At 46.2% G+C, this 104,846-nt stretch overlaps 2 protein-coding genes across 4 annotated transcripts; one reads left to right on the forward strand and one right to left on the reverse strand.

Annotated features, from left to right (window-relative positions):
- Positions 1-17,366: 17,366 nt before the first annotated feature.
- On the forward strand, positions 17,367-48,240 carry FLOT1 (flotillin 1). 3 transcript variants are annotated; one of them, XM_060239166.1, is made up of 12 exons: positions 17,367-17,491; positions 20,637-20,712; positions 34,040-34,130; positions 35,293-35,436; positions 36,229-36,348; positions 37,637-37,732; positions 38,584-38,736; positions 40,832-41,013; positions 42,442-42,487; positions 42,583-42,720; positions 43,455-43,619; positions 46,379-48,240. In XM_060239166.1, the coding sequence occupies exons 1-12, from the start codon at positions 17,449-17,451 to the stop codon at positions 46,412-46,414; spliced, it is 1,290 nt and encodes a 429-aa protein (XP_060095149.1). In that variant the 5' UTR covers positions 17,367-17,448; the 3' UTR covers positions 46,415-48,240. The 3 variants fall into 3 exon arrangements, with proteins under 3 accessions (XP_060095149.1, XP_060095150.1, XP_060095148.1); XM_060239167.1 differs by having other exon boundaries at positions 46,382-48,240; XM_060239165.1 differs by lacking the exon at positions 46,379-48,240 and having other exon boundaries at positions 43,455-44,585.
- A 10,942-nt stretch (positions 48,241-59,182) lies between these two features.
- Positions 59,183-86,572, reverse strand: TUBB (tubulin beta class I). Its single transcript, XM_060239168.1, has 4 exons — positions 86,277-86,572; positions 66,130-66,238; positions 64,670-64,780; positions 59,183-61,946 (listed from the first exon to the last, which is right to left on the reverse strand). The coding sequence occupies exons 1-4, from the start codon at positions 86,331-86,333 to the stop codon at positions 60,889-60,891; spliced, it is 1,335 nt and encodes a 444-aa protein (XP_060095151.1). The 5' UTR covers positions 86,334-86,572; the 3' UTR covers positions 59,183-60,888.
- Positions 86,573-104,846: the final 18,274 nt, after the last annotated feature.

Below are 104,846 nucleotides of genomic sequence, written 5' to 3' on the forward strand. Positions count from 1 at the left end.
GCAGCCCCTCATGGGCGCGACCATTTTTATGACATCACTTCCGCGTGACGTCATCGCGGGGGAGGTCCCCTCCACCGGCCCAATGAGTGCTGGCAGGTTGAGAACCTCTTGGGTGGGAGAACCCCCACCCGGACCTGGGGATTGGCAGCCCTACCCCGAATTGCCAAGAACTTGCCACAGCAGAGTAGGTAACACTATCTGTAGAAGACATCAATGATCTCCTCTTCCTTTCCCACATGCTTTACAAACTCAAGGGGAAGACCTATGTGGCTCTGCTTGCTCGCCCCACCCATTCAGCTTTCCTCTTGCTCAAATTTAAAGGCCTTCCTTCCTTCCTTCCTTCCTTCCTTCCTTCCTTCCTTCCTTCCTCCCTCCCTTCCTTCCTTCCTTCTCTCCAACATCTGACGTTCATGTCTTGTGGCTTTCAAACATCTGACATTTATTCTGTGTGGCTCTTACGTTAAGCAAGTTTGGCCACCCCTGATCTATGGCATAATACCTTACTGAGGTCTTTCCTCTTCCCTCCCCAGGCTTCACCCTCAAATCTCTGGAAATTCCCAAGCCTAAAGTTGGCAACCATATATGCTGGTGGAAATTTCAGGTGGGATCCAACTAAATAATTAACATTTGATAGGACTGTCAGGGTGACCAATGAAATTTACATTAAGGTTGCGTGTTCACCTTCCAGTGTTTGAGCAACATGGATATGCCCCAGTATGACAAATAAATAGGTCAAAAATCAAGAGGAAGGAAATTAAAGTGGCTGGTTTTTTTACTGGAGGCTTTTGATAGCTGCAGAAGATCAGTGACATGTTTTTTGTTTCACTCCCCCAGAGGGGAAGAAGAAGCGGTTCATTGCCCAATGTATTAACTTCCTGGATGTGGAAATCTTTAGCCCGCTAGCCCTGCAAAGGGGATGCTGGCTTGGAAGCCAAGCAGGATCTGAAGTGTCCACATCCGTTGTTGTTTAACCACATTATGAGTGTAATCAGAGAAAGCAGTTCATAACAGGCAGCAGAGGAGGAATGAGAGAATAAGATGAGTCTCCCACATCCTCACACTATCGCTAGCATTATGGTTTATTTCCTTATTATGACATCAAGTAGTCTTCTTGATTTCCTATAGCTTGAAGAGATAATGAGTTCAAAGGTAGTTTCCATTCTTATCTGTTCCGCTTTTTCCTTAAGTATAATTTTTAAAATTTCGTGCAGATTTTCTGTATATTTTCCTTTTTAAAAGGTGTGTGAGAGAGTTTAAAGATCAAAACAAGAACTTCCTATAACTTATGTAACCAAAAATAATTTCAGAACAGCGCTCTGAGTTGCCAAACTTGGACTTGGAAAAAACTGGATGGTGGTGTGTGTGTCACACATGAACATATACATGGAACTGCCTTCTACTGAATCAGGCCATTGATCCATCAAAGACTCAGACTAGCAGCAGCTGTCCAGGGTCTCAGGGCAGAGGTTTTTCACATCATCTCCTATCAGATGATCCATTTTAACTGGAAATACCAGGAATTGAACCTGGGTCCTTTTACATACCAAGCTGATGTTTTTCCACTGAGCCACAGCCCTGCCTGGGGAGGGCAGGGACCTCAGTGGGGTTTAATACCATAAACTCCATCCTTCAAAACAGCCATTTTCTCCAGACTCTGCGGAAGAAGATAGTGGCAAACCACCTCTGCTTCTCATTTGCCTTGAAAACCTCTTTCTGGGGTTGCCATAATCTGAAGATAAATTGTAATTCCAGAGGATCTCCAGGCATCACCTGGAGGTTGGGTACCCTACTGTTGATCACATATTAAACTACACAGGTTACATTATTGGGGTGGGGGGGAGGAAATGCCATAATTAGTTCAATATTCATTGCTGGATAAATGTATAAAAGAACATAAGAGAAGCCATGTTGGATCAGTCCAATGGCCCACACTGTGTCACACAGTGGCCAACACTCTGTGTCACACAGTGGCCAGAACCCAGATGCCATCAAGAGGTCCCCCAGTGATGTAAGGGTGAGAGTCCATTTCCAAATTATAATTTTTAATAGGCGTCCCTCTCTGCATTCTTCTCTTCCCCATGTAATAGGAAATTCTGACAGAAACGGACTGGGAAGTGAAAATAGGCCTGAGGGAAGCCAAGTTCCTTAGCCTCTGTGGCACTGCAAGACATCTGCAGGAGCCCCTCAGATCAGTAGTGCCAATAATTGGCATCGGCTCACCCATTGCTTCCTCCTGCAAAATGGCAGTGGTGTGAGAGATGACAGTTGGTCCACTGACACTGATCACCAGGGCTTTTTTGGAGCAGGAACACAGTTCCTGCTGCCTTGGTGTCAGGGGTGTGTGGCCTAATATCCAAATGAGCTCCTGCTTGGCTTTTTCCATTAAAAAGCCCTGCTGATCACCATTGCTGACAAATAGGGTTGCCAAACTCCAGGTGGCCCCTGGAGATCTCCCACTATTACAATTGATCTCTAGATGTCCAAGATCAGCTCCCTTGGACAAAATGGCTGCTTTAGAGGGTGGACTCTATTGTACCCTGCCAAGGTCCTTCCCCTTCCCAAACCTTGCCCTCCACAGACTCCATGCCCCAAATCTCCTGGTATTTCCCAACCCAGAGCTGGCAACCTGGTTTCTGAGCCAAGTGGCTCCTGTTCAGAATGGGTGTTGTTGGGGCTAAGCTGTGCTTGTTCCTGGCTACCCGCAGTCCCTCTAAGACAGCAGCCCGCCGGGAAATTTCCCTGTAAATTATAAGGCCAGTTCTCCCCAGTAACTTTTATTACCATCATCTTCCTTGGAAGGGGAGAGGAATGGAAACGTGTAGTGCTTTTGTGCAATAGGAACAGGAGAAAAGCAGTAAGACTGATAGGGACAATCTGATGCCTCAAAAGCAAAGAGGATGTATTTGCAGTCTCCCCCCCCCCCACCCCATTTCAATAATTTAATTTTAACTAATTGTAAAGACCTGGAACAGATTCCGAAAAGGCAGCATGGAAATATCTTAAACAAATCAATAAATAAACTATAAACTATCTCTCCCTTATGAACAGTTCAGAATACTTGTTTATCATGTCATGCACTTTGAGTGGTAGTAGGTTGTCAGCTGGCCTGGAGAAAAATGCCCTGTTTCTTAAATATAGATTTAATGGGAAGGGGAGGGGAGGGAGGGAGGGAGGGAGGGAAGGCAGCTTGATCTCCTCAGATATCTAAAGCTAAGCAGAGTCGATACTCGAAAGACCACCAAGGAAGACTCTGCGGAGGAAGATAATGGCAAACCACCTCTGCTTCTCATTTGCCTTGAAAACCTCTTTCTGGGGTTGCCATAAATCAGCCGCGATGTGATAGCACTTTACACATATATTTACCAGGTGATGTTATTCTACCTCCATACCATGAAAAGCTTCAGCTGCCCATTTCTGTTGGAGGAGTTGGATTTATACCCTGCCCTTCACTTGGAGTCTCGAAGTGGTTTACAATGTCTTTCCTTCCTCTCCCCACAACAGACACCCTGTGAGGTATGTGGGGCTGAGAGAACTGCTCTTGAGAAAACAGCTCCGAGAGAACTTGTGACTGACCCAAGGTCACTCAGCTGGCTGCATGTGGAGGAGTGGGGAATCAAACTTGGCTCTCTCAGTTTAGAGTCCACACTCTTAACCACTACACCAAACTGGGTCCAAAAGTCAGGATCCCACCTCTGATTGCACCCCTAGCTGGCAGTAGCTCTCCAGTATCCTTTTGCTTAAAACATTAGGGGCCTTAATCTGAGTCATTACACATGCATGGAATGTGCTGCACCCCTGGCAGGAAATCATTTGCATTTTAAGCCATACCCCCTGACACTAAGCCAGCTGGAACTGTGTTCCTGTGTGTTCCTGCTCAAAAAAAGTCCTGCTTCTCACTACCGGTTTTGAGTCATGGAGGATTGAGGTGCTACTCAGTAGAGGAGCAGACCAGAGCCTCTGTTCTGGGCAGAGAAGGTGATCCTAATGCCTGCTGCCTTCTTCTCCCAGGCAGGGAAAAGCCCAAGACATGCATATTAAATTCTGAGGGGATTTACTTTGGTTGACGAGGAATTCCAGTGGGTTTTTTTTTTTTACTTTGAAGGGTCCCCGGAGAAGGATTTCATTCCAACGTCTACAGAGGACATCTGGGGTCATTAAATTGACTTAAATTCACCAGGATTCAAAGCTTCTTTGGAACTGATTAACGTCTATTTTTGAAGATAATGGTGTTTAAAAGGATTGCAATTCTAAAGGTAAAAGATCTTTATCTATCACTCTGGGACTAAAATAAGACTTATTTGAAATAAAGATAAAGGTCTGGATCCAACTATGTTATGTTAAAGTAAGGAAGATAAAGGAGGGGGTAAATTTGGGACTAATGAACTTGGAGAAATAAGGTTAAGAGAAGGAAAACAACTGTTGTTTTGAATACCTGTGGTCGGGCAAGACAACCCCCTCCGAAACAGATCTGCTGACTTGTGGGATGTCACAGGAAATGACGTTATAGAACTAACGTGAGATTTCTCAACCATCGAAAATAAGACTTCATGGCAAGAAAGGAAGGAAGTGGCCATTAAGAGAAGGGAAAACTGCAAGCCTCCGAGCCCTCTCTTGGACTATAAATCATAGAGAAGTACTGGCAGCCATTAAAAGAAGGCCAAAGTTTAAATTTTTTAAAAAGTAAACGGGACTTTAAAAAATAGTGGAGCCGGCAGATATCATCATTAAAAGGTGAGATCTATTGGACTATATGTTTTGATTCAATTTTGGAGCACTCCAGGAGGAAAAGGAAAATTTTTAAAAAAAGGGAACAGAAAAGCCGCAGATGCCGTTTTGAAGAAAATAAAACTTTAAAAAATTAATATCTCGACTTAGGAGCCTCTGAGAACGGCGATTTTAGGCTCATCTAAAAGGGCATGCCTTAATCTATAAGACTGTGATATTGAAAATTAATTTGAGGAGGTCAACTTCAGAGCCTATATCAGCAATGGGCAGACAGTGATGTCTGTGAATAAATCAGGAGCAAAGCAGATTCGTACGAGGGCTAGGACACTTGAAGAAGCAAAAATGTCTAAATGGCAGGAGGCAATAGAGGCCATGGAGGCAAGATTGGTAAAAGTAATAAAGGATTCAAAAACAGAGAGTAAGAAAGAATTTTAAAAAAAAAAACATTGAATCCAGTGCAGTGGTGATTAAAAAAGAATTTTAAAAAGAAATTGAGGATCTCAGAAAAGACTCCCAAGCAGCGTTAAAGAAAGTGCAGGAGGTTGAAGAAAAGGTGAAAGACCAAGACTCAAGAATTGACACAGTGGATTCCACTATAAAAAAATGCAGGAGAAAGCAGTGCCACAAGACTGTAAACTAATGGAAAACCAGATACGTTTGAGAGGGGTGCCTGAATATATTGAGACTTATTTTAGGACATACATAATAAGAATCATTGCTGAGTTTTTGGGGATGACCCTGATGGAACTAGTTATTTTTATGACTATATTTACAGGGTTAATTCAGAATATGCCAGAAAAAACAAACTACCAAGAGATGTGGTAGTAAGACTTGTGACAAGAGATATGGTGGGAAAGATTCTAAGTAAACAATTTGAAAATGCATTGGAGGTGGTTGGCAGTAGTGTAAGAATCATGAAAGAATTGCCAAGGAAAATTATAAATGACAGGAGATTATACAAAAAACTGACTGAAAAGCTGAGAGAAAATGAAATTAGATACAGATGGATACTTCCAGAGGGTTTAAGTTTTGAACATAAAGGAAAGAGATTTACAATTGTAATTTACAATTACAAGCACTCAAGAAATGACAAAGTTTTTGGAGGAACATAAGGAGATTGGGGGTACAGATTAAAAATACAAAATCATGATGGATTACAAATTAATATTTTGGAATGTAAATTGACTTAATTCACCACAAAAAAGAAAGGCAACGTTTCATTGGATTGGGAAATAAAAATGTAATATAATTACAAGAAGTACACATTAAAAAATGGATTACAAATTGATCCATGGGAATCTGGGGCCTGGAGGGGGGAGGTGTGCTGTTTTTGAGGTAGAGGCACCAAATTTGCAGCACAGCATCTGGTGCCTCTCCCCAAAATACCCTCCAGGTTTTGAAAATATTGGACCAGACTAGGGGTCCAATTCTATGTGCCCCAAAAGAAGGTGCCCCTATTCTTCATTATTTCCTATGGATAGAAGGCATTTAAAAGGTGTGTGGTCCCTTTAAATGTGATGGCCAGAACTCTCTTTGGAGTTCAATGATTCTAGTCACAACCTTGGTCCTGGCTCCACCCCCAAAGTCCCCAGATATTTCTTGAATTGGACTTGGCAACCCTAGTAGCTCACAAAGTAGAATTTTTGCTCACAAGACTCCACAGCTTAGAGGGAACATTGCATGAAACCCTTCCTAAGACTTGAATGGGAAGCTACATTCAGAAGGACAAAACTACTCTTGTACACCACTTAGTGGCTACAAAGAATATACCAGCTAATAAGGTTGCCAGTATTCTGGAGGAATAAATGTCCTGTCCTTAAACAAAGGCATAATTGTGTGAAAATGGGTAGGTAAAGCTTTTCATGGCATGGAAGCAAATAACATCTCATTAAGCCTCTATGAACAGGGAAGGATTTTTTTTCTCCAGGTTGAATTACCAGCAAAAGTGTAAATTAACTGTTTAAGTCTCCAAAGCACTATATCAGTGCTAAGTATTATTTTATTATTATCTGGGCTTTTTTGTAGAAAAAGCCCAGCAGGAACTCACTTGCATATTGGGCCACACCCCCTGACACCAAGCCAGCCAGAACTGTGTTCCTGTGCGTCCCTGCTCAAAGACCCTGATTATCACCGCACATAGGTTTTACTATGGCTGCATCCAAGCAGAATTTCCCCCCTCCATGTTGGTCTCCACCAGGAGTGGCCAAACTTGCTTAACATAAGAATACATGTCAAATGTTTGAGAGCCGCAAGACATGAACATCAGATGTTCAAGAGCTGCAAGACAAGGAAGGAAGGAAGACAAATAGATGGGGGAGGGAGGACAGATGGAAAGAAAGCAACTTCAACTTTAAATGCATTCTCCAAGCCAGCCATCAAGACAGTGGGGATTTCAAGAGTCACACAATATCTGTGAAAGAACCACATGTGACTCCTGAGCCACAGTTTGGCCAACAGGAGGCTGAAGTTGGTTCCTTATTCGCAGTTCCTTATTCATTGCTTATTCGTTACTTATTTGTGAATTCAACCAAAAACACTGAAGAGAGTTTGAAAGCTCTGAACCCCAAAATAAGGTCTGGACCCCCATATATCATACACCCCCACATTCAGGGGACTCTGCCCTTCGAGAAGACATCTGCTACTTCATGGTCCAATGAGCAGTTCTCATGCAAGCTGCTCCAGAGCAAGGTGCCTCCAGGACACTCAAAGAGGCAGACACTGGGGCCAGGCCGTACCCCAAAACAATGTTTGAACCACCCCAAGTGGCACATCCCCATGCTTGGGACACTGTCCCCTTCAAGAAGTCACACAGTGCAGCCTGGTCCAAACACCCCACCCCTGGTAGGTTCTGTTACCATCTGCTCCATAGCACAGTCATTGAGAGCATCTAGAAACTCAATCTCTTTCTCTCGACCTGAACACATATTGACCTAATCAATCTGAAGGTAGTTAAAATCACCTATTACAACACAGTTTTTACGTTTAGCCTCTATCTTTAATCCTTCCATCCTATTATAATCGTCCTCTATCATTTGATTTGGTGGGCAATAACAAACTCCCATAGTTAAATTTCCTTTTGGGCTGTCTATTTCAACCCAAAGCATTTCTAGAAGGGAATCTAATTCTTTGACCTCAGTCTTACTGGACTGTATACCCTCTCTGACATACAGAGCCACCCCACCTCCAACCCTTCTCTCCCTATCCTTCCGATATATTCAGGAATCATCATGTCCCACTGATTCTCCTCATTCCACCAAGTTTCTGAAATTCCCACAATGTCTATGTTTTCCCCCAACACTAAACATTCCAACTCACCAATTTTACTTCAAACACTTCTAGCATTTGTATACAAACATCTATAATTTCCCAGGCAAGTTAGGCCTGCAACCTTCCTCCTGCCGCCTTTGGCAGACATTCCATACTGTTTGTCACCATCTCAGTGAACAACTCTGATCCATTACCCGGTAGAAAAGTAACAACTAACCCTTCATCTCTTTGAGATGAGTCCTCCTGAACCAGAGACGTTTCATCTCCTGTTGGCTTTCCCCCAAGATTTAGTTTAAAACCTGCTCCGCCACCTTTTTGATTTTAAGCGCCAGCAGCCTGGTCCCATCCTGGGACAAGTGGAGAACGTCTCTTTCGTACAGCTCCCGCTTGTTCCAGAAAGCATCCCAGTGCCTAACAAACTTAAACCCTTCCTCCTTACACCATCGTCTCATCCACACATTGAGACTTCTAATTTGTGCCTGTCTCTCCAGTCCTGCACGTAGAACAGGTAGCACTTCTGAGAAGGCTACCTTGGAGGACCTGGCCTTAAGTCTCCCGCCTAGCAGCCTAAATTTTTCCTTCAGGACCTCACGACTGCATTTCCCCACATCGTTGCTGCCAACATGCACCATGACCACTGGCTCCTCCCCAGCACTGTCAGCCTATCTACTACACGCGTAATGTCCGCTACCTTCGCATCAGGCAGGCAAGTCACCATATGTTAGTATGTGGTTTTGCCACCCAGCTGTCTACTTGCCTAAGGATCGAATCACCAACTACCAAGACCCCCCTTCTCTCCCTGCCCAGAGATGGTTCCTTGGCGCGAAAGGATTCCCGCTCACCAACTGAAGAAAAGGTCCCTTCTGAGAGCGCATTCCCCTTATCCTCAGCATGGTGCCATGTTCCCTCTTGACCCTCATGCTCCCTGGCAGCAATGGGGCTGCCACATTCAGAGCGGGGCTCATCTAATTCGTCCCCGAGAGTCTTCCCCGAGTTCCTAACTGACTGTCTCTGCTTCTCCAGGTCAGTCACCTCGGCCTCCTGAGGACCAGGAGCTCCTTGCATCGAGAACACACCCAAGACTTCTGTCCTGTGGGCAGATAGTCATACATGTGACACTCAGTGCAAAACACTGGAAAGCCCCCACTCCCCTGCTGGCATTCTACCTTCATGATAGCTTTTTAAAATATACAGTCCCCTTTTAAATCCTGTTTGTTTATGTGGCTCTCCTTCTGGAGAGTCAACTTACCTTATTGGGAGCACAAGGAATCTGGGTTCCTGGTCCTTACAGAGCCCCCAGGCTAAGAGCCACAGGCCAAGAGCCCTTTAGCTCTCTGGCAAGGCGCAGCTTAATAATGCAAAGAGGGTGGTGAACACAGCCACTCCTAATCAATCAGCAACAATCACCTTCTGCCACTCAAACCAAACAGACAGCAGTTCCCCAGCAACCACAAACTCAGAATTTTCAGCAATCACACAGTCATACAAACTCAGAAATTCTCAGCAACTTCCCCAGCTGCTTAGCCAAACCTCACCCTTATATCACTTATTCTCTGCTCTCTCTCTCAGCTTCTCTGCTCTTTCTCAGAGCTCTCTGAAATGATTCAGTCATTACCACCCACTTCTGTTGCAGAGACATAATGGAATATTCTTTAGCTCTATTCCATGAAAAGTTTCAACTGCCTATTTCCATACACTAAGTCTCTATTCACAAGACAGGTCATTTTTCTTCAGGACAGTGGACACTCTTAAATTCCGCTCCTTATGTTTCTTCTTCATTGTGTTATCTTGGACAATATAAATAGGCTACAATTTGAGAAACAGTTGAGGAATGGGAAAGCGTCTAGGACATTCTTATCCTACAGAAAGGGTTATTCAGGAGACGATTCAGTACTCAGGTATAGGGTTGCCTGGTCTGTGTTAGAAAACACCTGGAGACTTTGGGAGTGGATCTGGGAGATGGTGGGGTCTGAGGAGGGGAGGGGCCTCAGCCTGGCATGGTACAATGGTATAGAGTCCACCTTTCAAGGCAGCCATTTTTTCTCCAAGGGAGCTGATCTCTGTCAGTGGGAGATAGTGAAAGGCTTCCAGCCTGAGAAGCCTTTCACTAACAGGAGACCTACTTTAGTTGAAGGAAGGCTCCTTATCCTGAACGAAGGCTTCAAACTGTTCAGTGTAGTGGAAGGATACATGCCTTAAGAAGGTACGGCTGTTAGCCTCTAGGTGAGGCCTAGAGATCTTCTGGAATTATAACTGGACTACAAAGATCAGTTCCCCAGGAGAAAATGGCTGCTTTGGAGGATAGACTCTATGGTATTTTATCCCACTGAAGTCCCTCCCTTGCCTTCCTTAGGCTCCACCCTGTATCTACCTACCTGGAGGTTGGCAATGCTAATAAATGAACAGAACTCTTGCTGTCATTAATTTTGTTGGTATACCTGTGTTAGCCTGCTGCAGCAAAAAAAAAAAAGAGGCAGTTTTCTTCAGCTGGGTTAGTTGCCAGCCTCCAGGTGGGGCCTGAAGATCTGCTTTTACAACTGATCTCCAGCTGGCAGAGATCAGCCCCCCTGGAGAAAACAGCTGCTTTGAAGGGTGGCCCCTATGGCATTGAACCATGCTGAGACTCCCCAAACCCACCCTCTCCCAGATCCACCCTCCCAAAGTTTCCAGGTATTTTCCAATACAGACTTGAAAACCCTATGTGGGTTGCAAATTTGGGGGTGGAGGCTGCAGAAGGGAAGGTTTAGGGAGTGGAGGCTCTCAGCAAGATACAGTGCCACAGAGCAGGAGTCACCAATATGGTGCTTGCCAAGTGCTTTTAGAAAGAAGGTAGAGCCAGGTGGGGATGTTGCCCAGCAAGGCTTCTGATTGGCTATTGGAAATTTGATTGGCAGTGGAGATTTTAAAAAGACATTGTTTTAGCTGCAGCTGCTTCTATGGAACAAAGATCTTCACATAAAATAAACTATAGCAGCTGTTTTGTGGCTGGCTACTCCCACTACCCCGTGTCAGAACTACCAAAGTGTCTGCAGGCTCAAAAAAGATTGGAGACCCATGCCATAGAGCAGGGGTCCTCAAACTTTTTAAATAGGGGGCCAGTTCACTGTCCCTCAGACTGTTGGAGGGCCGGACTGCCATTGCTGTACAAGGCTGCGGGCCGTCAGTTCTCCGTCTTCTGCATCTCTCTCCCTTCCCCACACCACACACCCTGGCCTGGGAACTCACCTCACCTCGGTATCACCTCACACTCTGTCTCCGTCGCCTCAGCCCAGTGCCGGAAGTGTGCGTTGCTAACACGAGTTTAGGTCGAACGTCACTTCCGGTCTGATTTTGCCATAACCCGGCGGGCCGCATAAACGTCGTCAGAGGGCCGCATCTGGCCCGCGGGCCGTAGTTTGAGGACCCCTGCCATAGAGTCTACCCTCTAAGCAGCCTTGTTCTCAAAGGCAACTATCTCTGTTGTCTGGAGATCAGTGTGTTAGGGTTGCCAGGTCTTCCCTGGGTGCCAGCAAGGAACTGGGGGCAGGGTTGCCAGATCAGGTTGGGAAACTGCTGGTGATTTGGGGTTGGAACCAGGGGAGGGAGCTCAGCTGAATATGCCACAGAGCACCCCCCCCCCCCCAAGCATCCATTTTCTTCAGGCCAGGGGAACCAATCTCTGTATTCTGGAGACAAGTTGTAATTCTGGGGGATCCCCATGCCTCACCTAGAGTCTGGCATCCCTATTCCAGGAGATCTCCAGGCTTCACCTGGAAGTTGGCAGTCAGTATGCAGGAACAGAACAAAGCTGGAATTCTGTGGCACCTTTGTTCTACTACTGCTTCAGACCAATACGGCTGCCCACTTGGATCAGTCTCCAGCAAGTTAAAGATCAACAAGGTTTTATTCCAGTTGAAGATTTCGTACACTGGATTCTACTGGACTGTAGTCCACCGCGGACGTTTATGCAAGAAGAAGAAGAAAACTGTGTTAATCTTTCAGGTGCCAGAACATACTCCTAAATATTCTTGTCCAGATTGCCCCCGGTTTTGTGCCTCTGAAGCAGGCTCAGGTCGCTGGAGTTCTGTGCAAGGAACAGGGGGGGAAAAGCGATTAATTATTTCAACCGTCGCAGAGTCACCCAAGGGCCTTTAAGAGCTGGCAACTGAAAGCCATGCATTTCATCAAAGGGTGTCATTCCGGGTGTGCATAGGTGGGTGGCCCTTTGTACGGAGTTTCTCGATAGCCCGCCGGCAGGTGGCAGCAGACCCTCTACGCGACGGCTTGTTTACATTTTAGTGCCATGAGGGGCGACTGGGAAAGGTCTGGAGCCGAGGCCTGATGGGAAAGCGGTGGTGTCAGAACCAGGAAGGGTGTGTCGCTTTGGAACAGGAAGAAGCAAGCGAAATCGCTTGAAATTTCAGCTGCAGCGGGAGCCTCGGTCAATCCCAGGGGTGAGTGAGAAGGGGGGATCTTGCCGGGGGTGGGAGAAGATAGGCATGCTATGTGGATTGCCCGGTGGGGTGCAAACACAGATCTCTTGGCTCTTGCACCCCTTCGTAAATAAAGAAAAAAAATGTTACTGTTGTTTTTATTTATCCCGAAGATTCCAGGCGTCTTGGCTGCCCCAGCTCTAGAAAGAGCCCTCCTTTCTTGGAGAATAGAAGTGGCCCGGCTTCCAGGTTGCTCTGCTTTCGCCCCTGCTGTAGCCTGTACTGTGTTAACCCGCTAGTCCTCATTGAGCCTCCGCCCTGGAAAATCCCGTAATCTGGGTGTTTAATAAATGGCCCGTGCGCTCCCTGTCGTTTGTAAGAGACGGGATAATTATACCCTTAGAAAGGCAGGGCGCTAGATCTTTCACTGTCTTATCTGCAGAGCGATTTCTTCACACCCGGAGGAAATAGCCTAAGGGAGGTGCTCAGAGTTGCTGTTGCCTCTGGAGGATCGTTGTATTCGGGGGGGGGGGGGAGCATGGCTCCTACTACAAGATCTTTGCATTAAAATAAACATGCCCCGAGACACGGAGTGGCTGTTGGACAGCCGGCACAGATGATGAGACAAGAGCACTGTCTCCTCCCATCCCTCCGGCCATGTTCAAAGGTAGTATTGCTATGATTACACAAGGGATGATCCTGTGATGCATGTCTGTACTTTCCCAGTGACATCCGGCTGCCCCAGTTAGAAAGGAAATGTGGGCTAGGCCACAGAGGCATTATCCAAGCAAAGAGCGCTTTCTGGGTTTCTACAGCAATGCTGCCTGCCAGAGAACACCTGCATCTTTGTACAGCATTGTGGGGCATTTGGCCTTGGGCTGGAGGCTCAGTTCGCTGCTTGCTTTTTGCACATGTGGCTTTTGTGGGAAGAGGAGCGACACAGTTTTGGGGTTGGGCAGGGGCAGGCATGCTAGCATGTTAGGGACTGGGCGCATCAGCTCTGTCCTCATGGCCTAATGCAGCCTTACATATATTAAAAACCAGTTGTATGTATGAGGGGGGGAAATGCTGGGCTCAAGTCTGTTCCTGGGTAGAGTAGATTAGAACCCTACAAACACCACCAGCACTATCCTGTGGGAAGATGAAAGGAACTGTAAAGCTCTAAGCCAGTGGTGTCAAGCATGCGGCCCCACCTGGGGGCCGAATTAGCCCCCCCCCCGAGCAACTGGCTGTCATCTGCTTCCTTCTACATCACAGCTTGCTTTGCCAGGCTTGCTCAATTGCACAGGAGCTATAGAGCAAAGTCTCTATTTTCTCCATTGGCTGAAGCTCCTCCCTTGGGGAGGAAGGAGGGAGGGAGAACTTGCTTTGCCAGGCTCCCTCAATCGCACAGCAGAGCTACTGAGCCAAGTCTTCTCTTCTGAGGGAAACGGTAATCAACATGGCAAAAACAGAACATATAATAAGAGTATGAAGTTCCAACCTAGGATCAGCATAGGGGTAGTACATAAACAGCTAGTTTCTTTAAATGAACTAAGTCCTCAGGGCCAGTTGAACTGCATCCAAGAGTTCTAAAAGAGCTTGTGGATGTAATTTCTGAGCCTTTGGCTATTATTTTTGAGAATTCTTGGAGAACAGGAGAGGTGCCGGAAGATTGGAGGCGGGCGAATGTTGTCCCCATCTTCAAGAAGGGGAAAAAAGAAGATCCGGGTAACTACCGACCCATCAGCTTAACGTCTATACCTGGAAAAGTTTTAGAACAAATCATCAGTCAGTCCTGGAACATTTAGAAAGGATGACTGTGATTACTAAGAGCCAGCATGGTTTTCTCAAGAATAAGTCATGTCAGACTAACCTGATCTCTTTTGGGGGGAAAGTGGCTACCTTATTGGATCAGGGGAATGCTGTAGACATAGTTTATCTTGATTTCAGTGAGGCTTTTGATAAGGTTCCACATACTATCCTTGTTGATAAGTTGGTAAAATGTGGTTTGGATCCTTTTACCATTAGGTGGATCTGCAGCTGGTTGACAGATCGCACCAAAAGAGTGCTTGTGAATGGTTCCTCATCCTTTTGGAGAGGAGTGACAAGTGGAATGCCTCAAGGATCTGTCCTGGGACCTGTTTTGTTCAGCATCTTTATCAATGATTCGGATGAAGGAATAGAGGGAATGCTTATTAAATTTGCAGATGATACTAAATTGGGAGGGGTTGCAAATACAGTAGAGGACAGTAACAGGATACAGGATGACCTTGACAGGCTGGGAAACTGGGCTAAAACCAATAAAATGAATTTTAACAGGGATAAATGTAAAGTTCTGCATTTAGGTAGAAAAAATCCAGTGCATGGTTGTAGAATGGTGGAGACTTGTCTTAGCAGTATGTATGTGCAAAAAGGATCTTGAGGTCTTAGTGGATCATACGCTGAACATGAGTCAACAGTGTGATGTGGTGGATAAAAGGCAAATGCAATTTTGGGCTGTATCAACAGAAGTATAGTGTCCAGATCATGTGAACTGATGGTATCACTTTACTCTGCTCTGGTAAGATCTCACCTGGAGTATTGTGTTCAGTCTTGGGCACCACATTTTAAGAAGGATATAGACAAGCTGGAACGGGTTCAGAGGAGGGCAACGAAGATGGTGAGGGATCTGGAGACCAAGTCCTATGAAGAAAGGTTGAAGGAGCTGAGTGTGTTTACCTGGAGAGGAGGCGGCTGAGAGGTGATATGATCACCATCTTCAAGTACTTGAAGGGCTGTCATATAGAGGATGGTGTGGAATTGTTTTCTGTGGCCCCAGAAGGTAGGACCAGAACCAGTGGGTTGAAATTAAATCAAAAGAGTTTCCAGCTCAACATTAGGAAGAACTTCCTGACCATTAGAGCAATTCCTCAGTGGAACAGGCTTCCTCGGAAGGTGGTGGGCTCTCCTTCCTTGGAGGTTTTTAAACAGAGGCTAGATGGCCATCTGACAGCAATGAAGATCCTGTGGATTTAGGTGGAGGTATTTGTGGGTTTCCTGCATTGTGCAGGTGCAGGGGGTTGGACTGGATGGCCCTGGAGGTCCCTTCCAACTCTATAATTCTAAGTCTCTCTTCCTTCAATTGGCTGAGGTTCCTCCCCCTCCTGGTCTCCTGGGGAAGGAAGGAAAGAGCCAGAACTTCCTTCTCCCAGTTCCCTGAATCCCATCGGTGAAATACAAAGAAAGCACCTTTAAAACCAACAAGTGCTGATGTTTTAAGCATGTTTTAAGAGTTTAAAAAAAATCTTTGTGTTTGTCTGTGTCCTTTATAAAGTTTATATCTCTGCTACCTAATCAATCAATCCAAAGGTCTTAAGCCAATATTCCAACAATTAGCATAAACATTTAGCAAATACACAGCACTAGTTGTCATGGGATTGTAAAGTATCAAAATCAGAAACGACATTCCAAGATAAAATATTTGAAACCTAAAACAATTTAAAAGATGGTTAAAAAGCTAGAATATATCTTAATATCATAAAATCAAACTAATCACTGTAATTGCAATTTGAATACAAATAAAACCCTTCAGTAAGTTAAAAAGATAAAGGCTGTCCCCATTGCAAGCACCAGTCGTTTCCAAATCTGAGGTGACGCCGCATCACGACGTTTTCACGGCAGACTTTTTACGGGGTGGTTTGCGATTGCCTTGCCCAGTCATCTACACTTCCCCCCCAGCAAGCTGAGTACTAATTTTACCAACCTCGGAAGGATGGAAGGCTGAGTCAACCTTGAACTGGCTACCTGAAACCCAGCTTCTGCCAGAATCGAACTCAGGTCATGAGCAGAGAGCTTGGACTGCAATACTGCAGCTTTACCACTCTGCACCACGGGGCTGCTCCTAACCTAATCATAAATAGGTACACACATGGCTCAGCCCAACAAGGTCTCATTTATGTCAGATTCATGTCAGATTCGGCCCTCATAACAAATGAGTGACACCTCTGCTCTAAGCAGCTTCTCAGTCCAAGGTCCCTGAAGGACTACCTCTATTGCAAGTCTTGGGAATCAATGGATGGGACTTTCCATCAAGAACCTGCTTTATTAGGTTGGCTTTGAGGGAAGGATCTTCCAGCAGCTACCCCAAAATTGTGTCACTTCCTCCTCCAAGAGGTGAAACTCCTGCCATCTCTTCAGACCTTCAAGAGCAGATTAAAGACATTTATATTTCAGAAGGTCTCACAACAGTGTCTTATGAATACTGTTTATCCTTACTTTTATTTTACTGCTCTTAATAATTTCATCTGGTCACTGTCTTTTTAAAATCATGGATGCCCATAGAGGACAGAAAAACAGTTTAATTAGTGAACCAAATAAAAATTATTACATCCCTCTTCCAAGGAGCTCTGGGCAGCGTTCATAAATCTCCCTGTAGTTCAAAGTTCTTTGACCTGCCCTTAGTAATGATCTCACAGAGAAATTGGAGTCTACTTCAAGGGCACCTTGAGATTAGCTGGATCAAATAGAATTTGAACACCTCTGGGCTGTGTGGCGCTTCACTCAGAAACAGCTGTGCAGTTCATTCCTAAAGTGTTCTGTAGTTTTGGTGAGGAGCCATGGTGCAGTGGTAGAGCATCTGCTTTGCACGAAGAAGGCCCCAGGTTCAATCCCTGGGAGCTCTACTTAAAAGGATCAAGTAGGAGGTGAGATGAAAGACCTTGGAGAATCTGAGACTTTGGAGGACTGCTGCCAGTCTGAATAGATAGTACTGACGTTGGCAGACCAAGGATTCAGTATGAGGCAGTTTTTTGTGTTTATGTGTTTTTCTAACGGAGTTGGAGCAGACCTTGTTCAGAAATAAGAACTGAGTGAGTTTTCATTTCAGGCACGGATTCATGTTCTTCTAAGCATGGATGTTCATGTTTCAAAACCAACTAAAGTTAGGAAGGTATAATGTAAAGAAAAACCTGGGAGGATATAATAGGAGGAAAGAGTGTAGTATAATTTAGCAGAAGAGAGAAGCTTCATGCCCAGGCTCTAATATCCATGTTTTCTTTCCTTTGCAGAACCTCCAGGCACCAAGATGTTCTTTACTTGTGGCCCCAATGAGGCCATGGTTGTCTCAGGTATGTGTTAACTCTTCTTCTTCTTTTCCTTCTGCTAATATTGGGAGGAGAGGAATGCCTCAGTGGAGCAGATAGCTCCAAGCTGAGCTGATCCCTTTTAGAAGGTTGCAGATGGGATGGAGAGGTGGTCAGGAAAGACAGTATTCTGGCATTTCCTGTCCTGTCTTTGCAGTGCACAGTGCATCCTTTTGTCCTGTGATTGTACATCTTACAGCAGGGTGTCAGACTTTCCTGCTCAGACCATCAGAAATGGCTCTTTGCTGTGGCAGAAACTGAGCTTGACTTTCTAATAGCTCCATATATTATCTCCCCCTTTCTTGAAGTGTGGTTGCTACATTTTGACCCAAAGACAGCTCAAATTTGGTGCTCTTGCAAAGGCAGTCATTTTACAGAATGCTGTTCTAAGTAGAATCTGAGCTAGCCAGGCCCGGATCAGATGCTGCACAGGATCTGTTTCTCTGCCCCCTTTAACCACAAGAGTCTCACATTGGAGAAGGTACTGCTTGGAGATACAAGCTCCAGAACATCAGTGCACACACACCTTCTGCAAAACAAGCAGCCTCATTTCTTTGCATCGAATCACAGCTCAGAGAGGTGAGATCCTATTGGCAGTGTTGCAGGAAGGACTTTAACACAGGCATGCTATCTAATAATATCTCAGATTAGCCCTTGTTTATTATGTTTTACCATGTGTATGAAGAGAATGTATGACATGCAGTCCTCAAAATATGCACGATTGCAGTTTTGCCTGAAGGGGGGGAATATGTGTATTTTCAGCTTCAGTATGCATAAACCAGAACCCTGGCAGATCAGGGCCTTGGTATGTGCGTACCTAGGCTGAAAATACACACATGGCCTCTCAAATAAAATGGCAGTTGTGTATAGCATATTCTTCCCTAGTGTGTGGTAATATGTAATGACTGAAAAAGACTGTTATGGGTTTTTTGCCTCGTCTCCCCCTCTCACCCAAGGTTTTTATGCTTTCCTCTCCATATTGGTGAGACTTCTGGACACCACCACCATTTTAAAGTGATTTAAAAATGCCATGGAAGCAGCATGGTGGGTCGAGGAGATCTTGTTTCAAGTGCTGAAATGGCTGCACCCTCCCTCACAGCTGTTTTCACACTTGAAAAGGCATGTGAAAGGAGGGAGGGAAACAAGAGTGCCTCAGCATGCCGTGCTGTAGGCCCTATCCTTTTCGGGCTAAACTAAACGTTAAAGGATCACAGAATCATAGAAGCAGACTTGAAAGAGGCCATACAGGGCATCTAGTCTAACACCCCACTCAATGCAGGATCAGCCTAGAATGTCCCTGACAAGTTTTTGCCCAGCTGCTTAAAGACTGCCAGTGAGGGGGAGCTCACCACCTTCCTCAGAAGCCGAGTCCACCATTGAACAACTCTGACTGTAAAAGGGTTTTTCCTCATATCCAGCCAGTACCTTCCCACCCTTAATTTAAACCAACAAATCTCCTCTCCTGCCAACAGAAACAGATCCCTGACCTCCTCTAAGTCAGGGGTCCCCCAGCCCCCGGGCCGTGGACCGGTACTGGGCTGTGGCCTGTTAGCAACCGGACTGTGAGTTGTATAATTACATTATAAATTACAATGTAGTAATAATAAGAAGACAACAACATTGGATTTATATCCTGCCCTCCACTCCACATCAGTGGCTCACAATCTCCTTTATCTTCCTCCCTCACAACAGACACCCTGTGAGATAGGTGGCACTGAGAGAGCTCTCCCAGAAGCTGCCCTTTCAAGGACAACCTCTGTGATAGCTATGGTTGACCCAAGGCCATTCCAGCAGCTGCAAGTGAAGGAGTGGGGAAACCCGGTTTGTTCATATTTAACTTACAGTCCACTCGTACCTCAAGATCTTGTTTGTACACATTGCCACCAGTGTTCCCTCTAAGCTGAGTTAGCGTGAGCTAGCTCACAGATTTTTTTAGCCTCTGGCTCGCACATTTTTGTCTTGGCTCAGAAGGGATGATCACAAAACCGGTCCCTGGTGCCAAAAAGGTTGGAGACCGCTGCTCTAAGTGACAGCTCTTCAAATAATCAAAGAGCAATCATGTCCTCCCTCAACCTCCTCTTCTCCAGATTGAACATTCCCAAGTCCCTCAACTTGGTCTCCAGGCCTCTGATCATCCTCGTTGCTCTCCTCTTTACCCGCTCCATTCTATCCACATTCTTCTTGAAGTGAGGCCTCCAGAACTACACACAATACTCCAGGTGCAGCCTGACCAATGCAGTGTACAGCGGGACTGTGACCTCTTGTCATTTGGATGTTATGCCTCTGTTGATACATCCCAAGATGGCATTAGCTTTTTTTGTCACTGCATTACCCTGGCTGTTCATATTTAACTTACAGTCTGTTCGTACCTCAAGAATGTTCACACACATTGCTATCAGTGTTCCCTCTAAGCTGAGTTAGTGTGAGCTAGCTCACAGATATTTTTAGCCTCTGGCTCACACATTTTTGTCTTGGCTCAGAAGGGATGACCCCAGAGCACACTAATTTTTGCAGTAGCTCACAACTTTAATGCCAGTAGCTCACAAAGTAGAATTTTTGCTCACAAGACTGCAGCTTAGAGGGAACATTGATTGCTACCCAGAGGTGCCTCCCCCATCCAGTATGCATGTTCTCTATTTTTGTTACCCAGATGCAGAACTTGACAATTATCCTTGTGAAATTGCATCTTGTTCACTTCTGCCCACTTTTCCTGCATGTTCAGATCTCATTGAATTCTAACTCTGTCTTGTGGTGTGTTCGCGGTTCCTCCCAATTTGGCATCATCTGCAGATTTAAAGAGTAGCCCCTCCTCACTTTCATTCAGATCATTAATAAAAATAATGAAAAGTACCAGTGCCCAGTACCGAGCCCTGTGGCACCCCCCAGGACGCCTCCCTCAATTCAGATGAAATGCTGTTGACAACTACTCTTTAAGTGCCGTTCTCCAGTCAGTTCCCTGTGCACCTAACTCTCCTAGAGTCCAGTCCACAGTCCTCTAGTTTACCTATCAGACCATCATGGGGAATCCTGTCAAAAGCTTTACTTCAATGTCTAGTTTGGCCTTGTTCCTCTGTAGGGACCATTGTTTCAGAGGTGTTGATGTGCTATATTAATTCCATGCCTTCCTCAGGTTTCTGCCGCAGCCCCCCAGTCATGATAGCTGGAGGCCGAGTGTTTGTGATGCCGTGTATCCAGCAGATACAGAGGTGAGTGCTTTTGTGGCTGCGTGTTGGAAAATTGGTGAGGATCCTGGCAACCTGAAAGGCTGTTGACATGACCAGACATAGGCTTGGATCCTGAGTTGCTCTTCCAGTAGCATAGCAGCAGTTCCACTGATGAAACAATGGGTGCTTGCACACAGCGACAGGTTGCAAGTGGATTTTTTCATTTTACACAGTAAAATCTAATAGCAAATTTCATTAAAATGGATTATTTAGTGTGTGTGAAAGCACCCAACGTTCTGCAGTAGTTAAAATGTCAGAATGGCATCTGAGAGACCCAAGTTCTGATCCCCACCTCTGCTGTGGAAGCTGTCTGTCTGACCTTGGGCTAGTCACTCTCTTTCAGCCCAGCCTGCCTCACAGGGTTGTTGTTAGGATAAAATGGTGGAAGGGAGGCTGGTGCTGTAAGCCTCCTTTGGGTCCCTATTGAAGGGGAAAGTAAGATACAAATAAATATATCCCTTGGTGGAAGTAGAGAGGAGGAAAAATTGGGAATTTTGGCCAGTTCCACTTCAGACTACCCTTCCCCATGCTGTTACTGTGGGTTCTCAGTTTTGGACAGCACAGAAGCCTACAATGGGAGACAGGAAAGGTAGCTTTCTGTAGCCCATCTGTGCTTGCGCTGTTTAAGATCCAAGCCTTCATCAGTGGTTGGTTTCTGTTGGTGCTGAGTGTGTCCCCTGTAAGTCAAGTTGCCACAGCCAGGGACCCTGTCATTTGGGCTCGTATCTATAAGGCATGATGTTCTGTTCTTCTGCCCCTTCTGATAATACTAGACGATGGTGTGGAGTTGTTTTCAGTTGCCCCAGAAGGTTGGACCAGAATCAAGGGGTTGAAATTAAAGTTTCCGGCTCAACATTAGGAGGAACTTCCTGATGAGTCAAGCAGTTCCTCGGTGGAGCAGGCTTCCTCAGGAGGTGGGGGGCTCTCCTTCTTTGCAGGTTTTTAAACAGAGGCTAGATGACCATCTGACAGCAATACCAATTGTGTGAATTTAGGCAGATCATGAGAAGGAGGGCAGGAAGTGTTGCATCAGTGCTTAGTTCTCGTGGCACCTTCTTACATGCCCAGGGAAATGCTGTTCAGGAGTTTGGGATCAAGTAACACTTTTTCTCCAGGCCAGTTTGGCGACAGATTCTGGAGGGGGGGGCGGGGTTGGCCATCTTCTGGATGTGGAGCAGGTGTCACTGGGGGTGGGGAGGGAAAAGGTATTTATGAGTTTCCTGTATTGTGCAGGGCGTTAGACTAGATGACCCTGGACTAGTCCCTGCGAACTCTGATTCTAATAATACTAGCCTAACCTACAGGGTTGTTGTAAGGATTTCAATATATGTGCTTTGAACACTCAATCACAATTACTACTACACTTTCTTCTGGTGTTCTGGATAGGGATGCCAGCTGGCCAAGAGTAGAAATGACACTGGGCTATGTGCTGATGTCACATCCAGGCAAAAACTTGGGTGTGACATTAGCATGCTGACTGATGCTCTAGAAAATCTATGGTAGTACCATAGAGTTTCTAGGTGTCATCTGATGTCATGCTGGGCTTTTGCCCAGACATGAAGTCAGCACATAGCTCAACATATTTCTACTCCCTGCCTGCACTGCTTCTCCTGCTGGCCCGAGTCATGAAGCCACTGGAGGGGCCCATTCACAAGAGACTGCCCACATGAAGCAGTCATTTGGCATGCGTAGTTCTGGTCACAGTGATGACAGATGAACATTTGTTTGTTCCATTTTATTTCATTAGATTTATAATCTTCCCTTCCCTTATGGGCTCAGGGCGGCTAACAACATTTAACACCAATATTTTAATTTGATTATGATTTAATTTAGTTTTGTATAATTTTTTGAACAACTAATTTTCAATTTAAGGATATTGGACAGCTGGCATTTAGATGGCTGCTATGCAATGTTCCCTCTAAGCTGTGGAGTCTTATGAGCAAAAATTCCACTTTGTGAGCTATTGGTATTAAAGTTGTAAGCTGCTGCATAAATTAGTTTGCTCTAGGACCATTTTTCCTGAGCTGAGACAAAAATGTGTGAGATGGAGGCTAAAAAATTGTGAGCCAGCTCACACTAACTCAGCTTAGAGGGAACACTGCTGCTGTGTTAGGCGGACACAGTGAACCCTTAAGTTTTTCCCCAAATCATTGGCTGCGAGCCCAGCTGTTACTGCAGCCTCTCCTATTCTTCAGCACAATTTAGCATCACAAGGCCCAGAGATCCCAGCTGCAATCAGCTCTTTCATCTCAACACCAGCTTTCTGCTAAGGCAGCCTACGTGCTGGTCCATCCAGCCCAATGTCCTAGATTGGTGGCAGCTTTCCCAGACAGAATCGTTTGAAACTGGAAACGTGGATTCATCCTGGAACCTTTTCATGCAATTCGAGTTGAACAGGGGCCATTGTGCACAGTTATAACTTATAGAACAGACTCACGGTTTTTAGATTGCAGATACTCTCCCTGGGCTTCTCTCATACCAGTGCTAGGAGGCAGCATCAGGAGAAGGGCTTGGCATCACTGCCATGTTTGTTGGCCTTCCAGGGTGTCTGGTTGGCCACTAATCAAGACAGGATGCTGGACTAGATAAACCACTGGTCTGAACTAGCAGGGCACCTTTGCAGTGTTACTGTTTTACCCTGTCCTGCATGCCCTCATCATGGTGCTCCCCATTCAGAGAGAGTTCTGAGCCAAATGCATGAGGAGGCTTATAGTCTTTCTCTCCTCCAGCTCAGAGGACCAGTATTAAGAGTGGGGGCAGTCAGTTGAGCTTTCTGTTGGCCAAGGCAGAGATGAGCACTGGGTCTCAGCCAGTGTTCCCTCTAAGTTGTGCACGTGAGTAAATCATTAATAGCATTAAAGTGGAAAGAAGATAAGGCACCAATGTTATAAATGTGGATGGACAAAATTTGGGATCCATTTATACTTACAAAAAATGGCTTTTCTGACGTCAAATTGTTCTCTTGAAACATGAAAAAAGTTATAGGACCATGGTTCGCAGTAGTTAGTTATTTGTTGCAGAATGAGTATATGCCAAAAAAAAATCTTTATATGGAAAACGGATTTATTTTTAATGCAACTATAATACAAATGTAAGACCTCTTAAAGCTCTACTCCACATTTGAAATATTAAGTATTGTTTATTTTGGTTTTGTTATGTATATGTGAAAAATTTAATAAAATTTAAATTGAAAAGAAAAGTTGTGCATGTGAGCAGTTCCTTATTAATGCAGGAAGCCCTGCTCAGCAGCAATCCAGAGCTTTCTTGCACTGCCCATTGCCCATTTTAAGATTACAGCAGTTATATTCTGCTCAGGATATGAACTGTTCTGCTCAGTAGGGGGAGGAAATTAGAGGGAATACTGGTCTCAGCTTCTCCTTTTTGCAGAAGTGGAAGAGAAATTCCCAGTGGAGTTTGCTATTGGATATTTACTAGAGGAACACCCAGCTGGAATAGCAGGACAACATACTTAAGATCATACCACCTGAAATGAAATGTCAATTTCTGTCTTTTAAATTGTTTTTACTGTTTTAATGTTTCATTGTATGTTTATATTCATGCATATGCATGACCACGTGAGCCGCCCTGAGCCTGCCTTTGCGGGGAGGGCAGGATACAAATTGAATTAAGTAAATAAATAAATAAATACTTGCCTTAGAAAAATCACATGCTGAGTGCTTGGAGGAAGAGAGGATGAAAGAAGAGAAATCAGGAGAATGTAGCTCTTTCTAAAGTGCTGCAGAGAAAGGACTAGGAACTTAACTATGGAAAGCTGTAAAGAAGCAGTCTTGAAACTTTAGAGCATATTTGAGTGACCTTTACTGCTGACCTCAGGAGCAGGAGGACTCACCCAAAGCCATCCTTGCTGTGCAATTGAGTTCTGGTCGAAGAACGAGCACAGTAGGCCAGTGAGAAAGGGGAGGTGGTTGCAGTAGCCAAGTCAAAAGACTGTTTAGGGCAGTGGTCTACAAGTCTTTTCAGATCTGGGACCCAAATAGAAATTTCAAGGATGTAACAGCAAGGTGCATGATGTCAACTGTAGTGCCCTTACTCTGCTTGTGCACAATCCAAATGGTAACAGCTCTCCCCCACAATGGGTCTATAGGCACTCATAACCCACAAGGGTGTCTGAATCTCATGTGTGGAAGACCTTTGGGGTGAGGGCATGGAGGATGGAGTTAACAGAGAAGATATGTGCTTCATGATCATTACTTTATCCATGTGCGGGATTAATTGATTAAAACTCTTGTAAACAGTTGATTAAATTAGGGTTTGTAGAATCTTTTGGGCTCAAGTGCCGTGTTCTAGCTGAGAACGAAACGTCTGGAAGAAAAACTTTCTCCAGTAGAACAAGGCACTTGAGCCTGAAAGATTCTACAAACTCTAATGATGTTGCCAGCCGTGAAAACCTGAAATCTTTGATAATTGATTAAATGTGTGATCACAATACTTTGTCTTGGGGTGGGGGGTGGGGAGGATGACGCTTGGAAGATCAAGTGGTAGGTGGTTCAAAAGCCCTTGAACTCTGAGGCCCTGGAGAGCTGCTGCCAGTCAAAGTAGACAGTGCTGACTTTAATGGACCAAAGGTCTGATTCAGTTCAAGAGAGCTTCATATGCAAACACTCTGTGCAGAGAACTGCAGCCTGTGGTTTCTTGAATCGAGCACTAACTCTGATTATTGTTCTGGCATGAATATTCACGCAGACTGCAGAGTTACAATTTTTATTTCCTTCTTTAAAATACCCTGCCTTTCTTTATTTAACCCAGAGGGCTTTGCAAACTTGGCTGTGGGTTAAAGTCATGCAACAGAAAACAATACAAAATCCACACTGTCAAGCCCCACCAAGTGTTAAGAGAAAGCAACTTCAAATGGGTGACACGCCAGGAAAAGTTTATATGCTTTTAGTTTAAAACCTACCTGCACAAGAAACTTCCCAAAGAGAATGATCTTACAGGCCTTAGAAGGGAGGCCCACTGTGTTGATGTTTTCCAGACTTCCTCTGGTAATCTGTTCCAGAGTGGGGTGGAGGGGACAGTGAGTGAGAAAGGGCATGCCATGGGCAGAGGCATCATGTGCCATGCAAGGAGGCAGGGGGAATATTTGCTTCAAGGAACATAGTAGACGCACAGGTTGGTGCAGGGAGAGGTGATCCTCAGAAATGTAGATGCCAACATGACAGCTTCACAACCGCTGTTCTAAGGGCTTAGTGCCTAAATCATGTTAACTTGGAAAGCTGCCACATTCTGTACTCACTGAAGCTTCTAGCAGCCTCACATACAGTGCATTGCAGTAATCCAGCCTAGTGGTTCGAGAAGGATGCACCAGAGAGGAGAAGAAGAAGAAGACTGCAGACTTATACCCTCCCCTTCTCTGAATCAGAGTCTCAGAGCGGCTCACAATCTCCTTTACCTTCCTCCCCCACAACAAACACCCTGTGAGGTGGGTGGGGCTGAGAGGGCTCTCACAGCAGCTGCTCTTTCAAGGACAACCTCTGCCAGAGCTACGGCTGACCCAAGGCCATTCCAGCAGCTGCAAGTGGCGGAGTGAAGAATCAAACCTGGTTCTCCCAGATAAGAGTCTGCACACTTCACCACTACACCAAACTGGCTCTCTGGTCAGCAGAGTCTGGTCTGATTTTACACTGGGTAGAAGATTCTGTCTCAGTGCACATTTAAAAGTGTTTATCTGCATTGCATACCGCTGTCACGTCTGTCTTTTCTGAAGCTGTTCACATTCGTTTTCTTGAATTGGCACCGAGAGCAGTTTCATCCCAGAGTCGCTGCTCCCTTTAAAAGAGTACTTTTGAGCAGGGGTTTTCTGCATATTCCGATCTAAAGCCTTAAGTATAGAGTTGAAACTCCAGAAAAGGTGAGGAGCAAAATTTTGAATGTAGATCCAATAATATCTAGCAGGCAAATTCAATGCTCAAAAAACCAGAATCATCAATGAGTGTAGAATCAGCCTAGGAGAGAGGACATTTTCTGAATTGGGTGTGGTTGGAAAGAACATTCTGATGATTACATGTGCTGTGGCAGATACATTGAGTTGGTGCATTGGGTGGGCTCAAAGAGCTGATAAGACTGTGGGAGGCAGCGACAAGAAAAGAGGCCAGAGGAATGGGAAGATAGATACAGGCAAATCTACTGGTGTCTGCTCTTGCTGCTCTGCCAGGCTGTGGAATATTCAGGCCTCCTCTCAAGCGCTCTTGTCATATATCTTGCAAAATCAGAATCTCCCCAGGGGAATCTAAATTGTTTGTAGCGAATCCAGGAAGCAGAAATTAGCGTGACATCAAAAAAAAAAAAAAAGATAGGTGCCAGCAGTGAGCAAAGACAGTGAAAAATTCCATAGTGGGGAAAAGGGGAACAAACCTGACAACAAAGCTTAAAAGATTTTATCTCCTTCTTTTAATCTGTTATGCGCTCACTTTTAAAATGACGTGAAGTTCTGGCTAACTCAGAAAGGATGTGGTGAAACTGAAAAGCTAGAAGAAAAATCATTGCCATTTCTGGGGGGAAGGGATGGGCTGGAACAATTTCCTCATCCCAAAGAGGCTATCCTTAATGGTATTTTAACACAGAGTGTGTTCATTATATGGTTGTGTCATTATCCAGTACCAAGAGATGTGATGGCCTTGAAGAAAAACTGGAATATTTTGGAAGTGGATGAGAGTGGGGGGAAACCTATCCTTCCCCCTGTTTTTTTAGGGGGAAGCACTGAATAGAACTAACTTGAAACGTTTTTTTCTCTTTCAAGTGAATGAAATGCATTATAAAATAAGGGTTTTCTCACTCAAATATGTAGTATGCAGATTTTTAAAAAAATAATCTAAAGTATCAGATTGTCATTTTTTGTGTATGTTGTCATTTCAAAGGGTAGCCATGTTGGTCTGAAGTAGAGGATCTAGATTTTAGTCCAGTCACTCCCTAAAGACCAACAAAATTTCCAGGGAATGAGCTTCTTAGAATCAAAACTCCCTTTGTCATATACCTATCTGACAAAGGGTTCTTTAGGGCTTGAAAACTCATAACCCCACCCCCAATCCTGTTGGCTTTAGGGTTGCCAAGTCCAATTCAAGAAATACCTGGGGACTTTGGGGGTGGAGCCAAAAGATTTTGTGGGTGGAGCCAGGAGATATTGGGAGTGGAGCCAGGAGCAAGGTTGTGACAAGCATAATTGAACTCTAAAGGGAGTTCTGGCAATCGCATGTTAATGGACCACACACTTTTTAAATGCTTTCCCTCCATTGGAAATAATGAAGGATAGGGGCACCTTCTTTGGGGGCTCATAGAATTGGACCCCCTGATCCAATCCCTTTGAAACTTGGAGGGTGTTTTGAAGAGAGGCATTGGATGCTATGCTGCAAATTTGGTGCCTCTGCCTCAAATAACAGCCCCCCCAGAGCCCTAGATAACTATGGATCAATTCTCCATGTGGGGAGAGAGCCTCTAAACTGGGGGATCTGCTACCAATCTCCTACCTTTGTCAGATAGGTACATTGGGGAGGGACGGTGGCTCAGTGGTAGAGCATCTGCTTGGGAAGCAGAAGGTCCCAGGTTCAATCCCGGCAACTCCAAAAAAGGGTCCAGGCAAAAAGGTTTGAAGAAACCTCAGCTTGAGACCCTGGAGAGCCACTGCCAGTCTGAGTAGACAATACTGACTTTGATGGACCAAGGGTCTGATTCAGTATAAGGCAGCTTCATATGTTCATATGTACCCCCACCTGGGAATTGGCAACTCTTGTTGGCATCTTAGATGCTACTGGACTGAAATCTAGCTCTTGTATATGCTATATCTTTTTCAAGGCTATGTTTTTGTTTGAATGCAACTAACTGTCCATGGCTTATTATAATGTGAGTGTGATGGTGGTATGCTATTGAAGAGCTCCCAATTTGTTTGTTTCTAGTGTTATAAATTTAATACCTTATCCAAACAATCTGCTAGTCTGTGACTACCTGAGACTGTTTCTGTCCAAATACACATTTTGTTTACTGCAAACTGAATGTTTCTGTTTCCAGCTTTCTCCGTACCTCTCAGATGGTGAAAACTAAGTTATATATTGCTAAGATGAGTACAGGCCAGAGAAGTTAGCAACTCTCTCTCTCTCTCTTGTGTTGGGTATATTCACAGTTTTGGTTCTAGAAAACTGTCATGTAAAATTTACATTTTGCAAATACGCCAAATAGTACAATTTTATGTGCTTGATATATTCGTTGCATTTTATGTTGATAACATTTGCTAAGGCAGTATTTCCCAAACATTTCTTGGGGATTGAGAACCTCTCCCCCCCCCCCCCGCCCCCAAAAAAGCAAGCCTACCCAGGTGCTAACATTTTTGGAAACTTTACAGCTCTGCCAACATCAGTCTTTGTGGTACTGAGTTCCAGACCACATCTGTGCCATACAGCTTTTGGTGGGAGGGAAGCAAAACGTTCCCCTTTTGTCTTTCAGGTCAGTCAGTGGTTGTTTTTTATTTGTTTATTTGTATTTGATTTGATTTGTATCCCACCCTCCCTGCCGAAGAAGGCTCAGGGCGGCTCACAGCATAAAACCTCACAGAATTAAAACAGTACATATAATAAAATAGTACATTCTATAAAATTATATATTTAGAGATTAAAACAACTTTTGTTCTTTCTTGGTTTCCCATCCATCTACCAGGTACAGACTTGGTTGGCTGGAGCAAGATGGTTGCATCTTGTACTTGGAGTCTGGAATTATTTCTTTTAAGTACTTTGACCATCCTTGCTGTACCCTCTTACAGTTTCTGTATATCTTCAGACTTAATGAGGGCTAGAAACTGCAAAACATTACATTTCACTCTAGGCACCAGACCACCAGGCCTTGTGGGTTTTTTCTCAGCAGTGCTGGAAAAAATGAACTATCTGGCTTACATGTTCCACAGCAGAGATTTGTTGTTTCTGTGTGAAGTCCAGAAGCTGCAGTGCTAAGAATGTACTCAGGCATCCTGCCAAAACCGCTTGAGAAGGATGTAGTCATTTTTAGAGGAAAGGGCGGGAGAGAAGCTGGTAAGATGAAGGTATTCCAGGGTCTCGTTCACGTGGTGGTGTTTGTCAGTTACACTTTTTATCCCACCCTTCTCCCCCTCTCCCATTTTTATCCCACCCTTCTCCCATTTTCCCCCCTCTTACAACAACCTTGTGAAGTAGACCCCGGTGGGCAGCCATATTGGTCTGAAGCAGTGAACAGAATTGGAGTCCAATTGCATCTTTAAGACCAACAACGAAACTTACATTCTGAAGGAAAACTTTGTTGGTCTTAAAGGCGTTACTGGACTCCAACTTTGTTCAACCTTGTGAAGTAGTTTTAGCTGGGAGACGGTGAGTGCCTCAAGTCACCCAGTGAGCTTCTGGGCAGAGTGGGGATTTGAATCTGAGCTCCCAAATCTTATTTTAGCTCTCTCATTATGTCAGGGGTGTCAAATATGTGGCTCGCGGTCTGAATCAGGCCCCCGGAGGACTCCTATCAGGCCCCCGAGCAACTGACTCTTGTCTGGTTCCTTCTCCCTCTCTCTTGCTTCCTTCTGCATCTCAGCTTGCTTTGCAAGGCTTGCTCAATCGCACAGGAGCTATAGAGCAAAGCCTCTATTTTCTCCTCTAATTGAGGCACCTCCCCCTCCTGATCCCCTTTGGAGAGAGGGAAAGAGCCAGAGCTTCCTTTGCCCAGTTCCCTGGCTCCCATGGGAGAAATACAAAGAAAGTACCTACAAGTGCTAATGTTTTAAGCATGGTTTAAGTTTATTTTTTTTAAAAAAATCTTTAGTCATGTTTCTTTGTGTCCTTTAAAACGTTTATATCTCTGCTACCTAATCTTAAATAGGTACACACATGTCCCGACCCAGCCCAACCAGGTCTCATTTAGGTCAGATCCAGCCTTCATGAGTTTGACACTCCTGCATTATGTGGTGGTTGTGTAGAATCCATCTCTAAAAATCTATGATTACATCAGTTTAAAAACTATTATATAACATTAAGATGGCAGACATGGCTTCCTTGGGTGTGGTCAGATGTTTAACAATAGGTCTGCTCAGTGGTGATGTAAGCCAACTGATTTAATAGACAGTTTAAGGCAATTTGAGCAGGTTTTGAGCAAGATTTATACCCTGCTTTTCACCCCAATGGGGAGCCATAGCAGCTTATACCATGCTCTTCTTCTCCATGTTATCACCATATCTCTCCATGTGTGGAAGGCACTGATTTCCTGTGTACCTTTCTGAGCCCCAGAAATTTCCATGGTTATGAGATTCTCACATAGGTACAGTCACACACAGGTTGGCAGGGCTGGAGCGAGGAAGCCTACAAGGGGGTGAAGTCTCCCGTCCTTCCTTTTCCATAAGCGCAGTTCTGCTGAGGAGGATCTGGTGACTTGTTGTACTTCTTGGTTTAAAAAGTTGTTACCTGAGATGTTCCTTTACCAAACCATAATACTGAGAGAGGGAGACATATCTGTGGGAGAATGATGAACAGCAAAGAGCGGTTGATATTAATACCTTGTTCAAGTTTGGGGGTTCCTTTTAGTCTGTGACTTCTATTTCTCCTGCATCCATTCTATCCTCACCACAACCCTGTGAGGCAGGTTAGGGTGAGATACTGTGACTGGCCCAAGGTGAGCTTTATAACTGAATGGAGAGTTGACTCAAGCCTCCTTAGCCCTGCACTTTAACTAGTCCACCATGCTGGCACTTACTTACTTAGATATTTATACCTCACTTTTCTCCCCAATGGAGGCTCAAAGCATTGTATAACATTGAAGTTCTTTCCATCATTTTATCCTTGCAACGACAGCCCTGTGAGGTAGGTTAGGCTGAGAGTGCGTGACTGTCCTGAAGTCACTCAGAGAACTTCAAGGCAGAGTGGGGGTTTGAACCTGTGTCTTCCAGATCCTAAATTGAAACTCTGCCCACTATATCATGCTGGCTTTTTTGAGGTCAGGCATTATAAATCTTATTCATTAGGTCATGTCCCCATCTCTTGTCATCTCTTTGTTATTAAGGTAGCTCATCACAGGAGAGCCATCTCTTGCATCTCAGCCAGGATCTCTCTTAACTCCTGTTCAATACCCTCTGACTACCTGGAGCTCTGTAATGTGGAGACCGTTTTCAGACCATGAATATTTTTCTTTTCCACTGCCATCCATACTGCTTCAATATTTGCTTTACAGCCTGAGGAAGAAATGCTGTTCTAAACAGCCATCCTTTTGCTGAGTCCTGGGCACATAGCCTTCATAGTACGGATCTTGCTTATTGCATTTGCAGTGAACAGAGCCAGACAGAAATCTATGAGATCAGCTCTTCTTTGATTGTAGGCCAACATAATTCTTGAATTATAACAGTCACAGAGATTCTGTTACCAAACATTTTGGACAATGCTGTTACTCAGGCTCTATTAAAAAAACCCTAGCACCATTATGGTATTAGATTGGGCTCTGGAAGACCTAAGTTCGAAAGCTGATTCTACCATGGCTCCTTGCTAGGTGGTCTTGAGCTGGTCCCGTTGTCTTAGACTAGCCTACCTCATGGGTGCTGTTGTGAGAGGAAAATGGAGAAAGAGAGGGTATTGTAAGCTGGTTTTCCTCTCAGTTGGGGAAGGGGAAAGGCATAAATAAACAAGAGGGGGTTCCAAGCTTTCCATGTATATTACCTTGTTCTTCAAGTAACCAGATTCACAAACCAACAAGTTTGAATTGTCACAGCAACCAGTTAGTCTGCGTCATCATGGAAACAGCATGACTCGCTAATGGGAAATTTTGATGCCAGTGGTTTTAATGAAATTGTTCAGACTTGCTTTATTAACTGTCTGTCCTGGCGATTGGAATCGATATACCTTGTCATCATTAAATGGATCATATTAAGATGGCTATCTAGCAATGATTAGATATAGCTGCAGAGCAATGTTTGCATTTAAACAGCAGAAAACAGCCCCAGTTCAGGCTTTAGAGACATACTGTGCGTGTGTGTAAATTGAGTGTGTGTAAATTGAGAGCCAGTTTGGTGTAGTGGTGAAGTGTGCAGTCTCTTATCTGGGAGAACCAGGTTTGATTCCCCACTCCTCCACTTGCACCTGCTGGAATGGCCTTGGGTCAGCCATAGCTAGGGTTGCCAAGTCCAATTAAAGAAAAATCTGGGGACTTTGGGGGCGGAGCCAGGAGACTTTGGGGGTGGAGCCAGGAGACCTTGGGGGTGGAGCCAGGAACAAGGATGTGACAAGCATAATTGAACTCCAAGGGAGTTCTGGCCATCACATTTAAAGGGACAGCTCACCTTTTTAAATGCCTTTCTTCCATAGGAAATAATTAAGGATAGGGGCACCATCTTTTGGGGCTCATAGAATTGGACCCTCTGGTCCAATCGTTTTGAAACTTGGGGGGTATTTTGGGGAGAGGCACTAGATGCTATACTAAAAATTTGGTGCCTCTACCTCAAAAAATAGCCCCCCCAGAGCCCTCAATACCCACGGATCAATTCCCTATTATTCCCTATGGGAATTGTTCTCCATAGGGAATAATAGAGTGCCTAGTAGACATTTCCCTCCCCCCCCCACGCTTTCTAAAGGAAGGGGGAGGGCCTCCATACCAGGGAATTCCCCCCTCCCTGCCCCCTCCCTCTCTCACACACACAAACAAACACTTACCGCACTTGGTCTTCTTCCCTCTGCCTGCTCTGAAAACGAAAGCAAAGAAAGGGCGGGGCCGTTCTCCGAAGCCCTTCCTGTTTCCTCCTTCCTGCCCAGCCTTAAAGGGGCAGAAATTTTACAAACTGCTCAGGACTCAGGAGCTCTACACCAACATGAACTCTTCAGGTATGTTCTCCCCCCCCCTCCACCCCCCCCCCCGCTTCCTGATTTCTGGAGACCGGGGGATGAAGCTGGGAACCCAGGAGCCTCCCGGAAAAGCGGGGGGATTGGGAAGCCTAGCCATAGCTCTGGCAGAGGTTGTCCTTGAAAGAACAGATACAGTGAGAGTCCTCTCAGCCCCACCCATCTCACAGAGTATCTGTTGTGGAGGAGGAAAGTAAAGGAGATTGTGAGCCTCTCTGAGATTCGGAGTGGAGGGCAGGATATAAATCCAATATCTTCTTCTTCTTCTTCATTGTGGACCGTAGACTTGCCTGTATAGCTTGGACCGGTACCTTTTGCTCTAAGGTATATATTGCAACCAGCTTGCATCTAATCACAACAACAGAGTGTGTGTGTATGAGGGGGGGGAGTGTGCGTGTGTGAGAGATTGTGTGTGTGTGTGAGAGAGAGAGAGCTCTTCATTAACCCCTCCTGGCCTTTATCATTCCACTCAGGATTTCACTGAATACTCTGACGCTTAATGTGAGGAGTGAAAAGGTTTACACCCGGCATGGAGTTCCCATCTCTGTCACTGGAATCGCCCAGGTAACAGGTTCCCTATGATATATTGAGGGTTATCATGGGAAATATCCATGGACTGAGGGAGAAGAACAGGCTTTATAGAAGCAAGTCAAGCTCAATGAAAATAAATTGTGATCATAAAGTACTAATAAAGTACAGTGGCATTTACTAGTAAGTAATAGACAAAGCAGTCCTCTTGAATAATCTCACCAGTAAATGACAGAGTTACAATAGAGGTAAACTCAGTCAGTGGGTATTGTTGAGCTGTTGCCTGGTGTATTGTGAATTGAAGCCTCACCAGGAAGTAATCATTGCATTGGGTGAAATACAGGAACTGAGTGGAATTCCAACAGAGCATATTATTACCTGCTGTGAATTTGGAAGTGTGGAGGCTCAAGTAGAATTACCTCTAAGGAAGGAAATTTTTTATTCTGAAACATGGCTTATATCCAGAATATGTGTACCTATTTGGTGGATTCCTCACATGGATGCCTTGTCTCTATGTTGCTGAAAATTTTGTATGGACTTTATTATTGTAACTCTGTCAGATACTGGGGGGATTATTTAAGAGGACTGCTTTGTATATTCCTTACTAGTAAATGTCATTGTACTTTATTAGTGCTTTGTGGTCACAGTTTATTTTCATTGATCTTGACTTGTTTCACTGTGGTCTTTGTGCTTTCTATTTCTTTATAGAAACAAGCACAGATTTCTTTGACCTCAGAATCGTACAGCCTCAGCTGGGCCTATTTATCTTTTCTGTGGAGAGTACCAACCATTTTTATCCATTTTCTGCCCGCTCTTCATGCTTCCACAATAATATCAGATGCAGCTCAAGTTTATTTTTTATTTAAAAGAGTTCTGTGCTGCCTTCCGTACAAGTATGCTTCTTCTCCCTGCCTCCAGTTACAAAATGGTATCTGCCTCAGCTCTGTCCATCCCCCATTTTGTTTCTCCTTCCCACTCCCTATCTCAACATGGCAGCTGCTGGCCTTGATCTTTTGTTTGCTGAATGGGTTAAACTTTGTGGCCTGAGAAGCAGTAGTTTGCCTAAGGAAGAAGACAAGCTCTTAAAGGGGGCCCATCCCCTGTTTGAAGCAACCCAATACTTGAGGGCATATGGATGGTGGTGGGAAACTAAGGACATCCATTCTCTTTCTCAGTTTCCTCTCTTCTCCCAATGTAGGTGAAGATCCAAGGACAGAACAAGGAGATGCTGTCTGCTGCTTGCCAAATGTTCCTGGGCAAGACAGAGTCTGAGATTGCCCAAATTGCCCTGGAGACTCTGGAAGGTCATCAGAGAGCCATCATGGCCCATATGACAGTAGAGGTGAGGCTGTCTGTATGGTTACATCTTTGCTGCCCCCTGCTGGAGAGGATGAGGGTTTTTGTTGTTATCTCTCTGTCCGTGACACTAGTCTGCATTCTTAGAATATGTCTTCCTAACAGTTTCATTTTATTTATGGGACTGGACTCTGTTTCTTTTTAAAGACCCAGGACAGGGTTGTGTTTTTCAGAGACTTTTTAGATATGTATGCTGTGCTATTCTCCAGTGTCCCAGGTTAGCCCAATCCTGTCAGATCTCAGAACCAACGTAGGGTCAACTCTGGGTAGTATCTAGATGGGAAGTTGCTCACAGAGGCAGGCAATGGCAAACCACCTCTGTTTTTCTTTTGCCTGGAAAACCCTGTGGGGTCACCATAAGTTGAGTGGGACTTAACAGCACTTTCCACCACCAGAATCCTCAAAGTAGCTTACAGCATCCTTCCTTTCATCCTCACAACAGCCCTGTGAAGTAGGTTAGGCTGAGAAAGAGTGACTGGTCCACAATCACCCAGTAAGCTTCCATGGCATTGTGGGGATTCAAGTCTGGGTCTCCCAGATCCTTGTTTAAAGCTCTAACTACTGCACCATGCTTGCATTGGTATGTCATATGCTAGTGCTTCCGTAGAAGAACTTTGTGCCTGGGAACTTCTAAATATGTCTGCCATATCCCAGGAGAATGAGAAGACAAGGGAACTTGATATCAGAGGCATAGTCCTGGCTGGTTTGGATGCTTTTGATGGAAGAGTCTCCTGTTTGTCATCTCTAATGCACCCTGTTGTCTCTGTTTGTTCCACAGGAAATTTACAAGGACCGGCAGAAGTTCTCAGAGCAGGTTTTCAAAGTTGCTTCTTCTGATCTAGTCAACATGGGGATCAGTGTGGTCAGCTACACCCTCAAAGACATCCATGATGATCAGGTAAGGTGCCCAGGAAGTAGATTCCATCCAACAGTGTGTCTGTTGTGGGGATAGGTAAGGAAGGAGATTGTAAGCTGCTCTTAGACGCCGAGGGAAGGGTGAGGTTTAAATCAGTCTCCTCCTCCTCTTCCTCTTTTAACTCTTGGATCTTAAATGTCTGTTGACTTATAATCAACTTTGTTGTTGATGTAAGTTGACTATAGGGTGGGATTTCAGTGGCTTCTATAGTTCTTTCACCCAGCTAATATTCTCTGGCTTTTGACGCACATATTCCTGATCTTTCTAAGAAGCAATCTTTCCAGTTTGGGGTGACAATACTCAGCATAGTAGGAGAGATTTTTTTCCCCTACCCCAAAGTTAGCAGGAAAAATAAACTGACTTATGGAAGAGTGGGTCTCTTCCTTCCCCACCCACAATGTGCTTTTGGGGGGGAAAGAGGGCTGTCTGAAATTCGCATATAAAATAGAGCGGGAGGCCTGCCCTTGTACCTCCAAGGTTGAATACTGGAAAAATGGGGACACAGAGAAAAGAAATGCTAAGCTGATAATATGATGCAAGTGTATAAGGAATAAGCCTAAATGGGAAAGGACGACTGCTCTGGGCAGGGAGTTGCAAAGGGTTGATGCCACTGCCAGGTAGGCCATGCTCAATGCCCCCTGCCAATCCCAGCTGCAAAAGAAGGAACCTAGAGCACAACCTTCTCTGGTGATTTCAGGGGATACAACAGAATATTCAGGCAGGGTCTGGGCCTTATCAGGCTTTAAGCCTTGACTCGGGCCCAGAAGCAAACTTTTCTCTAATGCAAGGTGTTTTTGCTTTTTTTAGGTAAAAGGTAGGGTACCAGATTAATGCATCCGCTATCATTTCCAATGTGAATAACCCTAGTGATTTAGAGCTTAAGGAACAATGTCAATACCCGCAATTAGCCTGGTAGCAAATAAGAAGCAAGGGCACTGTCTTTTGTATGAGAAACAATCACTGGTGCAGAATTCAGCATTCCACCTTTTAGCATGCCCCCTGTGACCTGGTCCCAAAGGGAGATGGGCTGTGGCATTCTGCAACAGCCACAGCTTCTCGTGTGCATCTTTCTGTCTTGGAAAGACTGCACTACAGTCATCCAAGCAGGAATTTAGCCAGAAAGCCAGGGGGAGCGTTTGGCTCTGGAAGAGGAGACTGCAGACAGCTTAAATGGCAAATGATGGCTTTCCTTGGTGCTGAATTTTGGATCTTCTTTCTTTTTGGTACCATGCGTGGGCACCTCTGACCATATTTCCTCTCTCAATTGAAGGATTATCTTCACTCTCTGGGGAAGGCCCGAACCGCCCAGGTTCAGAAGGATGCCCGGATTGGAGAAGCTGAAGCCAAGAGAGATGCTGGCATCAAGGTGAGTTCTAGGTTCATGGTCTGAAGGAAACATGGGCCTTTTCTTGGCCAATTTAAGGCCTTCAGCGTGTTCATCACTTCAGTGCTGGATTTATTTCATATCATGAGGCTCACTAGATAGTGGGAACTTAGGTATGATTTTAGGCTGTGTCGTCTTCGGTGGGTGAATGTCCTTCCTTCCCAGCAGGCTTTGAGGAGGAATAGCTCCTCCACTCTTCTCATAAGAAGATCACTCATCCAAAGCAGGTACTTTCATTTCTTTCAGTAGGCTTGAAGATTCTAGCAGAAGCAAATGGGTTAACTTGCATGTTGGAGCTTAGAATTTTGAAACATGCAAATAGTGAAGAGGGCAGAGGAAGGTGATTGGTCTACTGGTTAGTGAAGTCAAAATATCTTTCTTCATCTGGAGACCCTTTCTTCTTAATGCTGTTCCTTGGGGAAATCTGGAATTGAAAGAGAATCAGTTTTCTGCTTCCAGTTTTCTCTTACTGTGGGTAGTGAAATGGTACAGGGGGAGAAAGTGGATAGAAAGATGCACACACAGGCAACTAGAATGTAATTATAGATGATGCAGGGTTTTTAAAGGCATTCTCTGCTGCAATGATACCTGATATGCCACAGATTTCATTAATGCACAAGAAACCATTATTATAATAATCCCCAATACAAACAAAGAAGTTACCCTTCTCTCTGTAAAAGTCTACTCTGACTAGCTGCAACTGTCCTGGGACACAACTGAAGGCCCTTCCCAGCCCTTCCATTTCAGATTGTTTATTTTTTAACCAGCAATGGCATAATTTGAACCCAGGACCCTACACATGAAAAGCCTGTGCTCTCCTTCTCCACCTTTAGGAAGCTAAGGCCAAGCAAGAGAAATTGTCTGCTCAGTACCTGAATGAAATTGAAATGGCCAAGGCTCAGCGGGATTACGAGCTGAAGAAAGCGGCCTATGATATCGAGGTGAACACAAGGAAAGCTGAATCTGACTTGGCGTATCAGCTGCAGGTGAGGCAACTTCAGGGGACTGGTGGGTGCCAAGTGCAAGGTGTGCTCAGATCTTTACCTATCCAGATGCATAGAAAAGGTATTCTTGGCAGCTCCTTCAGAAACATGCAAAGATCCACCAAAGCAACACACCTGGGAGGATAGTGTTTTAATTTAGGTTGAAGGACTTGAGTTGTATGTTATAAAATCCCTATGGAATGTCAAATAGCATAGATAAATTCACTGCCAGATGTATTTTGAATCCATTGTTTAAGCCACAGCTTATATAACAGTACCAGATTAATTTGGTCGTCTGAATGCAGACTACACAGCTAACCATGGTTTGTGGGGGTCCATCAGATATGAAACATTTTTAGCTATGGGTTTGCCTGATCTGTAAATGTGAATATCTTAGTTCCCTGAGGCTGCTGTCATATACTTCCCAGCTTCAAAAAAGCTTAGCCACAGCCAGAGTGATCTGTTGGGGCAAATAAAAATGTGGGCGTGACTGCAAATTGAGTCTGGATTTCACCATTGCTCAGAGAAACCATGGTTTTGCATGATTCTGAACCGAGCCATAGATTGCCCCTTGCAACAAAAGTCACACACACACTATTTTCACATGTGCAATGTGAGATGCACCTTCTTTCCTGGTGTGGAGCACCCCATTCAGTTCCAGGACTCCCCCTGAGCTTTGGGCAGAACAGCAACTAGAGCTAGTTTGGTGTAGGGGTTAAGTGTGCGGACTCTTATCTGGGAGAACCGGGTTTGATTCCCCACTCCTCCACTTGCACCTGCTGGAATGGCCTTGGGTCAGCCATAGCTCTGGCAGAGGTTGTCCTTGAAAGGGCAGCTGCTGTGAGAGCCCTCTCCAGCCCCACCCACCTCACAGGGCGTCTGTTGTAGGGGAGGAAGGTAAAGGAGATTGTGAGACGCTCTGAGACTCTTCGGAGTGGAGGGCGGGATATAAATCCAATATCATCATCATCAACCCCACATCATAGTCACAGGAAGAGGGGGCAGCTGGAGGTATGGCCTCTCAGTTGTCCAGACCAGAACCATGGGCAGAAGATTGAAAGAATAAGGATGGGAAACTCAAGCCAGGCACCAGGCAGCATAACATGGTGCAAAATAAACAGAGGGTCACAGCTGTGGAGGAATCCTTGCCACCCACTGGTGGCCTCAACCTGTCGCTCTTCTCGGCACGCATGCAAAGGGCATAGCACTTTTGCTGTCTCCTCAACAGGTCCTTCCAAAAGGTAGCCAAAAACTTAGATTTATACAGAATCAGAATGTATCAAGCTCTGTGAAATTCAGTGAGTGTTTATTACTCACTGAATTTCTCAGATCCTGCTTTTAGCCAGGTAAAGCTAGATGTTCTTTGTGACTTTTGGCCTCCTACACTATTTTTTCAGCAACAGTGTTTGCTCTTGATCACTGGCTCACCTTTCTACCAAATCCAAATCACCGGCTGATGCCTGAGTATAAAGAACCATTTTGTTAGGCGTTTCTTGCCACTCTTTGCCAGCAACCACTTCATAAGCTGGCAGTGTCAAGTGGTATGGAGAATATCATCACTCCTGTTTTCCCTGGATTTCTCCATCAGGTTATAGAAATATGATACGATTTCCTGCACTGCTTGGGCAAGACACTACAGCCAGCCAGGTGAGAGCCATGCAGTCTAGTGGTTAGAGTAGGGAGTAGGGGTGGGGTGGGAATCTCCACTCAGTCATGAAGCGAACTGGATGACCTTGAGCCAGTTGCTCACTATCCCAGTCTCCTCTGCCTCACAGAATTGCTGTGAGGATAAAATGCAGAACTGAAGGAAAAGTGGGATTAAAATGGGATAAATAAGTGGTTGCGTGTACACTACGGGTTGTACACCATATTACCTTGTACGTTGGCTGTCTGTGTGGACCCAAAGTTTGTTTCTTTAAAATATTTATATCCCGCCCTAGTTTATTGGCAGCTAACAAAACAAGAAACTGCAAACACAACTATTGTAAGTTTCACATTTCTGTGCTGCGTTAACCCTCCCAAGATCCATCTTTGACCTCTAACCTCTGTTCAGCTGGGCGACCCCTAAGCTCTTCCCTGTGTCCTCCATGCTCTGTAGGTAGCCAAGACAAAGCAGAAGATTGAGGAGCAGAAGATGCAGGTGCTGGTGGTGGAGCGAGCCCAACAGATTCAAATCCAGGAGCAAGAGATCATCTGCAAGGAGCGGGAATTAGAGTCAAAGGTCAAGAAGCCTGCTGAAGCCGAGCGCTTCCGGCTGGAGAAACTGGCTGAAGCTGAGAGGTAAGGATAGACCTGGCCATCTTTCCCATATAATGGTCAGGGCTTTTTCTGTTGGTCGCCAGAACAAAGCAGACATCATCTCAAGTTTTAGATCTATTGCTAGATTGTTTAGAGAGCCAGTTTGGTGTAGTGGTTAAGTGCGCAGACTCTTATCTGGGAGAACCGGGTTTGATTCCCCACTCCTCCGCTTGCAGCTGCTAGAATGGCCTTGGATTAGCCACAGCTCTCACACAGCTATTCTTGAAAGGGCAGCTTCTGGGAGAGCTCTCTCAGCCCCACCTACCTCACAGGGTGTCTGTTGTGGGGGAGGAAGGTAAAGGAGATTGTAAGCCACTCTGAAACTCTGAGATTCAGAGTAAAAGGTGGGATATAAATCCAATATCATCTTCATCTTCTTCGCTGAATAGCTGCATGTCCTTCACAGTAAAATAAAATCTTATGTACAGGGGTTTTATTTTTCACCTGGGGCAGCATTCAATTGCTTGATTTCTCACACCCTGAAGTCTGAACTTTTCACCCTGTTACTTGTGAGGACAGCAGCATGCCCTCATGGTCACACAGTGGAATCTCTTTTTCACCCATTTGTTCTCCGCAGATCCATCTTGGCCTTAAGGTGCCTTGAACTGGGGCTCTAAAGGGTTTTCCCTGTGTCCCATTCATGTGCAGCAGAGTGGCTCAAATTTTTAATTCTCAGAAGTGAGCCCACTCTGTCTAAGGCAGAAAGGAACAAACTAGAGGATATAGCAATTGTAAGCCGAGCTGTTCGCTGGGCCTCAGCTTATATTTGGGTGGGGCTGTGACTCAGTGACAGAGCATCTGCTTGGCATGCAGAAGGTCCCAGTTCAATCCCTGACATTTCTAGTTAAAACAGAACAGGTCAGAGATGATGTGAAAGATTTCTGGAGAGCTCCTGCCAGTCTTGGGTGGACACTATTGGCCTTCATGAACCAATGGTTTGATTCAGTATTAGGCAACTTCATGTGTGATTTCTAATATTTGTACACTTCTCCTCATGTCATCTTTTACGTACATCAAACAGCATTTCATCATTCCAGTGCCACAGTCCCTCCTTCCTCCTCCTATCACCCAGGAGAGCCAGTTTAGTGTAGTGGTTAAGTGTGGACTCTTATCTGGAAGAACCGGGTTTGATTCCCCACTCCTCCACTTGCACCTGCTGGAATGGCCTTGTGTCAGCCATAGCTCTCGCAGGAGTTGTCCTTGAAAGGGCAGCTGCTGTGAGAGCCCTCTCAGCTCCACCCATCTCACAGGGTGTCTGTTGTGGGGGGAGAAGATATAGGAGATTGTAAGCCGCTCTGAGTCTCTTGATTCAGAGAGAAGGGCAGGGTATAAATCTGCAGTCTTCTTCTTTAAGAGTCAGGAGCAGGAGACGGGAGTGTGGTTACCCTCCTGTTTGTGTTTCTCTGGCAGGTCCCAGCTGATCATGAAGGCCGAGGCTGAGGCAGAGTCTGTCAGGGTGAGTGCATCTCTGCGGTGGAAAGAAAGACAGGCTGTATATAAAGTAGATTGATAAACTCATTCTCCTTTTCAATCCCAACCTCCTGTCCCTAGGTAAAGGGTGAGGCTCGGGCCTACGCTATCGAGGCCAAAGCCCGGGCCGATGCCGAGCAGATGGCCAAGAAGGCAGAGGCCTTTCAGCAGTACCAAGAGGCAGCCATGGTGGACATGCTCCTGGAGAAGATTCCGGAGGTTAGCATTCTCTCCACAACCATCAGTGTGGTTTCCCCCTTTTAGTGCAAAAAAAAAATGTAATTTTGGAGCCTGTACTGCTTATTTCTCCAGAAAATGATAGCACTTTAAAAAACAAACAGGGCAGGTTAGCAGGTATGTTCTTGGGACCTCTTCTCGTGTGTGTGTGTGTGTTAAGTGTCAAGTTGCTTCCGACTTATGGCAACCCTGTGAATTAATGGCCTCCAAAATGCCCTATCACTAACAAGCCTTGTTTGGGTCTTGTAAACTGAGGGCTGTGGCTTCCTTTGTGGAATCAATTTATTGAGTCAATCCATTGTTATTATTGATCTTTTTCCTGTTCACATTCCTATGATGGAAACTGCTGTTTCCAAATGTGTGTTCCTTCCTATGGGGTACCTCCTGCTCCAGTGAGGTGGAGAAAAGCTAGGGTTAGCTCTTTGCCTTGTGGAGGAGACATTTGCTGAAGAAACCAATGGGCATCCTGACTCACAGTAATAGGAACCTTGGAGACCATGTTGGGGATCAGTGGGTGAGATAAAAGTAGCTCAAGGCTGCATGGAAGTGGATCAGAGGATCACAAACTCCACCTCCTAGACAGCTTTTGTAGCAGCTTGGTTGGCCCTGAGGAAAGGCCTGACTTTTTTGCAAAATCCAGGCATCTAAAATATAACAAACTTAGTGCCTGTTCTCTTTCCATTCCTTCCCCCCCTTTGTGTATAATTCTCTTGCAGGTGGCTGAAGAAATCAGCAAGCCCTTGACCTCGGTGAAGAAGATAACAATGGTGTCCAGTGGGACTGGAGATGTGGGAGCTGCCAAGATCACGGGGGAGGTCCTAGAAATCATGAACAAACTGCCTGACACCGTTGAGAAACTCACCGGCGTTAGCATCTCTCAGGTATTAGGCGGAATAGCTGGATTCTCTGAGGGAAAAGAAATTTGTCTGAAGCCTGGGTCATCAACAAAATGGAAGGGACACTTCAAGGAGGTGTTGAACAGCAAACCCCTTTCACTGCAACCAGAAGTGTCTTGCTAATATATATAGAGAAGTGTCCTGCTAATATAGCGAGAAGGTTTAGATTTTATTTCAGTCCTGTATCCACTAGGTGGCCTCCATCACATATGGACATCTGTCTGTAGATGGGGATAAGGACACAAAAAAAGCTCTTCTGGATTGGACCAGCAGTCCTTTAGTTCAGCACTGTGTTTCTCACAGCAGCCAACCAGATACTTCTGAGAAGCCCACAGACAGGGACACAGAGGCCAAATCCCTTCTTTTTTGTTGTTCCCCATTTCCCCCCATAAATGAGTATCTCTTATTTAGCAGTCCTTGGAACATGGACATTCCCTTGAGCCAGCATGGCTAATAGCCATTGATGGATCTATCCTGTCTGATCCCATTTTAAATTCATCTAAGCTGGAGGGCACTGCTGCACCCTATGGCAGTGAATCCTTCAGAAAGTAAGTTGGTGTGGTGTGAAGACTTCCCCTCCTCTGTCTTACCTGAATCGAACACCTAGCACCTTCATTGGGTGTTCTCAAGTTGGGAAATTACTGTTATTTATTTATTTGTGTTATTTATAGTCTGCTTTTCTCACTGGGACTCAAGGTGGACTATGCAGTGTTAAGTCAATGCAGTCAACAGGAGGGGACATCTAGAAAACACTAGTAGGATCTGGATTGTAGAACCACCCAAGAAATCTGAAAACAGAACTTGAAACAAAGCACATGCATTAACATGACATGTTAAAAAAATGTATTTTGTGGTATTTCATTATTATTTACATAGAAGCCACCTTGAGTTCCTATAAAGTAGAAAGGTGGTACATAAATGTTTTAAATAAAAAAATTAAAAACTGAAAAAGATATAGTAAGATTTTGCTTACAGAAACAGACAGTATTAATGATATACCATAGTATAAACTTCAGTCCCTAACCCTTTACCCAAGAGGGTGAAGCAAGTTCTCTGTATCCACTCTGACTACAACATCCATCATTTTATGGAGCTCTTTCATATTCCCCTGCCTTCATTATTAAGCAATAGTGGTTGTTGTAAGAATGCTACAAAATGCTTTTGATAAATAGAATTATGTTCTGTGAGCACACTTGTGTCCAAAGCCTTCATTTACTCCACCCATCCCCAGAATTTAGTTCCAGCATTAATAATCAAGGGGGGATAGATTGGACCCAGAGATAGAGATGTTTTCCTGAAGTTTTGAAGCCGTGAGGGGAAAAGGTAGGGGGGGGGGCGTTCTCCCTCCAGTAGCTTTTCTCTGGCGGGAGTGGGGGATGAGGATAGGAATATTGCAGGATATTGGAATATATGCAGAACTTACTTTCCTATCAAACCTAAATGTGTTTTACTGCTTTAACACTATAAATGCCTCATTTAAGACTTGACATATAAAATTTGGTGTATTTATGTTATTTCTAAGGATAAATATCTTAGTTTTCTATAAAGCGTAAATGTAGATAAACAAAGGAAGTTAGCAGCTGTACAAATGGCTGTACTTTAGCACCATGTATCTGCATCATACATAGAAATCATCAAGGTTTTTTTTCTGGATAAAGAGGTGCTGGAACTCTCAAGAGGGAAAGGAAGGAGAAACACAAGGCTCCCCCAATGAACTTCTAAACATTTTTTGAGAATTTTGTTTCCTTGAAGAGCAGGCCTCTGCCACCACTGCGGAGGTGAAAGCTGAGAGGCTGGGGACTGCCCCTCCCCTCCCCATTGTTTAAATTGCATGGGAGGGGTACCAGGATCAGCCACTGCCCCTCCCAGGCCCTTTAAATGGAATGGGAGGGGCAGCAGCTGCTCCCACTCCCATGCAATTAAAATCACAGGAGAGGAAGGGGGTGGCCCTTGGGCTTTCAGCTTTCACCCCTGCAGCCCTTCAAGTGGTGGCAATGGTGGGGGTGGGTGGCAGGGAAGATCAGGCACCGTGAGTTGGGCATCCTGAGTCACAGCAGTGGTGGCCAGGGGAGGGGAGCCACTAAGTGCCCCCCAACTTTTTTACATCCCCCCCCCAGACTTTTAAAATCCTGGCCACAGGCCTGATGAAGAGACTCCAGAACTCCATTCCGCTGTGTTCCCCCACAAAAAAAGCCCTGGAAATCATCATTATCTAATGCTATAGAATCTCTTGCATAGCTGTTTTCATCTGACACATTTTGAATGAACAAAGCCTTGTCTTAAAAAAGGATTTCCCTCATTCCAACTAAGAAAATAATGCATACATTTTTTTTCACTTACCCCAATTATTTGCTTATTTTTTCCCATCATTTTAAAAAATAAATCCTCAAAAATGTTATTTTCCTGAATATTTGAGGGGTTTTGCACACACACACACATGGAGCTTTGCATCTTCACCCAGAAGTGTGTCAGTAATTGGAATCACCATGAAGCAAGCGTAGTCAAATGCAGCAAGGTGAAACTGCAAGCAGGAAAGATTATTTGGCTAACCCAAGGAGATGAAGAACCACATTCCATTGACTATCAAAGGGTCAAAATAGGAGTTCTAGAACCCCTTCCCCCCCACACACACCGTTCCTCTTTCTCCCTCTCTCCATACCACATTGAAGAACTGTGTATGAATGTTCAGTGTGTATTCTTGGGATTGATGGCCTTGATCTGCTGTTTTGTTTTTGTCTTGTCAGCAGATAAACCAGAAGAAGCCAGGACGAATGAACTAAATGCTGAAGATTTTGGGGAAGTGGGTGGGGATCCTTCGTGAGCATGAACTCCTATGGTCCTAGTCTGTATGTGTTCATATATAGAGATCTTCCCCATCAAGAGACCCACCCACCTCCCAAAGATTGCCAGACCTTTATGGACAGAAGTGTTGCATGTTGGCCAACGCTCCTCAACACCGCTGAGGTCTCGTGCACCCATTGTGTCCCTGTGACACCCCAGTGTGTACATTAGGGTATCCCAGCACCCACTGCATCTAGTAAAGCATGGTTATGTTGATCCCATTCGCGCTAAATCCACTACAATGCATAATCACGTTTCACTCAGTTAAGCTCTGTTCTTGGTTTGTTGGCTGGACACTGCTGGACACTAAGCTTCTTAAAAGATGCATCTCTTTAAGAATTTAAGAAAGCGTCGACTTCTAGAATTCTTGGGAAGGCAACAAGAATGGAGGTTGGATGATGGTGAAAAATGGAGGCTGAAGCTTGTTGCTGGATTGTTTGCTACAAAGATTTGTAACTGCTGAGATCCAATGCTGGGTTTTTGTTTTGTTTTTGTTTTGGAGGGAGGGTTCTCCCAAGGCACTGTTACCAATCTGTGAAGAAATTTTAGGGGGGCAATTTTTCAGTGCTGAAAAAAGGTGGGCAAGGACTTCTGTAAGTAGATCCACATCAGACCACCTATATTTCCCCATGTACACACTTCCGTGCCTGTCCAACCCCTTCTTTTGTGCCATAAATTCTGGGTGCTGTGCCCCACTAAAATGCTCCACTTGGCCAAACCTTCCCCCCAAAAAAACTTTCTTGTCCTTGTTTCTGTTCCCTTTCCCCCCAGTAAGATCTCTTTTTAAGGAGTGTGTGTTTACAGAGGCTTTCCTGAACAGAAACCCAGAAGTGCAGGAAATCAGCAAAGTGGAAGTGTGCAAGAAGCCTGTGCCATTTTCTTTCTTGTGTTGTGAATTGGAGGTTGACTGCTGTGGGGGGGAAATTCTGGTAAGTGTATATTGCAGAGGCAAACATGGATGCAGGATGTGCTTTTGTTTCTTCTTACAGTCATTATCTGGATGTGCCTTATATCTCTTTAACTTCTGGAACAATCGTGCACCACCGCCACCATTCCCACGTCTGGGGGCAAAACGTGTGCTTCTTAAGAACTGGAATATGCAATCAAAAGAAGCCTGTGGAATAGTCTCAGGGGACTGTACCATTTCCACTTGGGGAGGTCCCACAGGAATATGCATGCTCTCCGCAGAAAGCTAACATACTTTCCCTCTAGTTTTCTGCATGCATGTGGTGTAACAAGGGAGAGCATTCAAACAGGTGATTCCTCCAGCTCACAGGTCAAAATTGGAACTTTGCACTCGGCTGCGAGTAGTCTCTCCTACCTTCATTTGACTTCAGTCAGAAGGTATTAGAACCACTTCTGCTGTCTGACTGCAGGACCGTTACGCTTAAGCTGAGCTTTGTACCCTCCCAAGTCAGGCTGCTGTGAGCCACCCTTCAATTTACCAGTCTGAGCTGTGAGTGAACAGGCCCCTCTCTGTTTCCTCCTGTCTGTGTGTCCCAAACTGTGACCCTCTCCCCACACACTATTCACTGCATAAATAAAGTATGCTCAATCTGTTTGCAGTCACTTTATAGGGACCCAGAGTTGGTATCCTGTGTAACTGTGATGGGAAAGTCAAATCTTTCTATCTGAGCCTTTGCCTTGCTTGCTGTGTTGTGAAACCTCAGTTCGGTGCCTTGTCTACCAAAGGAGGAGGATTTGCCTCCCTCCACCGTTCTGCTGCTGAACTGCTCAGCTTATAATAAAACCCAATGTTATTGCCCATAGTTGTCCTCTGGAGTTGTTTCTGACAATCAAAACAGAATACTTTGAAGACTAAGCATTCTCTTTGCCCCCTTCATCAGAATCTAAACTCTCAACCAAAGAAGCCCATGTCAAGTATCCGGAAATTTTTTATACAAAATGTTTAACTTTGAATTATTTCTTTATCCATGAATTTAGGAACTGGTAAAATTCAGCATATGTTGGCAGCAGTGTTCTCTCTAAGCTGAGTTAGCATGAGCTAGCTCACAGATTTTTAGCCTCCAGCTCCAGTTCCTTGTCTTAGCTCAGAAAGGATGACCCCAGAGCACAATAATTTATGCAGTAGCTCACAACTTTAATACCAGTAGCTCACAAAGTAGAATTTTTGCTCGCAAGACTCTGCAAGCTTAGAGGGAACATTGGTTGGCAGCTACCTGGAGGGTAAGGGATGGAGAAGGCTCCTGCCTCATAGACTCTAAGCTTCTTGCAACCATTACACACAATTTCACTATGAAGCTAGGAAATCTCCAGCAGTGATAATAGCAATTGGATCTGGAAACCAGACTGGTGGCAGTCCATACTGGGCATAAGCAAAGAATGTGGCTGTACATATAGTAGTTGTAGAGGAAAACAGCATGGGCAGCAAAAGGGGCAAGATGACATTGATAGTATTATCCATAAGCTATACTGAACCTCCTTGTTCAGAGGCAGTATACCTTTGAGTAGTAGATAATGAGGACAAATGTCAGGTGGGGATAAGGACTGTTGCCTCTGTTCCCTGCTTATAAGCATCTTAAGATCAGAAGAGGATGTTACATTTGACATGTGACTGCATGTCACTGGATTTGTGGTCCAACTGGGTTCTGTAATACTAGGCCAGAAGATGAAACTTTGGTCTGGTCTAGTAGGGCTAGTGTTTACATACAGCAGACTATAATTTTAGAGCAAAATGGGGTTCCCTCCCCTTTTGTTTCTGTTTTTTGGGGGGTGGGGATTGATAGACGTGTGAATGAAGGTAGATGCGTTTGTTAAGTTTCTTGATGACAGTGATTAGATGTTCTTTTGAGGGCTTATTGGTTGCTATACTTCGACTGCGATCACACACACTTTCAGTGCACTTCCAATGTACTTTCCAGCTGGATTTTGCCAGTTCACACAGTAAAATACAGTTGGGAAGTGCATTATTTAGTGTGTATTACTGCAGCCATGGATTCTCAGGGAATCTTCCTCATCTGTGTCAGGCAGGCTTGTAACCCCATTTCTCTTTCCCCCCATCTATAGTGTGCACCAGATCCCTGACTAGTAAATTTGTACTGGATATTATTATAAGGTCAGGTTTTGAAACTGAAACAGGTTATAGAACAGGCCTGCTACTGGGTGCGGGGAACACAGCAAGAATATGAATACAATATAACATTTTAACTTCAACTAAAACTGTTACAATTGCAGTGCAGACATTTAGTGTTTGGCATTGTGTATGAACCATTTTGTTCTTCCTCTAAGGGATGGTAGAAGAACCACAGGTTTGCAACTTCTTGTGACCTGAGCTCTGTAGATTGTTGGGACTGATAATCACGGCCCACTTGTGAAGTATGGTGGCCCATTAGGCCTCATCAAGCCTGTCTTTGCCTGCCTGTTGTGGCTGTCCAGTGTAGGCAGGTTTGGGCTGCTAGGCTAAGGGTGATTCTTGAGTGAATCAAAAATTATACAGCTCTGTTGCACAGAAGAGGCTCAAGATCTTTCATTGCCTGAGGCAGTGATCGCTGTTATTCCCACTTTCCTCACTGTTCTCTGTTCCAAGAGACCTTTCTACTGCTCTAGCCTTCTTTAAAAATAGCTCCGCAAAAGCTGTGCATGCCCAAGAGGGCTTTCTGAACTTTCATGAGGTAACTTCTTTGAGCCAGAATTCAGCCATCATTTTAGTTGCCCTGGAAACAGGCAACTAGAAATGGTGGCCCAAACACTCACAAGGAGGCATCTCATCAGAGTCTGAGAATGGCAGGCACAGCTTGCTAGGAAGGAAGAGATATCTCCTGCTCTCAGGTGCGGCTCTCAATGAGGTGAGGGATAAACAATGTGAGATTTGTGTGGACAGGTTGTTGCTTCCCAAAATCTGCCACCTATGGCAGATTAATGTATAGCAGACCAGCTCTTTGAAGAACAAGTGAGCCCATGCAGTCATTTGAATGCAGCAGAATTGGTGGTGACTGTATAGAGAGCGGGTTTGCTGTTGCCTCTGGCAATGAAGGGGGGCAGTGGATACCATATTCCTCCCATTGCTTAAAAAATAAACCATAATCTAGTGCACCTTGAAAAATTACCAGCATTTTATGCCAGCATAAAACTTTGGTGGATTTATAAATCCATTCCTCAGATTAACCTTTATGCTGGAATAAAATTGTATTCATCTTGATGGTGCCTATAGACTCTTCTTTGTTTTTGTCGGAACAGACTAACATGGCTACCCTTCCTGAATTCAGAAATAAAGTTATGGGATTGTAGGGTTGATGACACTGATTGGGGAAACTCTTGGGGATTGGGAAGGGTAGAGTTTGAAAAGAGGAAGGAACTCGGTAGGAATGTGACTCCATAGACTCTTCCCACTGCAGCTGCTCTTCTCTCCAGAGGAATCGATCTCTGTGGGCTGGAGCTCAGTACTAGTTCTGGAAAAACTCCAGGCCCCATCTGGAGGTTGATAACTCAAGAGGGGTTTAGATAAAAATATGGAGCAGAGGTCCATCAGTGGCTATTAGCCACAGTGTGTGTATTAATTTTTTTTTTTTTTTGGCCACTGTGTTACAACAGAGTGTTGGACTGGATGGGCCATTGGCCTGATCCAACATGGCTTCTCTTATGTTCTATGGGACTTAGTTTAGTGTAGTAGCTAAGAGCGCAGACTCTGATCTAGGAGAACTGGGTTTGATTCCCCACTCCTCCACATAAGGCCAGCTGGGTGACCTTGGGTCAGTCACAGTTCTGTCAGAGCTCTCAGCCTCACCTACCTCACAGGGTGTCTATTGTGGGGAGAGGAAAGGAAGGAGATTGTAAACTGCTCTGAGAGTCCAAGTGAAGTGTGGGGTATAAATCCAATCTCCTCCTCCTCCATTGCCCCAGAAGGGCAGACCAGAGCCAATGGACTGAAATTAAATCAAAATAGTTTTCGGCTAAACTTTAGGAAGCTTTTCCTGACAGAGCGGTTCCTCAGTGGAACAGGCTTCCTCGGGAGGTGGTGGGCTCTCCTTTGGAACTTTTTAAACAGAGGTGACATGGGCATCTGACAGCAATGCTGATTCTGTGAACATAGGCAGATGATGAAAGGGTGGGCAGGAAGGATTGCATCAGTGCATAGTTCCTGTCGCCCTTTCTTACGCATCCTGAGAAATTATTACTTTGGGGTCAGAAAGCAATTTTTCTCCAGGCCAATTTGGCCAAAGATTCTGGAGGGTTTTTGCCATCTTCTGGGCTTGGCACAGGGGTTGCTGGGTGTGTGTGTGGGGAGATACTTGTGAATTTCCTGCATTGTGCAGGGGGTTGAACTAGATTACTCTGGAGGTCCCTTCCAACTGTATGATTCTTCTTGTCCCCCCTCTCCCAAGAGTCAATGGTCCATGGAGGAAATTAAATGCATGTGGGCAGATCAGCTGTGGATAGGCAAACTGTTGTGTATTGGTGACTTAGATAAGCATGCTGTTTGTACATCTGCCAGTTCCTTTGATCCCATTTTCCTGCTCCTCTGTTCAGCACAGCTCCCCCCCCCCTTGTCATGCTGTTGACTGCAACTAAGAAATGTGGCTAAGCCATTCTGTGAGGCCTGTATTTGTTCAGCTGTCTTCAATGCTGGCTTTTCTGACCCCCGTGGACTCTTTGTCAATTGTTTCCCCTTGATCCAGCAGCTACCAAGGTCAGCGGCAGCCATGTCCAGCGTTTTTTCTTGCCATGACTCTACAGCAGGCCTCTTGCTCTGCTTACAGGGACGTGTTAGTCTGGCTGTAGCCACGCATTTGTGCAATTACAGTTTGGAAGCTAGACTCCAGCTCTGAGGAGCAGCCAATTTTGCAGCAGCCCAGATGGGCAGAACGTGACAGATGTGCCATTGGCTCGGCGCAGCCAGGAACAAAGGAGCTTTTAATCTCAGTCTCTAGAGTATGATTCATGGGTCTGCTTCTGCCCAGGCCTGAGGAGGGTGCTCTCGCAGGACCCTGACCTACATGCTGCCCCACTAGAAAGCAACAGCCAACACCAAAACAGCAGCAGATAAGCTAAACAGAGCACTCCTTTCAGGATTTTTTTTTTTAAGAATTCTATTCTTGCCTGTAGCTTAACTACCAGCAGGGATAAGTAAGTCTTTCACCCTCAGGAAGTTGTAGTACTGCTGACAAAGGTGGCCCCTTCATGTACATGCACACAGGCCTTGAATTCAGCAGGAGCTCACAGGAGCACAGCTCCTGAACCTTTCTGACAGCCTCCCTCCTCCTCCCCACCTACCTTGTCCATTGAATAGTAGGTGCAGCTGTATAACAATCTCTGGATTAGGAGAGTGGGCAGCCAGACAGCCACCAGGAGCTTTGACACACCTCCAGCAGCTCTCATCTCTAGCCAGCCCAAGCAGGCCTCCTTAACCTGGGGCTCTCCTTTCTTGCGTCAGGTTGCTTTTGGCTGGTGGTGGGTGGCATATGCTAGTGAGCTCCACCACCTATTTTTCTACAAAATGACCCCTGCATGCACATATACCTCTGATAGCACATGGAGCAGTCTCTATGGCAGGGGACCTCAACATGTGACCCATGGGTGCCATGATGTCCACCAAGTGTTTTCAGAAAGTAGGCAGGGCTTCTGATTGGCTGCGCAGCAGTTGCCACCACAGCATATGGAATTTCACTGTTTCACTGAAGGTAAGCCATGTTCTCTGAAGAAAATATTTTAAGTATCCTGTTAAACATTATCCTGTTAAACATACCTTCTCCCTGAAATATTTAAGAGTTACTATTTGAATAATGAATGACTTATATCAGATATGAGCACATCACGTCCTGATGTTTTGTGGGTGATTGCCTCCTGGGTGGCCATTTTGTGGGTGTGTCCACTATCCTGTGCCAGAATTCCAAAGGTGTCCACAGGCTCAAAGTTTGGAGTCCCCTGCTTTGCTCTTACAGGAGAAAGTGGACCTTGAGGTAGCCAGGATTCTGCCTGTTTAAGGCTTTAAAGGTGAACTCTGAAGGGGGGAGGGCAGTGCTGATATTTACCAGTGAAAATGGCTAAAAGCAATATCAGATGTTTCCAATTGTGCAGTTCCTTTGATACCCATGCATCATTTTCTTCTAGCATTTGGATCCCCTCTGTCACTCAGCACTCACTGGATGTGGCCAAGAATGTATGTTTGACTACAAAAAACAAACCCAGAAAATTTCCTGCTTTAAATTTTGTAAGAAATATTATGTTGTGGTTGATAGCTAATGCCTTTATCTTCAGTGGGTGTGCTTCAGTGTTGATTCTTCCATTAAATGGGGGTTAGGAAGACATAAATACAAACCACTAAAAAGTCTCTAAAATTGGCAGCAGACTCAATGTGCTTACCTCATTCAGCGTGCTTATCTCAGGCCAAGGATCAGCCTCTTCCTTGTGTTGATTTCCAGGATAAGAGAAGGACAGTTTGGAAGCCTGAAATCCCCAGTGTGGGAAAGCAGCATAATCATGCTGAGTTTGCTAGGTCGTAATTCAGGGTTGTATGGTGCCAGCTGTAAAGGCTGTGTGGAATTAGAGCAGGGAGGGAGGGAAGTATGCAGATTCTGTTACTAAGCTATTCAAAAAGATATACTACAATTATTATGCTGGGTTTGGCAGTGACAACATGGTTCCAAAAAACTGGCCCTCTCAGAGACCAATCTGATTGTACGCAAGTCACCAAAACTGCATTCATATGGCAGACCCAGGTATTGGTGCCAGGTGTGTACAATTGTTTTTCAGATTTGGGGGGTGGGAAGGGGTTGGTCATTGTGTGACATAGAGTCTTGGACTGGATGGGCCATTGGCCTGATCCAACATGGTCTCTTATGTTCTTAGATTTCTGTTTTTGTATTTTTAAGGCAAGTTTCTAGTCCTTGAGATAGTTTTGATAGAACATGGCCTGTAATTAATGAAATCGCAGAACCTGTAATTAGGGTTGTCATTCTCCAATTGTGGGCAGGGGATCCCAGTCTGAAGGCCCTTCCCCTACCACAGGGTTATCAGAAAGCAGGGAGGAGGGCACTTCATTATACCCTACAGAGACTGGTTTCAATAGGTTATAATGGAGAATCAATCCCTGGGGCTCGGGGGGGGGGGGAGGCTGTTTTTTGAGGAAGAGGCACCAAATTTTTAGCATAGCATCTGGTGCTTCTCCTCACACACACACACACACCCATTTAAAAAAAATAGACCAGGGTGACCAATTCTATGAGCCCCCAAAAAAGGTGCCCTGATCCTCCATGACTTCCAATGAAGGGAAGGCATTTAAAAGGTGTGCGGTCACTTTAAATGTGATTGCCAGAACTCCCTTTGGTGTTAAGAACATAAGAACATAAGAGAAGCCATGTTAGATCAGGCCAATGGCCCATCCAGTCCAACATTCTGTGTCACACAGCGGCCAAATATATATATATATATATATACATACACACACACACACACACACACACACTGTGGCTAATAGCCACTGATGGACCTCTGCTCCATATTTTTATCTAACCCCCTCTTGAAGGTGGCCATGCTGCCGCCACCACCTCCTGTGGCAGTGAATTCCACATGTTAATCACCCTTTGGGTGAAGAAGTACTTCCTTTTATCCGTTTTAACCTGTCTGCTCAGCAATTTCATCGAATGCCCACGAGTTCTCGTATTGTGAGAAAGGGAGAAAAGTACTTCTTTCTCTACTTTCTCCATCCCATGCATTATCTTGTAAACCTCTATCATGTCACCCCTCAGTTGACGTTTCTCCAAGCTAAAGAGCCCTAAGCGTTTCAACCTTTCTTCATAGGGAAGGTGTTCCAGCCCTTTAATCATTCTAGTTGCCCTTTTCTGAACTTTCTCCAATGCTATAATATCCTTTGTGAGGTGCGGCGACCAGAACTGCACACAGTACTCCAAATGAGACCGCACCATCGATTTATACAGGGGCATTATGATACTGGCTGATTTGTTTTCAATTCCCTTCCTAATAATTCCCAGCATGGCATTGGCCTTTTTTATTGCAAACGCACACTGTCTTGACATTTTCAGTGAATTATCTACCACGACCCCAAGATCTCTCTCTTGGTCAGTCTCTGCCAGTTCACACCCCATCAACTTGTATTTGTAGCTGGGATTCTTGGCCCCAATGTGCATTACTTTGCACTTGGCCACATTGAACCGCATCTGCCACGTTGACGCCCACTCACCCAGCCTCAACAGATCCCTTTGGAGTTCCTCACAATCCTCTCTGGTTCTCACCACCCTGAACAATTTAGTGTCATCTGCAAATTTGGCCACTTCACTGCTCACTCCCAACTCTAAATCATTTATGAACAAGTTAAAGAGCATGGGACCCAGTACCGAGCCCTGCGGCACCCCACTGCTTACTGTCCTCCACTGCGAAGACTGCCCATTTATACTCACTCTCTGCTTCCTATTACTCAGCCAGTTTTTGATCCACAAGAGGACCTGTCCTTTTACTCCATGACTCTCAAGCTTTCTAAGGAGTCTTTGATGAGGAACTTTATCAAAAGCTTTCTGGAAGTCAAGGTAAACAACATCTATCGGGTCTCCTTTGTCCACAAGTTTGTTTACCCCCTCAAAGAAATGTAACAGGTTAGTGAGGCAAGATCTTCCCTTACAGAACCCATGCTGAGTCTTCCTCAATAACCCGTGTTCATCAATGTGCCTACTCATTCTGTCCTTGATAATGGTTTCTACCAACTTTCCCGGTATTGAAGTCAGACTGACTGGCCTGTAATTTCCTGGATCCCCTCTGGAACCCTTTTTAAAGATGTTCAGTCATCCTTGTCACAACCTTGCTCTTGGGGTCACCCACAAAGTCCCCAGATATTTCCTGAGTTGGACCTGGCAACCATAAAACTGTTGCAGCTGAGTAGCTACTGTAGCATGGTGTCTGCAACCAAATTAATGTGTCAACTTACTTACCAGCTCTTTATACAGTATGTCACAGAAGTGAATACACCCCCTCACATTTTGTAAATATTTAAGTATATCTTTTCATGTGACAACACTGAAGAAATGACACTTGGCTACAATGTAAAGTAGTGAGTCTACAGCTTGTATAACAGTGTAGATGTGGTGCTCCCTCAAAATTATGCAACACACAGCCATTAATGTCTAAACTGTTGGCAACAAAAGTGAGTACACCCCTAAGTGATAATGTCCAAATGGGGCACAAAGTGTCAATATTTTGTGTGGCCATCATTATTTTCCAGCACTGCCTTAACCCTCTTGAGCATAGAGTTCACCAGACCTTCACAGGTTGCCACTGGAGTCCTCTTCCACTCCTCCATGACGATGTCAAGTAGCTGGTGGATGTTAGAGACCTTGCGCACCTCCACCTTGTTTCAGGATGCCCCACAGATGCTCAATAGGGTTTTGGTCTGGAGACATGCTTGGCCAGTCCATCACCTTTACCTTCAGCTTCTTTAGCAAGGCAGTGGTCGTTTTGGAGGTGTGTTTGGGGTCATTATCATGTTGGAATACTGCCCTGTGACCCAGTCTCCGAAGGGAAGGGATCATGCTCTACTTCCCAACATGAAGGGGGGGGGGGAATCAGTGCAATAATGTAATGTCATTTCGGTTCCTGTGAATTCTCAACTTTAAAAAACAGAACAAAAAACACTAACCCTTTTCCTTGTAGTGGTATTAGGGAAAACCTTACATGTTCTCAAAAGACACTTCGTGGGGCTGGCGTGTATTGCAGGCCTCGGAAACGTGGCCATGCCTCTTTGGTTGGTCTTAATAAATAGCACTCGGTTTTGTTTGGGCCCACGCGATTCTCTGGAACTTCTCGCTATTGCAGCGGTTCCACGCTTCCGGCACATTAGGTGGGAGAGAACGAGATTCTATTTGGGATGGGGGCAGTAAAGCAAGACCAGTAGGGAGAGGATCTTCCCCCCACCCCGAGCAAGTGAGTTTATTCCATGGAAAAAGCTGGTTTTGTTGTGCTGCAATTGTTAAAAGCGGGGAAGCGTTGCAAACTGCAACACCCTCTGCCTCAATCGTGAAGCGATGGAGCCCCACCCCGTGTCTCATCCCAGTTCGTGTGCGGAACAGTGCCTGAGGCGTGGCCTCCCTTTCCTCCTCTGTGGTCTGCCGCCTTGGGAGCTGCACCCGTCCCAGCCTACTTCTTTCTCTCGCTCTCGCCCCAACAGCATCCCGGCAGTTTTCCCGCCCCCGCAGCTTCAGCCTCTGCTCAGCAGACAGGAAATGGCGGCGAGGAAGAGCAAGCAGCTGGCGGGGTTTCAAGGCGGAGGGAAACGAAGGGCCCAGTCTCAATATCCATATCGAATGTCGAGTTTCAGGCACCGGAACGGGAGGATTAAAAAAAGTATGAGTTCACTCCACCCACACTGGTCATCTGAAGGCAATTAGAAATAGAGCCCGCATCAGCCAGACATACGGTATTCAGTCCAGGACTCCCCCAATTAGTCCTAGTCTTAAAAGTATAATTTTATAGCAATAGAAAATGCTGATAGAGATAATGGTAAAGATTCTTTTCTTTTATCCTAAATCTACAAGGTTCGGCAGTGGCAGCTTGATGTGGTGGAAAGGATTCCCTGCCCCTGCTCAGAGGCAACTGCTGTTATAAGCCCAGCAATTTTGAGCGTCAACTACACTTTGCCTCTGACCTATTTGTGCATCTGGCACACATCACACGTGTAGTTGTCATGGAATGAACATAAAAGTCACTTGGATGGCAGTGAAGCGGTCCATAGAACTTGGAGACAGAGATGAAGGGACAGAATTGTGTGAACGCTTTTGTGTTGTAGCCTTGACAAAAAAAACTTTCATTGCTCTACTGGCTGTCAGGCAACATTACTGCATTTTGCAGTAGGCCATTGATTTCAACAGAACACATTGTCTATTTACAGCTAGGGCACCAGAGGCACTTCAGTTGTGAATAGAAAATATATTTGAGTCTACTGTGACCAAATCATTGTGACTTTTAAGACTGTCACTATCAATCACTGCTCTTGCTCCCTGTAAACATGGTGTTACTTTTCCAGCTCTGGTGTGAGGCAACTGCCACAAAAACTCAGGGCAGTCACATGAGTTTGCATTGAACTTTGTCACAAAACCCCATAGCCACCCCTCTTCTAATTTCACCTAATCCACAAAGCTGTTCATTAAAATACCCACAAATACAGCAAGTACACTACCTGCAAGGTTGATCCCGATGGGCAACTGTGTTGGTCTGAAGCAGTAGAACAAAGCAAGAGTCAAGCTGCACCTTTAAACAAAGTTTTATTCAGAATGTAAGCTTCCATGTGCTAGAAGCACACTTCATCAGACAATAGTATGAAAAGTATCCATAGTATTGTCTGAAGTGTTCTTCTAGCACATGAAAGCTTACATTCTGAATAAAACTATTGGTCTTAAAGGTGCAACTTGACTCTTGCTTTGTTTCACAGCTCTCAAGACTTTCAGATGAATCTGTTCTTTCCTGCACTGTGGCCTTGTGCTCCCTTTGTTTGTACTCTGAGCAGAGCTGAGGCACTGCAGCCATCAGGAGACACACTGGAGCAGGTTAGCTCGTCTTGCCCACTCAAATGTATATGTCAATTTATGGTGATATTCTTGAGCCTGGAAGCTTCACTAAGCACTAAACCTAACGAGTGGTATCATTAAGAGATGGTGATGGATATTATAGTGTGTATACTGATGGATAGCGTACATACCAATAGATCCTTCAAAAGAGGGATACTGATGACACTCAACATCCAGAGAGAACATAAAAACACATTTTTTATTTGTTCACATGACATCTTTTCAATATGAAAAAGCAGGGATTTAAAACAAAAAAATGAAAAGTGAGTGAGAAAAAGAAAGCAGAGAGGCAAAAATAGTAAAGACTGAGTGAAGCTAAAGGTGTTAAGTGTGGTAGAGAAACTTTCCCAATGTAATCCCATTTGCATTGGTGCAAGAACTAAAGCAGTCATACAGCCTCTATTTCTCTTGAAAGATCCCTACGTTGGCCCTATCTGGAAACTGCATCAAATCTTCACCTTGCCTGTACCTGTAGCAAGGACTATACCACTTTAGATGGTGGTGACAGTAGAAAAAGTCACATAGTATGCGTAGGCTAGCTCTTTGGAGGCATTCTGATGGGTAACTGGCACTGTTTTCATTCTTTGGAAGATGCCCACGCCCAACACATTCCCACCCAAGGCTTTGCTCCTGTATCTAAACTTGAATCTGCAATTACCCCCCATCCAACACTGAGCAACACCAGTTCCTTTAGTGACCTACAACCAAGCAGACTCACCCCCCCCCCCAATTCCTTTTGCAAGATTGCTGCATTATTCCCATTCCACTGCTGCATGCACTATAGCGCAATTCTAGATCAATGGAAGCATGCTACCTTGTTGGAAGAGGACTACACTCACTGGAGTAGGATACATGCCATCAACTGGAATTTATGGCTGTCCATCATTCCTCCTGAGTAGCACTGATAAGATTGGAGTGCGAGTAAAGGAGACTGATAGAAATTTGGGGGAATGTTTCTTTTGGTAATTCCAGGGCTGTTTAGAGCCCTGAAGCTCCACAAGCTATTTAAACTTCACTAGGATTTCATCGTACTGCTACAGCACCAACTCCAAATCAGACTTTTCCCTGCAGCCACTGTGGCCAGACCTGCCTGTCCCGCATTGGTCTTGTCAGCCACCAGCGAGCCTGCAGCAGACGTGGACTACTGCACCTTTCTTAAATCTTCGTTCGCGAAGTGAAGCCGAGAGAGCGGATTTCATCCTACCAGATGCAGCAAAATCCTCACATCAGTCTTCCTACTTCTGCATACTCCCCATACCAGACACTGCCTTCAAACGCTTCCCCCAAACCTCATTCTCTTCACACTATGTGGAATCAGCCTTTAGTTTCCATAAGCAAATGCAGCTGCCTAACCAGTTACCGTACTTGTAGCAGTGCACATATGGGTCCATCTTTCCTCCAAACCCTCCTCCAATACATGCCACTGAGTCTTGATATTCCTACCTTACAGCCCACATGGGTACAGTGAGTGGCAGTGAAGACCAGAATTAGAAAGGGAAAGTTCAGTTTCTTCTTTAACCCGGAGTCTCAAATAACTTCAGTTGATCACCAAGAGCTGAAAACTTAGGCGTTGGCAAAGACAGCACTTCCTTCCACGCTGACTCTATTTTATCATTCACAGGGAACACCTTAACTGACTGCTGTTGTGTTCTCAGCCATGAGTTAATCCCAACACTGAGAAAGAACCATATAAGAATTAAGACCATGTTAAACCAGCATTGAAACAGAGACTGCACCCTAAAAAATATAAGCCTGAGAGAAAGGATTGACAGATTAGGCTTGAGGAAGAGGAGAAAGAAACAGAACATGAGATGGAACTTTTTATTTTTATTTTTATTTTGTGCGGATTTCTTTTAATTTTTTTTTTAAATGGTGGTAGATGAACCTCAAGCTTCTTCCTCAGCCTCTTCCCCGAAGTCCTCCTCTTCCTCGGCTGTGGCATCCTGGTACTGCTGGTATTCAGAGACCAGGTCGTTCATGTTGCTCTCTGCTTCTGTGAATTCCATCTCGTCCATGCCCTCACCTGTGTACCAGTGGAGGAAGGCCTTGCGGCGGAACATGGCAGTGAATTGCTCAGAGATACGTTTGAAGAGCTCCTGGATAGCTGTGCTGTTGCCGATGAAAGTGACAGCCATTTTCAGACCACGGGGAGGGATGTCACACACGGCTGTTTTGACGTTGTTGGGGATCCACTCTACGAAGTAGCTGCTGTTCTTGTTCTGCACGTTCAGCATCTGCTCGTCCACCTCTTTCATGGACATACGGCCCCGGAAGACGGCTGCCACAGTTAGGTAGCGTCCATGTCGGGGATCACAGGCCGCCATCATGTTCTTGGCATCAAAGACTTGCTGTGTCAGCTCTGGCACTGTGAGGGCTCGATACTGTTGGCTGCCACGGCTCGTCAAGGGAGCAAAGCCAGGCATGAAGAAGTGGAGACGAGGGAAAGGGACCATGTTGACCGCCAGCTTGCGGAGGTCAGCATTGAGCTGTCCAGGAAAGCGGAGGCAGGTTGTTACACCACTCATGGTGGCAGAGACTAGGTGGTTCAGGTCACCATAGGTGGGAGTGGTGAGCTTGAGAGTGCGGAAGCAGATGTCGTATAGAGCTTCGTTATCAATGCAGTAGGTCTCATCTGTGTTCTCCACCAGCTGGTGTACTGAGAGGGTGGCATTGTATGGCTCCACCACTGTGTCAGAGACCTTGGGAGATGGCACCACGCTGAAGGTGTTCATGATGCGGTCAGGGTACTCTTCACGGATCTTGCTGATCAGTAAGGTGCCCATCCCGGAACCGGTTCCACCACCCAGAGAGTGGGTCAGCTGGAATCCCTGCAGGCAATCACAGCTCTCTGCTTCCTTCCTCACTACATCCAGGACTGAATCAACCAGCTCAGCACCTTCTGTATAGTGACCTTTGGCCCAGTTGTTACCAGCTCCACTCTGGCCTGTGAGAGAGAAGCCATAAAGTTGTGGCTAAAGCGGCCATCACTCCCTCAACTCAACTAGCTGCCTCTTGATTAGATGCACCCAGTAACATCACCAGGAATTAACAAGATAAAATATCTACTTTATGAGCTACTGGCATTAAAGTTGTGAGCTGCCGCATAAATTAATTTACCCTGGGGCCATTTTTTCTGAGCTAAGACAAAAACGTGTGAGCCGGAGGCTAAGAAATTCTGAGCTAGCTCACACTAACGCAGCTTACAGGGAATATTGCTTCCAACCTCCCCACCCCCACAAAAAAACCCCTCTCAGTTTGGTTGTGATGGAAGGAATTGAGTGCAGCCTGGGTGAAGGACTGGCCCATTTGCAACTGGAACGCTCCCATGTCCCAATACAGATATCAAGGGTGCCTGATTTTTCCAAACTCAGTCACTCTTATGCACAACTGGCACAGGGAACGAGGGCAGGATAGAGGAAGAGACATTTCTGCTGTCACTGAAGCTGGCTGCGTCAAGAAGTTGGTAATTTCTACCATTATGTTGTACCCCCTCCCCCAAGCTTGACAAAGAACCAAAGAACTAAATTGAACAAGCTAAACTGCATCCAGTGGCCATCTAAGTGCATAGTTCTCAGAGCAGAAAGTAGGCCATCCTCATGGAACATGACTGCAACTTGGTCTCACTATTTACTCCCCAGGCAACTCTATGCGTGTGGGCAGCAATCAAAGAAGCCCACACAGTTATTCCATCTTCTTTAATCAAACATAGGATGGTGGACACTGCAAGGTACTAACAGGAACTATACAGTTTTTAATCTTGTTTTAGGGCAGGGATGTCGAACATGCAATTTGGGGGCTGAATCAGGCCCCCAATCAACTGGCTGTCATTTGCTTTCTTCTCCCTATCTCTTGCTTCCTTCTACATAACAGCTTGCTCAATTGCACAGAAACTACAGAGCAAAATCTCTATTTTCTCCATTGGCTGAGGCTCCTCCCTTGGGGAGGAAGGGGAGAGGAATAGTTTGCTTTGCCAAGCTCTCTCAATTACCTAGCAGAGCTACTGAACCAAGCCTCTCTTCCTTCTATTGGCTGAGCCTCCCCCATTCCCTTGGGGAAAGGAAGGAAAGAGCCAGAGCTTCCTTTGCCCAGTTCCCTGGATCCCATGGGAGAAATACAAAAAAATATTTAAAACCAATGAGTGCTAATGTTTTAAGCATGTTTTTAAGTTTTTAAATATATATATTTGGATTTCATTGCGTTCTTTATAAAATTTATATCTCTGCTACCTAATCTTAAATAGGTACACACATGGCCTGGCTCGGCCCAACAAGGTCTCATTTATGTCAGATTCGGCCCTCATAACAAATGAGTTCAACACCCTTGTTCTAGGGTTTTCTGGGGGTAGCATGTTTTGATTTGCCTGTTCAAGGGATGAACATAGCAAACAGCATTAGCTAGCAGTTGGTTTTCTTGTTGATTGTGTATTGGGAGACTAGTTTTTCTCAATTTCTCTAGAAGAAATCAAGAGCAAGGATTACACATTGAGCATCCCAGAAGATCAGCTATTTATATGCTGCCATTCTTCTTGGCCCAAGATACCAATCCCAGCATGCCTTGGGAACACTAATGACATAGGGCCTTTCACACTTACCGGTGGAAACCGGAAGGGAGTCGGTATTGTGCCGCAGTAATCCGAGACAGGGATGGGAGTTTTCAGACACGTTTTTTTTTCCCGGTAGGATTCTGTGATTGAAGCAAGCCATTTCACACTGTTCCGCTTTTATCTCGCTTCCACAGCGCCAGCTGTTTTCACCTGCCAGCGCGCGATCTCCAGCTTATTATTTTTTTGGGGGGGGAACATCAGGCAAAGATCGGTATAGTGACGTATCACAACAGCACCACCAAAGAGATGGCTAGGCTCCATTGAGATAAGTTACCAAGTTTCAGCAGCGGAGATCTCTGGCATCTTAATGGAACCCAGGCATCCCTATGGTGATGCTGTTGTGATACGTCACTATAGCGCTATAGCGATCTTAGCCCAACGTTCCCCCCCCCCCCCAAAAAAGCCGGCGATCACACGCCAACAGGCAAAAAAGGGTGCGAAAACTGCTCCCGGATTAGATACTGGACATTTCACACAGCGCCCCATACTGATTTCAACCTGGAAGGAGGGGTTGAAAACTGGAAGAAGCTGCTCTTTGTTAGTAACGACTCAGGCATGCCTCACTACCGGGACAGCCGCGGGACTGTGTGAAAAGGTGACAGTATTCCAGTAGCAGCCAGTTACTGAGTCAGGTCTGTCTGAAATGCCAGCAGAAACCCATTACTGTTCAGTAACTGACCAGCTTCCATACTGGAATACATAGGCTGTGTGAAAAAGTTCATAATCAAAAGGAGAGATCAGCCAAGATCCCTGGTGAACAATCCCCATGACTAGGATCCAGTGGCACTTCAGTCACCTGATCCACATTTTGGAGGCCCATATCTCACAGCCAGTCAAAAGTCTCAGTGGTTCAAACACTTATTTGAGTAGCTACTAGGCATAAGTTCCAAAACCAAAGTAGTCATCCAGTTGCTTTCCTGTGTTCTCACTAACATAAGGACAACACTCTTTGTCACTTTATGCAAAGACCATTTTGTCACTATACCCCTCTAAATGGTCTCTGCCTTATACCCTGCCCCACCAGCCCTAGACAACAAAAGCCAAGGGGTGGGATTGCATCTTACCAAATACAAAGTTGTCTGGTCGGAAGATCTGGCCAAAAGGTCCAGACCTCACGGAGTCCATAGTTCCAGGCTCCAAATCAACCAAGATGGCACGAGGGACATATTTACCACCTAGAAGACAAGAAGCAAGCATTATAAATCTGATTTAGATAGACAGATTCAGCAATAAGTATTCCCAGCATCCCTCCAGATCAGAGGTCCCAACCTTTTGGAGACTGTGGGCATCTTCAGAATTACAACACATGGTGGTAGGCATATCTACAAAATGGCTGCTTCAGAATATGGAGCACAAATTGAAATCCCAAGGTTGATTTAAAAATACACTGAAGAGGAGTGGGGGGAAAAACCAACGCTATGATGGTAACTGCGTCTGAAACATAATTGTAATCTGCATGGCGAACTTGACACATCTCCAATGGCCAATCAATCCCTGCTGGGCAAAAACCCCATCTGGTGCCACCCACTTTCTAAAAACATTTGGTGGGCATAATGAAAGGTGTAGTAACACAGTTCTTTCCTATGCTGTATGTCACTCTATCACAAGTTTGCAAAAATCAACTTTAGAGGTTCTGAAATGAGTGGACAAGCCCCTTTCAGCAGAGGGCACACAGCTAGCACCAAGTACACAACCCAGTTTTTCACTTGATTTTTCATCAGCAGAATTTGGAAGATTTTTTATAAGACAGAAAATTGTGGTTAAGGAGCTTTAAGTAGGGAAAGCACGTCAGCAAAAATCTGAGTATGTGCCTGCTGTCTAAAGAAACTCTTGGGACATTATGTGGGGGGAGCGAAGGTGTACCAGGGCACACCATAGGACCAGAATGCCAAAGGCCCACCAGATCTATCTTTGAGAACAAATCACAAGTTCTGTTGACCACACATGACACAAGCTGCATACAAATCCCTTGTATTCAGCATGGCAGAATCAGAGTGGGGTGAAAACCTGTGCCTCGTGGCTTTTCTTCAGGTACAGCCAAACACACCCAGTCATATCTCTACAGCAGAAGGATCCAGAAACATTAGTTTCCAAGAGGCTAATCTGGTGTTGTGATTAGGTGCGCAGACTTATCTGGGAGAACTGGGTTTGATTCCCCACTCCTCTACATGCAACAGCTGGAGTGACCTTGACTCAGTCATAACTCTCTCAGAGCTGTTCTGAGACTCCTTTGGGTAATGAAGGGTGGGGTATAAATCCAATCTTCTCCTCTTCTAAAGCTGGGATCATTTCAGTCATAATCAGGAGAGCTTACTGTATCCTCACACCCAATTAATGGCAGTTCCTTTCAAAACTATCTTTTCCAGATTCCTGTCCCCCCCTACACACACACACCTATGAAAGGGCAAAAGTGGGTTTGGACATGAACCAACAGCAACGGAACTAGACAAAGGCAGACAAAATTGTCCATCTGCCTCACATAAGAGTGAACCTGCTTAGAACAGGCAGAGCAGGAGATCTTTACCGGTGGCCTCATTGTAGTAAACACTGATGCGGTCCAGCTGCAAGTCACTGTCACCATGGTAAGTCCCAGTGGGGTCAATCCCATGTTCGTCACTAATCACCTCCCAGAACTGTGGGAAACAGAAGAGAGAAAAGTTAGTGTAGGAACACCCCTCAGCAACAATATAACAGTCTTTCCATACTCCAAGATTACTTACAAGCCGAAGGTATGATACCTGCACTCACTCACATTATGTCTTCCTTTAGTACAGCAAACAAAACCTGACCATCATTAAGGCCCTTTACTCTCCTAGTTTTGATGGCATTATGTCTATGATCTGCAGGCAATTTAAATGGCCACATTGCAACCATGAAAGAAACAGCTGACTGGAAAGAGGGTTGCCAATTCCACCACTGTTTTTAGTCATCTCCATTGACAGGCAGCAGTTTCCTTGCACTAGTCATCACACTGATGGGAACAAGCCCCAGGCAAGTCTTCAGGAATTATTGTGGGAACAGCTTTGAAACAGTTCCTAAACCATCCTGAAGAAGGGTATGGGGAGCACCAGCCATCATATTGCAGAAACTATCTGCTATTTTTAAAAATGAATCCTAACTCTCAATTTCTGGAGAACTTACAGGAATTAGCATGAATGCCGCACTCTTTAGACCCCCACATCTCAAAACTGTGCAGTGACACCCTGCCCTGGATAGCCCAGGGAAGCTCGATCTCATCAGATCTCGGAATCTAAGCAGGGCCAACTCTGGATGGGAGACCTCCTTGGAATACCAGAGGTGGGAGCAGGCTTTATTCAGCCACCTCTCTGAATTTCCTCCAGACCCCCAGCAGGGGTCAATTACCAGGGGTCACCATGACTTCCAGGTGCACTCACACAACCCCCCTCCAAAAAAAACCCTGTGCAGTGATGAGCAAAGAGCAATCTAAACATGCTCAGATGCATTATTATCACAGAAACTCTAATGCTAAAATGCAAATCTTGCTCAGATCAAGTCCTGGTGAAATTTCTATTCAGCTAGTGTGGGAATAGAATACTGTGGGTGATGCCTCCTTCCCTCTATCATCCTTCTGGGTAACCCTGGGCCAGACCCCCCCCCCTCTCAGCCCAATCTACCTTGCAGGCTTGTTAACAGGATAAAATGAAAAGGGAGAACCACACAGGCCACCCTGAACTACTTGGAGGAAGAATGGAGTACAAATGCAAAAGACACTCAGGTACACATCTTGGGATTCAGTTGAGAAAGGTATACAAGTGCAGTCTGCAGTCCAACAGGTCTACCAGTTTGGAAAGGGTTATCTCTGCACTCCCCAGCTAGGATAGTCATGGCCCTGTTCCCGTAAGAGGCAGTCACTGCTTCCCTCTAAAACGGCAGATGGGCTGACTCAGCAGCTGCAGCAGCTCACACAAATACTGCCTTGTTCCCTTCGAAGGCCAGCCTTGGCTCGCACCACACAGACATTACACCCTTCTCAGAAATGCAACGGACAACCATCTTAACTTCCACCTCCAGCAGATTCGCTTTGTGGCCCACCAGAAGGGGCTTCTCCTCCCATGAGATGAAAGAGTAATGGGTTTCAGTATCCCCCTTTCAACTCGGCTAGGGTAGCCCCTGCATCAAGGGAACATATAGTCCATAATTCTCTGTAGAAACCCCCACAACATGGCTCTGCAGCCTTCCTTCTAAATTACAAGGAAAAGGGTTCCTGTTTCCTTCCAAAGAGCCACACATCCTTACCTACTGGAATCTATTAGAAGACTGATTTTTGGAAACTCTCTCCCTTTCACAGATCCCTTTCCAAGCAGACGTGTCCACCACAAAGCACTGGCATGTGGCAAAAGATTGAAAGCACAGGGTGAACAGATCTGAGACAGGCATTCCCCCAGGCCTCAGCATTCTGCCAAGAGCACCAAAACTAAGTCCCAGCACACCTTCCTCTCCTCCCCACTGCAAAAGAACCATCCTTTCTTCTAAAATACCAGTTGCTTATTGTTGAAATCAACAAGCAACTACTGTTTTAATGGAAACCTGCCTACCATTACGGATCTTTTCCCTTCAGGAACTTGCATGTGAGTTAGTAAGGTACAACACAAGTTAGAGCAGGAGTGTCAAACATGCAGCCTGGGGGCCAAATCAGGCCCCTGAGCAACTGACTGTTGTCTGCTTCCTTCTCCCACTCTCTTGCTTTGCTAGGCTTGCCCAATTGCACAGGAGCCTACAGACCAAAGCCTCTATTTTCTCCCTTCAGAGCAAGAGGTGGCAGTCATCAAAGACTGTTAAATAAACAAAATATTGCAACAGTTCTAATCTTTTATTGCAAGTGTTAATCTTTTAAGCATGCTTTATTTTAAGTTTTTTGAAAAATATTTGTGTTTGATTCTTTTGTAAATTTTATCTCTGCTACCTGGCATTCCATTTTATGACACACATGGCCTGCCCCAATGAGGACTCATTTATGTCAGATCCAGCCCGCATAAGAAGTGAGTTTGACACTCGAGTTTCAGACTAGAATCCAAAAGATTCTAAGACTGAATCCTCAGTCTGCCATGAATCTTACTGGCTGATCTTGGGCCAATCTCTCACCCTAACCTGCCTCACGGTATTTTTGTTGTGAGGATAAAATGGAGGAGGAAACAGACATAAGCTGCTTTGAGTCCCCACTGAGAAGGTAAGGTATACATTAAAACAACAACAAATGAACCCCCTACTAGAAGCTACAGTCAGCAAAATAAAAAATAAAAACAAAATTGTTTGCACATAAAAAAGGGGAGCACAAATGGGACACTTCATTTGAATTGTCCAGCAATGCTAAGAAAACAAAAGATGTAAGAAGATTATACTTAGATTACAATTAAGAGTAGTTGCTCTGAAAGACGAAAAGGCAAATAGAGGGAAGGTACCGTGAACAGCAGTGTCGCAACACTACACTGAAAAAACAAAACAAAAACGAGAAAGCTAAGCATTTGGGAATTCCCAAAATGCAGGCAGCTTGACTGGAAAGGCAGTGGCATGTACAGGTGACAGGAGAAACAGGTGTTTTGAGATTTGGTGCTTGAAACCTGCATTGCTCAAACTTGACCCTTGCAGTAAAGCAAATGACTCAGCATGTTTATAGTCCCTAGTGAATTTTAAGCAATGCCCACAAACACTAGCAGGGGCAATAAGATAACTGTGCTGATGGGAAAGCTACAGGGAAGCTATAACATTATTACTACTTGATTGTCCTTTGCCTTACCGGAAAACACATGGCCATATCTTGGTCAAGCACTACCAATCTAGGCAATTTCACCAAGGATTTGCGACATGTGCTGTCATTAAGTATAATCCACTCAGCTGCTTGAGTGGAATTCTCCAAGTCTATATTGGCAGCATACTTAGAAGACTTACTGCACTTGCCAGCATGAAGAGAACACATGCACACTAGCTGAGCATGGGGAGGATAGAGATCTTTAGGACTGTAGCGTGCCTCCTTCCCTCAATCATCCTTCTGGCCATTTTTAGGCCAGCTGCTTGGAAGACGTCACAAGCATGCCAAGAAGTTTCCAATGACATGGGCTGAACAGATGGCAAGGGACCAAGGTTAAGCTGCCTGTATCCGGCCCCCTGTGGATCAATTCCTCACTGGGGATTACACCTCCTTCAGTGAGCATGTGATTTCTAGGTATGTGTGGGAAGGGGGGGGGGGAACAGAGTTTACAGTGTCCAATCAGACTAAAGGAAGCAGACAGCCCCAAACATCCCTTAGGAAGTTGGAGGTGGTAGTCTGGAAAAGCTCATTCGTTTAAAAAATCCCACTAATTATTAGCACCAAGCCATTAACCTCTTTAATAATATTACCTATTGCACTGAACCCTGCTGCCCTGGATGGCCTGGGCTGACCTGATTCCACCAGATCTCAAAAGCTATGAAGGGCTGGCCCTGGTTAGTATATCGATGGGACTCCATCAAGAAGTCCAGGGTTGTTGCAGAGGCAAACCACCTCTGAACATCTCTTGCCTTGAAACCACTCTGGGATTGCATTAACCAGCTCTGACTTACCGTATTTTTCGGACCATAAGACGCACTTTTCCCCCTCCAAAAAGTGGGGGAGAAAGTGTGTGCGTCTTATGGAGCGAATACGGTCCATGGCGGGAGGGAGAGTGAGCGAAAGCAAAGCTGCGCGTGTAACAGGGCGCCCAGCAAGCCTCGTGCTACCACTGCGCCAGCCAGCTGGCCGCTGGCGCCGTCGCCAGCGCCTTGTGCGCCCACGAGCAAGCCCTCAAGGCCAGCTACCCTCTGGACTACCCAACGGCCGCCGCCGCACCTCTCCACGCCGTCCACTCCTCGCCTCCCGCACTGGCCAGCCACCCGCTCTACGCCTACAACTTCTGCAAGTGTATGCAAAATGAGCTCCTCAGCTTTGTATATGCAGACGCACACCGCCTTCCCGGGCACCGACAAGCTCCTGGGCTCCAGTTCGCTGGCCGCCGCCATGGCCTGCCATATGCACATCCCCACCTCGGCAGCCCCACCGGGCAGCAGCCCTGCCAGCCTGGCCCTGCGCAGCCCCTACCACCCCCTCGGACTGGGCAGCCGCTACCACCTTTACTCCCGCCCCCTGGCGCTCCCCTGCCCGTGCCCGCCGCCGCCGCTGCCGCCACCGGACCCTACTACTCCCCCTATGCGCTCTACGGGCAGAGACTCACCACCGCCTCCGCCCTCGTGAGTTGTGCGCCGCTGCCGCCTCTTGCTCGCCTCCCCTGTCGGCTTTTCCCGGGGGGGGGGGGAGATGCCAGAGCCTGCCGAGCAGGGATTGGGGCCCCAGGATGCGCACCAATGCGCTGCTGCTGAACCCACAGCTCCGTGGAGCCACTTCACATCCACCGCCGTGAACCGGTTCCTCTGCCCTCCCCCCCCCGTAGAGGCCATGCGAGGAGAAGGGGGATCGGGCCCCTTGCTGCACGGCCCCGGCCGCCGGGAGGCTGCTTATCCCCCGCCCCCGTTTTTTGGGGGGGGCTTGCAACTGGCCGGCAGCCTGGGCTGCGGGAAGGCGGCGGGCTCCAGCCCTCTGGCCGGCGCCTCGCCCCCGTCGGTGATGACGGCCAGCCTGTGCTGAGACCCCTACTGCCTCAGCTACCACTGCGCCGGCCAGCTGGCCGCCGGCACCGCCGCCAGCGCCTCGTGCGCCCACGAGCAAGCCCTCAAGGCCGGCTAGCCTCTGGTCTACCCGACGGCCGCCGCCGCGCCCCTCCACGCCGTCCACTCCTCGCCTCCTGCCCTGGCCAGCCACCCGCTCTACCCCTACAACTTCATGCTGCCCAACGACCCCCAGCCCCACATCTGCAAGTGTTTGCAAAATGCAAAATGAGCTCCTCAGTTTTGTATCTGCAGACGCACACCGCCTTCCCGGGCACCGACAAGCTCCTGGGCAGCTACCCGGGCTCCAGTTCGCTGGCTGCTGCCGCCATGGCCTGCCATATGCACATCCCCACCTCGGTGGCCCCACCGGGCAGCAGCCCTGCCAGCCTGGCCCTGCGCAGTCCCTACCACCCCCTCAGACTGGGCAGCCGCTACCACCTTTACTCCCGCCCCCGGCGCCCCCCGGCTGTGCCCGCCGCCGCCGCTGCCGCCACCGGACCCTACTACTCCCCCTATGTGCTCTATGGGCAGAGACTCACCACCGCCTCCGCCCTCATGAGTTGCGCGCCGCCGCCACCTCCTCTTGCTCGCCTCCCCTGTCGGCTTTCCCAGGGCGGGGGGAGACGCCAGAGCCTGCCGAGCAGGGATTGGGCCCCAGGATGCGCACCAATGCGCTGCTGCTGAACCCACAGCTCCGTGGAGCCACTTCACATCCACCGCCGTGAACCAGTTCCTCTGCCCTCCCCCCCCCCCCGTAGAGGCCATGCGAGGAGGAGGGGGATCGGGCCCCTTGTTGCACGGCCCTGGCTGCCGGGAGGCTGCTTATCCCCCGCCCCCGTTTTTTTTTCAGGCTTGCAAAACTTTTGTTTTGTTTTAGTACCGTTCGTAAATGCATCATTAGCCTGATTGTGGCAGCGTTGGGTCCATAAAAGGGAGGGAAGGAGAAATGCATTTTGCAAACAGAGTGTGTGGGGGGGGGAGAGGGATGAAAAATGGGGAACGTGTTGGAGTTGGGAGGGGGGGAGGAGGTATGGTAAAAGAGAAAAAACTGTGAGGGAGCAGGTATACCGGTAGCTGATACAGCGAGGTAGGAGGAGGGGGGCGTGGGCAGAGGCATCGGCCAATCAGAGCCCGGCAGAGCAGGATTGAAACGCCATTGGGGTCTCTGGGCTTTTTTCCCTCTCCTCTCCTCGGACGAGCCCAACGTTCTCTCGCCTCACAGTGTGTCTGTGTACAGAATCCCCCTGCCTTGTCTTTTGATTCCAGATTCTCATTTACGGTGGAAGATACTGTTGTCAGATACCATACTCAACAATCCTGAGAGGCAAGTGTGTTTTAGTGGTTAGAGTATCAGGACTTGGGAGACCTGGGCTCAAAGCAATGGAAGCTTACTGGGTGACCCTGGGCCATTCACACACTCTGAGCCATGTGATTGTTGTGAGCAAAAAATGGCGAAGAGGAGAGTTGTAAAGCTGCTTGGGGTTTCTGTTGGGGAGGAAAGTGAGGTATAGCGTAGTAGGGTGCCAATCCCCAGGTGGGGGCAGGGGATCCCCTGGTTTGGAGGCCCTCCCCCTGCTTCAGGGTCGTCAGAAAGCGGGGGGAGGGGAGGGAAATGCCTGCTGGGAACTCTGTTATTCCCTATGGAGTTTTATTCCCATAGAAAATCATGGAGAATTGATCCGTGGGTATCTGGGGCTCTGGGGGGGCTGTTTTTTGGGGTAGAGGCACCAAATTTTCAGTATAGCATCTAGTGCCTCTCCCCAAAATACCCCGCAAGTTTCAAAAAGATTGGACCAGGGGGTCCAATTCTATGAGCCCCAAAAGAAGGTGCCCCTATCCTTGTATTTCCTATGGAAAGAAGGAATTGAAAAGATGTGCCATCCCTTTCAATGTGATGGCCGGAACTCCCTTTGGAATTCAATGATGCTTGTCACAGCCTTGATCTTGGCTCCACTCCCAAAGTCTCCTGGCTCCACCCCCAAAGTTCCCAGATACCATATTTCTTGAATTGGACTTGACAACCCTAGAATGGAGTCACTCCCTTAAGGCACAGTAAATGGGGTTATGGTACTGTAAATGGAGTCTCCTTTCAGTCCATTACTGTGTGTTACACCATGGATCATGTCCAAATGCTGCTGAGGTTTCTACCTAAGGGGTACTGAAACTGTATGTGTGGATGCCCTTGTTGCACCTGATGTCGGGGAGGAAAGTGAGGTATGGCGTAGTAGGGTGCCAATCCCCAGGTGGGGGCAGGGGATCCCCCGGTTTGGAGGCCCTCCCCCTGCTTCAGGATCATCAGAAAGCGGGGGGAGGGGAGGGAAATGCCTGCTGGGAACTCTGTTATTCCCTATGGAGATTTATTCCCATAGAAAATCATGGAGAATTGATCCGTGGGTATCTGGGGCTCTGGGGGGGCTGTTTTTTGAGGTAGAGGCACCAAATTTTCAGTATAGCATCTAGTGCCTCTCCCCAAAATACCCCGCAAGTTTCAAAAAGATTGGACCAGGGGGTCCAATTCTATGAGCCCCCCAAAAAGGTGCCCCTATCCTTGTATTTCCTATGGAAAGAAGGAATTGAAAAGATGTGCCATCCCTTTCAATGTGATGGCCGGAACTCCCTTTGGAATTCAATGATGCTTGTCACAGCCTTGATCTTGGCTCCACTCCCAAAGTCTCCTGGCTCCACCCCCAAAGTTCCCAGATACCATATTTCTTGAATTGGACTTGATAACCCTAGAATGGAGTCACTCCCTTAAGGCACAGTAAATGGGGTTATGGTACTGTAAATGGAGTCTCCTTTCAGTCCATTACTGTGTGTTACACCATGGATCATGTCCAAACGCTGCTGAGCTTTCTACCTAAGGGGTACTGAAACTGTATGTGTGGATGCCCTTGTTGCACCTGATGCAAGAGCAGTGCCCATATCCATTCATCACATTTTTTCCTCACCTTTCCTGGGAGGAACTTGAGGAGGCTTACCATACATGTATGGTTAGTGCTCAATGGTAAACATTGAAGAAATGATACTGACAGTCCCTTCATTTCTTGCAGAAAAATACCAGTACGGTACCTCATTCTACCAGTGCAAGCATGATAAAGCAGAAAAGGCTAGCATATAAAATTCCTTTTAAACTAGAGGTAGTAAAATATGCTAAGGAACATGGAAACAGAGCAGCAGAGAGACATTTTGGGCCTCCTCCAACTGAAAAAATGATTAGAGAGTGGAGGAAACAGGAGGATCAGCTGCAAAAAGCAGATAGAAGTAAGCACACTTTCCGTGGGCATGCTGCAAAGTGGCCACAGTTGGAGGTGGACTTGAAAGAATGGATTGTACGTCACCGGAATAATGGCTTCTGTGTCTCGACAAAAATGATAATCTTTGAAGCGAAACGCATTGCTATAGAGAAAGGCATTCAGGATTTTACAGGATCACCATCATGGTGCTACAGATTTATGAGGCGACATAGTCTTGCTATGCGGACCAAAACTAGAATTGCGCAAAAAATGCCAAAAGAATATGAATCCAAAATTCTGTCCTTTCATAAATTTGTCATAGATGCTAGGGAGAAACATGGCTTTGAAATTGGCCAGATTGGGAATATGGATGAAGTCCCGCTAACCTTTGATGTGCCATCTAATAGGACTGTAGATCTGAAGGGTGCTAAAACCATCACTGTGAAAACTTCAGGGCATGAGAAGACCCATTACACAGCAGTGTTGTCCTGCTGTGCCGATGGCACCAAATTGCCACCCATGTTGATTTTCAAAAGGAAAACATTTCCAAAAGAAGTGATTCCGCGAGGAGTTGTTGTACATGTACATGAGAAAGGATGGATGGATGAAAATGGAATGAGAGTATGGGTTGAAAAGGTGTGGTCCAAACGTCCTGGAGGACTTCTGAAAAAACCTGCCTTATTAGTGCTTGACCAGTTTAGAGCACATATTAGCGAACCAACAAAAAAGTGCTTCAAAGAAGTGAAGACTCATCTAGCTGTAATTCCCGGAGGTCTTACCAGCCAGTTGCAACCTCTTGATGTTTCCATCAACAAGCCATTTAAGGTCTTAATGAGAGAAGAGTGGAACAAATGGATGGCTGCTGGTAATCATGATCTGACACCTACTGGACGAATGAAAAGGCCCACCATCACTCAAGTTTGTGAATGGGTGAAAACATCATGGGACTCAGTGAAGGAGGAGGTCGTTGTAAAGTCATTCAAAAAATGTGGCATTAGCAATGCCTTAGATGGAAGTGAAGACGATCTCTTATATGAAGACAGTGAAGAAAGTGATTGTGAGCAAATGAGCTTCCTAAATTCTGACTCTAGCGATGATGAGTTCTTGGGGTTTCCAGAAAACTAGAGTACTCAAACCTTTAAGTCTCTCCATTTGTTAATGACAATGATAATAGTTCTTAATGCCACTGTTGACTGCTGTTTTGCACTTTACATGGTTCAAATGTTATTGTTATAATTTATTAAATATTTTACTGCTGTTTTGCACTTTACATGGTTCAAATGTTATTGTTATAATTTATTAAATATTTTATTACACTATTTGGTTCAGAATATTTTTTTTCCTGTTTTCCTCCTCTAAAAACTAAATGCGTCTTATGGTCAGGTGCGTCTTATGGTCCGAAAAATACGGTAATTTTCATTACCATTCCAGTACACATTTCCAAAAATAAGATGTTCTGTGAGCTTTTAAAAAGTCTTGATACAGCAATTTCAATGGGGTGTCATTAGGAGAGAGGTTTTTTTTAAAAAAAAATAGGGAATGAGAACAAAGGACTAAACATCTTATTAATTGGACAGGGCTTTGGTTTGTGGAAGAAGTATCTGTAAGCTTGGTGCCATCCAAGACCCCAGACACCATGTTTTGAATGGAGCAGGTGAGGGAGAAAGAGGGGGTTTTAATGTCTTCCTTACCACCCTGAACAGCATCAGAGATCTGGCCCAGACCATCTCTCTCTTCCTCACTTAATAACATAGCTCCACCACAGCCAAATCAAAGTGAAACTCACATTCAGATCTCTACTCATGTCATGGAAGCTTGCTGGGTGACTTTAAGTCAGTCATATCTTTCATCCTAACTTACCTCAGAGTTGTTGTGAGGATAAAATGGGAAAAAAGGAGAATGAGATAAGCTGCTTCGGATCTCCTACTTTGGAGAAAGGGTATAAATGAATAAAATAACCAATGTGGTAAAGTGTCAAATCTGGGGCAGGGGGGCATCAAATGAGAAGCCTCTGAAGGTCAGGACAGACCCCCATGGGTGGACCATGAGGTACCGCTGTGTGAGCAGGCAGGAAAATAAAGTACCAAAATACCTGGACCCACTAGGAATTGAGAGACTTAAAGGTATTTGGAAGGAAGTTTCCTGTATCTAACACCAATTTGGGAATGGAAGAAAAAACTGTGTAAAAGTTCTCCACTGCCTAAACAGCTAGGTAACTTGGGTGGCTTTCTTAGTGCAGAAGCAGAAAAATTATGCCAGGAGCAGATGTAACCTTGAGGACCCCCCCCCCTTTCCTTATCAACAGTGCCTTGCAGATCTAGAGGTTGCAGCATCTACAGTCATCTCTCTCTCCTCCCTATCCTTTGTATATCCATCTTGTCTACTTAACATGATGAGTCATCCCTTCCCTAAGTCATCCCTTCCCTAGGATGGTGTGAAGGGAGCAGAGTCCACTGGGGGAAGGGAGAGATGCATTTGCCTCAGAATAAGCTGACACACAGACTCTCCACTGTCCTCAATTCCATCCTTTACTCCCAACAGGCTGCTGGAGAAATTAACCCAGCAGGGAAGGGGGGCTGCTTCCCGGACCCATCTGTCCAGACCCTGGAATGAACAGGCAGGCCCTTTAAAGCTGCCCAGGAAGCCATCTCACCCGACAGGAAAACAAGACTCCATTTTGTATCTTTTGAGGAATGCCCAAACTACAGCTGTGGTGGCGGTGGGGGCAACAAAACATTCCAAGCGTTTTTTTGGGCCTTGGTAATGGTTGACTGGAAGGACACAGACAGCCCAAAGCAGCCTGCTTTCCACCCTGCTCCAATGCCCTCAGAGGGACCCTCTACAAAAAAAAAAGGGCAGCTGCTTGGAAGAAACAAGTAACCCCTCAATTTGCAACAAAAACCATAGCTGAGGCCAGACCTTCACCCCATGACGCAAACTCTACTAAAATGAAATTCAAACCTCTTTCATCCTGTCTGAATCCACAATCGCCTAATGATGGGAAAGCATCACCTTTGGTTAGCTCTCTTGATAGATATTCAAGGCCAAGTCCCTGATTTCCACTTGGATTTTTTTTCCTTCTGCAGAACAGTCACAGGATTGTCGCCTATCCCTGCTCTGTAGGGAGGCCCAGGGCTTAATTGGGCTCCTGGGGAGAGGCTGCATGCCTCCTCTTCTTTTTTGCCAGACACAGCTGACTTATGGTGAACCCTTGGGGTTTTCAAAGCAAGAGACATTTGGAATTGGTTTTTCCATTGCCTGCCTCTGCATAGCAACCCTGGAGTTCCTTGGTGGTCTCCCACCCAAATACCGACCAGAGCAGACTCTGCTTAGCTTTCAAGATCATGGTTCTTGATACCTCTCCCATTATACACATCAGTTACTTCCTTCCCACCAATCAAGTCCCAGGCAGAGAACCACTCCTCTCCAGAGCTGAAAGCAACACAGGAAGTTCTCTTTGCAGCCTGGCTATATCCTCTGTTAGGAAGGAATTAAACACAATATCAGTGGCTTTGCCCCAACCTCTGTTGCTGCTCACACCAAAGCAGAATAAATAGTTCATTCTCACCAATGCAGACGGGGCTGGCTAGAGAGGCCTCTGTTCATTTCTTATGCATGGGAGAGGGCCTGTGGAAAAAAATCAATCCTACTGGCTGGTCTTACTCATCCAGCATGGCACAATGATTGAAGTGTTGGGACTACAATCTTGGAAGCCTGGGTTCAAATCTGTACTCTGTCACAGAAACTTGCTGGGCAGCCATGGGCCATTCACTCTGACTCCACCCAGTCTCTCCGGAGGAAAAAAGAGGATACAGTGGAGAAGGGGCATGCCATATTGGGTCCAGATGGGGCAGAAAAGCAGGATGAAAGTATCTAAACAAGATCAGAAGGCCCTTTTACAATTTATATGCCAACCAGGGATCTAGACCAAGTAATTCACAGTTGGATTCTGGAAGGCATGCTCATATGCTCTAATCCTTGTGGGGTTACCTTCTGCCCACTCTCAGTCCACCCGTCTGAAGCTCAAGTCACCAAACCCACATTAGGCACATGTGAGCACACAGCCAAGGGGCTGCAACTATTCCAAAACTAATATACAGCAGCCCAGTAGCTAAAAGGCTTAGCTGAGAACCTGGGAGTCTCTACTTGGGGCCTTCAGCAAGCTACTCTCTGCAGTAAAGGGGATTAGAACACTGACCTAAATTACAGAGCTTGTTTGTAAGGATTACCAAGATAATGTACATGAAGTGCTTTGAGTACTAGAGTGCTACATAAAACGCTGACCATCCACTTGTGTGTGCGTGCATATATAGGAGGTCAATCACCCGAAGACACGTTTTCAAAATCCTTCCCTGCATGTTAGTTAATACATAACCCATTTTAAGTCACCATTTTGTCCAGTTTGCTGGAAGGATGAAGACCTAAAATTATGGAACCAAAATTATGGTCTGACCCCATTCCTCCCACTCATATGCACTGCGGAATAAAAATTCTGCTTCAACTACCCTGAAACCTTGCTTACTCAAATCACTGTTGGTTTGAGTAAGCAGTCCCTTAACTGGACTGACCAAAGCTAAGGGTTGCAAAGGGATAGGTGTATCAAAATGCAACAAAGTTACAGTGGCACCTTAAAAACATTTATTCCAATATGAGCTTTTGTGAGTCGCTGCTCACTTCTTATAGTGAAGAGTGGTGGGGCGGGGGAGGAGCCAAGCCTTAGTCTAAATTGCACAAAACGTAAGGGGCAGTTCAGAAGACCCACCATAGGCCACATTTTCTCCATTGCAACAACTATAAATCAAAGCAAAGAGAAGAAAAAAACATGCTCAGGAAGGCAAATCAGCATGCTGTGAATGACAGCACTTAGTGTCACAATTAGTGCAGGCACTACGAAGGCGCCTAAATACAACCTCTATTTTTAAGCTACAGTCTCATTATCAGAAGGCAAAGGGAATCCCCATATGAACCAAGAGCAAACAGGAATTATATTCCCTGTTCTGCATGAAGCACTGTCCAATATCCCAGCAGTCTTGACTGTTCTTTCTAAGGAGGGCAGTAGACACCCAATGAGAAAGTGTCAAGCTGTACTCTGGGCATCTCTTAATGAACAAAGACTTCAAACTAGGGTGTACAAACATCAGGAGGAATCGCAAGAGCAGCCCTGCTGGGTGAGACCAGTGGCCCATCTTGTCAAGCCTACTGTTTCACCTAGGTCCAACCAGAGGCTCTGGAAGGCAAAGAAACCAAGGCTTTCCACTGCTTTTCAGAGAAGTGTATGTACGTTTAAAGTGCCATCAAGTGGCAGGAGGCCCCTTTAGGTTTTCAAGGCAAGTGATGTTCAGGGGTGGTTTGCCATTGGCTACCTCTGTGTAGCAACTCTAGACTTCTTTCTTCTCCCATCCAAATACCAGCTAGGGCCAACCCTGTTTACTCTCAGGATCTGATCAGATCGGGCTAGCCTGGGCTATCCAGGTCAGGATAGTTGGAGATTTACTGTCTCTAAATAGAGAGCGCCGTTTGGCTAGTAGCCATTGGTGGAGCTCTCCTCAATGAATCTGTCTAATCTCATTTTAAAGTCATCTATGGTTGTGGTCATCACTACTTCCACTGACAGTGAATGGCATAAGTGGGACCCTTCTTTAGGCAACTGGCGGGGGGGGGGGGTCGCATTTGGGAGAAGATATGCAAAGGAGACATTTTGGTCACTGTCTAGAATGGGTTCTTTGTTATCTCCTCAGAATCAACAGACCAGTTATAGCTGTAAAAACCCAAGCGTAATATAGCCTTGTCTTTGACCTGGGGTGGATGGGTGGGGAGTGCCATAATTTTCACTTACTGTATGGCAGAATTACAAATACGTAACCAAGTTGATAAAATGGGTATGCAGATTGGGTGATGCCCCTAAATACTAACATCTAAATTTTCAATCCACTCATTTGCAGCTGAAGAGAGTTCAAAGAACTCTGCCACATCTCCCTGGAAAGCGCAATGCTCACACAATAGCTTGGCAGACTGTACCACAACCCCCTTCAGGTCCTGATATTGTGCCTCATGTAAACAACAGGCCTGCAAAACTGCCAAAGCCTGTTTTGTATTCCACTAGCCATCTTCCATACTTCATGTGGCAAATCAAATCCTGTGCGCCTCTTCGTGTTTTATCAGGTTACGGATATTGGTGGAATTGATTGCATCCCTTCTCAAAATAATGTTCTGCAGGGGAAAACTTGTAAAAACTTGTACAGCAGAACATCCCTCCAGAAGTGGCAGTCAGATGGATGAAAACTGCTGATGTCTTAAGACACTTCCCAGGGGTGGAACTCTAGATGGAGCTCCTTTGCATATTAGGCCACACATCCATAATATAGCCAATCCTCCAAGAGCTTACAAGGCTCTTTTTTTAAGCTCTTGGAGGATTGGCTACATCAGGGGGTGTGTGGCCTAATATGCAAAGGAGCTCCTGCTAGAATTCCACCCCTGCTTCTGATACACGAAAGCTTACGTTCTGAATAAAACTAAGTTGGTCTTAAAGGTGAAATTTGACTCCTATTTTGTTCTACTACTCCAGACCAACACGGCTGCCCATTTGGATCTATTAATGAAAATTGTTAAGCTAAGAACCTGATCTTCACAGCTACAACAGGGTCTAAATTCTGCTTGCTCTAAAGGGACATGCCCATCAATTCTGTCATTGATTCTGTTCAGGATTAGTCTCTCGAGGAGTTTATTAACAGCTCAGAAGGGAAACAGTATAATACCATACCAGGAAACTCATTTTAAAAAACAAACAGAAGGCTACCTGTGTCTGTGTTTTGTATTGCTACAGTTCAAGTTGTCTCTTTTTAAAACCTTATTTTATCACCCTGGCCAGCCCAATCTCGTCAGATCTTGGAAGCTAAGCAGGGCCAACTCTGGCAAATACTTGGATTGGAAACCTCCTTGGAATACTAGAACTGGAGGCAGGGGTAGGCTTTATTCAGCCACTTCTCTGAATATCCTCCAGGCCCCCAGTAGGGGTCAGTCACCAGAGGTCTTCATGATTTCCAGGTGCATACACACACAAATACAAAAAACCCCCCTTCACTTTACCGTACCGAAAAAATAGCTTCAAGAATTTATACTCTTCATAGAACTCTCCTAAAATCAGGAGGTTCAAGGCTATTTTACACAGTTCATTTTTAGGCACATAGTGGGAAGTGTACCATGGCAGACAACGAGTCTATCCATGCTACAATAGCCAGCAAGGTGTAATAGTTAAAATGTCAGACTCTGATATGGGAAACCCAGGTTTGAATCTCCACTCCGTCACAGAAGCTTGCTGGGTAATCTTAAACCAGTCATACACTGTCAATAACCTACCTCACAGGGTTGTTGGGAGGATAAAATGGAGGAAAGAAAATCAACTTAAGCCATTTTGGGTCCTCAATGGAAAGAAAGGCAGGATCATAAATAAAATAAAACACTCTCAGGTGCAGGGATTGTGAAGCATGGGGTTTTGTGGAAAATCTAGGATTGGTGCCATGAATTGATCCATACAAACCATGAGAGACTTGACAGTCCTGCAATTCCACCCTATTGAGACAGGACAAGGTTTGCTAATGGAAGAAATGAGGCCTTGGCAAAAAGAGCAAGACATAGCTGACCCTTCAGAAGAGAAGAAGAATCTGGCGATTGTGCATTTGCAAAGGCACAGCGTTTCCAAGATCTCATCATCATTCATTTCAAACAAAATTCTTTAAAAAAACCTTCCCAGAACCACAAGAATGATTCTTGCAATTGCTTACTGCATTCTAAAGACCAACTTTTTTTTAATGCCTTGTGGATTATGCCAAGAAAAAGGAACTTCTGGCTGGCTAGGCCTGCTATTTGCTGGCTGAACACACCCTAAGTCACTGCAGAGCCATAAATCTAAAGATGGGGGGAAGAACTGCTTGGTCTGGTCTCCCTGCCGCTGGCTCCTTCTCACTGCAAACTCCACCAGGCTCAATCAGCAGCAAAAGAAACAGGCCAGCCCCAAAGAGATCTGGGGGAGATCTGAATGCTCCCTCATATTGCAGAGATATGCAACAGCACCCCAGCAGAATCTGCCTGCACAGCTATGCTCTTTATGCATCGAGTCCCAGCAGAGATGTGCAGCTAGCTACACCCTCCTGCATACTAAAGCATATACTGCAATGTAGGTCATGCAGAGATGAAGGGTGGGGCAGTGCAGAAATGTCCAGCTCCATCTTTTGAACAGAGCACCCCAGACTCTTTCAAGACCTAAAGATCTTTTTTTTGCTTAGGAAAAGTACAATTTTCAGCTACTGTATCCACCAGGTTTGCACCTCATTCCTTAACACTTCTCTGAACAGCAAACCGAAGCTTAAGTAACCTTTCAGTGTGATAAATCCAATAGCCAGCACAACCAAGAAACAGAAACCAGGACAGGGGAGCAGAGCAGGAAAAACTTGCCCTGGGTACAGCAGAAATGCATTCTTGAGAGGCATCTCCAAAGGTCCTTTAAAATATATACAGCCCTCCATATTCATATTCTCCCAGCAGCTTCATAGCCTTGAATTACGCCAAAGTTAAGTCTGAAAACAAGCAAAGGATCTGGAACATCAAAACTTCAACTGCATTTCTGAGTTTTGCTACAAAATATCATCAATTGGGAACAAGAAATTAGTATTCTGAAACTGAGCTCATTTTATTGATTCCCAAACACAGCACCGCTCTCACACTGGCAGTCTCATTGTTCTTTCATCTGCTTTATTAGAAGAGCGAGCCTTGGATTCTTGCTGACGCGTGTCATTTTATTAATCTCATACAGAACACTTGGGTCTGAAGCTCTCTACAGCTGGTGGGCCTTAAACATCATCATTTTAAGGTGGTTAAAATGGTTCTTGCTGAGAGCATATAGATGGGCACAGATGCTTTGGAACTCCTCGGATTCATTCCTCAGTTCCATTGAATTTCCTCAAAGTTTTCAAACTGCTACACCAACCTGACAGTGTGATATGACTTATTTGATATCTCAGACTCATGCCAACTATAGCCTTTAAAGGTTCGTCCTTGAACTTCTTCATCCTATATTGGGTATCTTTTAATATTCAACCTTCAGATGTGGTGAAAATGGAACAAGAGCCAATCAAACAACATCTCAGGGACTACACCTGGAGATATTGAAAAGTGCCTTGGCAACATGGTGCCTGTCGTTCCCAGCCATGCTGCAAGGCCACACCTACGAACATTTGTTCCCATTACACTTGGCACCCCCAGAGAGCTGTTACTGTCCCCACCTGCACACTTCAGAGCAGACCCGTTTGCTTTAATAAGTCTCCTCCTGAGGGAGAGAGTAAAGAGCTTGTTGCCTTCAGCCACCACACAAAACCGTTAGGTCTGGATCCGAGCCAATTCCAGAATTACAAGAGCCAGCCACGTGCCAGCACTATGGCAGGATTCAGCAGGCTCAGAAACCGGTTTAAGAGGAACGGGGCTCATCTCAGTTCATCCGAAGGCAATCTGAGCATGCAAAAAAATGAAGGGGGAGGGGGAAGAGAGCTAAAGGAAAGCCTTAATTGTCATAAGACAAAGCAGATGGCTCTCTTTCCAGGTTTCGCAGCCTTTCTGCCAGCGAGTATGGCTGGATCGAACTGCAGCCCCCTCCTTCCCCACCCCACCCCTTTCGTCCAGAGTCCCACCCAGTCAGCAGCCATTACAGGCACAAAATGGCCCACTCATGGTGGCGCGGCTGCTAGAAGAGAATCCACCCACAACCATTGTTAAGAAAAACTGCAAGCCTGGAGGAAAAAGGGAGAGGGGGGACGAGGGATGGGCAATTCCACTCGCCTGGCTCGAGCAAGAGATTTAAAGGAGGCTGGAAGACGGGCCAGAGGGAACCCTGCAGCCATGTGCTTCCCGCCCGCCAGCAGACAAAGAAGAGGAAAAAACATGGTGGGCGGGCGAGGACAGGCGCCAGGAGCAGGAAGGAGAGAGGGCCGAAAATCACTCCCAAAGATGCCGAAAACCATCCCTTCTATGCGACCCAAGTTTTTCTCGGCAACATTTAAAGCCACAGTTACACCAATGGGCTGTCGTTTTTTGCAAACCAAGCCAACATATGTGGGTGGACCTCCCTTAAAGCAGATCTGCCCCTCTTCTAGTATAGGCACCCACAGTTTAGCATTGTGATAAAACTGTATTAAACGCCATACTGTAAGACAACCGGGGGAAGTGTGAGAGAGAAATCTTTCCCCAATCTGAATACAAAGGGACCTGGAGAAGGCTTCTACATAGGGAGCGGCAAGGAGCCCTTCCTAAATCTAAAACAGATTCTAGGTTGCACGGTTTAATTCACGTTCTTGCTAATCAGCAAGGAGGACGGAGGGGGGTTTGCTGTTTTCCCTCCCCTTACTTTGTTACATAACATCCACCTTCTCTATACAATAGCAGTTTCTCGGTTTTGCGTTTAAGAGAGTTCTGGGAGGCGCAGAGCTACCGACATAGCTTCCCACCCCCCTTCCAGCTAGCGAAAGGAACCCACTGCCTCTCAATACGCGATTCATAAAATAAAAAAACGCAACGACCCCCGAGGAGCTACTCGGGAGCAAGCCCCGCCGGTCTTAAAGAGAGCAAGAGCAAAACCGTATCGGGCTGGAAGCCCCGCGGAGCATGGCCGGAGCGCAATTTCTGGCCGTCCGAGCCATTGAAACACCGACTGGGGAAGGCAGAGAGGGGCGGGGCAAGGAAGGGGAAAAGATGGGGCTGCCGCATGGATGGAGCCGCATGGGTTCCTTATTCCCGACTCCATCTGCCTGAAGAATGCAGGGACTTGTCAGAGGCTCATTGGGTTGTATGAGTAGACGGGTGTGTGTGTGTGTGGATGCTACTGCAAAGCGATTGACACCCCTCCCCCTTTCCCCGACTGGGCAATGGGGGTTATTGCCCGCCAAGCATGTGGCAAAGGCTACAATCGCTCCACCTCCATCCCGCTTCGGTAGAAGGGAATAAGGAACTATCTCGGTCAAAATAAAAAAATCCCAAACCAACTGGTCCCCCCTTCTTCGCCCCCTATCCCATTGAAGAGAAATAGGTGAAAGATTAAAGAGTCCGCCTTTGTTCGGCGCCTCCCATCACCTTCCTTCCCCCGCTTGCAAAATTCAAACCCCACCTTTGCGCGCCGCTACCTCCTCGGCGCTAAAATCTACGCGCGCTGTTAGGAAGTCCGATGAGCTGGCGGGCTCGCCGCGCCACAAAGAGGACGGAAAGGAGGGGGGGGGGGGAAGACAGCTCTCCGGGCTGAGTCATTTGCTTTACGTGGGCTGATGTTGATTTTGAAATCTCAGCTTGGAAGAAAAGACGCCCCCTCTCCCACCCACCCCGCCGCCAGCATCTTTTCTTTACCACGATAATTAAGTACCAAAGAATGATTTTTCAGAGATTTTAAAAGGGGCACAAGCGCGGGCTCCCGCCCAAATCCTTTTTTCACCAGCCGACAGCAGCGTTCGCTTAGAGGCGACCCACCGCACAGATAATTTAAAACAAAGCCGCGCCGCTTTTTAACACGAAAGAGCCCAGCGTTTGGGCGAGATCCTAAAAACGGAGGGAAGGGAACAGCGCCACAGTCTTGCATGCCTTTTTAACTACGGCCATGTGCAAAACTGCAGGACTTCCGCTTTGCCACGGTGGCGAGATTTCAAAACCTTTTTCACGATTTGGTCCGCCTCCTACCCCAATAATTCCTTTTTATTGAAACGCCAGCCTAACCAGCCATTCGCGCCACAAAGGGGGGGGGGGGGGAAGCAGAGAATACCATCCTCACCTTAGCACCGATTTGGTTACCACATTGCCCAGCTTGAATGTGCACGATTTCCCTCATCTTGCCTGATATTTGAAAGGACTATGCTAAACCAGCGAGCCGCAGTTCCTGGGAGCGCAGAAGGTGGAGGAGCTCAAAAGATTCTCTGGTTCCAACACAGAGACTGCAGCAAAATGTTCTCAAGAGGCGGCGGGGAGAGCTGAACTCCAGACAAAGCTTTTATAAACCCACCAGCAGCCTGCGCTCCGATTGGTCGGCGGGGATCACAAGCGCCGAGCTGATTGGTCGGCGGCCGTAACAGGCACGTGGTGGAAGAGGGGGCGGGGCCTGAGCTGGGTGTGGCTGCTGATAGAGCGCTGATGAGGCGGGGGGGGTGGTGGTGTTGAAAGTTACAATTTTTCTTTTGTTGTGACATATTGATGGGTGGGGAAGTAAAGGCGACCACCGTGGAGTGGGGGGGTGGAGCGCGGTCACACGGATGGAACGGTACTCTGCAGACCCAAGCTGCAACTTCGCAAGCCTTTATGGGTTTATTTTTTACTAAAGTGAAAAATGCCTTATTTGGGATCTGCAACCCAACCTGTGTGGAGGGCAGATGACTCAGCTTCAAAAAAAGTACCTTCTATTTTATGAACTACAGGAGGCAAGAATGTGCCATCCAGTCACAACCAGCTTATAGCAGCCCTCATAGTTTTCCTTGGTGTCCTCCCTTAGGGTTGCTGGTTCCTCTGGGCTGTGAAATTCCTGGAGATTTGGCGGTAGAGCTCCGGAGGGCAGGGACTCCAAGAAGCTATAATGCTGCAGCATCCATCCTCAAAGCAGGCATTTCCTCCTAGGGAGCTGCAGTCTGTCGACCAATTATAATTCCAGGAGATCTCTAGGCTTCATCTAAAGGTTGGCAACCCTGATGAGGTCAGGCTGAACGGAGTTGTTCAAACTGCTAAAGGCTCACCGTTATGACAGGGCATCTGTACAAGGCCTATGAAATCGTTACAGGAAGGAGTGGCCACTTAGGTGGAAAAATGTAAAAGGCTGCAGGTTTGAGTGTAACCTAGGTTTATGGGTTCTGTGGGGCAGAACTTGGAATGAATCTTGCAGTAATTCAAAGGGAATAAAACATTGTTACTTTTCACTTAACATCATACCATGTAGCAAAACACAGATCTTAGTGACACAACAGGACAGTATGCTTTTAAAGTCCACACAATTAACTTCTCCCTCCTTCACAGCTTGCCACCCCCAAAGGCCATATTTTCCATCTTGGTGGGCCAAGATGTCTCCAGCTGAGCACTCTGTGCACAGGCTTCCACAATGAGGGTCTCAAATTAAGTTCCCATTAAATAACACCATCTTCAAGTCCTTGAAGGGCTGTCATATCGAGGATGGTGTGGAACTGTTTTCTGTGCCCCCAAAAGGTAGGACCAGAACCAATGGGTTGAAATTAAATGCTCAACATTAGGAAGAACTTTCTGACAGTCAGAGTGGTTCCTCAGTAGAACAGGCTTCCTCGGGAGGTGGTGGGCTCTCCTTCCTTGAATGTTTTTAAACAGAGGCTAGATGTCCATCTGACAGCAATGTGGATCCTGTGAATTTAGGGGGAGGTATTGTGAATTTCCTGCATTGTGCAGGGGATTGGGCTAGATGACCCTAGAGGTCCCTTTCAATTCTTATTCTATGATTCTAACATATCTCTTAAGGCGGGGGTGGCCAAATTTGCTTAACATAAGAGCCACAAAGAATAAATGTCAGATGTTTGAGAGCTGCAAGCAGGGCGGGCTCTTCCATTAGGCAAACTAGGCGCTTGTCTAGGGTGCTGGCCCTGGAGGGGTGAAAAATTGGGCGCCCCCACCTTTTGTTTAAAAAAATTCCTTCCCCTCCCTCCCCAAATTGCCGCCGCTTCTCCCCACCTCGTTCGTCACCTCGATCACTGCTATCTTCCCCTTTGCTGTGCTTCTCCCTGCCGCAGGGCTGTGAAGGGGCAGCAGGGGGAGTGGGGGCGGGGGGGGGCGGGTGACAAGGTTGCCTGGGGCACTGTGGTCCCTAGGGCCGGCCCTGGCTGCAAGACATGAACATCAAATGTTTGAGAGTCAGAAGGAAGGGTAGAAGGAAGGTTGAAAGAAAGCAAATAGAGGGAGGGAGAAATAGAAAGAAAGCAACTTTGACTTTTAAGTGCATTCTCCAAGCTGTTGGCTGGCTTGGCTTGGCAAAGTGATTTAAAGAGAGAAATGTCTTCTCCAAGCTGACTAATGGGGCAGTGGGGGCTTTGAGCACCACATGACATGAATGAAAGAGCCACACGTTGGTCCCAAACTGTAGTTCGGCCCGTCTTAAGGTGTTGAGAGCCTATGATTAGGGTTCAAATTCCCCAGCAGAGCAGTCTTGCTTCCCACCCATTCTGCATTTAGAGGCTCCACCCCTTCCTAGCTCATTACATTCCTAGCTTGGGATTACATGAACATCACTATTTTCCAGCACAGGCTTTTGAGAATCAACCCTCCCTCCCTCAGATGTACATGTTCACTTGGATAGAATTGACATTAATTTCAGTAAAATCCCCTCTCCCCATAAATAAGGATTGGTCAACCTAGCTTACTTTGGAAATGCTTGACAGCTTCTCCTTCTGCTTCATGTCCTCTCCCAAATCTCTGTTTTCATGACCCATTTACAGCACGATGATTGCCTGACAATGTTGACTCCTGGCCTCCAGGAAAATGATGACCAATACTTGTGAGCAATACTCCCTCCAAGCTGTGCAGTCATTGTGAGCAAAAATTCTACTTTGGGAGCTACTGGCATTAAAGTTGTGAGCTACTGCATACATTAGTTTGCTCCAGGGCCATTTTCCTGAGCTAAGACAAAAATGCTTGAGCCAGAGGTTAGAACATAAGAACATAAGAGAAGCCATGTTGGATCAGGCCAGCGGCCCATCAAGTCCAACACTCTGTGTCACACAGTGGCAAAAAATGTTATATACACACATACACTGTGGCTAATAGCCACTGATGGACCTGTGCTCCATATTTTTATCTAAACCCATCTTGAAGGTGGCTATACTTGTGGCCGCCACCACCTCCTGTGGCAGTGAATTCCACATGTTAATCACCCTTTGGGTGAAGAAGTACTTCCTTTTATCCGTCTTAACCTGTCTGCTCAGCAATTTCATCGAATGCCCACGAGTTCTTGTATTGTGAGAAAGGGAGAAAAGTAGTTCTTTCTCTTTCTCTGAACTAGCTTAACAGAGGGAACACTGCTTGTGAGCAGCCTGAACAGCCCAGGAGGAGCTGGGAGTCAGCCCATGGCTAGATGCATCCTTCTAAAGGCCTTCTATTTGGAGCAATTCTAGAAGAGCGTTTGGAAGCTGTGGCAAGACCACTGGTTGGAGACCGTTACCAGCATCATATGACTCCAATATTACAATAATTACACTGGTGTCTTATTGGCTCCCAAGCCTCATTCAAAGTGTTGGTTTTGCCCTTTAAAGCCCTGAGAGCCAGTTTAGTGTAGTGAAGAAGAAGAAGATAGCAGATGTATACCCCACCCTTTTCTCTGAATCAGAGACTCAGAGCAGCTTACTATCTCCTATATCTTCTCCCCCCACAATAGACACCCTGTGAGGTGGGTGGAGCTGAGAGGCCCTTTCAAGGACAACTCCTGCAATAGCTATGGCTAACCCAAGGCCATTCCAGCAACTGTAAGTGGAGGAGTGGGGAATCAAACCCAGTTCTCCCAGATAAGAGTCCACACACTTAACCACTACACCAAACTGGCTCTTGTGGGGAATCAAACCCGGACTCTTATATGGAAGAACCGGGTTTGATTCCCCACTCCTCCACTTACAGCTGCTGGAATGGCCTTGGGTTAATCATACCTATCGCAGGAGTTGTCCTTGAAAGGGCAGCTGCTGTGAGAGCCCTCTCAGCCCCACCCACCTCATAGGGGTGTCTGTTGTGGGGAAGAAGATATAGGAGATTGTAAGCCGCTCTGAGTCTCTGATTCAGAGAGAAAGATGGGGTATAAATCTGCAGTCGTCTTTTTCTTCTACATGGTGTGGGACCAGGGTATCTGAAGGACTGTCTGTTCCCATATCTTACCTGGTAACTAAGAACACAGAGAGAGGTTTTCTTGACTGTCCCAAAGAAGTTCAGCTGGTGGGTACACTAGAGAAGGCTTTCTCAGTGGCAGTCCCAGAAAATGGCAGAGCTGAACTCTATATTTCCTTATCCCTCTCCTAGTTTTTCTCCATCCGTCAAATGGTATGCCAAGATGGATGACTGAAGTCTTCAACTAAATTTTGATTTGGTGTGCTGTCTGAATATGGATATCTCAACCAATTGGGGTTCATTTCCTTCTCAGAGGCTGGAATTGTTAACTGCAATTAATTCCAACAAATTAAATTGGAGTTAGTTTCATCTGCCGTCTTAGTGGTCCATGCAAGAGGAGAAGGGAGGGAATGTGTGACCCGGGCAAACACCACCAACAAACTTTGGATTGATTAAAACATCAAAATTTGGCGCTGTAACTCCCAGCAGCAGTATTGCTTTCTTTGTGAAACTTTGTATCCTAGAGGGTGCTAGAGAAAAAGCTTTAGTGATAACTTGCAGTCCTTCCTCACCTCAGTTACATTCAGAACCCTCCAACTTAACACTTCTGGGTGACATCCCAGGAAAGCACAGATTGGAAAAATTACATGGAGCTGACATTGGGCCTGTTTAAAATGTCATTTTCCTGAACAACCCCCCACCCCACCCCCATCCATGCCCATTTCCGCTCACAAACATGGTGTGGGCAGGAAAGCCGAAGCCCGTCCTCTCATTCTGCAGCAGAATCAGGCTTCAGGGATCTTTTAAAGATGGGTCTGACTTATGACTGTAAATCTGGTTGGGGATCCCCAGCTTGTTTCCCATCACAAATCTTGTATAACAGTCTGTATAGCAAATCTTGTATAGCTATGCCCTCAGAGATTGAAGTCCAGTAGACAGCTCTGGGTTGAGAAATACCTGAACATTTGTGTTTGTGTGGGTGGGTGGGCGGGTGAGGGGAAGCCTAAGGAGGGCAGGCCTTGGGGATGGGAGGGAACTCAGCAAGGTATAACGAAGAGGAAAAAGATATTGAGTTTATATCCCACCCTTCACTCGGAGTCTCAGAGGGGCTTAATCTCCTTTCCCCTCCCTTCCCCTCAACAGACACCCTGTGAGGTAGATGAGGCTGAGAGAACTCTTTCAAGAACAGCTCCTGAGAGAACAGCTCTTTTGAGAACTGTGACTGACCCAGCAGGTGCATGTGGAGAAGTGGGGAACCAAACCCAGTTCTCCCAGATTAGAGTCCGTTCATGTAACCACTACACCAAACTGTCCTTAGAGTCCATGCTCCAAAGCATCCATTTTCTCCATGGGAACTGATCTCTGTAGCCTGGAAATCAGTTCTAACTATTAGAGATCTCCAGGCCCTACCTGGAGGTTGGCAATCCTAGTGAGATCACTTACAAATGTTGTTTGCCCTCCCTTAAGAAGTGTGTTTTTCCTACTGCTTACTCACAGCATTGTGTTGCTTTTGTGTATTTCCTGTTTTTCCCCAGCCTTTCCTGAACCCACTTGGATAAGATGTTTTGAGGGAGAAAAGCTGGGTAGCAAAACTGGGTACTATGTGAACTGGAAAGACCAGATCTGGCCAGTCCTGCCCACAACAGCACCATTTGCCCTCCAGCAGCCATTTCCTCCCCTACTACTGGAGGACTTAATCCCTTCCAGCAATTAATCCCTCTCCATCCCAGGCAAAATCCTTGCCAGAATACTCCTGAACAGACTGGTGCCCACCATTGCAGAAGAACTCCTCCCAGAGAGCCAGTGCGGCTTCAGAGCTAACAGGAGTACCACCGACATGGTATTTGTTCTCAGGCAGCTCCAAGAGAAATGCAGGGAACAGAACAAGGGTCTATATGTGACTTTTGTCGACCTTACCAAAGCTTTCGATACCGTTAGCAGGAAAGGCCTGTGGCAAATCTTGGAACGTTTAGGATGTCCCCCAAAGTTCCTCAGCATGATCGTCCAGCTACATGAAGACCAGCGAGGCCAAGTCAGACACTGCAACGACCTCTCGGAGCCCTTCCCAATAGGCACAGGTGTAAAGCAAGGCTGCGTTCTCACGCCAACTCTCTTTACAATCTTCTTTAGCATGATGCTTCAAAGAGCCGCAGTAGATCTAGATGATGACGATGGTGTCTACATCCGCTATCGCACCGATGGCAGCCTGTTCAACCTGAGGCGACTAAAGGCTCACTCCAAGACAATGGAAAAACTTATCCGAGAGCTACTGTTTGCTGATGATGCTGCACTCGTCTCCCACTCGGTATCAGCTCTGCAGCATATGACGTCCCGCTTTGCAGAGGCTGCCAAGCTATTCAGCCTAGAAGTTAGTCTGAAGAAGACAGAAGTTCTCCACCAGCCTGCACCCCAGGAAGATTATCACCCTCCCTGCATCACTGTGGGTGAATCAGTTCTGAAGACAGTCCAGCAGTTCAGCTACCTGGGGTGCATCATTTCCTCAGATGCCAAGATCGACAAGGAGATTGACAACAGGCTGGCAAAGGCAAACCGTGCATTTGGCCGACTGCACAAAAGAGTGTGGAGCAACAAGTATCTGAAAAAAGGCACAAAGATCAATGTTTACAAAGCGGTTGTGATGACAACCCTCATCTACGGCTCCGAATCGTGGGTTTTATACCGTCATCACCTGCGACTCCTTGAGCGCTTTCATCAGCGCTGCCTTCGCACCATCCTCAACATCCACTGGAGTGACTTTGTGACCAACACTGAAGTCCTCAAGAGGGCGGAGGTTACAAGCATCGAGGCACTGCTGTTGAAGACGCAGCTTCAGGGCAGGGCATATTTCTAGGATGGAAAACCACCACCTTCCCAAGATTGCTCTGTATGGTGAACTTTCCACCAGCCATCGAAATAGAGGGGCACCAAAGAAGAGGTACAAGGACTCCTTGAAGAAATCCCTTGGCACCTGTCACATCAACCATCACCAGTGGTCTGACCTAGCCTCAGATCACAAGGCATGGAGGCACACCATCCACCAGGCTGTCTCTTCCTTTGTGAGCACACGCATAGCTGGTCTTGAGGACAAAAGGAGATTGAGGAAGAATCGCACTGCTACAGCATCAACCCCAAATCAGACTTTTCCCTTCAGCCACTGTGGCTGGATCTGCCTGTCCCGCATTGGTCTTGTCAGCCACCAGCGAGCCTGCAGCAAACGTGGACTACTGCATCCTTCTTAAATCTTCGTTCGCGAAGTCAAGACGAGAGAGAGAGACTGGAGGACTTAATCCCTTCCAGCAATTTATGTATTGTTATAGCATTCTATTCTGCAAGTTCTCTAACTTCATAGCATTCATTTTTAAAAAAGAAAATTAAAAAAGCATCTAGTTCTATGAAGATATTATCTGCAACCAGCAGGAACTCATTTGCATATTAGGCCATACCCCCTGATGCCAAGCCAGCTGGAACTGCATTCCTGTGCATTCCTGCTTTAAAAAAATGCTCTGTCTGCAACAAATGGGGTTAGAGACTTACAAGAAAGAAAGAAAGAAAGAAAGAAAGAAAGAAAGAAAGAAAGAAAGAAAGAAAGAAAGAAAGAAAGAAAGAAAGAAAGAAAGAAAGAAAGAAAGAAAGAAAGAAAGAAAGCTGGGAATTCAGAGACCCTAACAGGCAGTTTGTTATAACGCTATAATGATACATGTGGCAGATTATGAAAAAACCGCCATGGCACAGGGACAGAATGGATTTGGTGGGGGGCTGGGACAGGAAAAATGCAGAGAAATGCCATTGCTTTGAGCTGTGCCTGCACCTGCAGCAGCAACTGGGAAATCACACAAGCTCACCCCCATGGGAAAAAGCCTACCTCTGAAAGATTTTTCTGTTCAATTTACTCTGGAATGATGATGAAATGGTAGGCCATTCCTCTTGGCAGGACAACATTTTATGTGGATGGATGGATGGCAGGCAGAGATAGATAGATAGATAGATAGATAGATAGATAGATAGATAGATAGATAGATAGATAGATAGATAGATAGATAGATAGATAGATAGATAGATAGATCATATATGTATGCCCCCTTTTCCCAGGAGGAACAAAAGGGCATAACTATTATGATGAAAGAAATATATGAATTAAGTACAGGGAAATTAGAAGGACTGAAATGAAACACATGAATCTATGACAACCAGTGTGGTGTAGTGGCTAGAGTGTTCAGCTAAGGTCTCAAAGGCCCAGGTTCAAATCCCCATTCTGCTATGGAAGCTTGCTGAGTGACTTTGGGCCAGTCATGCTCTTTCAGCCTGACCCACCTCTCAGGGTTATTGTGTAAAAGGTGGATGGAAGAACCAAGCATGTTTGTGGAGGTTGTGGTCTGTTTCCTTTTATTTGTATCTATGTTGATGTGAGAGATCCAGATGGGCAGCTGTGTTGCTCTGAAGCAGTAGAACAAAGTTGGAGTCCAGTAGCACCTTGAAGACCAACCAAGTTTTATTCAGCATGTAAGTTTTTGTTGGCATGCACGCTTCAACAGACGACAAAATGAGGTACAGCTAGCAGTGTTACATACAGTTGGTGGGCGGTGGTTAAGCATGCAAAATAGTACAAAGTTCGAATCCAGTGGCAAAATAGTGAAATTGAAAGAACAGACCACAATAGACCAAACTTGCTATTATTTCAGTTTGTTGATTTCACTATTTTGCCACTCGATTCTAACTTTGTACTATTTTGCATGCTTAACCACTGCCCACCAGCTGTATATAGCTCTGTTCACTGTACCCCATTTCGTTGTCAGACAAAGTGTGCATGCACACAAAAGCTCACATTTTGAATAAAACTTTATTGGCCTTAAAGGTGCTGCTGATCTCCAACTTTGTTCTATGTTAGGGTTGGCAATCCCCAGGTGGGGGCAGGGGATCACCCAGTGTGGAGGCCCTCCCTGCACTTCAGGGTTATCAGAAAGTGACGGGGGTGGTGGTGGAGGGAAATGTCTGCTGGGCTCTCCATTATATACCCAATGGAAATTGGTCCCCATAGGGTATAATGGAGAATCAATCCATAGGTATCTGAGGCTCTGAGGGAGCTGTTTTTGAGGTAGAACCACCAGATTTTTAGCGTAGTATATTGTGCCCAGGGTCGGCTCTTCCACTACGCAAACTAGGCGGTTGCCTAGGGCGCTGGGAAGGCCAGGGGCACCAAATTGGGCTCCCCCCTCCCGATGCCCAAGACAACCACGTAGTTTGCCTCCCCCAACCGCTGTCGCCACCACCAGCCCACTCCCTTACCTTCCGCCGCACTTCCCCCCTTCCCGCCCCCAGTAGCTTCCCGCCCGCCCGCTGGGGTCCTCCTCCCCCGTGTGCTTCCCAGAGGCCACCCCCCCCCCCCCCACCGGCGCTTACAGGAGCGACGCAATCTTCCTGCTTTCCCACTTCGGCAGGAGTTCTTTTAGCAGCAAGCAGCAGGAAGGGGCTTCGAAGCCCCTTCCTGCTGCTTGCTACTAAGAGAACGACCGCCGAAACGCAGAAGCGGGAGGATCGCATCGCTCCTGTAAGCGCCGCGGGGCGTGTGCGTGTGCGCAGAGTTTGAGGGGTGCGTGAGGAGGAGCGATGTTTCGGCGGTCGTTTTCAATAGCAGCAGGAAGCCCCGACGCACGGAAATAGGAGGATCACATCGCTCCTGTAAACGCGGCGGTGAGGGGGTGGGGGGAGCAAGGCGGTGCGGTGCGTTGCGCCGCCGCGGGGAGTAATACAGGGGTGCCTTGGGGGGGGGGGGTGGCATGGGCAGTTGGTCTGCCGGGGGCACTATGCGCCCCACAGCCGGGCCTGATTGTGCCTCTCCTCAAAACATCCCCTGAGCTTCAAAAAGACCGGGCCAGGGGGTTCAGTTCTATGAGCCCCAAAATAAGGTACCTCCATCCTATATTATTTCCAATAGAGGGAAGGCATTTATAAATGTGATGGCCAGAACTACCTTCAGAGTTCAATCATGCTTGTCACAGCTTTGCTCCCGGTCCACCCCCAAAGTCTCCTGGTTCTGCCCCCAAAGGCCCCAGATTTTCCTGAGTCAGAGCTGGCTATTCTATGTTGATGTGAGCTTTTAAAATTTATTTTTAAAACTTTGATGTAAACTGCTCCTGTTGGTCAGGAGAAATGTGCTGCAGAAATATTTTAAATTAATGCATGCCATTTCAAGTGCCTTTAAAAACAGATGGAATAGGGTTACCGGGTCTGTGTTGGGAAACACCTGGGGACTTTGGGGGTGGATGCAGGAGAGGGTGGGGTTCAAATATTCTCCCTGCCCTGAATCTTCCTAGGCGGCTGAATGGCTGGTCACTGTCTCTCAGACTGACCAGGGACCACCAGGTCTCCTGCTCTGTGGGGAGAATTTCAGCTAGGATTGCCAGGTCTGACTCATGAAACATCTGGGGACTTTGAGGGTGGAGCCAGGAGCAAGGGTGTGACAAGCATGACTGAACTCCAAAGGGAGTTCTGGCAATCGCATTTAAAGAGACCCCATGTCTTTTCAATGCCTTCCCTACATTTGGAAATAATGAAGGACAGGGGCACCTTCTTTGGAGGCTCATAGAATTGAACCCCCTGGTCCAATCGTTTTGAAACTTGGGGGTTGTTTTGAGGAGAGGCACCGAATGCTATGCTGATAATTTGGTGCCTCCACCTCAAAACACAGCTTCCCCAAAGCCCAGTTACCCACAGATCAATTTTCCATTATACCCTATGGGAATCAGTCTCCATGGGGTATATTGAAGTGCCCAGCAGACATTTTCCTCCCCTCCCTCCTGCTTTCTGATGACCCTGAAGTGGGGAGAAGGTTTCCAAACTCGGGATCCCCTGCTCCCACCTGGGCATTGGAACCCTAAAAACTTTGTTGGTCTTAAAGGTGCAACTTGACTCCTGCTTTGTTCAACTGCTTCAGATCAACACGGCTGCCTACTTGGATCTATCCAGCCCAACAGTTTCTACCCTGCCCCTAATGTATGGTAAGTGGGCGGAGGGTGGGGGGAATGGAGGGAGGCAATCAGCATTGCTCTGATTTGATGGGAACTTTGGGCAGCCTTCTGAGTAAATATGCATAGAATCCGGCTGTGCTGTCCTATTTGGCCATGATTTTACTTTCTCCCCTCCCTGCCGGGACAAGCAGAGAGCTCCGGAACAAAGCAGAACCTATCAGCAGAGCTTGAACCTCGGCCACCGCAGATACTTTCCTCTCTGGCCTTCCCCTTTTGCAGGAGGCCGGCCGGAAGTCTGTGGGCAGGCTGCCACGAGGGGCCCAGGTGCTGCTGCTCCGCTCTGAGCTGCCACAGAAGCTTTCTTGATGCATCAGGCAGACTCATGCTGTGTTGCACCCAGAAGGCCTCAGATCTACCTCCCAGCTGAAATCAGGACGGAATGAGTCAGGGCTCTCTCTCCCCAAGCTTTGCTTCCTCTGGTGCCTGGGCAGGAGAGCACCGTTTGTGTTCCACTGAAGGCTGGAATAAAATTAAAGACATTCTCTCCTTAAACACACATAGACACAAAGTACATTTTAAAATGTAAACTAAGAAGATGGGCAGGGAGCAGGCTTGGCTCTGGGATTAGGAAGCACTGCAGGCAATGCAATTAACAGGCCCCGTAGCAATCCCACATTCAAATGTTTGCTATTTGCCAGAGCTAAATGTTTCCTGGGAAATGATACATTCTCAAGGCCTCAAAGCTGAGGGATCTGGGGGCTGGATAAGCACTGTACTCTATTTTGCTGCCCCCTCCCCCGTGGCGCAGAGTGTTAAAGCTGCAGTACTGCAGTCCTAAGCTCTGCTCACGACCTGAGTTCAATCCCCGGCGGAAGCTGGGTTTTCAGGTAGCCGGCTCGAGGTTGACTCAGCCTTCTGAGGTCAGTAAAATGACTACCCAGCTTGCTGGGGGGAAAGTGTAGATGACTGGGGAAGGCAATGGCAAACCACCCCGTAAAAAGTCTGCTGTGAAAAGGTTGTGAAAGCAATGTCACCCCAGAGTCAGAAATAACTGGTGCTTGCACAGGGAACCTTTCCTTTCCTTCCCCCCAAATAGTGGAGGAAGGGAGGGAAGGCTGCATGGTATAGCTTAATCTTGTCAGATCTCAGAAGCTAAGCAGGGTCTGTGCTTGGTTGGGAGACCACCACAGAAGACTCTGCAGAGGAAGGCAGTAAACCATCTCTGCTTCTCACTTGCCTGGAAAGCCCCTTGCTGGGATCGACATAGGATTCCCAGCTCCTGATGTGGGAAGAGAAGTAGAAAGGCAGCCAAAGGCAGAAGCAGTTGAGAAACTTTGACTGCTGTCAGACCACAGGCTTAGGGCGTTTTGGCCACGCCTCTATCTTGATCCTTATGTTTTTGTACTGGAGAATTTTGTCTAAACATCCACCCTTAACCCACTACTCTGTACTTGGGTGCTGAAAAGTGGTGATTTACAGCCCTGCCATGAAGATCCAATGATGTGCACATTGCTAACTGATTTTTTAAAAGGGAGTGAAAACGGAAGGGAAGGTTCAGACTTCCCAAATGGCTTGAGATCACAACGGAGAGTTCAGACATCCAGAAATGCAGAGTGAAACCAGCTACATCCATAAGGATATTAACTATTGGACTTTCCCTAGTGTCAAAAAACTTGTGAGTGGGGTGAGGATGGGGGGCAACAAATGGGGAAGGGGATATTGAGGAGGCTGTTTGAACAAGCAATTTAAATCCACAGGGTAACAGTAACAACATCAGATTAAACTGCTTGTCTGATTGTAGCCTTTGGTGGCAGAGGAATGTCACTCTGGACATTGAAGAAGAAGAGATTGGATTTATACCCCACCCTTCACTCAGAGTGGTTTACAATCTCCTTTCCCTTCACCTCCCTGCAACAGACACCCTGTGAGGTAGGTGGGGCTGAGAGAGCTCTGACAGAGCCTGCTCTTGAGAGAACAGCTCTGACAGAACTTGTAGTGGACCCAAGGTCACACCAGCAGTTGCATGTGGAGGAGGAATGGGAAATCAAACCCGGTTCTCCCAGATTTCAGTATGGGTACTTAACCACTACACCAAACTGGTTCTCATTATCAGTAGCCTTTGATACAATGGACTCAGTCATCCTGCCTAGACAATGGAAGCAGAAGGAGGTATAAAGGGATGTGCTCTGGAATGTTTTTAAAATAAGTCTCCCCCCCCCAATCTGTCCATCTTCCCCATCTGTCTCCCCCACCCCCCAATCTGCCCAAGTGAGAGAGGCTCCTGTACTTCTGTTATTCCATAGAATGTGTAGCATAGAACTGTTAAGGTGGGGATTTTTATACTTCTGCAGCTGCCAACCTGTGAATGGGCAAAGTCAACAACTTTGTACATGTGCCTTCTCCATTGTGGCCTCCTGCTTGTAAAATGGCCTGCCTGAGGGGGTGAGGAAGGCTTCCACTCTCCTGGTTTTCCAGAAACTAAGCAAACCTATCTACCCTCCAGAGAGCTGTATGCTCTGCTGAGCAACTTCTTCTAGTTGTCTCTGACCCAAAGGATGTCTGCTTAGCCTAAACTAGGGCCAGGGTCTTTTCTGTCTTGTCCCCTATCTGGTGGAACCAGCTCCCATTGGAGATCTGGGCCCCGAGGAGCCTGTTTGAGAGCCAGTTTGGTATAGTGGTTAAGTGCACGGGCTCTTATCTGGGAGAACCAGGTTTGATTCCCCACTCTCCTCCACTTGCAGCTGCTGAATGTGCTTGGGTCATCCATAGCTCTCGTAGGAATTGTCCTTGACAGGGCAGCTTCTGTGAGAGCACTCTCAGCCCCACCTACCTCACAGGGTGTCTGTTGTGGGGGAAAAAGATAAAGGAGATTGTAAGCCGCCCTGAGACTCTTGATTCAGAGAGAAGGGTGGGGTATAAATCTGCAGTCTTCTTTTCTTCTGTTGCAATTCTGCAGGGCCTGTAAACAAGAGCTGTTTTGTCAGGCCTTTAGTTGAGGCTATCATTAAACATCAATGTGGCCTCCCTGCCACATGGAGTCCCACTTGTGAATTCCAGTTGAGCAGGAATTATTCTTGACTACTGCCATTTGCTTTATGTCAGCCAGGGATTAGATTTTTGACCTGGCCACCACCTGAATTTTTGATTTTGTTAATTTGGAATTGCTTATCGGGTTGTCATAGCCAATTATTTATAATTATGCACCACATATTCAAATAAATGTTGGAAGTGTCAAGGAGCTAAAGGATCGCTATTTCATATATGGTGGCAATGTAATCAAGCGAGAAAATATTGGTCCCAAGTTAATATTTGGATTCAAAAAATCTTAAAGGTACAACTTAACCATGTTCCAGAATTGTATCTGTTAGGTATCTGTAGACAAAACCTCCCTATACCAAAACTGAAGTTGGTATTGTATATAGTCACTATCGCTAGGATTTTGTACGCTAAATACTGGAAGACGAACAATATTCCTAATAGGGAGGAATTTATTAACAAGTTGTTAGATACCGCCGAATCTGATTTAATGTCCACAAGATTAAGAGATGGTAATTTGCAAAAATGTCAGGAGGAATGGGAACCCGTGTATAATTGGGCAAAAAGCAGAGGTTTCGATTTGGAGCAATAAAAACTTACTCGTATTTTTATCCTTTCCATCTCCCAGTGTGTGGGTGTGGGCAAATGTGTTGTATTACTGTTATTTGTGGTTTGAGTGTGTGTTGGTATATGTATATGTTTTTACTATTCTTGTTTCTTTTTGTTGTGTTTATTTCTTGTCATGTATATCTATCTTTTTTATAATAATTTTTTTTTCTATATTTATAATTATGCAATTCTTTTAGCGATGTGACTCGCCCTGAGTCTGTTCTTGGGAAGGGCTGAAAATGTATGTGAAATAATAAATATTCAAGAGGACTTTCTTGCACAGATCATATGGTAGGGCTGTTACAAAAGGCTTCATAAAGTTACTTGAATAAATTATTGGGGACTGTGGCCTGTACTAATGTGTATAGCTTGATGTAGGTTGGATCTTACTATATAATTTTGCATTGTTTAATATGTCACATTAACACGTTTTGCTTCAGTTCTGTTTCTTAGACTTCTGGCTGGAGCTTCAACCCAAATTCTATTTCACGGTTTACTCCATATCCCCTCTTGATTTATTGATTGTACTGAATCACTCTGTGTAATCCACCCTGAGTGTCCCAGTGAGAAAGCTGGTCTATAAGCAGGCCTCAGATTCAGCAAGAAATCACAAGAGCACAGCTCCTGAACCTTTCTGAGGGTTCCCCCTCTTCCTCCCCACCTACCTTGTCCATTGAATAATAGGTGCAGCTGTATAACAATCCCTGGATTAGGAAAGTGGGCAGCCAGCCAGCCAGCCACCAGGGGCTTTGCCACACCCCCAGCAGCCCTCATTAACCCCTGGAGAAACCCACACCACCCTTTCTCAACTTCTTATGTGATTTTGGGCAGCAGGTGGCTTGCTGGCCTTTTGACCCACACACGGATCTCTAGCCAGCCCAAGCAGGCCTTGCTCACCTGGGGCTCTCCTTTCTTACATTGGGTTGCTTTTGGCTGGGGGGATATGCTAATGAGTTATGCTAATGAGTTCTACCACCTATTTTTCTACAAAATGACCCATCTATAAGTAGCACAAATAAATATATAAAATAAATTGGGAGGAAGGGCATCTTCTATAATAATAAAAGTGTCCACCCATCTGTCTATGGCATGCATAACTCCTCAAAAACTGAAGTTAGGAGACTCAAAATTGGCCACCATTTTCAGGAGGTTGCAGTGCCAGACATGAAGGGAATCCAAACATTCTGATGGAGATTATCGCTACAACATTCCTCTGCAATTTGCAATGGAAGCAAAGCTTTGCTCACGGGAACCCAGAAAAGTGTAGGCAGCACATACTTAGAGGGTGGGAAAATATCCCTTCTTCTGAAACCCCTCAGTGGGGTTAGCCACTTCCTTGACCTGTTAGGGCCCATGTAGTGCAGTGGTTAGAAGACTGGACTAGCATCAAGAAGATCCAGGTTCAAATCCCCACTCTTCCACTAAAAGTTGCTGGCAGACCTTGGGTCACTCACATATAGTGGCCAGACCTTTGGATTCCCAGTGGTGGAAAAAGCAGGGTGGGCATGACATTTGTTCTGAAGTTAATTTGAGCTGTGACTTGCCAAAAAGGTGCAATCACTATTGCTGTTGCTACAACTGTTTCAGCAGGAGCAGGGGTCGTATTCCTCTGAATCCTCTAGATTAATCCAGTATTCAAACAGCTGTCAAATATCATGAATGCAGCCAGCTATGGATTAGAGAGAGCTGCGGTGGAACCCCTAGTTTCCTATAAAAGTTATGCTTCTTACTTTTAACAGCTTATGGAAATGCTGGGTAGTCTCCCCCCCCCATACTTACTGTTTGTCCTGCTCTTATTTCAGTTCTCTAATTTGTGAAATTCAGTTTATAGGTTGTATTATATTGTGTTTTATTAAAAATTCCCTTTAAACGTATAATCCAGTTTATCATATATATATGTATGTATGTATGTATATTGGTCTTTACTGTTTTTATGAAATCCCTTGGCACCTGTCGCATCAACCATCACCAGTGGTCTGACCTAGCCTCAGATCGCAAAGCATGGAGGCACAACATCCACCAGGCTGTCTCTTCCTTTGAGAACGCACGCATAGCTGGTCTTGAGGACAAAAGGAGATTGAGGAAGAATCGCACTGCTACAGCACCAACCCCAAATCAGACTTTTCCCTGCAGCCACTGTGGCCGGATCTGTTGGAGCAAGAATCTACATAAACCCAGTCTGACAGCTACAGTATGACAGCTGGTGATCTAGCTGCCAGGCTAGGTCACAGTGACCTGATCAGCAGACCGGCTTGAGCCGGCAGAAGCCAAGTGATGCAATCTGCTGAGTCAGCACGGCCAGGATTGGCTGCTTGGACTATATATGATCTGTGTGTGCATCACACAGGTCTCTCCCTGTGAGATGGTGGTTAGGCGAAGCACTTTGTCCGTGGAGGTGATATTGTATAGACTGCACAAGAGAGCACTTGTTGTGTATATATGTTAATACACCTTTTGGCACTAGTTGCACGTGTCTGCCTGATTTTCTTTCCTGAAGCCCTGTGTCGGGCAAGTCATCTCCCTCACTCTGCTACTCCCGCTCCGACAGGGTTATGGGCCCAGGGCGGTTCCGCTGCGCGGAGGAGAGAGTTGAGAGTTGAGCTGACTGTGAGTTTGGAAAGAGCCGGAGGCGAGGAACGCCGGTGAAGGACACAGAAGCACCACCGTTCTCTGTTTGAGAGCCAGAGGGACGTCGGCAGCCAGCTGTGAGGAGGAGTCCGCACGATGGCTCAGCAACAGCTTGGAGTAGCCGTTGAGAAGCTCACCTCAGCCAACTACGCGGTGTGGAGCCTGAGAATGCAACACTACCTCAAGCGTGAAGGGCAATGGCTGTTCGTGAGTAACCCCCCTGCTGACTTATCTCCTGCCGAGACTGTGTTATCGGATAAGGCACTGGCCAACATAGTGCTGTCTATAGGAGATGACCAGCTGGTTTATGTGCGAGGGAAGGACACTCCCAAGGCTGCCTGGGACGCGTTGAGTGCGGTGCATGTTAGCACCACTGCTGGTTCCCTCATGGCCTTGACAAGGAGGATGTTCCGCACCGTTATGCCGGCTGGAGGGTGTGTGAAAGATCACATCAAACGGCTAACGGACTGTTTCGTTGAGCTGGAGGCAAGAGGCAAGACTGTAGCTCCAGACGACAGAGTGTACATTTTGCTGTCGTCGTTGCCACCTGAGTACACTCCCCTGATAACTTCTCTGGAGACGGTGGACGTAGCGACCCTGACCATGGAATACGTCTGTGCCCACCTGCTTGACTTCCAAGAGAGAATTGCGGCCGTGAGCTGTCCGGGGGTGTCGGCCGGGCAGCGTGCTGTTATCGGTGTGTCCGGGAAGACAGCCAAGAATGAGCCAGCTTTTGCTGCTGGCAGGCGTCCGAAGGTGGAGGAAGTGGAGCCGACTGCGTTTGCAGTCCGTCGCTGCTATGGATGCGGGTCGTCGCAGCACCTGCTCCGAGCTTGCCCTGAGAGGGAGAAGAGGCGGGGGCGTGTGCGGCGAGAGCGGAGGACCGCCAGCCCGTGTGAGGAAGCAACCCGGCTGGTCACGTCTGCAGTAGAGAGCACAGGGTCTGCCTGGATTTTAGACTCCGGGGCAACGAGCCATCTCTGCTGCGAGAAGGAGTTGTTGAAAAACATTGACAGTCCTGAGCATAAGTATGTGAGATTGGCTGACGGGACCACTGCCAATTCTGTTTGCTCAGGCAATGTGGAATTTCCTGCACTGAAATGTATGTTGCAAAATGTGTTGTATGTACCCTCACTGCAGTCTAACCTGTTGAGTGTTAGCACACTGTTTGACCAGGGATACCAGGTGAGATTTGAGAAAACCTGCTGCAAAATCCTGGGAGGTGGGGGAAAGTTGCTGTCCTGTCCCGCATTGGTCTTGTCAGCCACCAGCGAGCCTGCAGCAGACGTGGACTA

The sequence above is a fragment of the Heteronotia binoei genome, chromosome 5, assembly GCF_032191835.1.
Source record: "Heteronotia binoei isolate CCM8104 ecotype False Entrance Well chromosome 5, APGP_CSIRO_Hbin_v1, whole genome shotgun sequence".
Taxonomy (NCBI): domain Eukaryota; kingdom Metazoa; phylum Chordata; class Lepidosauria; order Squamata; family Gekkonidae; genus Heteronotia; species Heteronotia binoei.

Coding starts and splice junctions, on each gene's coding strand:
- FLOT1 (XM_060239165.1), top strand. CDS start 17,449: ATGTTCTTTACTTGTGGCCCCAATGAGGCCATGGTTGTCTCAG. Junction 41,014..42,441: donor AAACTGGCTGAAGCTGAGAG/GTAAGGATAGAC, acceptor TTTCTCTGGCAG/GTCCCAGCTGATCATGAAGG. Junction 42,488..42,582: donor CTGAGGCAGAGTCTGTCAGG/GTGAGTGCATCT, acceptor TCCTGTCCCTAG/GTAAAGGGTGAGGCTCGGGC.
- TUBB (XM_060239168.1), bottom strand. CDS start 86,333: ATGAGGGAAATCGTGCACATTCAAGCTGGGCAATGTGGTAACCAAATC. Junction 64,781..66,129: donor TTACTACAATGAGGCCACCG/GTAAAGATCTCC, acceptor CTTGTCTTCTAG/GTGGTAAATATGTCCCTCGT. Junction 61,947..64,669: donor ACCAGACAACTTTGTATTTG/GTAAGATGCAAT, acceptor TCTCTCTCACAG/GCCAGAGTGGAGCTGGTAAC.